This window comes from Spea bombifrons, chromosome 3, assembly GCF_027358695.1.
Source record: "Spea bombifrons isolate aSpeBom1 chromosome 3, aSpeBom1.2.pri, whole genome shotgun sequence".
NCBI classification, from domain to species: domain Eukaryota; kingdom Metazoa; phylum Chordata; class Amphibia; order Anura; family Pelobatidae; genus Spea; species Spea bombifrons.
Window position 1 is genome coordinate 33,531,958 of NC_071089.1, and position 130,907 is coordinate 33,662,864.

Below are 130,907 nucleotides of genomic sequence, written 5' to 3' on the forward strand. Positions count from 1 at the left end.
TGTTTTAATGTATTGTATATTTCTTCTGACAGGAACACAAGGTAGTTGGGAAACTTGATTTTTATTAATTTATATAATTTTGTTCTATTTGTATTTTTGTCCATTTTTTATTAGGTTTATCCTTTTTTGGAACTGTACCACTTAATCATGTCATGGTGATATCACTAGAGTCTTTATTATTTTTTAATTTTATTTGGAAAAAAATGTAAACTATTTTTAAAATATTTTTCTCCCTCTTTTCACTTCGATTACCACTGCTGTTGATCAGAGTGATCAGTACACAGGGTTCCATTGCCCTGCATTGCTGATCACAAAACTTGTGATCAGCCTGTAGGGGGTCCATCAGAGGTCCCAGGACAGCCTGGACAGGCCCTTTGGGAACCTTTTAACTTTTATAGTTGTTTAGTGGTGTCATGACTCCCATCACCAGCAGATACAAATCCAAATAGGTAAACAGAAGCAAAGTCACAGGACAAGCCTGGTCAAAACCCAAAATCTCAGTGGTCAAGCCTTATGAAATAACAGTAAACTAGGTTAGGATACGCCTGGTCAGAACATGAATTAACAAAAGTCACTGGAACTGCACTAGAAGTCACAAAAACAAAGGCCAAAGCTGAGACTAAAGGATCCATGGTCACAAGAGGTCATCCAGGGGACAGTGACATCATACTTGCGCATCCGCATAATGACTCCTGATTGCAAGATTGTGTACAGCAAGGTAGGCCCTGACACATTTTAGGGACACAAGCAGACTTTGGAATGTATTCTATTTATTTGTGGCCAATTCTGTTGCATTTACTCAGATTTCAAAATCCAAGAAATTTATAGAATAAGGTATATGCGTTACTGTCACATGGCATTGCTATTATAAGCCTTAAGCTCAAAAATACAGTGTCAACATCTAGCTAAGCCTCTCAAAACCAGCCATTTTGGATGTTTTTTGTGCTCTGTGAATAAATCCTATTGTGGATTTCCCATTTTGGTAACCCCTGGACAAGCTCTCCACAGCCAAAATGCCTCAATCTATAAGCAAATCAACATCATGTTTTGCCTCATCAGTTTGGCATAGTTCATATGAGTCTACAAGGAGTAACTGTGTCAGTTTGTAGTCAGTTTGTAGTCAGTTTTGTAGTCTTGCAAGTTGTTTCACAGCGGAGAGTGCAGGGTAGGGCACAACTCATGGTAGGTGCAGGTAAGAAGGACATTGTGATTAAACACTAATTTTGCAACTCTTCTCTGCACCAAAAACTCAATCCATGCATGGATTTCCATGCTGTAAACTGCATTAGACTTAGTCTAGGAACAAAATATGCCTTTAATAGGATAAAACCCTGTATATATACCGTATTGAGTCGATTATAGGCAGCACCTTATTATAGGCCGCACCCTAAAAGTTAGGTGCTTTTTTTTAAAGAAAAATGTATATTTTCAGAAAAAATATACATCAGTGTAATAGTAAAACATTATTTTACCAAACATAATTTAGTATTTTGTCATCCTACTCTTTATGTTTTTCTTCAAATCTAGATAAAATATAGCGGTGAAAAAGTCAAATTTCGATTGATTGCATCTCCTCTGAACTGGGACTTTAATTAGTATTAATTAGTATTAATCAGGATTGAACTGTGGGTTTGCGGTTTTATGTTTTGAAGGTAATTTCCAGGAATACTGAAATCAGTAGGATACATGATCAACAATGTCATCAGATTACAATGAAAAAAAACCTACATTGTTCCCCTATTACTATAGATGAAATATAGTCAATGTGACAGTCAATTCTGAGAAATGCATTCCAAAGGAAAGCCTTCAATCATGAATTGATTCATTTACCTTACATGTATAGATAATGTTAAGGGACGTTGACATAGAAAGTGACTTGCTGATTCTTTGTAGTGCTACCATGACTGTTGGAGCTTCGATTTTTCGGGCTAGGCTTAACTCCCCGTTAAACCCCAATAATGACACCACACCATAGAATATGGATAAGAAAAGGCCACAGCCAATTTTATTTATTAGAGTCATTGTCACGCCAAAACCTGAAACAATAAACATAGGTGCGTTAACAAGGACAATGACTCAAAACACCAACATGTAAATATATACAATAAACACACCAAGCTTGCCAAGTAATCCAGGTACCATAACCAAATACTACTTAAGGAAGGGACATACCCAGATGCCCCCACCCGGACCTGAGGTTCCCAGCACTGACAGCCAAGAACCTCCCACCAGATGTTACCAACCATTCACTTACCACCACATTAACCCCCTGGATACCTGGCAAGCTGCCGCCCCACAGACTGTGATAAAACGACACAAACCAACAAACAAAAGAAAAAGGGAAGGAGGGTGGGACACGCAACCAGGTAAGCTAACCACAAAAATTGTTCCTGAGCCCGGGAAAGCAGCCACTTATATAATCTTCCCCCAACTCCACCCCTGCAATTCCCGCCAAAAAAAGCCTACCCCTCCTCCGCACAACATTCAGGGCCCACTATAGCCCATGCTGCCCCCCCCCCGTGGGCATCATTATAAGCACTTCATAAGCATGAAGTTATGAAACGTTTCAGCTTCTGGTGTCTTAATGTTGTGGGAGGTGCAGATAACTGATTCCATGATTTCATCAATTCTAATTTTGAGAAAAATGTTAGTTTTTGATTTACATTTTTTGTAGGTTTTTTTTATGTTTTCTATTTTCACTGGATTAGAGCTCTTTAATCCATTATATTTTATATTTATATATTGTTTAGTGTGAGGACCTTATTCCTTAAATACAGCACCTTAAAAATGCATTTTTGCCTTACTGACACAGACAATGATTAAACATAAATATGATTATCTATATAATGCTTCTGATATGCTACCGTACATCTTAAGTGGATATTTAGTTCTATGTTCACCCTACTTGATTTTCACCAGTTAGGTTGCTATAATGACAGCAAAGTAGCCTTAAACCTTCTTGCCTTTTTTTATAACAAACACAATTATTAAAACAGGCAGAAAAATAAATCAACAACAAATAAAAATAAAATAATTCACATTAAAAAAAAATGTTTACAGGCATAAACGTGAAAAGATAAAACTATTCACTAGGCAAAGAATTAGAAAGAATGTCAAAAGATGTGCAGGAGAATTGCAAAATTGAGACCAACATAGCAGAGTTGCATGATAACAGCTGTATTGGAGATTTTTTCCACTCTTTATTTTGGCCTCCGTTTTGAAATTCTCTACAGTTCTCTTGAGATTCTCATCTATTGTGAATGGCCCCTGTATGACCCTCTACCCCAGCCTCTGTAATGTACTGCCAACCCCTGTATTGTACCTCCAGGTATTCTGGGTTCAATTTCACTACTCACACACAGGCATTATTACTGCCCGCCCTTTTGAATCTTAACATTAATTTAATAGAACAAAGTCTTGCAAAGTAAAGTATGCTTAACCCTTTTACAACAAAGCCCGTACATGTACGGGCTCCTGTTTAATACCTGCATCGCCGGCTTTGCAGGATCCACGGAAGCCTCACAAGTGAAGCTGGCCGTGGTTCATGGGAGGAAAGCTCTCCCCCAGAAAAAAAATGGCCGCCGATCATCAAAGACGACTAAAACTGTCAGGGTCTACTTTTTCGCTGCCTGAACCATGGCTTTTTCATACCTGTGGTATATAAATCTGCTACCACTAGTGGCCACCCTCCGCCCTCTGGAGCACTCAGAACTCAATTACTAGGATCAGGTGTACCTTATTATCAATTTAGTTGAGCCCTAATCAATACATCCAGCTGGGCCTTGTTACCTGGATTACCCTGCCTTTATGAACCTGTGCTGCCCTTCAGTCAGGACCTTTTGAATTGTGAAGTCTGTGGACCTTTCTGCTGTGGCTCTGCACCTGTACCGTTCCTGATTACCTGCTTTGTGTCCTGATGAAGTGGGCTCTGTGCCTTTCGTGCGTTTCTAAGTGGGCTCCGTGCCTTTCGTGCCCTTCCAAGTGGGCTTTGTGCCTTTCGTGCCCTTCCAAGTGGGCTCCGTGTCTTTCGTGCCCTTCCAAGTGGGCTCCGTGCCTTTTGTGCCCTTCCAAGTGGGCTCCGTGCCTTTCGTGCACTTCCAAGTGGGCTCTCTGCCTTTCGTGCCCTTCCAAGCGGGCTCTCTGCCTTTCGTGCCCTCCCAAGTGGGCTCTCTGCCTTTCGTGCCCTTCCAAGTGGGCTCTCTGCCTTTCGTGCCCTTCCAAGTGGGCTCTCTGCCTTTCGTGCCCTTCCAAGTGGGCTCTCTGCCTTTCGTGCCCTTCCAAGTGGGCTCCCTGCCAAAAGACTTATTTCCGGTATTTATTTATCCTGCCATAGGTCCGGTTTCTTGATCACAGACTGTATAACCCTTATTTGCTTATCCTGTCATATACATACAATACATTGCATTACCTAGATTTCTGCTTGTGGTGTCTTTGTTTGTATAATCGTGCATCGTGAGTTACAGACCGAACCCCAAGTATTCCCTGCACATGGGCTACTACCCTACCTGCTTACCCGAGTCCTGACAAAACAGTGCTTAGGAAGTGATCGGCAATCGCTTCCTAAGCATAATCAGTGTTGCTGACGTGCCTCGATATCAAGCCATACACAAAGAAAAGGAATCCCAGCACTCTAAAAAAGCTTCCAATCTTTAGGATACTTTATTTAAGAGAAAGCAAAAAAGCAATGTTTCGGCCAAAAAGGGCCTTTGTCAAGCTAACACTTCACTCCATTATTATTATTGCCCAATAACTTGCAGAAAAAAGCAAAAAACATAAAAACATTGGGTATTTCTAAACTCAGGACAAATTGAATCTAGCAGTTTCAAGTCCTTTTTTTAAAAAAAAATCACCATATTTTATAATTATAGTAAATTAGATAAATCATAAAAGTAATGGTATCTAAAGAAAGCCCTGCATGTCCTGAAAAAAAATGTGTGTGGGTGCACAAAATGAGAAAGAAGAAAATAACAGCCAAACAGCAACACTGAAAAATGTTAAGAGCCTTTGTCCCAAAGTATACTATGTCATTAAGGGGTTAAAGGTCTCAAAAGGTAGCACATGATGCCACAATCTAAAGAAATTCAGATGAGAAACAAAGTCATTGACATCTATCAGTCTGAAAAGGTTTACAAAACGTCTACAAAAAGGGTTTCGGCTCTGGGACGCCATTGAACTATTTTTCCATTATCTACAAATGGAGAAGACCAACAAACATTGGTCAACCTTCCAAGTAATGTCCAGCCTACGAAAATGCATCAACAACTCATGCAGGAGGTCACAAAAGAATCCAGACTAACATTAAACTTGCCTCAGTCAAGATCAGTATTCATGATTCTTCAATAAGATAGAGACTGCGCAAGGCGAAAATCATTGCTGACCAAAAAAGAACACAAATGCTCTTCTGACAATGGCCAAAAAACATCCTGATGACCCCCAATGCTTTTGGCATAATATTCTGTGAGTCAAAACAGGAACTTTTTGGAAGACATGGGTCTCATTGCATCTGGCATAAAGCTAACACAGCATTCCCCGATAAACATCATACCAACAGTCAAACACTGTGATGGTAGAGTGATGGTCATAATTGATTTGGCATAATTGATGGAACCATGAATTCTGCTCTCAATCAGAAAATTTGGGAGAATCCAAGGTGAATGGCTATACATCAGTTAGTGACCTAAAGCTCAAGCATTGTTGTGTTTTCCACCAGGACAATGATTCAAAGCACACAAGCAATCCCACCTCTGAATGGCTTAAAAAAATGAAGGTTTTGGAGTGGCCTTGTCAAAGTCCTGACTTAAATCCAATGGAGATGCCGTGGCTTAACTTTAAAAAGGCTCTAAAACCCTCCAATGTGGCTGAAACCTTCTGTAGTGGGGTTCTTAAGGAACTACTACAATGTTTAACATGTTCCTTTAAAAAGTGTTCATGTTGCATACCCCGTCCTATCATTTTTGTATAACAGGAAGATTAATTTTGCTTGTTCAGCAGTGTTCCCCACTATAACAGATCATAATCTTGACTTTACTCAAAATCTCGTTGCAAATTCATATAATACCTTAAGTATTGTTTTCTTCCATGTGGCAGTAGTTACGTTAAGTTGGTTTGTGAGGAACATAATTTCGTTTTGGCATACTTTCTGGAGTTACACAATGGGGCCAGACTATAGTGAAAAACGTTCATTTTAAAACTTTTCCTCATATAACATATGTTACATTTTAAATGTATTTAATATGTACTGTGGAACAAATTGCATCCGTTTCTCATCAGTCTATTCCGGTTAATTAGGAGATGTAATGTGAATGTTCCGCATTAAATAATCCTAATATACTGGGGATGGGTTTACTTAACTCTTCTTGAAAACCATGGGAAATAAATAGTGATGCACTACTTTAGTAACAACCCAGCTATTTAAATGTTGGCCATGTACAGTACACACGTGTATCGCTAATATATAAAACTTGGCACACCACTTTCTAGATGGAGCCTTACCTTGAAAAGTGTTTCATTTTGACCTATATAATCTTAAAAAAATGGGATTGTGATTAGGTAACAGAAGCTTTTCTACTACCGTAGACATCTGCTTGGTCTACTATAAAGTATTTTACATTGTAACCACTTTTAAGTATGGCTATTCTATTCTTTACTTTTGAGTCACTATTTTACCTTTATGTGCAGACTAGATGCATGGGCGTAGGAACCCCTAAAAATCTGGGGGGGACAGCATTTTCCCCCATCAGATCCCCACATGCATGTATAGATTAACTGAATAAGACATACAATCCTATATTTGCAGGTATATATAAATAATGTATGGAAACATAGCGTAGCAGATATGGATCTACAGAACAACACATAAACCCAGCTTTGCAGGTATAAATCAACTGGAAATCACATATAAACTCAGCATTAAAGATAGAAACCCCCTAAATTACAAGCACAGATCACAGGTTGCACAACCCAAAGGCCAGCCCTGGCGTCCACATTCCCCACATATAACCTGACCAGCGCTCAGAATACACAAACAAATTACAGTCCAGAGACAACTTTGTCCCCAAACAGCCCAGTGTGAGCCAACTTTGTCCCCAAACAGCCCAGCGTGAGCCAACTTTGTCCCCTAACAGCCCAGCGTGAGTCAACTTTGTCCCCAAACAGCCCAGCTCACAAATAATTAAAGCAATTCATCCACACATTAATTCATTATTTCACTCATTCACACAATTCATCCACACGTGGATTAATTTATTCCCTTACGCATTCACACAATTCATCCACATATTAATTCATTCATTCTAACTCTTTATTTCAATATACTTACTACCCCCCTTTTGTTAATTTATCCCCACTTCACCCCCTCCTCATACTATCTACCCCCCTTCTCACACTATCTACTCCCCCTTCTCACACTATATACCCTCTCCCTACCTCCCCTTCTCACTAGCTACCCTCTCCCTGTCCCCCTTCTCACTAGCTATCATCTCCCTACCGCCCCTTCGCACTAGCTACCCTCTCCCTGACCCCCTTCTCACTAGCTACCCTCTCCCTGCCCCCTTCTCACTAGCTATCATCTTCCTGTCCCCCCTTCTCACTAGCTACCCTCTTCCTGCCCCCCCTTCTTGCTAGCTACCCTCTTCCTACCCCGTTCTTGCTAGCTACCCTCTCCCTACCCCCCTTTGTAGGTTACTTACCGTACGCACCATCACTTACCGTCCTGTGGTGGGAGCGTGAGGCCTCTGCCTCGCTGCTCCGCCACGATGCGCGCGGCTTCACTGCTGAACGCCGGCATATGACGTCATATGCTGGCGCTCAGCGCGAAGCGCCGGCACCGGGACAGACACCTCACACTCCCTCCACTGCAGTCGGGGCAGCGTTGAGGCGAGTGGCGGCGGCGGCAGGGAGCAGAGGAGACAGAAGGACGCCGAGCTGTTGCTGAAAACTACCGCTCGGCACCCCTCTCCTCCTGCGGCGTTTCTATTGGGGGGGTTCCTACGGCCCTGGGTGGGGATTTCTTCATTAACGGTCCCCCCGCATGAGTTAAATATGGTGGGAGAAATAAGCTCAGTTCTGGAGACCCGATCTACAGAAGTATATTGGAGAGAGTTCAGAGGATGGCTACTAAAATGGTGAATGGCTTGCAGGATACGAATTTTCAGAAAAGACTAGCTTAGAGGAGAAATGAGAGAGATGAGAAATAAGTAATAATAATTTGACAAGGGAGCAGAAACCTTAGAACGAGAAGCCATAATCTAAAAGTAGAGGGTCAGAAGCTTAATTGTAATGCAGGTAATTTTTACTTTACTAAGAAGGTGGTAACAAGAAGTGGCAAAGTGAGGGAATTTAGATATGCACAAAGTTATCCTGACATAAAAGTGGCTAATTACATTAAAAAAGTCTTTACATCAGTGAAACAGACATACTAGATGGACTGAATGGTTCTTATCTGTCATCAAATTTTATGTTTCTATGTTACACAGATGGACAAAAATATGAAAACAGAAGGGGAAAAAAAAGAATTGATGACGATTGTACATGTAAAACTTTTTTCCTTTGGTTAAATACATACCACTTTCAAAAGTATTTTTCTTTTGGCTCTCCTCAGCACGATAATGAAATAAATTGGAATGTAAGCTGTTTAAATACATGGCATGTATGGGAATTATTTTTCTATGCTTGAGGGGTTAGAATGTCATTCGAAAATGGTATTTGCTTAAAAACTTTTTTACTGCTCCCTACGTCATTCACCTGAATAGAGGTGATCTCAGTGATGATAAAGGTATTAAAGAGATCTATTCTTGTAGCCTACTCCGTATAGGGCTTGTTTTTGGTTTAGCTTCTAAATCATTTGAGGGCACACCTAATTACACATTAGCCTCCTTTCAAAGCAAAGCCATCAATTTACCTCAGCTTACTTGAGGCTATTAAATTTTAAGAATATTCATTGCATCATTACTGCACACAGACCAAACCATAATAAACTTGTGAAAGAAACGAAAACGAGCATCTACAGGATTGCAACATGGAAACATAGACTCCATGTGATAAATACACTGTTCCGTGTCAAGGTATCATGTACGTGGTATTTCTTTTTATATTCGTTAATCTTTCAGAATGGTCAAAGCACTAATCCGAATCTGATGCTCAAATACAGCTATTTACATTAGTAAAATATATTTTAGCTCTATTAATGACACTCTAAATTACTCAAAGGAACAGACTGGTGACTTTATGTAAGGTACAGGTTATTACACTGACTACCACATTTTGCTACTGTGATGGTTGTTCATATATCTTATATAAAACATATTGGAGTTATTGAGCTGAATCAATTCACAATTGGTACAGTTTCTACTGTTTTATAGAGGATTTATTAAGACTCTTACAAGCATTTCTGCTGCATACCATATAATTACTTTTAACAATATATTTTACTGGTAAATAGTAGTTAAAGGATCGCAATTACTGGCATTTAGGCTGTTTTAGTTTTATTGATATTTTCAGGGATATTAATTACATGCATGTGGGACTAACTTCTTAACAATACAATGTCATGGGAGGTGTCATAATAATAATATTAAATACAATAGAAGCATTGTGACAGAGGCTCAATAATTACAGATGATTATTACATGTAGACATGTAAAATAAAAAAAAATGTTTTAATATTTTAAAGTTGACATGAGGTTCATGAAAAGGAGTTGTACATTTTACAGTGTCAGTAAAGTTTTGGGCTCAATATCAACTTGGAGTCTAGACACCCACCCCAACACGGGCCATCATGCTAATCCCATAAGGAACCCTACATATTTGAAAAAAGGACCACAACTTCTTTTCACAGGCCCCCCATATAAAAGAAGTACAGCTCCTTTTAGCAAATACCTACATTGCAAACAATTCATCCATATCCAAGGTAGAGATGCTGGGGTGTACACCAGTGTGGGAGAGTAAGAGGGCCTCATAACTCGTTCTACTCCCTTCATGGTAGCTCTAATCTTCACCATACAACATTTGGTTTGCTTTAAAACACTTTGTTCATGCATAAAATGTTCAGACAGCTATCAAATAGCTGTGTGGGCCGGGTATTTGAAAAGACGGGACATAAAGAATGTCTAAAGACCAGCTGAGAGAACTTTAAGTTGCGGTTTCATTTAGCCAAAATATTAACTGGATTTTTTAGCAAGCTTAGCAAAAACACCTTAGCAGATGTAATTTTATTATTTCCTCTGACGAGTTAATAATAAAAAAATACAGCATTGAAAATTATGAGAAGCCATTTTCAATTTCTCTGGCAACATGGTAGCATTGACTTACAAAATAGATTGTGCAGAGTAGGCATAGCAGCACCTTACACAGACTACCTCTGTAAACGCTCAATTATTTTAAATATGGGGAATAATTATGCATTTTTCTATGCTCACTAGGTAAAATTACACAAACAAAAATTGCATTGCTACTTTATTCAGTACTAACAGGAGGCACACAGTGTTGCTCCATGTTTCCAAGCTTAAGGAAATAATATCAAGAGTTCTATGGTTAGTGGTGGCTACAGTTCCTGAAGTTCAGGGGGGTCTTCTACTTTAACAACCAAAGACAAAAAAACACATTCACTACAGCATCAATCAAGAATTCTTGTGTGGTTGAAATGATCACAACCCGTTAAACAAACATGCCTCATGTGGACACAGATGGGCTATGTTTCAGGGTTTTTTTTTTTAAAAGGTAAAGTTCAACCTGATTGAGAATTGAATACAATCAGAACTATTTAAGGTCAGCTTTCATTTCAGATGGTTACATTTACACAAAGGACTTTCAGCTGCTGAGATCACAAGCATGTACTATTTCCATGTGATTCCTCTGGGGACATTCCTGTAGAAATCATTTAGTGTTTTTTCTTTCATGGGACACATTTGTGAAAGTCTGGGAATTGGTGATATTTTACAGAAACCCCAGGTCAGACTTGTTAGGAAGGCAGCTCCTAAAAGGATATAAATATAGTGCAGAAGACAGTATTCGTGGGATTATGCTGAGCGCATAAGTAAGAAACTGGCTTCATCTCTCAAGAGTAACTGAATTAAAGAAGACATTTTAATCACTGGTTCCTATAGAAGACATGCCTCTAAATCATTCCATGTGTGTCCTATTGATAAGGTTGGTCACTTACTTCCAACGTATGAAGTTTTCTGAAATCTACACATGCCTAAAAGGCAAAGTATGGTTTATTTCGCTTTTTTCTGTTAAATAAAATGGGGATACTCACATTAAGGAATTTCATTAAAAATGTATCATATGTCAATGGAAGTTGAAAATTCAGACTAGAGAGATACCTTGTGTAGCCTGCTTAACAATAATTTCATCTCTCATTATATATGTTTATAACAATTTTTTGAAATCTTTCATTTAATAATATAAATTGGAAAAAAAAAACACCACCAACCTAGCTGGTAAGGCCAAACTAAAAAATATAGGAATACAGTCAAGTTCTGTTAACATATCAGACCACATGATTGTTAATATTTTTTCAATTAACTTTCATTGATTTACAATCCTCTAGCTTTAAATATTGGCTAATTAATATCATTTCCTATATAGTTAAGATGTTGGAATTATCCCTGTCATGCATTTTTGTGTCCTTGTCGTGTATATAGTTTGCCTACGATGCCTTTTTGGCACAGTAAGCTGCTTTGCTGCTAAGTATTAAATGTTTCCTTGTGTAATACCAATGCTGAACACAGGCATAATTGTATTCGTAAATGCCAGCAGCAATAAAGCTGGAAATATTTACAATGCATTTGAGGTGAGATGGAAAAAAAAGCCAGAGAAAAAAGTGATGGGAAGGGCTAAAAGACTCTTGTAAAACCAGTTAAAGACATTTTGAACAATGTTATGCTTCCAACTTTGTGGGAACAGTTTATGGAAGGGGTTTTCTGTTCCAACATGACTGTGCCCCAGTGTACAAAGCAAGGTCAATAAAGACAATGTTGGAGGAGTTTGGTGTGGAAGAACTTGATTAGCCGCACAGAGCCCTGACCTCAATCCCATCAAACACCTTTGGGATGAACTGGAATGGAGATTGCGAGTCAGACCTTCTCCTCCAACATCAGTGCCTGACCTCACAAATGCTCTACTGGAGATACACTCCAAAATCGCATGGGAAGCCTTCCCAGGAGAGTGGAAGCTGCTATAGCTGCAAAGGGGGATGGACAACTACATATTAATGTCTATGTATTTAGGATGCAATGTCCAAAAAGTCCCTGTTGGTGTAATGGTCAGGTGTCCCAATACTATTGTCCATATAGTGTATTACAGTTCTGAGCACTAAATAACCTACACTTTTCAGATTAAAATTAGGTATTTATAGATTAGGTCACCTTGCTAGTACTGGGTTGGACCCCCTTTATACTCCGTGGCATACTTTCTACAAGGTGCTGGAAACATTCATCAGATATTTTGGTCCATACGGACATGATGGCATCATGCGGTTGCTGCAGATTTGTCAGCTGCACATCCATGATGCGAATCTCCCATTCCACCACATCCCAAATGTACTCTATTGGATTTGAATCTGGTGACTGTTGGAGGCCATTGGAGTACAGTGAACTCATTGTCATGTTCAAGTAACCAGTTTGAGATCATGTGAGCTTTGTGACGTGGTGCATTATCTTGCTGGAAGTAGCCATCAGAAGATGGGTTCACTGTGGTCATAAAGAGATGGGCATGGTCAGCAACAATACCTAGGTAGGTGTGCCAAGAAAATGTCCCCAACACCATTACACCACCACCAGCCTGAACCGTTGATACAAGGCAGGATGGATCCATACTTTCATGTTGTTTACGCCAAAGTCTGACCCTGCCTTCTGAATGTTGCAGCTTGAAACGAGACTCATCAGACCAGGCAACGTTCTTCCAGTCTTCCATTGTCCAATTTTGACCTCTGACATCAAGAAGGCATTTTCGTACAAACAACCAAAGCTCACTGGTTATATTCTCTTTTTCGGACCAACAACCATGCCACGTTTAACAATACTTAAGTCCCCATTCTTTCCCATTCTGATGCTCAGCTTGAACTTCAGCAAGTTGTCTTGACCACGTCTACATGCCTAAATGCATTGAGTTGCTGCCATGTGATTGACTGATTAGCTATTTGTGTTTTAGCAATTGAACAGGTGTACCTAATAAAGTGGCCAGTGAGCGTAGATGTGCAGGGGGAGAGCGTGCCAGAATAAATAGCACTTGAAAATTGTTTTACGTTACATTTTTTTCCTTAACAATGTCGTAGTGTAAATGCAGTCCTCAAATAACAGTATGTACCGTCAAATAAAGGTCAGCATTTGTGACAGTGTAACATTTTCTTCCTGCCTTTTATATCTTTGCTTTATGATGACAGACTTATATGCTAGCAGGAACCCATGAATAACAGAGTTTACTTCTGTTACCAAATGTAGCATGCACTGTACACACAGAGATTAGTTTCATAGAAACGCATAGGAAACATGTAACTGGATTTCATGTTATTTTCTTTTTACTTTATATAGCTTATCTCTTGTAATTTGATATCTTAAGTATATAAAAAAAAATCCAACATCTTTTGCATATGGGAAAATATTTTTTGACGTATCCTACCACTCAGTAGTAAGAACTAGGTCGGTGCCACATTGAAAGCTGTTGCTATAATATATAGCGTTGCCTGATAGAATAACTTTAAAAAGTAAAATGCACAACATCACTGATGAGAAACACTCTTCTACTTTTCAAAAGAACCATGTGTAATGATTATTATTGAAATATAATATTGTGCCTTTAAAACCAAAACGAACAAAACACATTTTTCAATACTCATAAGCACTATAAGAAAAACATTGGTAAATTTATTAAAGACACATTGGACAAAAATATGTGAAAATCACTGTTCTTTGTTGATATCCCTGTATACAACATAACCTATGTCGTCTGTACACAATAAAAATAAATTAGGGCTAAGAGATTGCCTACAGAGAATAAAATTGTGCTGAATGACTGTATGTGTGTGAAGCATTATATTGCGCCTTTATATAGCTGGGTTTTTTATGTCCTCTTTTTAATACCCCTCTTATTACTTCTAGGAAATGATTCAGTTAATGCTGAAATATTTGGCATAATGGGAGGTTCAGTGTGACACAGCAACAAAACTGCATATTCAGGAGCTGCTGAGCTTAAAAGAGACCTTTGACATCTGAGATAAAGTTTGAATCCTGCAGTTAAAAAACAGAAAACAAAATCATGAAATATGTGGCGCTCATTGCAATACAGAAAATAGAATTTGTGTGTTGAATCTTGAGCAATAATCATAATTAAAATACTATTAAAAATAGACTAATAATCAAGACTGTGGATAATTTGAAATGTGACAATTCTTAAAAAAAAAAAACCAATTGATGTTAGAAGAAAATGCTGAATCTGCCAAATTTTGCCAACAAACTAGACTGTTAACTAATGTAATTCATAAATTCAGTATGGTCAAAAGTATGGTCAAAGGGCATCAGTCACCACAGGAACTGATGCAATATTTCCATTGGTAGCAAAGAATTTGGTATGTAGCACCAGAATATTTTTTTACAAATATAACCAAACACAGAAGGTGGCATACAATTGTAAATATGTAACGGTGCAACATAAATCAATAATCATAATAATTAGGTCTGTCCTTAGTTTGGTGACGGTTTCAGGGCAACTTCACTTTTGTGGGTACCTCATTGGCAATCTCATGTAATTGCAATGAGAGAAAAAGCTGAGAACATGAGAGCTCCCCAATTTCTCACAGCGATTTCCCAGGTGTGCCGCTAGATTCCCAAAAACACCCTGTGAAACAAAACTGTGAGATGCACTAGGCGGCAATTTTGTTACCTGCTCTTGTTGCAATTCCTTTTTGTTATATAGGTATTAGGGCTGCAACTAACGATTATTTTCATAATCGATTAGTTGGCCGATTATTTTTTCGATTAATCGGATAAAAAAAATGAATGTACATTTTTCATTTATTTAAAATAATTTAATAAACAAATGATGTTAAATACAAACAGCAGAATAAAAAAAAACTTTGATAAAATGAATTTCTTGTCTTTATTTCCCAACCAGCCCCCCCAGTTTATGCACATTTGAGCCCAGGCTTGCCACGCTGCCTCCCAGGCTTGCCACGCTGCCTCCCACATATACCACTCCACTCTACCCCCACATATGCCACTGTGCCTGATACACCTTACACCCCCTGATACACCACTCCATCCTCCCCAGACATGCTACACTGCCTCCCAGACATGCCACGCTGCCCTCCCCACATATGCCTTAAATACCGTATATGCCTTCTACCCCCAGATATGTCACTCCATCCTCCCCAGATATACCTTATACCCCCCAGATATCTCTTAGTCCCCTCATAGAGTCACAGACCTGTTCACAGCACACTGACACCATACTTTTATAAATAAGTACTGGGTTAATCTTCACTGCCCCCAGGATTTAGATTCCCCTTAGTCTGCCCCCCTTTACCTCTAACTGCGCCTTAAGTTAACTTTATTAAATTAATTAAACTAACCCTCAGTCCTCATCATTAAATTAACCCTAAACACCCCATTAACCATAACTACCCCTAAATTAACCTTAAAGACCCCATCAACCACAACAGCCCCTAAATTAACCCTAAACACCCCATTAACCACAACTGCCTCAAATTAACCCCAACCACCCCATTAACCACAGCTGCTCCTATATTAACCCTAAACACCCCATTAACCATAGCTGCCCCTAAATTAACCCTAAACACCCTATTAACCATAACTGCCCTAAATTAACCCTAAACACCCCATTAACCATAGCTGCCCCTAAATTAACCCTAAACACCCCATTAACCGTAGCTGCCCCCAAACACCCCATTTACCATAACTGCCCCTAAATTAACCCTAAACACCCCATTAACCATAACTGCCCCTAAATTAACCCCCACCTCCCCTAACTTCAGCAGCCCAAATATTAATTTTATACTTAGTTAGATGAGTGTCACAGCCATGTGGTTCTGGCCTTCTGGGAGAAGGAAGGGGCGGGGCCAGTTGTCACAGTGATTACAGGGAGGGACTGGTAAGTAGGAGCTGCTGCTGTGAGTCAGACTAAACGGATTATATAATGAGGGGTATTTTTCAGAGCGTTTGCTCTGAAAAAAACCCTTATTTTATAATCGATAAAAATCGTTTCAACTAATCGATAATGAAATTCGTTGGCAACAATTTTCATTATCGATTATCGCTTTTATCTATTAGTTGTTGCAGCCCTAATAGGTATGTACAACTAACCCTACACCATACATTTACACATACATACTCCTCTTTTACCTTGAGTGAAGTCCTGTCTCCAGTGAATCTGGGAGCAGGACCAGTAGGAGGTAGGGCCCTGATGAGCAGGCAAGGGGCCTGGATGACCTCCCTGTTTTGCCCTGTACAAAGGACAGCCCTAATAAAAATTGATACATTTATTAAACAAACAAGTGTAGACCTGCAAATTATATTTTTAGTTGTAGTAAATTTTGCATAGTAAATTGAAGCATGCAATTAGAAAATGAGACTTCTGTCTCATTTAACTACTCCCTTGCCTCTAAGGAAGACAGGAAATGTAAGTAGGAAGAATGCCTAATTGCATGTATGTTTGTTAAACCTCAGCGTTTAAGCATACATGGGATTAGCTGCTGCTGCTCTCCTTTGCTAGAATGGTAGTGCGCCCTGATGTCAGAAGAGGCAGAAGTGGGGGGGGGTTAAACAAGACAAAGGTCTTAGTTTCTAACAACAATAAATAAGGAATGCCTTCAACGATTTGATTGCAGTGAAATGGATAGGAGCCCATAAAAAATGTGTAAGAACATTTTTGGATCTGCTCAAATGCCATAAAGTTAAAATGGGAAAATCCAAATCCATTTATAAGGTTTTAATTGTGGTTTGGGGAGGGGATATTTATATTTTTATAACCATCCTTAATTGATACTTCATTAGAACTTAATCTCAGAGCTGCTTTTTTAGTTCAGACAAGTATAATGATTCTGAATCATATGACACGTTACTCACACAGGTAGATTCCACGCAATTACAGTAATGGTTAAACATAGATCACAAAATAATTTGTAAGTTAATTCAACTTCAGTATCTTCAAATAGGTTTTGCTATTCTTTGTTATTAGTCATTTGTACTTTTATTCAATTTAGTTAAAAATCTGCTTTCATTGACTTTAAAAGGCATTATAGCATGTAAGGTTATGTTTCTGCTTTTTGAGCACAAACTGAACACATTCCCTTATAGAATAAATATTTCAGCTAAGGGGAAGAGCTGTATAAAATCAAGAATACGGAAACATATTTTTTGGTGTTGAACAAAGAAGAAATAAAATTGAGGGGGTATTCCCAATGTTATGGCTTCAAATGGGGATGTTTAATAAACATAATTTTTCATTTTTCTTTTTATTGAGTTTTGTAAACATAGCCAAATGGAATTATGGGATGAGATCCCACCAGGTCACGAAGCAGCATGTAATATCTTGCTAGATGCATACCAGGGCTTTTTATACAGGAATATCCCGACTAGTTTTAGTACTGCAAAAGGCTTAAAAATATGAAGTGGATAATTGTTTTATGCCACATTCCCAGCAATATGGCAGATCTTGCCCCTCTGGCTGAAACATGCCCCATTTCTCAACAATCAAGTTTACATGCTGAACATTATTATAGAATTTGCAATCTGAAGGAGCATTTCTATTAAAATCAAGACAAGGAGCATATTTCTGTATTTATTACTTTACCTTATTTATTCTAACGCAAAAAGAAATTCTTTTCATGCATTTAAAAGTCATGCACCCTTTGTTCCACACTGGGATATGTATTACATTTCAACAACTGGTTAATATTATTAAGGGTACCAGATCCAAGACAGGTAAATATGCTAACAATCAAAATCATAATCAACTGGAAAAATCTGTAATTTTTATTTTCTTCAGTGCAAAAATAAATTGGGTAGACAAAAATATTTGGGTATGAACAGTAAATATTGGGGTTTTCGCTTAAGCTCTGCCTATCAAAAAAAAACATAGCAAAACAAAATTATAGGCAATTAACCCACATATCTGTGTTATTGGTAGATAAAAGTCGACCAGAAACCTTAATGGAGATGATAAATGAAGCAGCTCTAGTGCTTGGTTGAAACAGGATATGTTTAATTTCTCATCACCGTTGATCATCTAAGTCTCTCAGGCACCATTTTTCTTATCTCACGCTATAAAAATAACGCAACTAAGTATGGTGTGAAGTCCATGCATTGGTACTACAAACTTTTTATAACTACACAATGGTGGGGATAGATGATTGCAGGCCTGTGTAAGGCATTTGGATGCTTAAGGGATCAAAAATAAATATCACTTAAAGTGTCAGAGTAAGTGCTTAAGCATCAATGTATATCTGGACATGTTCTACCCCCCAGTATTAGTTAAAATTTTAGTTAAATATGTTTTAACAGTTGGAATTCACTGAACAGTGTGTTTCAAAGCATACGTGTCATAAGTCAAGTCTAGTGATGCATCATAGAAAGACTGAGAGAAGCTTTGTGTTTACTGCTTTACTGAACTAACATCAGACTTCCAGTTAACAACAGACCAAATGTGTGTATTTATTTTACTGATCCTATAACATGTAAACATAGCATTTTTTTGTGTTTGTTTAACATACATATGCATCAAACAGCAACCTCACTTGATTTCCTGGATTATTTTAAAAGAATTGCATACAGTTATGGTAATGTTAGAGGAGGTTTGAAAAAAGGAGAGCAAATTGCTGTGCCTAACAAGAACAAGGGCTTTTCATAAATCTGGTATCTGTGGATAGAGATGTATTTGTGAAGCCCAGCATGGAAATAATGGAGACTTCACTCTCTGCCTGTAGTGAGTAGCTTCAAGGCTTTCTGCAGATTCTGCACGGCTGTGTTCACATCCTCATACTGTAATGCACTCCCAGCGTACTTGCAATATTTCTGTGCTCTGGTAAAGTCTTCAGGGGTCAAGCGAATGTCTCCTGCTGAGAGAGAAAAGCAGATTTTAAACACCTCTTCACAACAACAATTAATCGGTGGTGATTTTGTGACATTTTGAAATATGGAATAGAAATGGAATTACAATCAAACCATAAAAAAGTATATAGTCCCATATATAAATACTTAATCCGTTTTCTTATTTGAAATCCTGAAAAATTATAAAAATTATAAAAAGCCAATAACGGACATTTGGATTTACATTTATCCTGAGGAAATCAGGCTGAATTACCAATGAAATGTGTCAAGGAAAGACGGTTTGGATGCAGAAAGACTGATATTTACATATTATTGTTCATGATCTACTTTATTTTTGTAAGTTGTATTTTATCCATAAATATACACATATACACATAAATAGATTTTTATAACAATGTTTTTTTTATATATATAAATTGGCAAACAAGAAGCCCATAAGAGCCCAGGGATTGTATGAGCCTTTATTTACTCTTGGATTTCTTACATGCACATATAATTTTGAATTCACTCAGCTCTGTATACAATATATTTTTGCTTTTCACATGGATGTGCCCTGCTGAAAGTAATTTTGTATTGTATCCTGTCACTTTAAGTTCATTTCTTACATTGTGGATTACACATTATTCTATTTCTTGGTCATGATTTGTGAATCATGACAATGCAGCACTGTGGACCTACACCGGATAGCTCTTGTTTACGTCAACATTCAGTGAAGATATGCAAGCTTTGTAACCATTACCTAGACAAGACGTGCAGCTCATTTTGTATCTGTGGCACTCTCCTCTTACAGACTGACTTTTAAAACATAGATGCGTACATTGTAAGCTTCTCTTTTCTACTGGGAAAGCCAATACCTTTGAGAAAGGTCTGTCCTTCAGGTGTGACAGATGAAGGAGCCTTTTATTCTCCAGTAATCACTCTTTCCATCTCTGTACAAGCCAAGGGAAGCCCCAGCCATATGCATCAGGCATTATGCCCCAGAGCTGGTTCCTGGCATTCAGTGTTCTGTTCTATAACCAGGGAATTTGTCTCATTCTTCAATAACATTTTACGAAATAATGTTTCTAACTATGGGCACAAAGTTAGTTTTTTTCATACCACATCTCTAACCTGCAGGGATATTTCATAAACAGACTCTTCAATTATGTGCACTGTAACTGTAACTGCAATGGCGCATTACCTGTTATAATAATACTTTTATGGTGTTTTTTTCCTATCTACAATTTTTTTACTTAACAAGATTTTGGCTAAATAATTGTGTCTGAAAAAACTATGCTAGCATCATGGAGGTCTAGAAGGCCTTTCTCCTGAAGGCGTTTCCACTTCCTATCCCACAAACAATTTGATGACTTGAATTAATGATCTAAAACCCTTTGCACAGCATAGCAGCGCCGTAGTATTAGGTACAAGCTTAACTTGAGTCAATAGCAAGCTAGGTAAGACCCAGCACCAGCTCAGCTTTAAGAATGTGCACAGACGTCTGTATACAGCACCATCTGATTTATTTGAAGTCATAATGTTTTGGACAAGGGTTTTTAGTGCCTGTCATTCAGAAACTGACTGTTCCTCAAATAACAACAAATGTGTTCATGATGCTTGCAAAACAGACCATAAGACTTTCTAAAATATATATCTGAATAACCCTAGCAAGCAACTAAAATCCTCTCAATGGAGTTTACTTATTACAGTGGGAGTTGGCAGGCGTGTTGTGGTTTTTAGTTCCTTCAATACACTATACATTATAAATGGCCATCCTTCACATATTATATCGGGACAGATCTTTCCTGCACAATGCGTAGTTCACTGGAGTGACTTTAAAGAATCAATATATATTTATATATGATTGATTACAAGGCCATCCAAGCTATTATTGGAGCTGAAGCTCACTTTAGTATAACATAACAAAATGAGGGAGAATAAACTCACCCCTACAACAGCCTATGGTGTCCACACAGAGCATATTGCTGCCCTTTTCTCCACTGAGAAACACTACTTTCATTAGCTATAAGCATCTGTTCTTTCATTGTGTTTTGTCCCTCCACACAGCATGCCATCAGGCCACCTTAAACCTTCTGTCTGACTTGCTTGCAGTCTATACAGTTTACAGGAAACCCTTTAGGTTGTATACTATGTATTGTAATCTTTGTGGGTGCTATAACATAAATATACAATTAATTATTTGTGGAAAAATAACACATTCCATGAAGTTTCACTTGAGTAAGAAAAAAAAATACTCTTGTTACTGGAAAGCAAATATATACAAATAAAAATTAAGCAGAGATGTCATATTAAAAATTTGTATTAAATACATTAAGAAGAAATGTCTGTCAAACATTCTCTGATTTTAGGCATTTAATGAAATATACCAAAACTCTACGACATTAGGGTATTTCCACGGGAGTAAGCGTACATGTGAGAGTCAAATACAGGGAATCTTGTGTGTGCTACCTGCTGGGAAGTGAACAGTCAGTGCTCACGGAGAGGTTCATTCTTTGAAAAAACAAGCAGGGCTTCAATCCAGCTCTTACTGGAAGCAACTAATCTTATTTTTACAGGACTAACTCTCAATTGCTGTTTTGTCATGCCCAACGCCTCTGATTTCTATTAAGGTGCCAGTCAACCCGACTCTCTTAAATAAAAATAAATAAATAAATGGTTTGTTTTGTTAATTTGGTTTTCAAATGAACAACTTAAGACAGCCTGTGAGTGTTATATACACAAAGGAATTGTAGAGAGAAAACTTTGTATAAAGTACAAATAACACGTATGTGTTTCCACAAATGTCTTGGTGGCCTTACATACATATAAATAAAAAATATAGTTTATTCAGACTCGTCATTCCATTGTTTCTATTGGTAGTTTGGTGACTTATGAAGGACACATACACACACACACACACACACACATATTTACACGTTTACAGAGTAAAGGAGACCAATATATTAGGATTATCCCAATTTATTGAGAGGGAGGAAGGCAGAGAGGGAGGAAGGCAGAGAGGGAGGAAGGCAGAGAGGGAGGAAGGCAGAGAGAAAAGAAACGAAGAGAATAAGAGAGATGGCAATAGAGTTTGCAGGAGAATTGTGGATTCAGCTGACTAAATTGATACTTTAAAGACCTATCATTGTCAACTTCTCTTTGCAAGCAGGACTGAGCAAGCCCTGTATAATGTGTCCACAGCACACCTTCAGAGGTCTAGTGGAGACCATGCCTCCATGGGTCAGGGCTTTTTTGGCAACAGTGGTGAAGTTTCCCTGGAGAGGCCAGCCTACCAATATTCCTCCAAGAACGCATCAACGACACATCCAGGAAGCCATGTAAAGAACTGCAGGCCTGACTTAAGATCAATGTTCACAATTCCACTATAAGAAAGAGACTGTGTAAAAATGGCATCCACGGGAGAGTTGAAAGGCTAAAATCATTGCTGACCAAAATCAACACAAAGGATCCTCTCACATTTCCCAAAAAACATCTTGATGCCCCAATCTTTTTAGATAATATTTTGTGGACTGATGAGTCAAATATGGAAGTTTTTGGAAGACATGGGTCCTGTTACATATGCAGTAAATTTAATGCAGCATTCTACATTAAGAACATCATACCAACAGTCAAACACGTAGTGTGATGGCATGGGCTGGTTTGCTGCCTCAGGACCTGGTGGATTTTGCATAATTAATAGAACCACAAAATGTGCTTTCTACCAGAAAATCCTGAAGGAGTATGTCCGGCTATCAGATCCTAATCTAAAACTCAAGCATAGTTGGGTTATGCAGAACAGTGATCCGAAGCGCAAAAGCATGTCCACACATGTTCATACTCGAAAACTCTCAAATGTGGCTGAATTAAAACAATTCTGCAAAGAAGAGTGGTCCAAAATTCTTTCACAGCAATGCAAAAGACTCATTGACAGTTATCGCAAACCTTTGATTGCGGTTGACGCTACCAAGGGTGGCCCCACCAGTAATATTTTTCCCATGGGTGATATAGGTTTTGATGAACTCAAACTCAATAAATTACTGTTTAAAAGTTGAATTTTATGTTTATGCATATTGTCTTTGTCTTATATTAAAACTAAATAATAAACCCTGCTGTGCCGTGGACACAGTGAACGGGATGATAACTCTTACATATAAAAAATCAATTTATAAATGACATTTTAGGTATAAATGGTTTTACTTGAGAGAACCATTATGAGGAATTTCCTCCTTGACTGCGTTTTCAGTTGTAGCTCTAGAAAAACTAACATATAATTGCCCATGACTAAATATAAGTTGAGACAAATATAGTCCAACTTTACTTAACCCTTTAAGGACCAGGCTGTTCTTTAATGTTTGTAAACTTCATTACCAAGGCTGTTTTAACGCTTCTGTGGTGTTTAGCTGTAATTTTGTTCTCTCTCATTTACTGTACCCACACAAATTATATATAGTTTTTTCAGGACAAGAACAGCTTTTGATCACATTAATTTAGAAAAAATAATAAAATATGGTGAAAAGTTAAAAAAAAAAAAAAAAAAAAAAAGTTGTTTACATTTTTTTCTGAATTAGCCATAATAACATTGTAACCCTGATATCTGTCATGAATCCCTAAATTGTACATATTTTTCAAAAGTACACAACCCAGCGGATTCAACTTGGGGTATTTTTGGCACTTTTCAAGTAGGCATTTCACCACTTATTTTTACCAAACTTTGCCAGAGGTTATATTTTGGTGACTTTTTCACACCGATTGCAATTCAGGCATAACTGCACTAAGAATTTAAAGGGTTACTAATTAACAACACCCAAATATGTGTTCAGCAACATCTCCTGAGGACAGAGATACCACCCAAGCATCGACTTGGCAGGTTGCTTGGGGGCTAACAGGCCACATTAAGGACATGCACATCCAGCATTTCGACTTCGGATTTTGATAGCTGGTCATCCTGCGCCTATGTCTTATTTGGGGCATCCTTCAAGCTGGCCAATTCACTTTAACGCCATCATGTATTTTTGAAAATAATAGTATTTGAAAGTAATAATTTAATTATACAAAACAATTACTACCACCAACTTTGACAAAGGCTCATTTGATGATCATTTCCCAAATGCTCTTTCCAGCAACAGAGTCCAAAATATTTTGAGACATGCATCTTTCCATAGAGAAATCACGCAGGGCCCGTACATTTTATTGTGTAGCTGAATGCCTCAATGTCGAGCGAATGTTGCTTATTTAAGGCACATTATTAGTCCTTAACTGCATGGTTTTCCGTAATGTGCCTGGCTTTTTCACAGCACTGTACATACATACAATAACTCAGGCAAAGTTCTCTTCCCTGGGGTGGCCAGGGAAGAAATTCAGTTTTAAACTGTCTGCCTTACTGAAGCCAGGGCAACTGGACCATTGCCTCTACTGGTTCAGATGTTTCTGAGCTGAAAGAACTAATGCATGTCTTTACAATCGCAATTAAAAAAGAAATCAGCCAAAGGAAGCAGCCAAACTCATCTAAGTCATAATCTTAGTAAAAAAAGATAAAACTAAGTATGGTATATGTCTGAAATGTGTCTTGTGTGGAAACAGAATGGTGGCTTCACACGTGAATCATAGTTTGCTGTTCACTGAGCACTATATATTTTTCCTAATCACAGTTTGAACTGCAGGCTTCACAAGAGAGGAGATGCTTTGCTCTCCATGCAAAGGTGGGTTCTGCCTTCAATCTCACACAACAGTAGTTTCACAGGGTTGGTCAATAGCCGACTGTGGTGGAACTATGTTTCAGAGACTAGCAAATTATTGACAGACAGAGCTCCTATTTTCCCAAACATGGAGAACTTGTCCAAAGCATTCAACTTCACTCAAATGTAAAACTCAATGGCTTGGGCAGAAAACAGACTTGGAAGGCAACCTCTATTAAATATATGTTTTTTAGTGGTCCCTTCGCTCACCAAGGTTTCACATTTTTTGATGAGGTTCACATGGGTATAAACTGGTTATCCAAACGTTCTTGGGATCGTGTTTCAAACTCTCAGAGAAGTGGCACCACAAATGTTTACCAGTTCCAGGTCATGATGGTTATAGCACTACTTAATAAACATGCCCTTGTCTCACCAACACTGCTCTTATTTAAACTCTTCGTTACATGGAGTATGGGTTACAGCTACATTATTTCAAAGTGCAGTGCTTGGATAGCAGCCATTATAAGTATCCCAAAACAGGTTTTAAAGCCAGCATCCAAAAGAAAAAGCAGCTTAAAATTCATGGTTTTAACCCACTGAGTACTACCAAGATGTGCACCAAACTATGAACACCGCATCACAATAATGATACACAGTACAAATTAAGCTAGTGTGTATTTATATAGTTTATATAAATTACTGTCAACATTAAACCATGCAGTGTCTTAAAGATGCTCTTCCACCTACTGTGTTAAATATATCACAGTAATGAATTTGTCCTCTCAAATATGTATATGAATAAACTGGCCTGCAGTATGTGAAATTTATAGGAGTCCAGTTCTAACCAACCCAAAAGCTTCATGTACAGGTCTGCTATGTCCTGGGTTTAAGATGGTAAAATTGCATTTTTAATTATACTGGGTAGACTATTCATCTGGAAGTGAAGCAATTTATTTTTCAATCCATGGCAAGCCACATTTTACGCAAAACCGTGGGACACTATTAAATCACTAGTTTTTGAATCAACAAATAGAGCTGCATGGACCAAATCACTTGAGAACCCTATCCCGTCACAATTTACAGCAAAACAGAACTATGTTTATTTTCTCTCTCCCTATTCTTTCTTATGTTCTGATATCTTTGTGAGCAGAAAAAAACACCAGATCCTGTTTTGAGGGAACAACTTAATACCAGCTCCTACCAGTTCATGTTTACAGTAGGATATTAAGAAGGTCACCTATGATTACATTGTTATTTTGGAACAGTGGACTAAGAATTATTATAGTACACACCAGGATTATAAAAGAAACCTGCATTATAGGACATTAAGAAAATCCTCTTGGCTCCAAAAAATTACTCACAAAATATATAATTGTAATAACTTAGCAATTACACACAGAGGGATCTATTCATTTAAGGGTGAGTTTGCAGACTTGTGCATTTGGATTCATATGAATTGCAAATTTAACAAATGAAAACGAAGCAAAAAGTTCAGTTCTCATTAAAATGTCGTGGGCTCGTTCACATTTTCTAACAATCTCATTCACTCACTCTCTCGGGCTCATTTAATATCTCTCCCTGGCCCCTCAACAGCTAGCTTGTGCCATCAGTGCCCTCACACATCTGGTCTGTGTCTTCTTTGCTCCCCTTCCAACATACAACATATTTAACCACACACAAATAACACACTTACTCATACTCACTAACACACACTCCATCTTACCCCACTTACACATCCATGCTCACACACACACACACAAGTACACATGCATGCTCACATATACATACGCAAACACATATACATATATCCCACCCTCTGTTACCTCTCACCTCCACTGCAGCTTTCCCTCTGGCTGCCCACGCACACTGTGCTAGCAGCCTCAATTTCACCCAGGGGTCACATGACCCTGATATGTTCCCGTCTTCCTGGGCCAGTTCAAAATAGTTTAGAAAGGGCCCTTCTGACCTGGTTCGGTGTGGTACAAGGAGACAGGAAGAAGGGGTCACAGTAGTTACACCAGTGGTTTCCATGTCTCCCAGCTCTGGTTCTTCTAGCATCTTTGTCTTCTTCTCCCCTATGTCTTCTTTCACATCTTCTCTCGATGAACTTCCAGAAAAATGGTGGAGCTTCCAGTGACAAACACCAGTGCCAAGTTCATCTTGCACATAATATGAATATGTGTGGTAAAGGGATGCGCTATACAACCCGATTTTTGTATCATAAAAAATAAATTACTTATAATTACTTATAATAAGATTTATGCAATTGTATGTATTGTGTGCATCATTGTGAGTTTAATAGGTTTGGACCCAGTACCATTAATGTGTGTTGTTAAAGGGTGAAATGGGCATCTCCAATCGTGAACTTGGATTTTCTGATTGCCTCACCATAATTGGTTATAATTTTTATGCATTCAAAGTAGATTTTTTTAATCACTGTTAAAAAGTTAAAAAGTATACAGCGGTACAGCTTAATTATGCAATATTATCATTTACAGTAAATAACAAAATGGTTTTCCTACAGGGAAGTCTTCTATTCAAGCTTTTTCTTTTTATTTCTCCTGAGGTTACCTGTGGGGTTTTTCTTTGTGTCCCAAACAATTCTTTTGGCAGTTGTGGCTGAAATCTTTCTTGGTCTACCTGACCTTGGCTTGTATGAGGAGATCCTCAATTTTTCCACTTTTTAATAAGTAATCTTTGGCATTTTCAAGGCTTTGCATATCTTTTGAAATCCTTTTTCATCTTTATAACGTTCCATTACCTTGTTAAGCAGGTCTTTTTACAGTTCTTTTCTGCTCTCTATGGCTCATTGACTATTTATACACATACACTGATTGCAGTGGGAAATTGTGTGTCTGTAACAAAGTCAAACATTCATGGTTGTGTAACCTCTTGATGAGGGCCATTTGGGTGATATCTGTTATCATTATGATTTAAAAAGGAGCCAAACAACTATATAAATAAAAGACTGTTTCTTGAATAATCAGTTATATTTTCAAAATCATTGCCAATATTTCACAATCTCTGCCAGGGTATGCAAACTTCTGAGCACAACCGTGTGTGTGTGTATATATGTGTGTATATATATATAAATATATATATATATACACATACACACAAGATGTTGGAGTGTTTCTGTGGAATGTTTGCCTATTTATCTAGTAGAGCATTTGTGAGGTCAGACACTGATGTTGGACGAGAGACCAAGAAAGATCTCTGTTCTCGATCATCCCAAAATATTCACAGGGCTCTGTGCAAGCCAGTCACGTCAGGTAACATTCTCCTCGCATCTGCCAAACCCAGATTTGCCCATTAGACTGCCAAACAGAGAAGTGTAATTTGTCTCTCCACAGAACATGTTTTCCTCTGATCCAGAGTCAAGAGTGGCAACGCGCTTTACACTACTCAATCTGACGCTTGGCATTGTCTTTGGTGATGTGAGGCTTGCATGCAGCTACTTGGCCATGGAAACCCATTGCATGACGCTCCTGCCACACAGTTTTCTTTGCTGATATTACAATGTCAGTGGAAGTTTGCAACTTTTCAGCTATGGAGCCAGCAGAGTGTTGGTGATTTTTTACACATCAGGTGCCTCAGCATTCCTGACGCCTCTGACCCCGCTCTATGAGTTTACGTGGTCTTCCCCTTTGTCGCTGGGTTACTGCTGTTCCTGAAGATTTCAACTTTCCTATAACACCACTTACAGTTGACCGTGGAATATCTAACTCTTTAGCAATGGCTAGGTGTTTGATTTTATATACCTGCGGCAATGGGACTGATTGAAACACCTGAATTCAATAATCAAGAGGTGTCTCACAATAGTTTTATCCATATAGTGTGTGTGTATGTATATAAATAAAAAAAGAAAAGCACACCAAAGGATTATTTAGAAAAGCATCGTCTGTATTTGCATCAACAGACTGGTGGTACAAAGAGACAATGTTTCAGTCCATCCTTGAAAATCATTGATTTATTTAACTTGGATGGAGGATGCACCAGGGTGAATAATTCTCAAGAAGTTGTGTGCAAGGTTACTTTGATTATATAATACACATATACTATATGACCAAAAGTATGTGGACAACTGATCATCACTCATATATGAGCTTGTTAGACATCCAATTTCAAAATCCTAATACGAAGTTGTCCTCGCTACAACTCGCTATATATATATATATATATATATATATATATATATATATATATATATATATATAAGATCCAATGGTCCTAGCTTCTTAAATGCCAAAGTTCACCTGCAGGACCAGTAGACTGGGTGCTTCTGCAAGAGACTTCCTTTCCTTACCAAACACACTAAAAAGAAAACTGAGCAGATACACAGGGCATTCTCAAAGCCACTGAAACATAACACACACAAGTCATTAAAAAACTTTTAATCTTTGTGTTGAAATACAGCAGACATTTGGTGTCTTAGCGCCTTTCGCACTGATGGGCTTAATCAATTTATACAGCAGGGACATACAATAACTAAAACAACCATTAAATTGTAAATGGTTAGTGATATATAAATGCTTGCTGTAAATTTAACAAACAGTGAGAAATTAACAAAAAGGCAATCTAAAAAAATCTCTTTGAAGTGAGCATTACCATTTCACATTACACTTTTGTTCAGGGAAGCAATATAATAATGCAATAGGCTGCAATTACTTTTAGCTTGTAATTGAGACAATGTACAATATATTTTCTTTATATATGAGAGAAAAACATAATATAGTACTATTACAGTGTCTGTATAAAGTATAAATCCAATACTCACGTGCAGTGGCATCGATAGATATGTGTATACATTAACAAGGTTAATCTTAGATTTCACAGGGTGCGAGGTGCACATTCGCAAAAGAGAGCCACAAGAGTTTCCATACACCTTGAACGAATAAGAAGTATCTCTCTCCATCTGTGAGCCAAAGAACTCCTGGAAGCATTTCTCCCCAGGAGAACCCACCAGCCTGGTTGTGTTTCATGACTCACACCCAACATCACCGAGTAGGAGAAAAGAAAAAGGGGCCTAGAACACTCAGGTATATTGGAAGTCTTGTATTAGGCGAACACCTTTCAATATCTGTATAATTTTAGCGTTAAGGGTGGTCGCGCCAATAATCTGATCCATGTCGAGTTCGGAAAAATTTGCTTTCCAGTATGCCATGCCAGTTTTTTTTTTTTTTTTGAGAGTCCCAGTCTAAACTTTGGTTATAAATTGAAATCTTAAGTGGTCATGGTCTAACCGTCATGGAAAGTTGATCCAGTGGGTTAGTCATGGAGATAATAATATAATTTTTTAATACAATAGTGAAGAGAAAAAGAAGAACAGAGTATATCATGACTTCAGGACTTTATAATGTGATGTAAGACTAATGCAGAGAAAACAGATTGTTTCCCAAAAGTGGCATACATCCAAAACTCTACAAAGCTGGAAGTTGGAGCCAAAAGAGTGAGGTCATCGTAGCTTTTAAGACCCCCGTAGGCATGACTGGAAACAAAACTCTGATGAATAGCAGGCAGAGGAACAAGTCATTAGACCGCTAGCTGTAGCGAGTCAGCAACTTTTAGCACATAGTTGATCAATAACTCCCAATTCCCTCAGTTGTGAAAAAAACTCAGCAAAAATATCAATTCATGGACTGAATGGTAGTTACAGTATTATCATATTATCACACGTTCAAGACTTATACATGAATATAATAAAATACAATGATGGCTTCATTTAGCTGCTTACCTTGTGGTTTTTCAGTGTAAAGGGATGGATCTACAGCAGGTATGTTTTGCGGAGTTGGATGGGTTATAGTGTTGCTTACTACACCTAAAACAGACAAAATAAATACATAAAAATGACAAAAGAGCATAAACATTTGCCTTTTAACACTAGACTGTGTGTTGTTTTTCTGAGTTTAAGACCAACAGAAGTCCTTTTTTGCGTGCAGCCGAAAGAAAGGATATAATGTATGTAAATGAATAAACTGTATTAGTGACTGCAAAGTGGCCAGTTTCAGCAAGACTATGAGTGTTTGAAAACTCCATTAGAATAGAATGTGACTTGTTGGTTTTGACAGAATAGGACAGAATAAGGTGGGTTCTCATTAGACCCACTTTATCGTTTGCATAAGCAATGTTGTAGCTGGTTTGCAATGAGTACACTACACATGCACAATGAAGCCTCTGCATTTTAGGAAGATAAGTCGTTTTTCTCTACAGGTAAAGAATTCATGTTAAAGTACCTTCATTGGCATTCTTCCTTGGTGGGGAAGCAAGTTAATGCTCTGAATGGACATCAGATGACTAGTAAAGCACCAACAAAACAAGAAATGGCTCTATGTTATCGTATGGATAATTTTGACAGCATTATTGCCAAATTACACCTAGATGAACTCTTACATAATTGCCTGCTTACGACAGAAGATAATAACGGCACATAGTGCCAGCTTGTAGTCAATAATCCTATGTGGAGTTCAAGGGAGGTACCCACAAAGCACTCCTTATTAACAATGGAAGTTAAATAAATATGCCTTAAACAAGTACATAATGTATTCTTTGTAGATATCAGGAGGATTTCCCTTTGATAAGTAGTTTTATTAATACTTAGAAATGATTCAAAGGGTAAACACAGCTTCAAACTGATGAAATAATTACTACTTCAAGATCAGGATAAGTACGACAGCCAACATATTTTTTTGTTAAGTTATATAAAACATGTATATGAAGGTTTATGAATAAGACATACTCTTATAATATATGTAGAAAGGGGTTGAGTAAAACAGGGTAAATATTAGTGCAACTCTGTAATTTTTTTCAGACATGAAGTATTACGGCTCTATGAATTAATAAATAATAATGTAAAAAAATGTAAACTTTTTAAAATAAATATTTAACCAAACTGATTAATATAAAGTTCTTGTTGAATTACAATTTAAAGTGTCTCTTGTTGCACAAAGCAAACAATACAATACAGTGATTATGCTGTAAAACAGTGTTATCACCATAATTCATTTAGTGGGGACATTTGATGATAACTTTTTAAACTTTGAACCAGAATCACTTCACTTCAACATAACATTCATTATGTTACATAAAACATAAGTCTTAAATTTGTTGGTGATTCCCTTTTAACGTGACACTATTAAATTCTTAACTTTGTGCTCCTCGACGGCATTAAAAATTAAGACATAAAAATGAGAATAGGAGAGTACATGGGATCGGGGACACTCTACCTGTATTGTGAGGGACCTCTGCTGGAGTGTTTGCAGGAGCATGCGCACCAGGGGGTATGTGTATACCAGAGTAGTTTGCATTTGCTGAGTTTCCAGGATCATATGTTGAAGATGATCGCTCAGGTCCTTGGACGCCCTGAGATGACAACCCTTCTTCCTCGTCTTCATCTATAAAATACATATAACACATTTATCTTTCACCTTAATAAAAGAAAAGGTACTTTTAAAGTTAAAGTAATAAATTAAACAACGTATGTTATGGTTTTTATCTCGGGGTTTATTTAAGAAACTGTGAGTTTGAGGACAAACAGAAGCTCACCCACCTACTTTACTATTCCATATGTATGCATATTGTCACGGGCTATTGCTACTAAAAGAAGTTTGTCTGCATAACACATGGAAAAATAAGTACGATGTAATTTAAGAAACCATGTGATTTGCAGGGCAAACTTGGAGGAAACACTTGCATGTTGTCCCTTCTTAATGCACATTGGTCAGATGAAATGGTTCATCTTGGCTCCCACAGCTAGAATATAGAAATAATTACTGTATAAATTATGTGATGCACTTCTTGTTATGTCCTGTTTATCCATTGTACAAGGCTGCAGAAGATGATGGCGCTTTTGAATAATAAATATCCCCATGTCATAATGGCAGTATCACTAATCTTCAACACAAAAAATGAATGTTGCTTCATTGGTGCCATTTAAGCTTGTCCAAATAAGTTTGTTTTTGCCTTTTAGTGGCCCAGCAAGCGTAAGATGCTGAGTTACATACATTTTCAAGACATCAATGGCCCTTCGTATGATGAATCATTAATTACATTTGAAGCTGAGTGTTTCTAATGAACGATGATCCACTAAGGTGCAAGACAAATCTATTTTATAATAAGAAAACTCAGAGTAAATAAGAAAAGAACATTGGTGAATTCAAGAAAGGCCCCCCCCCCATTACTTTCCACTGAACTCCTTTGTGGCAAAAAGATTTACCTCCCTATGTGATCAGAGCCTTTTTGCCATTTTTATCATTTCTTTGTTAAATTGTGATTCTTCTTGTCCATGCTTAATGCACCGACACAAATATACTGTTTTTTTCCATGAAAGATAATATACCATTTTTACAACTATAGCTCAACATATATGATAAAACATATATACTAGAAATATAAAATTAAAAATGAAATGTTTATTAAAAAATAGGGGGAAATAAGCAGCAACGTTTTCAGTTTTACCTATATAATTTACCTGATACCTGATTTACATATAATTTTGATCCACTTCTGAGAATTACAGGGTAAATATTAGTGTGGGCAAATCTTTGTTTAAAAGTTGTAGGTCCCCCCCCCCACAATTAGTATGCAGGGGCTGTAACATTAACAGTTAGCAAAGCATCTATAAAATATCCACAAAAATGAATAATTATGGTTGGCAGACAACATAAGGCATTTTCCTAGGATCATTAGGACACTTGCCAGGCAACCATTCTGCCACATGCCTGCACTTTTCTTCACAAGTGCATATGTGTTCCTTAGTATTTCTTGCACAGGTAAATGCATCTGGAGAGAAATACACTTGTTCACTTGCATCTCCAGATTATGGAAATACCTCATGTGCATTGTTTTTTGTGTTATTTGGACTATATAGGCTAAAACACACAACATGCCCATTGCAGTTTCCATATTTTAATTTTTTTGCTGTATTTATATTTCTTGAATACAGACAATCCAGGGTATTTTCCTAGGATAATTAGGACACTTGCCATGCAGCCATTTTAGCCAAATATATGGCAAATTGTTCCATAACATTTTCTGCACTTTTTTTCCTAAAGGTTTTTATGCTGGGTAAACGCAATTGAAGAGAAATATACCAAAACCTGTTAAACTACATCTCCAGATTATGGAAATATATCCTACGCATAGGTTTTTTTGGTGATATTTGGACGTTACATGTCACAAGCCAAAACATGCCATACATAGTTCAGGATTTTTGTGCAGGTTAAGTGCCAATTTAAAATATCCCCAAATCGTCCCAAACACACAAAATAATAATATAAGAATGTATATATGTAATACACATACAGATATTAAAAAGAACACAAAATATGAATAATATAAGAGTGGAGCTAACTCAAGTCTAAGCATTACCTCAAATAACCCTGTTTGAAATTTAGACCTAGTTGATATGATATACACAATAAAAGCATTTTATCTCTGTGGATCACATAAGTTAAGCATCCACATACTGAGCAAGCAAATTCATGCTGTACAAAATAAATATAACTAAACGCACAAATCCGCTATCTGTATAAAACTCAATTACTTGCTATTTTATTTGAACCATAGCTCAAGGTGTGGTCAAACCTACATTAAATAACTCATTGAAAAAGTAAATAAAATATAAAAATCCTACTTACATAAGGACCAGTAATCTCATAAACCTAGCAGAGTGGGTCGATTAGATCAGGTTGTATGAACTTGTGCTAAACAATATCTACTAAGCTACTAAATGACAAAATCAAGCTTGTTAACCATAAATCCCTTCTCAACCCATTATCTGGAATAGACTACACTTTGTTGTTTCGAGATATCACTTTTCTGGTGATTGTAGAAGTCAAATCTCAACTAGCAATACAATAAATGCTGCGGTGAACAGTAGATGTGTATCTTGTGTTTATGAAATCCCACTATTGTTTTGTAACACAATAAATTCTATATTTAAATTATGAGGAAAAATGCGGCTGTTACAAAGGTGTAGGGGAAAAAATGCATTTGGCAATGACGCACAATATTCACATACTTAAAAATGATGGTGGATCAAATATAGCATAAAATGGTAGGCTGGCTTTGATGAAAAAGTAGTCTGCTGCTTCACACAAAAAACCTTAAAGCTTGGCTTGTTCACTCTTGCAACTTGCTACTCTAAAACCTTGGGTGGGGACTTATACTTTCCAGGTTTAACCTGGACCCTCCAAGTGAAGCCCTGCTTCCTTTGGTCTCTGGGTCAGTTTCTGTTTTATCCAGACAGGGGAGTGATGTTTTGATACACCCACTATCTGGATACCCCCATTCCCCACCTAAAAAGGCTGTCTGGGAAAGCTCCACCCCTTCACAATGCCACTTCCCTAAAAGAGTGAGAGTCCCCATGAATGGCAGTACTGGGTCGTGAGATGCCTGTTACTGGGTAGCCTCACACTCATATGGCACAGTGAATACCTCTACTGCAGCCTGCACAAGTACAGCTACAGCTAGGCAGCTGGTGGCAAGGGGCCGGCAGATTTTCCATCAATGCCCCAGGACGCTCCAGTGCCTAGGGGTCTCTAGGCGTGTGCCTAATGGACAGTCTACAATTACAATATTTAATTTTACTGTATACATTATGTTGTATGAAGGGCAAACTCAGAGATCTTTAGCTACTATATACTATTTTTGGATTGAAGTCTTCAATGTTTCATCTTGCTGCACATCAGAGCATAGCATAGCCATCCTTGATTACTGGTAAAACGTACCATTACTGTAGCTTTTAGCTCCATTAAAGAGGCAGTCATAAAAAAAACTTAGCCTAACAGGAAGATTTTTCCCACCCATATAAAATGTTATCATAGACTACTGTCATACATGAACAGCTTACGGACCCGCAGAAATGTTACCATCACACATTCTTAAAACTCACTAGTGGATGGTAACACTGCCTAGTCAATAGCTGGAATGCATGCAGCTACAGCTGGGGGCTTAACTTTTTTTTCTAATGTTTAATATGCTTTCTAAAATGGGAAAAATGCCACTGTTGGAAAAAAGGAAACAATAACTCCCCAGACTAATATTTATAGAGAAAACTACTAGTGATCCGAAACCATAACTCTAGAATAACCCTGGTGAGTCTGAGTAATTCTGGGAAAAGATTGTTCTCAAAAAATGCTTTACACGCCAAAATACATAGATAAATACGTTAATATGGGTTTTATTCCTTTGTGGATTTATTAAATTCATTAAAAATGCTTTAGGTTGTCCTTCGCATAATTTGTAAATGAAACATGTTGTACTGCACTGTACTTACAATGTGAAAACTTCACTGTGATTATTTTTTCCTTGGGAAAAATTTCCTAATTTATTTATAAATATTGTTACAATACTTATTGAGCACAGCAAGTAAAATAAAATACACTTAGGTCAATATAGACCAATTTTTGGATTTTTTACCTTGCTAAATCCCAGATTTGCCTTTCTTATGGTATGGCTGTTGTGGCTTACAGTGGTCCTGCTGAGTCACAGAATTTTAGGGATGGCTGTGTAATGAAGCTAAATACTTCTGCTCAACAAATCCATCTAACTAAACATCTCAATTTAAATTTTACATTAATTTTATATGTTCAGTTGACCTTCTCTTACAACTTGATTTCAATTTGGAGGACACAAAACTAGTAAATGTAAAGCTTCAGGAATTAGTAGCAAAATGGATATTCCTTTATTATTCCCTTTATTCTTTACAAATGAAAAAAGTCACTGTTTTGGCATTTCAGTTTAGATCTGTATCATCATTCACACAGACAACACTGCCGAGCTAGCAAATACGGTAACTTTTTGAAACTTCGGATACCTGGTAGAATACGATTGGAAACTCAGCAAGTTGGTTTTTAAAAAGCTATCGTGTCTATGTGCCTTAACTACATTTTGCTTTAAATTGCCAATGTGCCAACATATTTCTCCATGACTCCATGAACAGCAAATTTATGTTTTCACAACAGTTCTCTCAACAGATTGCAGAAAATGATGGTAGGATTAATAAATTAACCCATATGAGAAACATCTATTAACTTAAACAATGTCACTTAATGACCTGGCTGGTCTCAGAGATCATATCTTTCTCAAATAAACTCTGGGTTCTGTTTTTATAATCATCTTGAATACCCATCCTCCATGTACCCAGTGTAATTACAGAATAGCCAGGAGAATCTGGGGCGTAAACCTTCTTTAGAAATGATTAATTACCCATTTACTATTTTTTGCAGCATTCGATCCTTGGGTAGATTTCTTTTTGCATTATAACATTCTAGTAATGATTTGTTCCATAAGCAGAAGCCACAGTTCCATAAGCAGAAGACTCCTTAAATAGAGTGTCAATCCACAGGGCAGCTGATTGGTACATGTATGTTTTAAATATATTTCTCATGTTTGACAGTTATTTTGTAAAGCGTAATATTTCAGGGTACACATACTATCCCTCACGCTGCCCATTCTCTTCAAGTTCTTCTGGTTTTGGACTGCCTTCTAACAATTAATTTTTTAGTGCTTTTTCGATCACTATTTTTTATTATTATTATATACATTATTATATACTGAATTTAATGTTCTGGAATTGTATATCAAAGGACAATTGAAGAGCAGGACTTCAATTTATTGGCTTGTACGTTAGTATCTGTCATTAAACCTTAAGTAACAATCATTCCACCAGTATGGTACAACTGAAAGGCATAGTGCTAGTCTGTACAACAGGCACTATAAACATGCTACTATACAAGACTTGTGCGGAAAAAGCTAGAAGCATGTGTCTCTACAAACCATCTACTAGGTTATTAAATCTAGTTTGTGAATCTTTCTATAATGCAGACCTACTTTATGGCCTCACATACCTATTCCATAATTTTACACGCCACTTCACAAATGTTAAATCTACTGTCTGTTTTGTCTTTACTGTGGTATATTTAGATATTTTACTCATAAATCTCCACACAGTTATACACATTTATGTTTAAATAACAATTCCCTCCAGCAGGGATCATTCCTTAAACATCATCTTTAACCATATGAGACATTTTAATTATTCCCAAATGCAACTGTGGACCTGAAAAACAACAAATTATGTAATCAAAATGCACATATGTGGACGTCCTTTGCTTGGGCTCTATTTCCTTATAAAATGTCCCATTTCTACATTGTTACTGCACAAAATGACTTCATCAACTTTATTTCAGCATAAACCCTTCAGAACAGGAAGTTGTTCTTCAAAGTAAACCTACACATGTAATCATTTTAAAGACCCCAATTAGGAATACTCCGATTGGAAACACATTTACCTAAAAAGATATACGACTCTAGGAAAGAAAACTGATACTTGTTAAGAAAAATTAGATTTATGGGATTAGCCTTTACGATGGGAAGTCAATGTTGAAATACAGCTAGAATTTATATCCAGATGAATCTGTTTTAAAAAAATATGTGAGAAAATTGCAGCCAATGGCTTCCTGTACTCTTAAGTCTTCTCACCTGTAACTGAATCAGACAGTAATACAAAAATGGGCCTCCCCCCCAAAAAAAACAACTCACCCATAAAAAGCTTGTTTTCGCCTTTTCAGTTTTTTTTTTTTTTTTTTACTTTTTTTTAAATAAAAAATCACATCTAAAAAGAATATTTTTCTGTTAAGTACGATAAGGTAGTTTAAAAAATATATTACTGCCATAGTCTAGATGAGGTAAATACACAATAACAAAAATCATTTTCCCACCAAGACAGGAGGTGAGAAAGTATTTGAAAGACATACATTTCTGACTTCACAGAGATTTCATATAATGTTAATAAACAAAGAGGTAATTTCATGGGTCCAGGAAATGTACCGGTATATTTCTTTCCACACAAGACTAATTATGATTTCCAACTCACAATCTTTGGTGTCGTATAAACATTGCTTTCAATATATGCCTAATTCAAATGCAATGAGCATACAGGCAAAGTTAAAGTCATGATACATGCTTTGAAGTGGCAAATGTAAAAGTAACGTATGAAATACATTTGCTGACGTGTAAAACTAGGCAACATGAGTACTAATATAACAGTGAAGCATCTGTTTATGTGTACATGAAGCCCTTATTTTGGTTCTGTGAAGTAGGCCATACATTTTGAATCTGAGAAGATATTAGAGTCACCTTGGCATGCAAGGTAAAATACCTCTGAGCTCCTTGTAGAAGCTGCAGATGACATTTAGGTAGGATTCAAGTACAGTTATTAAAACTTGTATGTAACCGAATATAGGAGTTTGAAACAGTACACACTTTTGTTAATTAAATAATTCAAGAAGAACAGAGATCATTTAAAATTAGATCTAACAAGGGCATACAACTCCCATGAGTCCTGAGAATTTTTTTTTGAAGACATAAATACCTGTAAACTGCTACTTCCATTCTAGGAGAAAGTGTTTTCTACACAATACAATAGATTTCTTTGAGGGGGGAATTAAAAAAAAAAAAAACTCACAATAGCCAGAAAAAGTTCTGACATGATCTATGTTCATTACTCTAGATAATATGGAGTATAAGAATACCTTCCTTAAATATTATATATGCAGCTATCTTAAAATTATGTTATAATATTCATGGTTATTCCTCACCTACATTCTACCTCTGTTATTTTAGCCCATTCTACTAGGCAAACACTTTGATTAATTTTCACACTGTTAGCAGCAAACAATAGAATGGCTCCGTTCTAATTAGAGGACTGCATTGGGATGCAGGTCCCGCGGGATCTGTCAAAAAACTTGCAGGTGCAGGCAGTTTTTCGGGGGTTGGGGGCGGTCAATGTACCTGTGGGTCTCAGTAATCCTGCGCACTCCAGCAAGGCTGCCTTTGCGTTGCTCACACACAGAGCCTCTTCTCTTGTTCCGCCCAGGAACCCAGCTGAGTCACGTGAATTTAGGTCACGTCACATGACTCTGCTCTGTTCCCGCCTTCCCAAGGTGGGCCAAGAGAAGAGACGCTCTGTGCGAGCAACACGAAGGCAGCCTTGCAGGAGTGCGAGGGAAATCTGCAGTTCAGGCAAGGCATGATTAAGGGAATGAATGAGTATCTGTGAATTATTAGTATCTGTGAATGAGGGAATGAAATTCTTCACTATCTGTAAATGCTGTGACAGAATGTTTGCGGGAGCAGGAGGGATTGGACACATATGTTGCGGGAGCGGAACACATACATTGCAGGAGCAGGCGGTAATGGTCAGAAATTCAGCGGGAGCGGGATTAAGAAAACAGAATTTCATCGGAGGACAGGATATCCCCTGCAGGCTGTGGGGACTTGCATAGAGATCACAGTGTGATCGGTGCAGGGGGATCACGTGGAGGAGAGTGAGAAACCATGTTTCTTACCCTCCTCCCATGCTGAAAAATGAAAAGGAGAAAAAAAAAAAAAAAAACAAAAAAAGGTTAGTGATTTAAAAAAATAAATACCCACCAAAATAATACAATAAATATTAATAATAAAAAAAACAAAGTGAGCTAAGTGATCTAATTGTGACATCACTGGCATTAATAACATGTTCAAGAGGTCCCTAAGAGGACCTCTAACCATTTAAAAAAAAAAATATATATATATATATATATATATATATATATATATATATATATATATAAAAAAAAAAAAAAATTAAAGATAACAAAAAAATAAAAAACCTTACATCCTATTGCCATAACACAACACATGTGACGTCACTTCCCCGGCTGTCAGAGATCAGAGTTCCCCGCACCGGTGCGGAGAACTCTGATCTCTGACAGTCGGGGAAGGTCTGCGCGATGGACGCAGACAACCCCCGCTGCTAGCCACACCTCCTTCCGGCTGCAGCAGAAGTGCGTGGGATCTACACGCTGCCCCGGCTACATGATAGGGAAGTCAGAAGCACCGGTAAGTTTGGGGGGGGCGGGGGAGTGTTAAATGGGGGCATAAGGCATTTCTGGAGGCAGAGTGCTCTGTGAAATGCCTTTTAACCCCCTTAATGCCACTCTGCCTCCAGAAATGCCTTTTTAACCCTCTATACGCCACTCTGCCTCCGGAATGCCTTAAACCTCCCTATATGCCACTCTTCCCCCTAATATGCCTTTTAACCCTCTAAATGCCAGAGTGGCATATAGGGGTATAAGGCATTTCTGGGGCAGATGTGCATAACTGGGGGGCAGGTTGGAAAATAGAAGGAAATAAAACCAAAATATTTTTCTCAATCATAGCTTTTATTAAAAAAAAAATAGTTTACATGAATTAACATTTACTGGTAAAACTTTTTTCCTATAGGGTTGTCTTATATTCAGGCTTTTTCTTTTTTTCCTAAATTAATATTCAGATTTGGGGGGTCGTCTTATAATCGAGCAAATACGGTATTTTTGTTGGCGCACCTCGCACAACTATAACACGACCTGTTAGAGGCAAAAGAAGAGGCCATGGGCTGTTTCTGCTTAAGAGGAAAGTATCATAAGGAGCCAGAAACAAACAAACAAACAAAAACAGGGTAGATCTGCAGGGGCTTAAATAATTCTGGAGACACTGAGAATCCCTCATTTGCTATTACAATCAACTTAACTGATGGTTGAACACATAACAGTGATTATAGAAGGACAGGTGTTCTATGGATGGTATACTGAACCCTCAGAAGGAGTGAGAGGCTGAACTCTCTCTTGAAAGGCTATATAAAAAAGAGCCAGTGGCCAGCAAAGAAAAAATTATCTGGGTAACAGCTGAGAGGACAGGAAAAAATTACTGCAGAGCTCTAGCATTTGGTACTTTTTAGCATCAAACCGTCCAATCAGCTGAGAGGGGGGAGCCACCCAGAGGTCATTCTGCCATGGATAGCAAGGGATGCCAATATTTTATTAAAGCAAAGTTGCTTAATTCAGACTACTTAACATTACAGAGAGCACAAACTGATTCTATAACCATATCATATTTTCACTAAATACTATTTCAGTCAATATCAAATATAGTTTATATTATTCAAGTGAGTATGTGTTTGGTACAAACATATTTATTTCAGACATTAATGGTATTTAGCAGGAAACCAATGGCATTAAAACTGGTTTAAAAAGTTACTGAATTGGAAGAATGTTGAGAAATAGTGTTATAGCACATGCACACACCTGGCGGATGTTTATGAATGGACACAGTGGATTATATTAACAACTAATAAAAAAAATGGTTATTTGGGCAAAAGACCATAACTACTTTTCTAAAATAATTTTAATGATGGAGGCAAAAAGAAATAGACCAGTGTTACATCCATCCAACATCCATCTTTCATGGAACATTAAAGACAAAAAAATAATCAGCTCTTTGGGGCATAACTTGTTCTAGTGCCATTGAAAATATAATGTGTTCACATTGCTCTAAAGCATTTTTTTAAACTTCTGAATAGATGACCGAGGGATACCCATTGCTGACCTCTCTAAGATTAAGCTATGTTCTTCTATTTGGTTTTCCATGGATTAGTGGTGCACTGACAACATTAGCCTCCTCTCTAAAGTAAGAGCAGAACTACAGAGATACACAGAGGCCGCCTTTGTGACTATGAAAACATTGGCTGGCGCTGCTGTGTGGTTTCAAGAAGCACATGGGAAATGGTAGTTTAAAAAAGTGAAATACGAACCCAGTAGATTAAAAAATGTATACCTAAATGTGAGTTCTTCTGAACATTTTTTTTCGCTTATTTACAATAATACCGGTTCATGTGTTCATGTGTTCACCTCTTGAGTTTTTTGGTTGTTTTCAATTCAACAGCACTGTTTCTTGAAGAACTTTAATACAAATAAAGGTTCCAAATATTTGAAGACACCTATAAAGTGCCACAAATAAAAATAAAAAACGTATGAATACTCTCCTTAAAGGACAGGAAAGGATCTCTTGAAAGAATCTAGAGTAATTTTCAGATAACGCTACATTCTTTTCCACGGATGCTCAGAGGATGTATGAGCAGAGGGAGAGCGTAGACTGGATAAAATCAAATTCATATACTAATTCATATTATGCATTTACAGTTTTATATGGCACCAAGACAAGCTCAGGTGCTGACACACATCAAAAAGCTAAAAAGAGTCAGTTTTGGTAGTGTCCCAGGACCTCCATGCTCCACACGCTATCCTCCGATAGAAAGCAGAGATAGAAACGTCCTGGAGTTGTGGCTGGATGATCAGTAGAACCGTTAAAGTTGATGTGTTAGAAGCAAAAAAAAAATAAAAAATAGGCAAGCATAAGGACCTGAGCAACTTTGACAAGGGCACATGAGCTTAAGAACTCGACCACGGAGCATGGAGGAAGGTGGCTGAATCACGTTTTCTTTTACATCATGTGGATGGCCGGGTGCGTGTACATTGCTTAGCTGGAGAACACATGGCATCAGGATGCACTAAGGTAAGAAGGCAAGTCAGCGAAGGCAGTGTGATGCTTTGGGCAATGTTCTGTTTGGAAACCTTGGGTCCTGCCATTCATGTGGATCTTACTTTGACATGTTCCACCTACCTAAGCATTGTTGCAGACCATGTACGCCCTTTCATGGACACGGTATTACCTGATGGCATTGGCCTCTTTCAGCAGGATAATGCGCCCTGCCACAAAGCAAAAATGGTTCAGGAATGGTTTGAGGTACACAACGAGTTCCAGGTGTTGACTTGGCCTCCATATTCCCCAGATTGCAATCCAATAGAGTATCTGTGGGATAGCAGGACAAAGTCCGATCGATGGAGGCCCCACCCTGCAACTTACAGGACTTAAAAGGATCTGCTGCTAACATCTTGGTGCCAGATGCCACAGCACACCTTCAGAGGTCCAGTGGACTCCATGACTCGACAGGTCAGGGCTGTTTAAATGGCAAAAGGGGGAGCCTGGGGGGGTCATTCTACAGCATCTCTAATAGGTGAAGGTCTGGGGTCTGACTGTGCTACTCCAAAAGGTAGTTTTTCTTTTTTTAAGTAATTCCGCAGTAGATTTCTATGATGTTTGGAGCCAATGCCCTGCTGTATCACCCAACTTCTTCTGAGGTTCAGCTAGTGGATAGCCATCCTGACATTATCCTGTATGATACCTTGCTAAATTTGGGAATTCACTGTCCCCTCAATGATGCTCCCTCTACCATACTTTACCGCTGGGATGATGTTTTCATGTTGGTATGTGGTGCCCTTCATACATAGCACTGCATGTTTTTTGCTAACAATTGAACCTTAGTTTCATCAGTCCACATAACATTTGTGTTGTGGAATGTCAAGGTGCTCTTTGGCAAATATGGTGCGCAGCAATGTTTTTTTCTGGAGAGCAGCAGCTTTCTCCATAATGTCCTGCCATGCACTCTATGTTTTTCATATGGTAGACTCATGAACAGAGATGTTAAGAATTTCCAATTATTACTTCAAGGATTTAGCTGTTACTCCAGGGTTCTTTCTGTTACCTCGTTGAGCATTCTACCTTGTGCTCTTGGAATCATCTTGGCTGGGCATCCACTTCTAGGGAGAGTAGTCACAGTACTAAATCGTGTCCATTTATAAACAAATTGTCTAACTATGGACTAATGAATATGTAAACTCTTTGGCATTACTTTGTAACCCTATTCCAATACCCAATTCTTGTTTGTAGGCCTTCTTATATTTCTTTGTTTTGTGAGGCATGGTTGACATCAGCAGATGATTCTTGAGAATAGAAAACTCAAAATGTTTGAGTGATTTTTTTAATGTCAAAGTAGCTCTAAAACACACCTCCAATCCTGTTTCATTAAATGTCAGGTTTGCTAACTCCCAATTCCAATCAGTGATTAGTCTAAGGGTTCACATAGTTTTTATAACCCAAACTGTGAATGTTTGAATGATGTATTCAATATGAACAAGAATACAATAATGTGTGTTAAATTGGACTGTGTTTGTTGTAACATAGATAAAGATTCATAATTTCATTGGTGCTGGTAATTACTTTACTTATTTTTTTGCCACTGTGTAGCTTGGAGGAAAGAAGAGACGGGAGATGTGATAAAAACATTTAAATACATAAAGGGATTTAAAGTACAAAAGGGGAGCTTATTTCTTAGGAGAAATTTTAGAACAATTGGCCATAAAGTAAGAAAGTTTAATTTTTCAGAGAGGCTGGTAGATGGAACAGCCACATATCGGTGGGAGATGCTAATATAACGAGGGCGTTTAAAAGTGCATGGGACAGACATAAAAGGTGTCCTAAATCTAAGACAATACCAAGGACTGATTAAGGTCTAAGTCTCTACATCAGGAAAAATGAATGGTCTAGATGGGACAAATGGTTCTTATGGGACGTCTTCTATGTGTGCCCCATCTTGATTGTGACTGTGGATGTCCATGTTGCCAAATCATGCACAAGTTACTTTTGTTTACTGTGACTTTGAGATGATCTCAAGTGTTTAAGTTCTAAAACATTCTTGGTGATTTGCAAGTGTAATATATTTCATGAAAACGACACAGATTAACAAAGGCTAAATAGAAAAATGAACTGCATTTAGAGCCATAAAAATATGGCATCCAGAACTGTATGCAGCTTGACAGGCATGCGAACAGATTATTATAGTACATTATTGAAACCTAGGTTTAAACACAAATGCGATTACAATGCTGATGACGCATTCACGATAATATGAGGTTTTAATAAACATTTACTAACTAGTTTTGCATCGCATTTACTCTGAATATTTAACAGTTCAGAAGTAATTTTTCATCTTTGTTGTATTTACATTGTAATCAATCCATCTGTCCATGAGGAAGAACCTGTTTTTTATTTAGAGGCTGTTATGTTTTAAATATTTCTGTACGTTTTAGTAAAAAAAACAACACAGAGCTATTGTCAAGGGAAATATATATACGTTTTCAATAAGCTATACATTTGCTAAGGTAAAACTGGTCATAAAAACATAGAAAGTGACGGCAGATAAACATTTGGCCCATCCAGTCTGCTCAACCTCTGTCAATACAATTAAGAGTGTGTACACGCTTTTCCGGGTGGAATAATATCTTCAATTTATTAATAGAGAATAGAGAATATATATATATATATATATATATATATATATATATACGGGATAGAAACAGAGGGTTTGTATGTTGCATCAGGTATCTACAACTGACACAAAAATTAAGTGTAAGTATAACTGAACTAATAGGAATGTATGTGATGATATTAAGAGGAGTATTCATTAAACCAGAAATTTGCAGACAAGCAATTATTTCAACTCACTGACTTCACTGTGTATTGAAAGAGCAGACCGAGTGAGCTTCACCACAAAAAGGGATGACCAGCCTACTTACAATTAAAGAGACACTCCAGCCCTCACATGACCTTTAATGCATTTAATAGGTGTGTGCCATTATTCTCTCCACCATTAATTTGCCTCTCTCTGACCCCCAAGCTCCTTGGTTTTCAGGAGGTGTGTTCAGTCAAACACATGCTGTACTCAGTGCTATTAAGCTCTAGTACTAGATTCCCTGCACAAGAGTGCAGAAGGGTCCAATGAGACCATCCAAGACTATGGGTAGAAAGCACCCACATTGGTTTCAAGTAGCCCAAACTGCCATTTAAAAAGTATTTTTTTTTGATATAGGTCACAGTGGGATGCTGTTTGCTTTGTAGTGAGTGTTTATTTCTATCTTTGTTCTCTCTCCCTATGTCAGTGCTGTTTCTGGGAACATAATGCTGGTATATATATATGAAAGAAAAAGTCCATTAAAATAACACCATCTTGATCAGAAATACAGTGTAGACATTGATGTTATAAATGACGATTGTAGCTGGAAACATCTGATTTTTAATGGAATATCTTCATAGGCTTATCCTATATTCCAATGGCATGTGGTGTTAGCTAAACCAACTTTAAGTTTAAAAGGCTGATTAATCATTAGAAAACACTTTTGAAAGTATGTTACAAAGTGACCCCTAATTTTTTAATGATTGTGTGTGTGTATACATATATAGTATACACACAAATCCCAAAGCAAATGTTTGACTTCAAATTACCAGTGCTAACCAGCAGACTTACAGTAGTCTTCTCCTTCTAGACCTATAGGCCCTGATTGTGGAGTCTCCCCATTCTTCAGGCAGTTGTGAATGTATGTTGCCTTCCATCTTGCGTATTTTCTATGTTGCACATTCTAAAAGACACATGAAGGTAAAGGTTAATAAGATTTTCTAAAAGTGTTTTTTGAATGGTATTCACTAGGCATGTACTGAATTCTTGCTTTGTTTTGTATATTTTAATTTACACTCTAGTGTTACACACACCTCCACAGTATGCAAGATAAAGCAAGACATCCAAAAATAGTATGATATAGAAAAAAAAAAACATGTGTAAAAAAAAAGTACTACACCCATATATATGTATTATGGATGTACACTGTAAAATTTCAAAAAAACAAACAGAAAATTGCATAACCAGAAAAAAAATACAATACAACATGACACAATGGGGAAAACCACACATTTAATGTGGAACTCAAGATTTTAATTCAATAACCTGTGCTGTGTTTGCAACTGTTTGTAATCCATGATAGCAGAGTATGTGTGTGTGTATTTTTGAAGAAAATGGTTAAACAATAAAGACAATTTTTTACAGAATTCTTTGCTCCTATTTATCAAGGGTTCCAATTTAGTGGAGGGCACTGTATAAAACCCAATAGCAGAAGTAGTACCACTGTGGTTGGCTTTTATCAACTCATAGTGTTCCTTGTCAATTGCATAACCACCTAAACCATAAAGGTTTACGTCAGTATTTTTGTGTTCTTACTTTGTAATTAATGCAAAAAATTAAGAATATATATAATTTTCTCATGTCATGGAAAAAGCACAAAAATACTGAGGGAAAGTATTGTATTTGGTGATATAGTAAAAATCATCATCAGCAGAATAAGTCTCTTTCTATAGAACCTTGAAATTAAACATTTTAGATGTTTGGAGATTTTACAAATTCTGCCCAAAACAAACCATAGACCTGGAAGATCATCAGGAAGTTAAATGTGGTTTACCCAGCACCTTTTTGATTATCAGCAATGTTCCCCAAGCGTAAGTGGCAAGAATGTGTGAGAGACTAAATATCGGGGTTGGACGACAGGACATTAACAAAATAAAAAACATCACTATGCGTGCAAAAAATACTGATATGTGATGATTAAAAGGGTGCTATTAATTTTAAGGGTTAATTAGAAGATATTACATTTGAAGCATAGAAGACTGTAAATAAGAACCCTTAGGCTCCACTAGCCATTTTTTTTATTTTTTTCCCGCCTCAATTTAACAAACCTCTGCCACTTCTACTGCATTGGCTGTCCCACTTATACATTTGCGCTTGTCTTAACATTTATATTTCTCTCTTCTACATTGCTGAACTTTCTTTTTTCAGCTTAATCTCATAAGACTATCTATGTTCTTAGTTGTTAATTGTGACAGGAGAAGACTTCTGGAAGGAAATTGATTAACCCTTGCCCCTTAGAAACACAGGTCTCAGCCACTATTATGTGACGTTTTTAAAGTAAATATATCCAAACCAGTTCCACTGCATGATAACCAAAAGGCACACGCTATACACAGTTTTCATAAAAGTATTTAGTTATGCCAAAAGCTGTGACAGCCATAGCTCCCCCTTCAGCTTTAAACCCAACAGTAGCTACAGTGTGCTGGCAGCTCCATTGAGAAAATCTGCAGCACAGCCATTCCAGGTGCTCCAAAACTTTATTTTCCAGTGTAGCTTAGATAAGGTAGGAATACATTAATCAAAGCACCTTATGAGCCTCTGGTTGAAAAGTGATTGTTTGTGTAACAAAGATCCCCTCTTTTTGCCGGACACCTACAACTGAGTCATTTACTAATGACACTGTCGTCAAAAATGGTTACATGATCGGAATGGACTTCTGAAGGCCCATTGTTTTTCCCTGCTTTACAATGTGAGCAAAGCTCTTGTAATTATGTTCACATGTAACTCTGTCTATTCCACTGGCTCGCAGTTACCATAAATGTCCTTCTGGGAATAGGGGAAACTCAAAGGACCATTGTCTCGCCGTTGATACAGGTCATTGCCAGCTTGAAAGCAGAGCGTATAAATCAGTCCACCTCTAAAAAAAACACATGTACTACATAACACAGAATTGGTAATGTCTTTCAGAACCAGCGCCCTGTTGAGATTTGACAGGGAACATTATACTAACCAGTTACTGAAAATGATGTGTAATTGATGGAGTCATGGAGTAATAATTAAAGTAACAACTATTTATCAGGTGCTGTCAACCGGTTAAGTCTGAGGCTGTGTGCGATGAGTTATAAACCAGCATTGGGAGAAAGCACTATATAGAACAGATAATGTTTTAAGACTTCTAAGCCAATGATTTAATGTATATAGCCCTTTAGCAGTTAAAATCAATAAACTCATTAATGTTGGTTGTTGAAGCAAAGTTGACAGTTGGTGGAAGTGAGAGACGTGTATATGTTTTTAATAAATCAAATAAGTAGTGTATTTGTCCCTTAGGGGAACTTTTAAGGCACAAAAACCTTTTAATGAGCAGTTTGTGCGTGTGTCTGAAAGCTCTAATATTTTCATAAGCATTGAAAACCACATGTTCCATTTAAGGATGATTCCACATTTCCTTCATCTCTTTGCCCAAGCAAAAGAAAAAAAAAAGATTGGTTCATTAAGGTGCAGTCTGTTTTTATTCCTGCAATATTAAAAGTTGTAACAGCCGCAAAATATTACCCTACGTTAAACTATTGACAGCGATTATAATAATCAAGGGCGTTTAAGGTCATGAGGCTTGTAGAATAAAAAAAACATAGCACAGGACACAAAACTTGATTTAACTTCTCAGGAACAAAATTTTGCTTATTCAAATACATGATTCATATAATCTGCATCCGGGCTCATTAAAAGACACAATCATAATTTTATTTTGCTTAATAAGGAGAGAGGCTACATGTGTCAGGGGTATTTATAGTTGGTTCACATTTATACTATAAAATGTAGATTATCACACTGTGTCCACTCTGAGTCCCAAGATTTAGTGGGGTCAAATCTTAGAAGGTTGTATGCCGTGTATATATATCACGGACAATTGTCTGCAGGTCAATGACTACATAGAAGATGTCATAGCTGGCCATGCCTTAACATACATGGAAGAAAAATGATTCTTGTATATAAAACATAAAACCTTTACCTAAAACAACCATTTGTATAAAAACATTTTATTATGCAAATACATTGGTTTTACAGTCTCTTGGAACCTGAAGACAGGCACAAAGTCAGACAATGCACAATGTGTTTTGAATTACACATTTCCCTACAAAGCTTTAACTCACGTCAATGCTCTTCCTCATCAAAAGAAATCTATATGTTTTCGGTTACTAGATGAATTTATTTTCTAAACTGGAACGCCATAGATTTACTTATTGTTTTAGAAACACTCCCCACACAAAATTCAACTGTACTTATATGAGAGTGGTACAAGAAGAGAAGCATGTCAGACCAAAAAGAAGGCATCATTAAATGTCTCCAATCAAGAGCCCAGTGAGTCCTATATGGTCTTGCTATAGATGCCGTTGTTATTATTTATTTTGATAAGAAGTAACTGTTTATAGGCAAAGTGCTCCTCAATTTTCTAAATACTTCCTAATTTAGAAAAAAAAACAATATATAGGCCTACATTTAGTGAAGGAAATGTTAACCAGATAAAAAGACTACTTATATTTAATTTATTAATAAATCGGTTTGAGGTCCAATAAATCAGTTATTTGTCAGTCACACCAAAGAGGTACCCACCCGAGTCTACAGGTCAACCCTTCAACCCACACAGTTTGACGCATTGCTGTAATGAAGGGAGTAATGTGATCATAAAGCCCATAGACTTGTTCTAGGTGCCTGGGAAAGTTTGAATTTGAGACAATTAGAATAGGGCCTCCGATAATATGGATATCTTTAATAAATTTGTGGGACAGCATACCACTATGTGCACGTAAAACACAGAAAGGCAAAAGAAAAATCCCAACGCATTAAAAACCAGACTGTTGCACATTCTTTTTGAAGGGTTTCTTGCTGACCCAGAGACAAGCTTGAGTTTGGAATAAAAATATATGGACCGCTGAAATGTTACTACGTTTTATCACTGTATTGACATGTCCAATTTCCTGTGTTATGACAAGCATCAATACACAAAAGAACCATATCACTTACCTCTTCGGTAAGCTCTCCGAATACAGACAATGTGTCAAGCAGGAGACTGGCTGTGTAGAATGACTTTATCATATTCCTAAACAAAAACAAAGTAAGTCGTTAGAGTACAATAACTTATTGTTTGCACTATTAAAGCACTTTGAGGTTTGTTATCTAGCAGGTTTGAGCTAAGGAAACGTGAGGTGAAGAAGAAGTGTATTCTACAGGTCCATGGGGTGATCAGCCAGTCCTTGTGTGCCTTTGTGCAATGGGCCAGTTACAACGGAGACCTCTGATGCCTGAGTTGCCTATATGGTGGGCTCAAACTTTCACTATGGTAATCAAACTAGACATTTCTTCCAGAACATAGGTAAATTTCATATGTTGCAGACCAATACAAGTGCACATTAATGTGTGTGGCTTAAAGGTGCTGTTCCACTTAAACAAATATTAATTGTACTCTCACATATGTTAAGGGAATAAAACTTTACCAGATCTGACATGTCACATAAAAACACAGAAAATATCAAAACATTTTTATTAATATTGCCGTCTATATGGCAGCCCAATGCATTTTGTTCTAAAAGATCATCATTCACATAAACTATTAAAAACAATAAAACCAAAATAAGTACAATATGGCTATAGTTTATTGTTTTATTCTTGTTTATAACTATGTATGTGAATGCCTCTGAGGAAGATCCATTGGACTCTCATAAATACAGCAATAATCTATATATCTGTGAAAAAATCATGTTGGTATGCTAATGCTAATAAATAATATTGAATAAACACATTGTGGGTTTTTTTTGTTTTTTTGTTACATATTAGTCTGTAGTACTATATTTGTTCTTAAAATCCAAAGGGAGAAGACCAGATTAAGCCCTTAAGGGTAATATGCCTTTTACTAATTTATGTTTATGACTGCAAGGTAAAATCTATTTATTCGCTGTTATATACTGGCTTTGTTTTTCTAGGTTGCTATTCTGTCTATTTATAACTACTTTGTATCGGGGTCAGAGGGACCCCTCCTGTAAAGATCAATAGGCAATATGGGGAGTATATTCATCTATTCAGTTTTTGCTGGGTGGATTTGATGAAGGCACATTTTTGTGGTCGTTTAACGATCTGTGCTGGGAATGATGCTGGAAAAGTACCTTTAATAAACATCTTTAAATATTTTACGCCACTCATTCTGATTGCACAATCTGATTTTTATTGACATGCCATTTGCCTGTGCTCCATCCATGGTGAAAGTTGTCAGCTTGTGATGGGAAGAATATGAAACATCCTTGCACTAATAAACAGATTTCTACAAACACCTTCAGTATATTTGACTTACTTTAAACACATCTACAGAGAAAATCTAATTTTCGTACACTCTGTAAAGTGGATTAAACATTGCAGGGAGGAGGGCTGCTATGGAAATGATTATTAAAAATTTATTTTGAATAATTTTTCAAATGGAGGGTTGGCTGCTCGGGTTGAGGACACCCAAAGTGAATACGCACTTCTTCAGGTGCAATAATGTAACAGAAGAAAAGTAAGTCTGCTTTAAGTCCCAGTCTAGTTATTACGATCATATGTATAGAACCACAATAAAGCTTATTTTTTTGTTTTAAGAATATCTGGTTTTGTATTCTAATTTGGTGCATAAGTGTTATTTCCATACAGCCAGCTGAAATTGCAATTTTTGGGTTACTAATATCAGTTTGTCATTTTATAACAACATATTTTGTTAACGAACAAAGGTGATCCATGTTTTTTTATTAAATGCTTTGTCCGTATTACTTTCTTTGTTGTGATGGGTGGTAAATCTCTAACATAAGTTATGAAGTTTGCTTAGGGCCCCTAAATTCCTGAGGTTGACCATGATTTGACATAAAGCTAGGAACTCTTAATATTTTTTCTACTTCATGAAATTTCTCTCCCAGTGGAGGTTTTGTATTACTCTATAGCATCAAAAAATAAAGACTTTAACAGAAGCATAGATTCTGAGAGCATGTTAACAACTATTCGGCCCATATTGTCTGCCCGTTCTTCCTCCTTCAAAGACCTTAGCTGGTCCTTTGTTTTGTTTTATAGATTTATGATGGCTTTATGCCTTTATTATGCATGTTTTGATAATATTAATTTGTTGTAACCAGTTTATCTATAACCACCAAAAAGCGTACAGCAAGTCAAGCAAACGTCTTAGTTTTATGGGCTCTGGAGACACCAACTTCTGCATCCAGAACTACCAGATCCCTACTCATAAATAATCACATTGCATCCAAAAGGGCCTGTCATGCTCCCTACACAGGCACATATGATGAACTACTAGGAGGACTGTGTGTCACCAAGCTCTAGTTATTTCACAGGAAAGGTAATTCAAGTTGGCCACCGACATGACAGAGATCAAAATGAAATCCATAAAGTGTCAACTATCATACTGAAATATATGTTTGTGTATAGATAATAGATTTTTAATCATACCAATTAAAATCTCGAGTGCATTTAACTATCCACCGTTTACAGTATCTTACCTTTTTTTTGAGTAATTTTACGTTAAATCATTGCAATGCCTGGCAGTAAGTTTGAGTGCATAATAACAGTGAACACACCATGTGCATTTGCTTACTTGTGAAATCGTTCAGCCCTGTCTTCATTGTCGGCATACAGGAACATTTTGAGGGCATAATTTTCCACATGAGCACTGCCCACTATCTCTTGAGTGATGGAGTCACAGTCACCAAGCTGTTTCTTTAACTGCAAGAAAACATAAGCTACATGATTAAAAATGGATATCTGGTTTTACAGTCTATGTTTGCTACTTAGAATAAACAAAGTTTCTGATGAACACGGCAAGTAGTTATGGTGAACTGGCCTTTATGTATGTTTGCATTCTTTTGCTGTTTGACACAGTGGGTTAATCAACTGGATTTTGGCTTTAATAACAGGGTTCATTCATAAGAGTGGTTTCAAGTGACATACTCCATCATGCATTATGAAGGGCTACCACTGGCAAGTTTCTCCTGTGTAAAAGGCTGAGCTGGCCCTACAAAGTTAAAATGGGGTTTATTCACTCAACTCAAGAGAAAGTTGACAGGAGACTTAGTGGGAGAGCCAATCCCAGTAAACGTCTCGTGCAAGAAGAGCTTGGCTGGCCCTATGTAATTGGTTAAACCAATGAGACTTCTCTTCACCCGCTGAATTATACATTATATAGGTCCAGCTCAGCTCTTCTTACATCAGTGTTGAACATTCATAATGAATAGAGAAGTAAAATTTAGCAAACTCTCCAGCTAAATGTCTCTGCAACAGCAATGCCAGAGATATGGCATAAATGTAAAATTAAAAAATTAAAAAAAGAGCAGAAACAAGACCATATGAAATGGTTGCTTCAAAGTAATGTCCATTTGCACATTTCTATATATTAGGCCGCTAACTGAGCCAATAAATAATTTTCATAATTTTCTGTAGCTTTGATCTTGATTATATCAGATCCTGCAAAGCCATAGTTCAGACAATTTCTTTAATTCAGAAGCCCTTTCACGGTAGACTTTGTCCTTCGGGATGAAGATAGGCAACCTGCCCTAACCAGTTTAGTAACTCAAAGATTAAATGCACTACTGTTTCTTAGGCCATACTCTTAATTCAAAGACCTCTTTTAAAAAGATGTCCCAGGATACAAGAGGCCTCAGGTTTCCTAATAAAATAGAAAAAAGCAAATAACTCCATTACTGTTACAACAGGTGGACTTAAGAGTTCTAAATGGACCCTCTGTTCACTACTGAGGAAACCTCCAGTTATGCGTAGAAAACAAAAAGCAGGATTATCACACTTCATACTAACCTCCAGTTTTTGAGCTGCCAAAAGAGCTTTAAAAGGAGGCTTTGAGTACTGGATGGATTCTGTTCTCTTAGTGAGCATATATGAGAAAAATTTCATCTCTTAGGCTAGACGTTTACCCTGTTAGAAACTACACCAGTTTTTGTACAACATATACAGTGATGGCAAGATGGGTTGCTGGATGTTTTTAACTTTAAAACATAAATACTTGATGTTTCGCAAAGGACAGCAAAGCATCTTCACTTTAACCTACAGATTTCAACGCTACAAATTACATACGATAACGGGAAACAAAGGGTAAAACACTGTCCCTTCAACTAATCATTCCATGTTCATTTTCATGAAGCTTTTCAGTTTATGCTTTTTATCACACGAGAATTACATTCTGGCAAAGATTCTAAATTAGACAAAAGTTAAAATGATTAAAAAAAAATTCTGAGAAGGGTTTAGACATTTGACATTATTAGAAACCGTGTTTCTAATGCTTCATTTGGTTGCAGAAGTGTTAAATATAGGGACTAGATTGTACGCTCGCAAGAGCAGGGCCCTCTTCTCCTTTGCACCAGTTTGTTATTGAATGTGTTATTGTATGCGTTTCTAAATTGTCCTTCTGACCAGTGGCGGAACTACCGGGGTCGCAGGGGTCGCGACTGCGACCGGGCCCCGGTGGCAGGGGGGCCCAAGCCAAGGGGCCGCCCCGGCGGCAAGGGGCCCCAAGGTCTATGAGTTATAGACGGCCGTAGAGGCCGCATAGGCCCAGTCAGGACCGGACTGACTGGGCCTATGCGGCCTCTACGGCCGTCTATAACTCAGGGCAAAAGGGGCACTTGCCTCTTAACCCTGCAGCAGCTGCTACCGGGCCCGCCACTCTAGGGGGCCCGGGCAACCCCCACGATTAATTCCGCGGGGGGCCGCTACTTACTGGCAGACGAGGATGCCGGGGGACGCAGGAATCCAACAGTCATGTGACGTACGTGACGTACGTCACATGACCCTGCTGCGCATCTGCTTCCCCCTATGCACTGAACAAGTTGGTCTGCGAGAGCCGAGCGGCACATACTTTTTACATCTTCGGTTGTTCAGGTAAGGGGAGGCTGCATGAAGGAGTATTTGAGATTGAGTGAGAGAATTAATGAATATCTGTGAAGGAGTGAGTGAATGAATGTTTGTGAATGAGTATATGTAAATGAGTATCTGAATGAGGGAATTAATGAGTATCAATGTATGAATATCTGAATGATTGAATGGATTATCTGTGAATTAGTGAGTAAATATTTGTGAATTAATATATATGTGTGTGTGTGTGTGTGTGAGAGATAGCATGGATGTGTAAGGGGGGGGCAAAGATACCACAGTCAGGCTGTTTTGGTGGAAAGATGCCACAGGAGGGCTGTTTTGGGGCCAAAAATGCCACAGGAGGGCTGTTATGGTGGCAAAGATGCCACAGGCGGGCTGTTATGGGGCCAAAGACCCCACAGGCGGGCTGTTATGGGGCCAAAGATGCCACAGGAGGGCTGTTATGGTGGCAAAGATGCCACAGGAGGGCTGTTATGGGGCCAAAGATGCCACAGGCGGGCTGTTATGGGGCCAAAAATGCCACAGGCGGGCTGTTATGGGGCCAAAGATGCCACAGGCGGGCTGTTATGGGGCCGAAGATGCCACAGGCGGGCTGTTTTGGTGGCAAAGATGCCACAGACGGGCTGTTTTGGTGGCAAAGATGCCACAGGAGGGCTGTTATGGGGCCAAAGATGCCAAAGGCGAGCTGTTATGGGGCCAAAGATGCCACAGGAGGGCTGTTACGGTGGCAAAGATGCCACAGGAGGGCTGTTATGGTGGCAAAGATGCCACAGGTGGGCTGTTATGGGGCCAAAGATGCCACAGGCGGGCTGTTATGGGGCCAAAGATGCCACAGGCGGGCTGTTTTGGTGGCAAAGATGCCACAGGCGGGCTGTTTTGGTGGCAAAGGTGCCACAGTCAGGCTGTTTTGGTGGAAAGATTATTTATGTATTCAAAGAAAAAGGGGCGCATGTACAAAAAGGGCCCTATGTACATGCGCCCCTTTTTCTTTGATTATGCCCTTTGAACATGCGCCCCTTTTTCTTTGATTTTTTTACAGAAATGATTCAATATGTAAATTGAATTTGTTGAAAAAAAATTGTTGGGTAAAAATCATGTTTTTTTGGGGGGGGTGGGGGGCCCTTAACAGATTCTCGCACCCGGGCCCTGAGGGGTCTAGTTACGCCCCTGCTTCTGACTGTAACAGCGCTGAGGAATCTGCCAACGCTTTATAAATAAATGTAATGTTTAATATATATAAACGTATTTTGGCCTCCAATTTAGAGCAAATACTACTTAGGACATTTTAGGAATAGTTGGAGAACTTTATTAGTAGAAATATGTTACTTGAACAGTAGGCACCACAGAGCGATCTATTACAAGTTAAGGACTGATCTAAGGACTCATAAGTAATGGTTCTTTTACTATGTTTACTATAAGTGCAACAGTTACAGGGGGTGGCAGCAATCCCCTTGGTACAAAATCCGGGGCAGATCGCCTGAGATGAAGCCCCCCAGTGTCCTGCTAAACAATGGGCCGGTTACAAGGGAGACCTTTGATCTCCCCAGCATTCCTATTTACACTATGGAGACTGTGCCGGCTCATTAAAAGACGCCTTTTAGTGTACTAGAGAACCGACCACAGAGGTGTCCTATATATAGTGCTACTCCATTTTTGATCCAGAGTGAAATTTAAAGGTGTTGTTCCACCACTTCTGCTTATTTTAACACTTTTCTAACTTAATGCAGCATTGCCATAATTTCCAATACCACCAAATGTTCAAACCTTTCTGATAATTACCGTATTTGCTCGATTATAAGACGACCCCCCAAATCTGAACATTAATTTAGGAAATTAGGAAATTTCAGAAAAAAGCCTGAATATAAGACGACCCTATAGGAAAAAAGTTTTACCAGTTTTACCAGTAAATGTTAATTCACTGTTAAAGCTATGATTGAGAAAAATATTTTGGTTTTATTTCCTTCTATTTTCCAACCTGCCCCCCCAGTTATGCACATCTGCCCCAGAAATGCCTTATACCCCCTATATGCCACTGTGCCCCATGATATGCCTTTTAACCCTCTAAATGCCACTGTGCCCCATGATATGCCTTTTAACCCTATATGCCACTGTGCCCCATGATATGCCTTTTGACCCCCTATGTGCCACTCTGCCTCCAGAAATGCCTTATACCCCTATATGCCACTCTGGCATTGAGGGGGTTAAAAGGCATATTATGAGGCAGAGTGGCATATAGGGAGGTGTAAGGCATTTCAGGAGGCAGAGTGGCGTATAGAGAGTTAAAAAGGCATTTCTGGAGGCAAAGTGGCATTAAGGGGGTTAAAAGGCATTTCATAGAGCACTCTGCCTCCAGAAATGCCTTATGCCCCCCATTTAACACTCAAAGTACCCCCCCCAACTTACCGGTGCTTCTGACTCTCCTGTCATGTAGCCGGGGCAGCGTGTAGAGCTCTACGCGATTCGCGTAGACAACTTACGCTGCAGCCGGAAGGAGGTGTGGCTAGCAGTGGGGGTTGTCTGCGTCCATCGCGCAGACCTTCCCCGCGTAGACATCTACACGCTGCCCCGGGTACGCACCTGGGACTCAGAAGCACCGGTAAGTGGGGGGGGGGGGGGAGACAGGAGGATCCAGGTCCGGGGGATCTGGATCTTAGTCGTCTTAGTCGTTGAAGCACAGATACATAAACTTAAACTACATAAACTACATTTTCAGTTTCTTGCTAAGACCTGTACTGTAACTCCAGCTGGTTGCCTTTGTCACCACTGATACTTTTTATTCAAGAATCAGCAGGTATTTAAAAAAAATAATCGTTTGAAACTTTGTCAATGACATATTTAGAAAATTGTCCAGTAAGTGTGAGGCGAGAGATATAGATATAGATATAAACACACACATATATTTTCACAACACATTCCAGGCAACCTGGCACTTCAACAGCGTGGTCGTTGTGGTTAGTGGTTCTGAACGTAAAGGCACGACCTAACTGTTAGCTAAGTGTTTTCCTACAGAGCGCCTTAGTATCAAGGGAGAAAATACAGAATATAATGACTTAAAGAAAACTTTAATAGGGCAGAAGTCCTTGCTCTCCTTCATTAAGAGACAAACCGACTAGACAGGATGTAGATCTTCTGGAACCAGTGCAACCAAATTTTATTCCAGCCCTTTTTATGCATTCAGAATTGTAAGTCACTACTATATGGGCAATATCAGAAAATTTTAATAAAGAAAAAATTAGAACAAATGTACACATAAATCTTCATGCCAAGTATATATTTTATAATTCCCCATAGTTATTCTCTCCAGTCATCACTTTTACTGCAGTATTACTGCACTTTTACGATGCGTGCAGACAACCTCCGCTGCTGCCGACACTTCAGCCCGGGCTTCTATGATGGCGCACCGCCGTGACGTGACCTTCCGGTCTCCAGCTGCCCCCACTTGACACCACTGAGTCTGGAGCACGAGGGGGCATTTAGGGAGGTATAACGCATATCAGGGGGGCAGAGTGGTAAATAGGGAGGAACAAGGCATATCAGGAGGCAGAGTGGCATATAGGGGGTATAACGCATATCAGGGGGGCATAGTGGTAAATAGGGAGGAATAAGGCATATCAGGGGGACAGAGTGTCATATCAGGGGGGCAGAGTGGCATTTAGGGGGTATAAGGCATATCTGGGGGCAGAGTAGGAAACCATGGGGCACATGTACATAACAGGGGGGCAGGTTGGCAAATAAAAGGAAATAAAATTATAGTTTTTATTAAATATGAAAAAATAGTGTACATGTGAATTAATATTTACTAGTTGTGACTGAACTCTCCATCACTTGGGCCACTGGAGAGGCCTGACTGCCAGCCTCCTCCCTATTGGCTTTGGGCCCTGACTTTGTACTTCTGTGTCACCCCCAGTAGTATATCATCCCATCACTTGCTGAGGGGATTATCTCTGCCAGACAGACAGGATCTGCAGTGACTGCCATTGTTTTAGTTTAATGTTGTATAAGTCAGGCCCCGAGCAAATATGGTGTGTGTGTGTGTGTGTGTGTGTATATATAGATATGTATACATACAAACATACATACACACACACACACACACACATTCTAAATACATATGTGATAGATTCCTCTCTTATGGGAAGGCTTTACACAAGATTTTGGAGTGTTCCCCTCCGGCATACCAAGACATTTTTGCCAATGTTATGCTTCAGACTTTGTGGGAACAGTTTGGGTAAGGCCCTTTTTCTCTGCTAGCATGACTGTGCCCCAAAGCAAGGTCCATAAATACATGGTTAGATGAGTTTGGTGTGGAAGAACTTACAGGCCCGTACAGAGCTCAACCCTATAGAATACCTTAGGGCAGGGCTCGACAAATCCCAGGCGCCAGGTCGCCATGAAAACTCAGAATTTTGTCCTGGCGCCTAGGTGTTTGTCAGCCTGTGATCGCGGGGGGCGCTGCTGCTGCTGTCTGCCCAGGAGTCTGGGCAGACAGCACAGCCACTCAGAGCTCGCCCCCGAGCCTGAGATCACTCCCACGGAGTGATTCTGTAGGCTGAAACCGCGATTGCATGAAAACCTGCAATCGCGTTTTCAGCTGCCACAGGCAGCTTCAGGAAAGGGGGTTGAGTGTTGATTGGGTCCCCACACAAGTGTGGGGACCTGACACAACACCCCCCTGCTGCCTGATCGCTCCATGAGAGCGAAAGTGCCGCGTTAACCCCTTCAATGCCGTGACATTTTAGGGGTTAATTCCCGTTTAGTACGGGGCTCCGCTGCTGGTGGTCTGCCTGGAAGCCCAGGCAGGCCAGCAACAGCAAAAACGAGCCCCCACAAGCCCTGTGATGACTCCTGTAGGCATGGAAGCCTACAGCAGTCATCAAAGAGACTCCCCTGCAATGGCTGGTCTATAGACCAGCAATTGCGTCCCAGCTGCCAGAGGCAGCTTCAGGGACAGGGGGAGAGGGTTCTTCGGTCTCCACATGAGTGTGGAGACCAGCCCCAACACCCCCCTGCTGCCTGATCGCTCCATGAGAGCGACGGTGCAGCGTTAACCCTTTCAATTCCACAATTTTGTATAACACATTCGTGGCATTGCAGGGGTTAACATTTGTCCCCACAAGCTTGTGGGGACTAAATATCAGTCAATGCTGTGCTCCAATGGAACATCAGCATTGAAAGCGTAAAAAAAAAAAATAATAATAATAATTAAGAAAAAAAAAAAGTCCAGGGTGCTTCCAGGTCCGGGCTGATGATGCTCAGATCACTTCTAACCAATTGTTAGTTTAAAAAAAATCCTGGCTCCTAACTTTTTTAGCTGGCGCCTAGATTCACAACAAATTTGTCAAGCCCTGCCTTAGGGAACTGGAATGGAGACTGCGAGCCAGGCCTTCCTGTCCACAAATGCTCTACTGGATGAATGGACAAAAATTCCCACAGAAACACTCCAAAATCTTGTAGAAAGCCTTCCTAGAAGAGTGGAAGCTGCTATGGTTGCAAAGGAGGGACCAACTATATATTAATGTCTATGTATCTAGAATGCAACTTCATCAAAGTATCTGTGGGTATAATGGTCAGATGTCCCAATACATTTGTGTGTGTGTAATTTATATATATATATATATATATATATATATATATATATATATATATATATATATATATATATATATATATATATATATATACACACACACACACACTACTGTTCAAAAGTTTGGGGTCACAGAGAAATGTCTGGTTTTGAGAGAAAAGTAAATTGGGTCCATTAAAATAACATTAAATTGACGTTATTAATGTTGTAGATGACTACTGTAGTTGGAAATGGCTGATTTTTAATGTAAAATGTTCACAGATGTACAGAGGCCCTATATCAGCAACCATCACTCCCATGTGTTAGCTAATCCAGGTTTAAGTTTAAAAGGCTAATTAATCATTAGAACACTCTTTTGCACCTATGTTACACAGGAATGAAAACAGCTAAGTGACCCCAAACGGTTTTTTTTTTTTGGGGGGGGGGGGGGCACACAAATGTCTATTTAATGCTGCCAGGGAGGAAAGTTTAATATATAATTTAGAGGCATATAGGCTGCTTGATAACACAGTAAAATAAACACTTTGCGAAGTTAACAGTTCTACATTATGCCCAAAATTTGTATTTTAAAGCTTCCAAGATATTCAGATTTAAACAGGAAATGCTATGATAGCTCCAGGGAATTCAAACTATTACTTGCCGAGTATTACGTCTCTGTTATAGCTAGGGGAAATTGGATTACGCATTTTGGATTAGCACACTTGAATACATAAGTTAAGAAGCTTTTTTTGCTTCTTAAATAGTTTGAAAATATTTATATGATTTAAACTGAGTCATTCTATTCATTCTAAAGCTTGGTGTAGACTTGGCTATTTCTTCGGTAAACAAAAATTAACTCAATTTAGGAAAGTGACACGTGAAAACAAACCATTGAGATACAAAAACATAAGACTTGGTCTCATTAAATAAGAAGTGCATTGGATGGTTAGTATTTTTTTAGCACTCATATTTATAGAATTTCAGGAGTTTTGACAGATTACACACCTCAATTATGCTATGTACACATTATGATTTAGGCTTTTAAGACACAATATAACTAACTCATCTTAATACAAGAGCTCTTCTCAGTGCTTCTACTTCATATTGATAAGTTTCTGCAGACATATTCTGTTCACCAATACACATTTTATTTATTATTATTTTTGCACCTCCAAAGATCTTTTGATTAGACCCAATTATTTGTGGATTGTGACTTTGTATCTTACCTCTACTTGATTTGGAATACTGACATGATATATATTATGCTCCACATTACTACTATTTAGTGAAATTCATGGTTTTAGATGTTGCTATTATGGTATATTTCATATTCTATGTTATTGTTATTTCTGATAAAATATATAAGGAACGTTAATAATATTTGAATAAGCTAAGATACCGCAATGTGTAAAAAGGGATTCTTTTGGTGCAAATCTTTAAATATTGTCTTATCACTATAACAACCAATGAAACGTTACAATCAACAGGGGAGTCAACTGTTTGGGGTGTGTGAGATGTGCGGCCATCCCATTACCAAGGCCAGGGCCGTGCCAAGGCAGGTGCACGGGGTGTACAGCACCCAGGCAACAGGGAGAGAAGGAAGGAGAGGGGCATCGAGTGGTCACACATTAAAAAGTTTTCAGCAACCGTTCGGCCCCTCTTGTCTCTTCTGCTTCCTACCGTTGCGGTGGTGGGAGAGCGAGGCCTTGGTCGCGGTACTTCGTGATGAGCGCCGGAATATGACGTCATATCCCGACGCTCAGCAGTGAAGCTGAGCGTGCCGCGGCAAGGCAGCTAGACTGAAGCCTCGCGCTCCCACCACAGGACTTCACCAGGGTAAGTGAACTGCAAAGGGGGGGGTAGATAGTAAGAAGGGGGAAGAGATTGTGAGAAAGGAGTAAGAATCTTGAAATAAAAAGTGAGAATGAGTACGATAATGAAGTAATGTATGGATGAACTGTGTGAATGAGTGAGTGAATGAATTAATTGGTGTGTGGATGAATTGTGTGAATGCATGAGAGAATAAATGAATTAACATGTGGATGAATTGTGTGAATGAGTGAGATAATTTATGTGTGGATAAATTGTGTGAATGAATGAGTATAAACTAATGTGTGGATGAATTCTGTGAATTAGAGAACTAATTAATGCGTGGATGAATTGTGAGAATGCATTAATGATTTGTGTGAATCAGTGAGTGACTGTATAAGTGTTTTGTGTGTATCATAGATTTATAAGTGATTTAGGGAAAGACAAATATGGCACAAGCAAGGTCTTTGAGCTTTGGGGACCAAGATGGCACGGGCAGGTTATTTATGGGACAAAGATGGCACAGGCAGTGTGTTTATGGTACAAAGATGGCACAGGCAGGGTATTTATGGGACAAAGATGGCACAGGGCAGATGTTTTACGCTGGGCTGTTTGGGGACAAAAGATGGCTCACACTGGGCTGTAATTTGTGTGTGTAATCTGGGTGCTGGTCAAGTTCTATGTGGACACCAGGGCTGGCCTTTGGGGTGTGCAACCTGTAATCTATGCCTGTAATTTAGTTTTTTTTTATCTATACCTTTAATGCTGAGTTTATTTGTGTTTTATGCTGTTGATCTATACCTGCTATGCTATGTTTACATACATTATTTATGTATACCTGCAAATACAGGGTATGTATATCTTATTTGGTTGATCTATACCTGTAGTGTTGTTTCCATGTGTTGTTTATTTGATCTATACCTTTAGTGCTGAGTTTACATGTGATCCCCAGTTGATCTATACCTGCAAAGCTGGGTTTTTGTGTTATTCTGTTGGACTATACGTGCAATGCTATACACGCAAATGTTGTTTACATGTGTTGTTTATTTGATCTATACCTGAATTACAGGGAGGAAAGAAAAGAGGTGTGGCTTAGTGAACAAGGGGACAAAGGGAGTCTGGGGAAGAGTACAGGAGAGAGGACCTTTCAAAGTCACGGTAGGGAAGACTGCACTGACTTTAAATGTTTTCCCCTAATCTACAGTCAGTGTAGCAAATATATTTATGTATTGGCCCGAATATAGGCCGGACTTTTCCCCCCCACTTTAAAGCGCGGCCTATAACGGGGGTTTAGACGCAGGGATGCGCAATTCGTATTGCCCGACGCCTTGCAGCAGGGTTAGGATCCAGATCCTCCGCAGGGCTGCAGGGGACCTGGATCCTGCTCTCTGGCAGCCAGTGGATGCCTGAGCGATGCGCGGACAACCTTAGCTGCCGGCACTTCCGCCAGTGCTCCGTTATAGAAGCTCCGACGGAAGTGCCGGCAGCGGAGGTTGTCTACATAACCTTCCGGTGCTGCACCATAAAAGCCCCGACAGGGCATATAAGGCATATCAGGGGCACAGTGGCATATAGGGGGTAACAGGCATATCTGTGAGTCAGAGGGGCATATCTGGGGTATAAGGCATATCTGGGGGGCAGAGTGGCTTATCAGGGGGCAGAGTTATATCTGGGGTATAAGGCATAGCAGAGGGTGCTATGGCATACAGGGGAGTAGAAGGCATATCTGGGGGGCAGAGTGGCATATCTGAGGGTATAAGATATATCAGAGGGCACAGTGGCATATAGGGGGGTATAAGGCATATGTGGGGGGCAGAGGGGTAGAGCTAGGGGTATAAGGTATATCTGGGGAGGGCGGAGAGGCATATCTGGGGGTATAAGGCATATCTGGGAGGCAGTGTGGCAAGTCTGGGCTCAGATGTGCATAACTGGGGGGGGCAGGTTGGGAAATAAAAACAAGAAATGCATTTTTCTCAAAGTTTTTAACATCCAGTTATTTAAAATAAATGAAAAATGTACATTTATTTTTTTATCTGATTAATCGAAAAAATAATCCCAACTAATCAATTATGAAAATAATCATTAGTTGCAACCCTAGTTTAGAACATAATACTTATCAACCTGCATCTGCCAACCTCTTCCTAGTTTTAATATCTCAAATCACTTTCAACAAACAGTGCCTGTTCATGGATAAAGAATATGGTGAAATGGGCTACGTGACCATGTGCTCTGCTATGTAAACAAGAAACCTCAAGGGCCATATTTCTTCACCACACAGGGTAAGTGAAAGATCCACCTGTCTGAAATGAACCTCACAGCAGAAAAAGAGCCTGTTCATGCAGAGGAAACCCAGCTCTCAGTTTACAAAATGAAGCATTTCTCCTTTTTTATCTGCAATGATTTATTATATCAATTAAAGCCACGTGTTTATTTGCCGGGACAGTTTCTGTCTGGAGGAGAGATGTCAAATAACTGACTAATTTGGCACAAAAGCTCATTAACAGGGTGCATGACAAGGTGTTCAGCCAAAGACATATTAGTTTACGGCGGCTGACACGAAGCCAAAAAGGACAGTTGATTTTAACACCTTGGACGCGAATATATTTCAACAGCACAACACTTTGCTGTGTCTGCCCCACTCATAAAAGCACACAGCCATGTAAGTCAAATAGGAAAACAAAACAAAGATACCTATTATCTAAGTAAGGCAGGCTCTGTTTGTTGATCTAACCAACCAGATATAGTAAAATGTACCATTCTAACGTACTGCCTAATTAAGAGAAATAATATAGAGAAGATATTTTGAGGAGATTATAATTTGACAATTTTTTTAATAGCCTATAAACTGCTTACACATCGGCATCTGCAGAGTAAATGTGTGCTGTCCTCCAACGGATCTTGCTTAATACCAGCGATGGTTTTAGGAAGGACTGGGCGAGTCCCCAAAACCAGCTAACCAAGACTACTTAAAATTTACTGACAGAAACCAAAGTTTTCCAATATCTTACTAATATCTCAATGATTGCAGCCTGTGGCTAAAATAAATAAAAAATATATAAATAAAAAGCTGGCTGATAAAAGAAAAACCCTATGATGTTCCTAAATTCTACATAGGTATATCCAGCTCTGTACTTTTTCTCATGTGGCTTAAACATAAATCTGTCTCAATTGCTACACTCAAAAAAATACGGTTCTATTTATTGTTATAAGGAAAGATGCAAGACATATTCCGTGTGTGAGGTCCAACTGGAAGATCGTTCTCATTAATTACAAGTGATTAATAGCAAAGTGTCTGAAAATGTATTAGTTGTGTGTTTTGACACAAAATTGCCTCTATTTAACAGTAGTCACTCAAGGTGACTATAAAGGAGTTGGGAACGGGGTTGTTTTTTTTCCAACTGAGTGTGTTCCAGTGACACCGCAGACGAGACAGAGGGGGAATAGATTGCCTGATGTCATGAAAACATCCATGTGGAAAAATACTCAGTCTACATAGGGGAGCTCCATAATTCATTTTAGGTTCTCTATAGATCCATAAAAGGCTTATTCTCTTAAATCTGTGCCAGTAAATCTCAAAACAGCCCTACACATTTGGAACCATTAACACAGCATCCTATCACAGGACTACGCTTGCAATCACTGAGCTGACCCATTTTCCCCCATAAATGTTTGCAAATGCAGACTGCATTGCTAGGTGCTTGATTTTATACACCTGTGGCAATGGGTTTGATTGAACCATCTAAATTCAGTAATCAAGAGCTGTGTCCCAATATTTTGTCCATATATTGTGTGTTACTGGAGGGAAAAAAAACTGGGTTGTGCGCTTCATCCACCTAATGTGCATATAATACATACATGGCACCTTTATATTTAGGTTCACAAAGATGCTCCAAGTAAAACATGAAAAAATAGAGAGAGAGTGATATGTCTAAAACAGCGACAACACTCAAAATACTGTAGGCAATGGCCACTCAACCTGAATAAAGCCGAACACTGCTCATCTGATCCACATTAACTGGAGACCTATACGGTTACTGTGTTACTTACTCCAAACCTTGACACTCAAAAAGATGAAAGAAGAACTGGTATTAAAAAAACAAAGCAGCATCTAATGTCCTCCCGAAGACTAGGTAAAAGGTAAGCCCCCCAGGGAAGTCCTCACATTTGTGTCAGGTTGATAAAGTAAGGGAATTTAAAGGTGCATCGCATAAACCTTAAGCCATCCTGAATCTAAGACAAGACCAAGGGCCGATTAAAGTCTGACCCTCTACATCATGAAGAACGGACAGACTAGATGGGCTGATTTTTTTGCCGTCAAATTCTACGTTCTTATTTGAAGGGGCCTCTCAGCAATCACATGCATTCAAGGAGGGGCATTAAAAATATAAAGGTTAACAGAAAATTAGAACTGCTGTTTAAAATGCATGTAAGTTATTAAGGAAACAAAATCGTTGAAGGAGCACCCATTATCGTCTCCCTCAATTAGCTCAAAATAGGATGTCAGAGAATGATGGGGATGGGCAGAAAACGGATATGACTAAGAAAAGCATGTCGGCATTAGGGAAAGCAGAGCAAGGGATAGAGAGACAGAAAAAAAGTGCAAAACAAAACCCCAAACACCAACATTAGCACTAAACCAGAAACATCAGACATGGTTGGTATGACTTTAGACATGATCTTGTTTGGTCTTTTTTGTGTATTTATTTGGATATGCTCACTAAGAAAAAGCTACTTATTCTATACATCTTTGTAAGTTTGATTATCTGATCTTTTTGTATCAGTAAGATCAATGTCATGATGCTCACAGAACCCAAACTTACACACACTCCCCTAAAGCATTGTATGCTCCCTCTTCAGTAACTCTTCCTTTTAAATTTTGTAATTTTTTGTAGTATTGTTATTATTATGGTATCTCCTCCTTTAACCACACAAAGACCTGCTGTTTCCTGCTCCGCAACATAACGTTACCAAGCAAAGATAACACTTGGAAGGAATCTCAGGATTTCAACATCAGAAACTGTGACTTTTTGAGGAAGTTGAAATAAAAGAAAACCCCCACACAATCTAAACAATTGTAGAAATATACATACATACATTATTAAGTAGTGTGTGGTGTATTAAGTAACTAGGGGTTTGCAGGAGAGTTGAATATTTCAAGCTTCTCCCACATGAGGGGCTGAGCTGGCCCTGCATAATGGAGTAAAACCTTCATCTCACCTGCAAACACCTTGTTTAGTTAATATACCCAAAGCGTCATGAAATATAAACCTTATCTTAACCATTTGAGAGGCAGAGAGTAGGCCAACCAACATCTCTATTTAGAGGCAGGTAGATTTCGAGTGCTACTCAAGCACTTTTTATCTGCCACTAGATCAAACTGAAAGCATATTAAAGTGCTTCTTATAAACCTTTACCTTAAACTATAGGGCATTATAAATGTTTAGACTTGATACAACCTTCTCTAATGTTCTTTCTGTTCCTTCATGGCAAGTTTGCCAAATGAAGGTGATACCGTTACGCATATAGCTGTATTATCCTTACTCTTACTCGGGCTGTCATCTTTACATGCTATTACATGCTTATTTCTGGCAGAGCATCAGTTAAACTACAGAATATGATTTACTGGACCTACACACTACCTATGGGCAGAAGGTATATGGCACAAAGTGGAGTATGAAGATGCTAAGGGCACTGAGAAAAAACAGAAAGATGAGCTGTTGCTGGCATATTGCTCCTTTTAGGTTAGCCAAAATGTTACCAACTGCAAGGCAACTGTTGATGGCAGACTGGTGGTAGACACTGCAGTGAAACTAAGACGTTCTGGAATTAGATATCTAAATTATTGACAACGATCTTATCACCCCCTAGTGCTCTGTTCCCCTAAAATTGCTCTGCTGCACATGATAGCAGAACGCACATCACCCAACATTTGTAAGATGTCTATGCGTATCTCGACAAAGGCACTCAAACACTGATTATATTAGGCAATAATGTCCTTAGTTCAATTAATCTTACTGGCGGAAGAAAATGAGAAGTAGGACTACACAGCACATTGGGTGACTACCTTTACACCTTAACATATATATACAGTCTACGCTACCTTTACGTAAGGCAGACACTGGAAGATGACGCCAGACAGAGAGCAAGGGGGCTGGTGCCCCTAGAGCCAGGTATCAAATCCATTAAGTCAAGCAGAACTAAGTGAGACATGTCCACTTGGTATCTGCACTTTTGATTATTCTTGTGAGTTGTGGGTAGACAGGGGAAGGTAAGTGAGTAGGGCAGATCACTAACCATTGTTTCCATGCCCAGAGATTAAAATAGAAGCAGTATTCCCAGATTATGTTCCCACAGATCATCAAACTTTTCACCAGAATCAGTTTGTATACGTAAACTCCAATATGTGAAAGCCATAGCATGCACTTATTGGCTGTTACTTTTAAGAATATTTCATAAGGTTTGTGCTTATTTGCATCAACTTAAGTTAAGTCTTTAGAAATGTTTCATTTGCTTTTTGACTGCTGGATAATTAACAACTTGCCTTTGTATATTTTACTAGTCACTAGTAGAAAAGGAAAGGTCATGAAGACCCAAGGGGGCCTTAGTGTCCACAGATGGAGACTGAGACAACAGAGGCTCTCTTAGATGACACATTAGCTCTGATGAATGAGAGACTAAGTTCTGTAACTGTACTAGAAGGCACTATGTTGCATTTATTCTAAAATATTTGTTACATTTTATATAAAAAATTAAAATACATTTTTAATTGGGTTCTGAAATGTTTTTTTAAATTAAATATATTACCAATTTAAAATGAACATAAGCAGATCTAAAAATGTCATCCATAATTCTAAAATAGGGTTAGTAGTCATGTAGCGATATGTTTGGATTCTCTTCACCAGTTTTTAGTCTGGTCTGCAAATCTTTTTCTCAGCTATGGGACAACAGTGACATTTAAGAGTACGGGTTTGAATTACTGTTTGTCAAACAGTCATGGTTGTCGAGGAAGAACTTTAATTTAAAGTAAAATGCTTAGAAGATTATCTAAATATCTTAACTTCCTTTGAAAAAAAAATGTTAAAGGAAATAGGTTTTACAAAGATGAGAATTAAACACTTGACATTCAATGATCATTTTGTGTTTTTGCACAATGAGGCTACATAGGTCTAGCTCTCACTGTACCCTGGAGGGTACTATGCCATACAATTCTCTATTTATCACTGGGCATTTGAGGACTGCAACTCAGTGTAGTCTTCCTTCACTGTAGAACAGTGACAATATATGATGGGGTCATTTTCTTAACACAGCTCCCTTTAGATCGACAACAATTCAAACACTAAGCTTATTTTTAAGAGACAGAATGGTCTCCGTTAACAGGACAAGGCTTGTCTTTCGTTTCAATGTATTTCTTTGTCTGGGATATTTTCAGTGTTTACCATTAAGTCTCAGGTTTTTACCCCAATCTCAGAGCCTCCAGGTGAATGGGCATATTCCCAGACTGTCGCTGTCTGCAGCCAACCCCTTTATATATATATTTTATACTGCAAATATTAGCTAGACAATGTATTTTACTACCATTATAGGATTTAAAACTTTACTGTATTTTACACTTCAGCTCCCGAAACATACGCAAAGGAAGTGATTTTAAGAAATGCAGCTATGCTGAAAGCCGCAACAAATGCAATTTAAAGCCATTTCTAAAAGCAAACGAGTTTTCCTTTTCTGGAAAAAAAATAACCATTTTCAGCAACAACAATTCATTTTACCATACAGCTGGCTGGGAAGTCCTACCAGGACACAAGCCTATAAATCAATCCCTTCCCACAGGAATGGGATAAAAGCCTCAACATAAGTGTCTCATTTCATATTTACATCAACATCCAATAATCAACCCATAGTACCTGCTCCAGTTGGATAGCCCTTGAACATTAGTTACTGTAAGTGGAACTCAAAAGGAAAATTGGACCTAAGGAAATGAAGGGAAACAACGTGGTTGAAGGTAGGATATTTTTCTTTTCCCAAAGGGGTAGACCACAAAAATGTAAAGGGACCACACAGCTATCATATGATGGCTGCAGTGCCCTATTAAAGACACAGTATTCAGTTGTAAGCTGGCAGGTCCCTCTTTGAGCCAGTATATCTTTAGATGTGTTCATTTTTTTATATTAACTGTTACTTCCCCCCTTATGGTAGGAGTGCTTCAGAATCTGCTGGTGCTCTGTTAATAAACTGTAATGTCATATACACCATATGACATAAAGTATGTGGACACCTGACCATTACATCCACACTATATGATCTAAAGTTTATGGCCTCGCCTCCTAATTATTGAGTTTAGGTGTTTCAGCTACACCCATTACTAAGAGGTGTATAAAACCAAACACATACGCAGCCATCTCCATACACTGGCTGTAGAACGGGTCACACTGAAGAGGATAGAGACTTTAAAGGTCATAGGATGCCACTTTTGCCACAAGTCAGTTGATGAAATTCCTGCCACCTTTGCGTTGCATTGGCAGCCACCTTGTGGCGTACTGAAACAGAGTGCTGGGATAGGTGCCTTGGCCACATGAAGGTGTAAATCGCAGCACAGTGGGTGTCGGGGGTACCTCTCATCTCACCAACAGGCCAATGATCCCTACTTCCCTTAAAACAGTGATGGGGAAGCTGGAAAATTGGGACTGCCTCACACAAAATGGGACATATAAGAGGTACGCATTAAACTGTTCTAACTGTCTGCTAAATCTAGACTTAGATTTGTTTTTAAATAAATTAGTTGCTTGTTTATTTGTCTGATAGGATTATTTTCCTTTAACACAATACACTTTTAAAAGCTTGTTGACTACCCTTTAATAGAATTATCTATTGAATAAATGAAAACCTTATTTAACAGCTCTAGTAAACATTCCACCCCACCCCACCCCACCCCACCCCCAAAAGAAAATTATATATATATCTAGGACCTGGGCATGCCCCTTTGTAGTCACGAATGAAAATATAAGTTGGTCTTCCCCAAATGCCCTGAATCCCTTTAATTTTGTTTTCGCAGAAACGAACATATGGAAAATACATAGCAACAATACACATCTGTTCAATGCCTTCCCTTCAGGCATCTCGCACAAAAGAAAGGACATTTTGTGGTTGGGTTTATTTTGGAGAAGGGCTTTTAGAATCAAGCACCAAGATAATGAAGGATATATTATATCGTGTCAGAAACAAATGTGATCATATTTACACAAGACACTAAGATGAAAATGATTTTGAGTGGAAATTGTTTGTGAAAAATTAGGGCACAAAAAAGGAATTAAGATGATGAAAGATCACAGAACGTTTAACAAACCCACAGAAACGGTAACGATGTGTCAAACATCACTTGTGGGTAGGGAAATTTGGAGGGGGGGAATTAAATAAATAAAAAATTACGTAATCTGACTGAGAAAGTGCTATATCCTATCTCAAAGGATGACAGACAAGGCTTTAAACAAGTAGCAGATGTTTTATCTCGATAAGAGAAAAAAAAAACGTTAGGTTCACTAAAATTACAGACAGGACTGTGAGCATTCAACAAGAAGTTGAATCATGAGCTTTATTAACCAGATATTATAATAAGAAAAGCAAACTAACTATCTTGCACAGGGGGATAACATGCATATTATATTTTTGCATCCACACAAATTGTACATTAAAAAAGCAGGCTTTTTTTATGTTTAATGTGTGACACCTTCCAGATGGCTGCCTAAGCATTAAAAATAAACCATATATTAAAATGGACACTCCAGTGTCCCAAGGGCCTCCTAAACAATCAACATATGTGAAAGTACTTTGTAAGTACTTTCATACGCATTGTCTAAAGTTTTACGGAAAAGTGTACCTACCAAGCTGTGTTCCGATATTTCATGGCACTAGTTGGCTCCCAAGTCTGGGGCAATCGCTGAGCCAACACTGGAGCTGACTACCAGTATGTCACGTGCCAGGAGATGTGTTCAGCCAAACAACTCCTGCATGGAAAATAACTGTGGGTGTTTTTTTTAGATTACCAAAAAGTATTTTAGTCCATGGAACAGAGCAAAAAAGACCACTGATCAGGATCATGAGCATGCATGTTCTTTGCGAGAGACGGTGTTGCCATAAGATAGACTAGGTGGGCCTGGGTCCCCAATGGCCTTTTTTAAGGGGTTTATGGGAGAGGAAAGCAAAGATGCTATGACCTAATGATAATCAGGTTCTCTAGATCAGTCTTTTTTGTTACGGGAACGTACTGTTAAATTAAGTTTGAGAATTAGGTGCCATCAGATGACCTTTATAGTCTTACTCTGCTCAAACATATTAAAGCTCTCCTGGGGAAAACCTCAGAAAACCACGCTACAGATTACTTAGTACCTAGAGTCTATACCATATAACTCAATTTGTCATACGCAGAGTTTGCAACCATGTACTCATCTTTCTTAGGAACACCTACTGTACATTCAGGTTGAGTAGTCCAGGAACTTCCCATGATAAAATATAGCAATAACTAATTACACAATTTGTTGCTATCAACAGCTAAACAGATTCTAACATTCGTCCCATTGAGAACCAATGGTTGCATTTACATTTTAAGTATCTCATAAAACTAAAAAGCAGTGTTATGTATTGGGTACGATGGGCAAGTTTATAATTAACGGTTTCCTCCAATTTGTATGTGAGTAGATCAAACAATTTATTAGGCAGGGCTCCATAAAACGTTTGTTACATTTGTTAATGCATTATTAGAGCATAAGAACTGCTTTAAAAAATACTTCTCAAAAAATATCTAAAGCAGGGGGGCAACAGCTAAAGCTCCAGATCTTTTGAAACTACATATCCCGTAATGCTCTGCGAACCATTGCTTTGCTGACCATTGTGACCAAGAGAATCCTTGGAGTTTGCTCTAAAATTCTCTCTCTTTTTCTTCTGTGTACACAGGTATACTGTCCCCGTATAGACACATAGAAAGTGACGGCAGATAAGAATCATTCGGCACATATAGTCTGCCCAAACTCTGAATACTTTCTTTAGTCCCTGGCATTATCGTATTTCTAACTTAGCTTTATGCCTATCCCATGCGTGTTTAAACGCCTTCACTGTATTAACCACTTCTGATGGAAGGCTACACCATTCCATTAATGTCCCCACTACTGATGTAAGAGACACTGTGTACAACCTACCACTTAAAACCTCTACAGCAAGTTAATATTTTCAAACTGCATTGTTTAAAGTCACTTTCCCCTTTTGTGGACAGCCTTGGGTACAGATAAACGTATGGCCAACGAAGCTGATGGGCTTTACAATGCATCTCATAACAGTAGTGTTTTTTTTACAAAGCACTTTGTTCTATAAAACTGTGTTATTGCACCATCATATGCAACAGCTCTGTACAATTAAATAACGTATAATGGATTTCAAACCACGGAATGTATTGGTCTTTCCAGATATATTTCATTGTGTCACCAAATTAGTCATTTCTGGCCCATTTGCTCACTAATATAGTCTGAACATACACCCTGTCCCTAATGATTCATTTTATTGGGATTACTTGGGGTGGATCTGCATATTTAGGCCACACCAAGCTAGAGGACACTGACCTCATTAGTGTTCACAAAAGAAAAGAAAAATATTTTAGCATCAGATATGATGTAGGAGATATGAGGGCCCTACCCAAAACTAGTGCACACAGATTCGTTTTGACTGGGTACAATTAAGAGAGACTTTTGGATTACTCATCCCATTAACTAAAGACATAGCATAAAACTGTACTCAGGGCTGCTGCTGATTTTGCAGTCAATGCATATGATTAATGCCAAGTGGGCCCCCTAAAAGCCTAGGAGCTGGGGGGGCAAAGAAAAGGGGTAAGTGCATACGGGGAATTCTGCAGAATCCCTCCACGCACTTCTAAGGGCGACAACATGAAAATTTAAAGGGACAGCCCCAGCCAACATATGCAAGTTAATGGATAGGATAGCTGTAGTGATGATAGTGGCCATGGAGGAGGCACTGCCGTAGGCCTGACCCAGGATAAAAGGTAAATACTGGCTGTAAGGCAAGCCAACCCTGGTGAGCATCTCTGCAAGAAGAACCAAGCTGTCCCTGTATAATGCATAGTTAATGCACGGAAATGATCGATTTAACTAAGCATTAAGCACACCTGGCCGGTCCATCCTGTAGGAGAAAAGTATTGCATAGGGAATATGAGAAGTTGAAATGTAAACAAGGATCTGGATAAGGTATGAATATGTTTATGCTTCAAAGAAAGCAGACAAGCAAAACTGGATGGAAACCACCTTTTTGTTTCTCAAACACATGTTAGATTATTAAAAAGGTTACAATCTGGCAATGCAGATGTATTTAGGAGCCCCATGACAAGGTAGCTAGCTGCCAAAATTCTGTGTGAAATGCAAATGCTTTATTACACCACATCCAGTGGATTTGAATAGGTCCATGGTAAGACCCATACTTCTGCAATCTCCACTAACCCAGTTACTCTTTGTTCTACAGAACCCCTGCTACTCTACTTTGAATCCTATTTCTAAAAAAGGCTTGTTTATTTATCATGGACAGTTTATGCAAACAGTACTTTGATATGGTAATGATGGAACAAAACAGCGGCATCTATGGTGCTGCAAAGCACATCACAAAATTAGAAATGAAAAGTAGTAACCAAGAAAGAGTACATTGTTTCAAAAATGAACCGGTATGCTTTCGAGTACTGCATTTTGAATGATAGACACACTAGTGAAGACAGTATGTCACTCAAATATCGGAACACCATTGATTTGCTATAATATTACTGTTTAAACCCAGATTTGCCTCCTCAATGGTTTTTAATGAGCTAAATGAGCAGCGTTTCACTTACAAACACCACTGATATCGTTTTCTTTCAAGCACTTCTGGGTGTACTATGCATGCACCCAATTCTTACTCCAACAGTGACAACAGAACACTAGCTATGGGTGATGACACAGGGTCTGGGACCGATATTAATAAAAGAATAACAAAAAAAAAAAGGTATAAATACTCATCTTATAGAGCGGTGCAAATCTGTTACAAACGTTGTCAAGATACACCTGGTAATTATTATATCAATGATTAAACTGAACTTACATTGATTTTTATCAGTGATGATCGCAGTCATTGATACTGTTGTTGCACTATGCTGACATGTACATCAAGGGAAATAGCTAACTATTTACTTAAGTGCAGAAAGATATACTCCACATATGGAAGTCTGATGCCTTTTGTACTTACTTAAAGTATTCTTCTGAAACCATGTGGATATCTCAGAGGTTGTAAGTAACACAATACATTATTCCGACAACCAAAAGCAATATCTATAAGAATTTCACCTAAATAGAGTATTCCACATTAACAGGGGAACTTTTCAAAGGCAGTGTATACTGATGGTTCAATAAAACATCTGAATGAGGAAAAGAAGTTGTGTGTTTTTTAACTAACAGTATACGAAGAGAAATACAGGACCTGCAAAAAGGGAAATGGAGACATGCCAAACAATTCTATCTAGAGGTACTTCAATAGAAATTAGTAATACAGGACATGCACAAAACAAGCTAAGGAACATAGAAAGGAGGTCACAAGTTACACCCAAGCAGCCATGTTACCAAATACCTTTGTAAAAATAAAATATTAAAAAGCGGTATGTTGACATTCATGGTAAACAGATGGTACATCGGCATTCTGAAAACATGAATATGGGTAACATTCGGGTAAAATGAGATGCAGGGACTACAGGTATAATTAAATTTCAAACCCACAATGCCTTGACACGAGAAAGACCTTTCAGACTCTCAGAGAATTGGATAGCAGCGCACATTGGATATGGATTGGGTTATGGGTGTGTATGTTATATGTTATATCAGACCTGGGCAAAGCACGGCCCGCGGGCCACATCCGGCCCGCTGAATAGCTCGGACCGGCCCGCAAAGAGTGTCCTGGTGACTCACCAATGAGTCCGGTGTCCCCCCCCGCCCCGGTCACTTACCTTAAACTCCTGTGTTGGAAGCGTTTGTCTCGGGTGCCGGCGCTTTACGCTGGGCGCCGGCATATGACGTCAGACGCCGGCGATCAGCAGTGAAGCGCCGGCACCCGAGACAAACGCCTCACGCTTCCAACACAGGAGTTTAAGGTAAGTGACCGGGGCGGGGGGGGGAGATCCTGAGAAGGGGGGGTTAGGGAGTTAGAGGGGAGATACTGAGAAGGGGGGGTTAGGGAGTTAGAGGGGAGATACTGAGAAGGGGGGTTAGGGAGGGAGGTCTTACTGTGTGTGTGTGTCTTACTGTGTTTGTGTGTGTGTGTCTTACTGTGTGTGTGTGTATCTTACTGTGTCTGTGTGTGTCTCACTGTGTCTGTGTGTGTCTTACTGTGTCTGTGTGTGTCTGTGTCTGTGTGTGTCTCACTGTGTCTGTGTGTGTCTTACTGTGTCTCACTGTGTCTGTGTGTCTTACTGTGTCTGTGTGTGTCTTACTGTGTCTGTGTGTGTCTCACTGTGTCTGTGTGTATCTTACTGTGTCTGTGTGTGTCTCACTGTGTCTGTGTGTGTCTTACTGTGTCTGTGTGTGTCTCACTGTGTCTGTGTGTGTCTTACTGTGTCTGTGTGTGTCTTACTGTGTCTGTGTGTGTCTTACTGCGTGTGTCTTACTGTGTTCATAGCTTATTCAGTTATTGTAATAAATATTTTAGCCCATTTTTTAGCTCAAAATATTTTTTCCTTTTTTTTCTCCTCTAAAATCTAGGTGCGTCTTATCAGCAGGTGCGTCTTATAGAGCGAAAAATACGGTATGCACTCCGAAGCCTTGTTCATTTTGTTCACTTCTGTGCTGTGCTAATAGTTATTCAGGCCTTACTTATTCAAGCACCTCTACCAATGACGTAGGCTTGAATAACTTTATTAAACAGCACATAAGTTAACAAAATGGACAAGGCTTCGGAGTTTGTAGTTTGTAGAGGTCTGGCCCTCTAAAACCATTCCAATTTCTCATGTGGCCCCGTGGGAAAATTAATTGCCCACCCCTGTGTTATATGTTATGCCACTTTATTAGGTACACCTGTTCAACTGCTTGTTTACACAAATAGCTAATCAGCCAATCACATGGCAGCAACTCAATGCATTAAGGCATGTAGATGTGGTCAAGACAACTTGCTGAAGTTCAAACCGAGCATAAGAATGGGGAAGAAAGTGGATTTAAGTGACTTTGAACGTGGCATGAATGTTGGTCCCAGACGGGCTGGTCCGAGTATTTCATAAACTGCTGATCTACTGGGATTTTCACATACAACCATCTCTACGGTTTACAAAGAATGGTCAAGAAAAACAAACAGTAAGCGGCAGCTGTGCGGACGAAAATGCCTTGTTGATGTCATTGGTCAGAGGAGAATGGGCAGACTGGTTCAAGATGACAGACAGGCAACAGTAACTCAAATAACCACTCGTTGCAACCAAGGTATGCAAAATACCATCTCTGAACGCACAACACATCGAACCTTGAAGCACATGGGCTACAGCAGCAGAAAACCACCGGGAGCCACTCCTGTCAGCTAAGAACAGGAAACCGAAGCTACAATTCGCAACAAGCTCACCAAAATCGGACCATGGAAGACTGGAAGAATGTTGCTTGGTCTTATGAGTCTCGATTCCAGATGAGACATTCAGAAGGCATGAAAGCATGGATCCATTCTGCCTTGTATCAACGGTTCAGGTGGTGGTGGTGTAATGGTGTGGGGGACATTTCCTTGGCAGAGTTTGGGCCCCTTAGTACCAATTGAGCATCATTTAAATGCGACAGCCTACCTGAGTATTGTTGCTGACCATTTCCATCCCTTCATGACCACAGTGTACCCATCTTCTGATGGCTACTTCTAGCAGGATAATGCACACAAAGCTCACATCATCTCCAACTGGTTTCTTGAACATGATAATGAGTTCCCTCTAATCCAAAAGGCTCCACAGTCACCAGATCTCAATCAAATAGAGCACCTTTGAGATGTGGTGGAAGGGAGATTTGCATTGTGGATGTGGAGCCAACAAATCTGTAGCAACTGTGGGATGACATTATGTCCAAAAGGGACCAAAAACTCTGAGGAATGTTTCCAGCCCCTTGTAGAAAGTATGCCACAAAGAATGAAGGCAGTTCTGAAGGCAAAAGGGGGTCCAACCAGGTACTAGCAATGTGTACCTAATAAAGTGACCAGTGAGTGTATACCATTCAATGTAACCAGTGTATGCACATGGATTAAACAACTGGTTATCAGGAGATTTTATTTTTCTCTTGTGGCTCAGTGGTCACAGCTACGACCTTGCTGGCATCAACTACGTACAGCTGCTGAATAAGATGACACAATCCCGCAACGAGACTACTAGACCTGGAAGGTTCAGTTTTTAAACACTGGTCTGAACTACACATGCTTAGAAATAGTCAGGATTTCATGGAAGGAGATACTTAAAACACTAAATATAGCTAATTGAAACATCTACATTAGAGTCCCGTCTAGAGTTTAGTACTTACGCCATTATACACTAAATCTGTTAAATCAACAAACTCATTGATTTTTGTGGTTTTGTAGCAGCCTGTTTTCCTTCTCAAAAACACCTGACTGGCAGGTTTGTTTCTAATAAAAATTGAATTTTCAGTAATTACTTTCCCTTTTCACACATAAGTTTACAAACGTAACCACCACACTGTGTTTTCCGTGTTGTTAGAGGCAATTAGGATTTGTTCTCAAGGCAGGCAGTTCAACTAGCTGTCAAAAAATAAAACAAAAGTCAACAAAACCTTCTAAATGAGTAACGAAAGACAATGCAATGTGTATCCAGATGGTTATTGTTAAAGGAACTTTTCATTTCAGGGCAAAGTATGTACTTCATTTAGCTATTGATGTTCTGACAGGACAAGTGCCTTTCGGCACGTCACTTTCTACAAAGCTTTTCAACAGCCACCAAACAAAGATGGAACAGGGAGAAAAAAAAAAGCGGTGAGCAAATGGTGAAAGAACAAGGTCATTATGACCATGATGTACTGGATAATCCTGATTATAACTGAACCATGTGGTTATCTGGAACGTGCTAATTGAAGTGTGGACTACATCTCAATCAGCACTTTTTAAAACACATCTAATAGTAAAAGTGACATATGGGAGAAAAAAACACAGAAAATAAAATGCCAACATACATTGCAAATTGTTCACCAAGTGGGCACAACTATAAATTCTCAATACCAGAATCAGATTTCACATTTGACTGAAAGGATTTTGTAACATATTGCAAAAATCTTTAATACTTGGGGAGGGGTAGGATATTATACACACCATAGTTAGCAAAAAATTGAATGTCCAAGGCCAAGATATCGGCAAAATTGTGACATCATTTAGGACTATGAATTAGAGAACAGGCGAAATCTGTAGTGCCAGAAATAATCTATTTCAGTAACTCCCCAAGCGGTAACAGTAACACCAATGCATGGCAGTGCTTATGAAGTAGGGCCCTGCAAAAATGTAATTTGTCAAATCGAATCGCTACTGCTTATTTTAGTCTACATCAAAACGTCTTTAACGATTTGAAAAGTTCAATTCTCATAGACCGTTGCCTCGCACTATTGATCAGTCCCTCCACGTGCAGTAAATGCATGGAGAAGCACTAGATACCAATAACAAAAATTATGGTGTTTTTGGTATCTTGTGCTTCTCCAAGCCTCAAGTATTAAGCCAATATCACAACCTCATGCTGACGAGTCCCATTAAGGACGAAACAGCTGTCCATCAGTGGTGATCTGGCTATTGGACCTCTTTCCCAAGTTCTGTCTAAAGGCTGTGGTACAGCGCACATTTGCTCTCAAGGGATCCATGTACAAAGTGGATATAGAGGTGGATTGTGATCATTGTTGACCTCATTTGCATGTGCTTACCCAGAATCACCTGTGATTGTGGCAGCAGCACAAGATTACTGAGGGAAAAAGCCTTCTGGTAACAGTAACACGAATATCAATATTTCATATGTGAGAGTCAATAGTATACACCAAGTTAAACACACAGGAGTACTGTATGAAAACGATACATAGAAATTAAAAATCATACCTGGGAACTGCTCAGGTTTGACTCCAGGTCTCCAGGTAAAGATCTGCTTCCTGGATTTCAAGTTGGTTTCTCCTTTCCCTGGTCAAGGGAGCGGTGTTTGACCACACCACCGCCCACATTCTACTACAATAAAGGCTGTCTTGGCCTTTACTTGCCCCTAGTTTAATAACTATGATCCTAATAGGAATAGCTCAGACCAAATGGTGTTTTATCATTAAACTATGATCCTTTTGTAGTGGGTTATGCAGAACTGTGATTACTGTAGCGAAAGTTTTAGAATGAAAGTTTTAGAATGCTTTCTTTTGAGGTGAGAAAACCAATGCAATGGTTTGTTCTGTTGTTATGAAACATTAGTATGTTAGAATTTATGTCAGAATTATATCCTGCCAACAGGGTAAACAATACAGCGTTACAGCGGCACATAATCACAAATAAATCAGAAGGGGAGCTTCAGAGTTTACCGCCTATTTCCATGAAATAAACGCCACTAGATACGTCTTACGTGTTTTCTACCCCAGGCAGTAAAGGTGAAATTGCTATTTGTGAAGTTCTCTGTACATGAAGATACTTAGTGCCCTACACAGGGCCAAGTTTCACCGTAACCACTTTTCCTTGTGCCAAAAAACATCTGGGAGCCAGTATTCACCTTCAAAGCAGAGGCTTTAAAAGATCTGGCACATTTATTTTAGAGAGACATATGCTGTGCACGTACTGGGAGCTGACATTGATTTCTCTAGTTAGATTTCATACGGAATTACAAACAACCTATTTCGCAAAATCATCATGGCTAGCAGAGTGAATAGATCAACCATAGAAATACATTTTGTTTCAGGTTGTAATCCACTTTGAACCAGACAGTTGTTATATGTGTTCATCTAAACTGTTACATATAAAGCACATTAGACATACATAAGCATGCAAAGAGCTTACTTACAGTTTCTAACTGATCCATAAGCTTAGACAAGAATTTGCGGCACTCCGGGGACTTGCTATCAATCTTCATACCAGTCTGCATGGCATATAAACGGCCTGCATATTTGAAGAAATGATACATATGAGTGTAAATACCAGATCATTACTCAAGAGAGAAAATCTACTTATTACAAAAATATTTTTTTAAAAAAAATTTCTGGTACTTTATTAATTAAAGTAGAACATTTTTTTTTTACCACAAAATACAATGCTGCATACACATTGGGGAAATCTTGGTGTGATTTCATTTTGCTCAAATAAACTTAATTAGTCTGCAGACCTGGAGGCTGCCATTGTTTTCAGTCATGTGATATTTAGGGTGACTTTACCTGCTGAAACACTACAGTTGATTAGTTGTTTATGGCAGTGGTTATGAAGTAGCTACTGCTGATTTTAGTCTACATCAAAAGTTCAGGTCTCACAGGCCGCTGCCTCCCTCTATCGATCAGTCCCTCTACGCACAGTAAATCCATGGAGAGACTGAATGGAGAAGCATAAGATACCAATAACAAAAATGATGGTGTTTTTGGTCTCTTGTGCTTCTCCAAGTCTGAAGTATTAAGCCAGTATCACAACCTCATGCTGTTGGGTCCCATTTAGGGTGGAACGGTTGTCCATCAGTGGTGATCTCTTTCCCAAGTTCTGTCTAAAGGCTGTCCATGTATAAAGCGGATATAGAGGTGTAAAGTGATCATTGCTGACCTTATTTGCATGTGCCTACCCAGAAACCCTTGTGGTTGTGGCAGCACCACAAGATTTGAGGGAAAAAACAAGCCTACTGGCTTGTCTGGTGAATATAGATTAGTGCTTAATAATGCTTCTGCTATCCCCTTAATTTTAAGTGGAAGATTTTTCCATCACCTTTTTTTTACCCACCATAACTTTTGTTATTGGTATCTTGTGTATATATGTTTAAGAGTGTAAAATAATGCATTCAATTTTTCTATTGGTATGATTCTTATTCAAATTTTTGGTCAAGATTCAATTCAACCACAAAAATGTAAAAAATTGCAGGGCCCTATAATGAAATCCTCTATAGGCTTTCATCAGTCAAAGACTGATCCACTGTTCTGTGTACCTAGCAGCAGATCAAGCTCAGGTGTATATATAATATATACATAGACTGCTCTAAGATGACAGTACTAAAACCTGTACAAATGATTAATATGTAGCTGCCTGAAAACATCATGCAAAAAGTAGAACTGTTTAAAAAAGGAAACCGCAAAATACTTCTTTATTGATAAGACGCGGTAGAATTGCCATAAAGACTGAATACTATAGGAATCAACTTGTTTAATTTTAATTGGTCAATTACGATATATTTACTATTTATTTGGTAATCAATCTCTTGGTATAAGCATCAATTTTAATCAAATTTATGGCTCAAAAAACTAATATATAGCCAACACGGAGAACTTTATCAAACAAAACGCATCCAGGTATAATGATGTGTCCTATAATTGGAAAAGACCAATATAAGGGCCAGATCTGTAAAATATATTTATTATTGGCTATTATAATCATAATATTGTTAAATTGGTTACTTGTTTTTTTATGTGTTTGTTTTTTAAATCCCTATAACAGATTTTTATGGGGATATTATCATACTCTATTTAATAAATAAAAAAAGTGGTTCCAGTTCTATATTACTATAGTAAAATGGCCTAATTCTGGCTTCTTCTTTTCTGCATCTCTATAAATTTGTAGTGTAGTAAAAGAGCAATTTCAAGAATGGACCAGGAAATTGTGAATTAACATTCTATGCTCCATAAATTAGTACTGTGACCGGTATTCTGAAAGCTGGCGTCTTAAGGCAGACAAGTCTCACAATTTAAGGAAGAATGACATCTCAGATGGTTCTTGGAAAGTTAATGCATACAATCAGACTAAGAAATTATTGTTTCCAAGTGACCAATCTTAATCTCCCTTTTATGAAAATTATGAAAATTCTTGTGCGTGATAGAGATACTAATAACTCATCTCCAGTATATGAGAAACAGTAGGTTTCACATGCAAGCATCCAGTATGTTTTTTTCCCTTGTGTGCAGGAGGATATAGTTCTCAAGCGATTATAATATGTCCTATTTCAAAACTTTAGTAGTTATCAGATTTCCTCTATATGCTATTACAGTAAACAGACTGGTGGGTGTAGAAAGAAAAACGCATAACAAATATATCCAGTTACACACATCTTAAGAGGGGAATACCTCCCAACAGTTCAGACTTTTGTGGGACTGTCCTGGGTAGTTGCCTGTCTGTACAGTCTTTTGCAGACAGGAAGGATCAAATGAGCCAGTTAAGGAGCTCCTCTGATCCCCCTTGACTGGCCAAGGGAGTTGTAAGATCAATGGAGGTCTGTGTTGTTGCAGAAAAGACCCCCACTGAAGCTCCCACAAGACCATCTATCAATGCTCTATAGCTAAGCAAGGTGGCCTCTTCTGTAGGGCAGGTGGTCATGCCTCGACTATGCCCACTTTTGGTGCTAGTCAAATGAAGCCTCTTGCCTCACTCGCAACATGTCTCCCGATCTGGACAAATGAAATGTTGGGGGATATGGTTGGGTGCTACATCCTTAAGAGGACTAACTAGTCCATTAATAGGACATCACGCCTCCTTGGTGGTGCTTAACTATTAGTCATCATCTGAGCATATAGGTGACTATTCAGTAAACTCTTAATTACCACAGTAAGTTTAGGTCTACATTACCCAAAAATTACCCTTTTTGATATAGCTTATTAAAACCCATTTAAGGAAATCTATTCACTGAATTAATATTATCTACATATACCGTCTCACATTATATGAGAAAGCATCATTGCTTGGCATTATATATAACTATTAAATAGGCAGCGATATCAGCAGTGCATCTGAGTCCAGCCTGGGTGAGAAAGCACAAATGTTTCTGTTGGCCTTGCCATATATATATGATCTACGGTATATTTAAAGTAATGCTACCACACGCCTAACCAAATCCACAACGCAACTCAACACCACAATGTCTCAACAGAAGTCCCAACAAACTGAAATATCTAAAAAAAATACCAAAAGTACTCTACACTTTAATACTCTGTGCTTCTTTGTTCCATCGTACAAGAGTACTGGTGATGTTTCATCTGTCATTGAAAAATTTCAAGCTATCAATTTATAGGCGGTACATTTCCCCTATACATTGTGCTAGCCAATTGCTCATCAAATGTGTAAGTGAAAATGTATTTAAAATGTTTACTTACTTTTGGTGCAAGCTAACTTGTTAGGAAGCGTATATGTGAAATGTTATTTAAATGCCTCCCTCTCCCATTATACATGTGGGCATGAAGCAGGCATAGAGATATAAAAACGATAAATAAGGTGCCCACCCACAATTTTCTCTTCCATCTAACAGAATGCTTTGTGCACGGATACATGTACAGCATTCTAAAGTAAAGCAGAAGACAGTCTGGGTGAGCGGATGTGGCACTCTGGCAGCCATATTGAAAAAAAACATTAATTGTCACCAGTGACATACCCAAGGTGGACTGTCATCCATATATTTATATATATAACTCTACTGAGTTTCCTCACTGGGGCAGTCAGGAGGGGGCACACAGGCTCACTGAAATACTAGTGTATACTAGTATGTAGCCATGCATTTACAAAGCAGAGTGTTAATAACATGAACATGTATTTGCTGCACTACAAAATAAAAGAAAGGAGCATATACATATTAATGTGCTCTTTTAGTCATGGAAGACTTCATTACAGAAACACGACTTTTTCCACCTAACGGCTCTTCTTTGATGGCTAAGCTTTAATGTTGACGGTGCCAAACAATGTTGTTACAGGAGAAAGAAAACATACTTGTTTAGCCTTGCATCAGAAAAGTTTACATGATGAATGTGACCATGCAGACTAAAATACATACCAAGTGGATCATTTGGGACAGAGCACAAAAAATGGATAAACAATGTACAACAGAATAAAAATGGGTTCACTCGTTTCCTCTCCAGGAATTAATCATATCAACTCCAGATTTAGTTAAAATTTATACAGATTATTTACCCTCTCTTAAATGTTGTCTTGTTAAATGGGAACTATCGTCATCATAATGCTTTGCCATAACAAAATTAATTAAAACAAACCATATGTAGTTGAATTGTCAATCTTTTGGAGCTATATTGTTTAAAAGTTTACATCACAATACCTCACATATGCGTGTTAATGTTACACAACTAGTATATACACGCAGTTTGCTGTCCTGTAGAGTGGGAGTTACCTTCCCCCAGTACCCTTACAAAGACTGCATGAAGAAATCAAAAACAACCAACCACTTAACAATATGGCAGAGATAATCTAATAATTGATGCTAGGAGATGCTATACAGCAAAGATCAGACTTCTTTATTTTATCATTATATGGTTGATTAGTTAAAGTATTTATGCATTTATGCATTTGTAACCCTATTACTAGTTAACCCTATGATTAGTTAACCCTATTTACATCCACTTTTTGTTTTGTCATCAGTTCTGATGGATAAACAGAACTGATGACAAAACAAAAAGTGGATGTAAATAGGGTTAACTAATCATGTTGCATCAAGACAAAAATAGACGTTAAGAACAATTATTTATAGAATTATGTTTTTCTATGTCAGCTATTTTAGTCAGCCTAAAACCTTCAATAAGGACCAGGGAACCTGATTTACTTTCAGGCACAATATAAATATTAACTGAGCTATATGTATTGCCTTATGATTTCAGATCACAAGGTCGAACTAGCATACAATAACACAAGCTGTACCACTTTCTCCAAAAATCTAGATAAAAGGTAAGTAATTAAAACTGCATTGCATAGCAACCATTTGTAAACCCACATATACAAGCAATGAATACCTTGCATGTACACCCTGGAGGACTGTTTAAAAATAAAATACTTAACCATTACTCAGGTTATTCTGATAATCAAAATCAAAGCTAAATGTAGCAAAGGGTAGACAAACCTGTCTTGGTCCAGTAAACAATTTTCCGTTTTAAAAAAGGTACTTTGGCACTGTTTGTACAAAGAAACACTTCCTATTTTATATTAAAATGGCTTCAAGTTGCGCATTTTTTCTTCCTATCCATTTTCCTAACCAGGGTAGTAGCATATAATGGAATATTAATAGAGCAAAGTCTTTGCAGCTTTTGTCCCAAAATAATAGGAATACATTTTAAGAATGAAGCCCATTTCTGACCAGACTTCTCCGCACAGTAGATAGGTGAGAGTCCCACTCGTTTCCGGCACTGGCGAGTTAATGACTCTGCTGGACATCTTCCGATTATTTAGGGAAGTAAGCATGATGTGTGTTTCATTTGCTGCACAGCGTTTCACTGGCTGACCACTGTGTCTACAGTCCATAACATTGCCCATTTCTTTGTGCTTCTTCTAAATAACTTGGATAGAACATCTGGAAACCCCTGTCCACCATGAAATCGCTGCCTGGGAGAGACCTTGCTGAAGCGGTATAAATACCTTGTATCTAGTTACTGTGCTCTGTCTTGCCATGCCTTATGACTTTTGACATTAAACTGTTTTCAGCAAACTCACCTTGTTAAGTTTGACTGTTCGTCACCCAGTTTTATTCCTTCTACAAAGATGTTTCTGTTTAATGATTGTGTTTCAGCCTACATATTAAACTGATGATCGTTAGAAGGCAGGAGTACACATAATTCCTGGCCTATTTGGGGCCCTTTAGTACAGTTGTAAAGCCTGAGCTTAATTATACTACTTACATCTTACTAAGGAGGGTCCATGGATAAATGCACTAAATCAGAGTTAATAAGAAACACAAAACCCACCAGAGGCATTGGAACACAAATTGCAGAGTACACCAGGATACAACCCCGGTAACACATTCGGTACGACTAGGCAAGGCACAGGTAATGTTATCATCAAAATGGAGGAGTCGGCTGTGTCAGAGGACTGGTTCAGAGAGCCCGGAAGTTGGCAGGTGATGCCATAAACAAAGATAACATCTTTGTACTAATTTAAGTCCTTTTAGAGACAAGCTTCATAGACTTTCTAAAACAAGTCATAATGTGGACAGAGGACTGTGGATATATACAGAAGAGTGTGACAGTTGTGTGTTATACAGGACAAAGGCCATTATTATCCTTCACTAACATAGCACCAACAACTTCTGCGCCACTTCCAGTATATAGAAAGGGTAAGACAAACCAATACATTAGGTAAAGAGGGCACTGCTCACATTATTACAATGTAGACTATAGTTTTTGTGTTTGTTATTACTGCCATCTGTAAAAGAATAATCTGTGTGCATATATACACAGAGACACACACGTTTTTGTTACTCTATCTTTGACTTCAATAGAATGTTATGTGTTGTTTTTTAATGTCCAACCAATGATACTTTATCAGTTGGGTTTCATGTTTTCATCAGTCAGAAGCTTTATCGGTTCACAGGTGGAGTAAGGTCATTCATTGTTTGCACATTACAATAATTCATCTGTGTAATCTGGGTGCCTTCAGAGCACAGTGGCTTTAGGCAACATACAATAGTCCAATTTTTTATTAACCTTAGTTACCCAACAAATGTTTCCTTACAATAGAGTTTCCACGATGTAAGCTAATATATCATATATAAATATTTGTTTAATTTACTACTTGTAATACAAATAGAATAGGTAAGGGGTCTAAATACTTGAACTAGATATTTTTATTTTTTGGCCATATTATAAAGTTATATAACAACCAAATCGGAGAAGTCAAATTAGTGTGTGATTACCAATAAGAATGTAGCCCACGGAACATATACTAATTGTGACGTTAGTTGCGATCATATAATATTCTTTATCTGGAACATGCTTGTTGCTTCAAGCAATAAAGCATAAGCAAACAAACTGTAAGCTTTCCATGAAAGGCACGGCAAAAAAAAAATGGAGAGAGACGCGTGCCAACTTGGGCAGCTTCCTCTCGATATTTGGAAATGTGTTGTGCAACTGTTTGATTAGCATGCGGAAAGGTTTCAACCACTGAATTAAGCTGTAGTTCTGAACAGTTATATGAAGGAAGGCTTACTAGAACGATCACATCAAAGTACATCTTCAGAAGGTTATGTTTCTCACAACAAGAGAAAACATGGACTTTCATTTACTCGTATTCACCACAAAGCAATGTCTAGCTATACCACGGTTTCAAAAGGTCTGAGCAATTGTCCTAGGAGCTTCTTTTCCCATTGGTAGATCAGATTGTGTGGTTTTTAAAAATAAATTGGATTAAAAAGTGATTATTGTTTTTGTTACATGTTTCTAAATTCACAGAAAAAAATAACAGCCCTGTGACAGATTATACAGAATTTGAGATGATATAGTTAACTTTCACTATGTTAGCCACAGACTGAGAGAAGCTACCAGTACATCTGGGACAAATTAATAAAATAATTAAGGTTGTGATTAGAGGGCTATAAAAGACAGCTCTCAGTCTAGTCTGGGAGAGAGACCTCAGAACATAATGCCGATCACCAAGTTGCAGGTATAATAGGCTTTTGCCTTATGGGGTCTGCTACAGATAGATGGACCAGCTCTGGATACCAAATCCGTTTGGGTCAGTCCAGAGCAACTAGGATCCCCTCTACCTTGATCTTTTTCAGGGTTTGAGCAATCAGCGGAGGGAACACATAGCTCATCTGGAACAACCATCTCTGGGTGATGTAGCAACCCTCTGAAGTCTTCTCCTACTTGTGTCTTACTGCCGTTACAGTTATGGCATCTTGTCATAGATAGGTAGACCTTGACTACCTTATTGAGGGAAAATATATTAATTATCTAGAAAGGATTGGCTCTCTGATGAGGAAGTCTGCTCTGGTGTTATTCAAACCTCTGATATGATTGGCTATGAATCAGTTAAGATAGATGACTTCCAGCCTAAATGCCAATCTTCTCAATTAGGTCTTCTTGTGCCACCTAGCCTGTTCAGGTAGGCAACTACACTCCAATTCTCAGGACAAGATCATAACAGCCTTTCCCGATAGCCAGCATTCCCATGAAAAGAGAGCCTTCCAAAAGCTCCAGGAGATTTACAGGCAGGGAATTCTCTGAAGACATGTGTCTTGAAGACATTTTGTCTCTATAACAGCCTCATCCTTTTAAGCTGGCATCAGTTGAAAAGACTGATTATACAGGGATGACCAAGCCAGACATTGTTGCAGAGTCTTCTGAGGAAGATTCTGCTGAGGAAGTCCAATAGCGGGAATCTGGAATTCTCGGTATATGTGTATGTATGTATGTATGTATGTATGTATGTATGTATGTATGTATGTATATATATATATATATATATATATATATATATATATATATATATATATCAAAAAAAAAAAAAACAGGAGCAAGCCCTGCACATGAAAGCTGGAAGCCATTGTATAGGCAACAGAGCCCAAGGTTCCGCATATCTTGGAGCTGTCATTAGCCCTAGTAACTTTATCACCTGTCTGAGACTGCACCTCTTCTGATGCATAACAACAAAAGTCAAATTTATAACTACCAGTCTGGACCTTGCTTTCAGGAAGGAACGCTTTCTAAAGGAAGGTTTGGAGGTTTATCTCGTAACCTGGCATAGGTTCTAGCTGAATCTTGGATTCTATGGGCAATCGCCTCCTTCTTGGTAGATATTTGTCTCCAGCTGCTTTGAATGCTTAAATTTATATGTAGCCTTCTTTGGGACAAAAGTGTGTTCAGATAGCTCAGGATTGTCTGAGGACATCCCACAAAGTAATACTACTTGGGCAGCAAGGTGGTACAGGGCAGAGAGGGCAAATGGGCAGGAACAAACACCAGCATCTGGTAGCTGTATGGTCCTCGCCAGGGCCCAACCAGGGCTGTAAAATAATTGGCTACTATGGAAAAAAAAACATTTTGTATGCAGTTCCACATAAAGCCACCAGGTCCCATATTTAGAGCAGCATGGAATTAATGTGACCAGGACGGAGGTGATGTCACATGATGTTGAGTGCAAAAAGGAGAGGGGCTGCCATACAGGGGGAAGGAATGGGGGGGGAAGGAAAGTACAGATATAGAGGGAGACACGAGAGGAAGGAAGAAAAACAAGAAAAAGGAAGAAAGAAGACAGAAAGAGAAGGGGGAAGGAATAGAAAGTCATGAATAGAGGAAAGATAGACAGAAGACGGGCACCTTATGCTGATCAAATATAAATCAAACATCCTGTGAAAGGGAACATGAATGGGTCTAAGGAAATCTAGATGTGAATCATTTCTCTGTGAGTGTTCAAGGAAAAACTATATTTGACCCAATAAAAAATGACCAACACCGTTAATTAAAGAGCAAGCAGGTTCAATCGCAAGTCTGTGCCACTGGGCTACAAGGAATACATTTTCATATTCTGTTATTATGAGATTAGTGGTGAAACACAGATGAGGCATGGCACGTCATAACTTGAGCTGTACAATCAGCCCACTTTCATTACTGGTCTTACAAACCAAAATAGAGATTAAGGACTAATAGTAAATTATTCGGTTTCATGTTACATCTTCATGCATCAATGCAAGTAAAAACGATTCACTTTATGGGTAAGCTGCTTGTATTAAAGTACAAGTTCATAGCAAACCTGTCTAATGCTTTGCCATCTTTAGATTTTAAAATGTGGGGAACCACATATTTACATGTTGAAAGTTCAGGTTTCCCAACCTCCATCTCTTGCAAAATATTCCCTACTCTGATCTGTTAAGCCCACTAAAATGACACTGAATTATGTCAGGCTTATAGTTAGGTCACTGCTGCGGTCTTCAAAAATGTTGGAATGTACCCATGATTGAGAAAACCAAGGATAACCATTCAAGTAGCATGTTTTCTGATTATCATATTGCCGAATCCAGCTCCACTCTCCTTTTATTATACTCCTGCAGGATTACTCATCCATACGATTCAGGCATGTTACTACAAAAGACAAAGGATTGATTGATTCTGTGTTAATTATAATCATCAACCTTCTTTTAACTTAATTCCCAACAAAACCCAGATTTTTTTAATCAATGGCAATATAAACAGATTAAAAATTTGTATTATTATGGAGTTTAGAAGTAATACAATAATTGGGTTGGTAGCGTAAGGTCAGTAAAAGATGTACACGAATGTATTTGAAAGATAAACCATTTACAAAAACAGTCAGAAAGAGTTAAATGACAGCAAATAAAGCCTAATAAAATATTTGAACTGATTACACTAATGGCATTCTGAGGCAGAATAACAAAACTAATCTCGTGTTTACATGAGCCATGAATTTTGCGATTAGACTCTGGTTCTACATTCTTATATCACTATTACAAATAAAAGTGTTAAACAATAAAATGATGTTAATTCACTAAAGGGAGAGAAGACAGGAAAGTTTGCAGGGGGAGTTGTGTTTCAGCATCTTAACTTCACTTTACTTATAGTTAAATCAGCGGGATATCTCCTTGCACATTGAATAAGCATTATACAGGGCTAGGTCTCTCCTTCACGCTTGGGAAATATGCACCTGTTGGCCCCTCATAATGAATAGTGAAGTGATAGCGTTAAACAACTCTCCTTTCCAAATCTCCCTGTAGTGAATAAACCCTGAATGTGCCAGTTACCCAGCAGGACTCGCTGACTAATTAAAGTCAATATGGCAAAGGACATAATTAAATAAACACAACTTTTTTAGCAGTATCACAAGTAGTCGGGTCAGGGTGCTGTTCAAGCAGCCTTCGGGTCTGCAGATAAAGTAGGTTTAATTGAACAAAGTAGATGAAAAACAGATTTTCTTTCTGTGTCAAATTAAACTACAATACTGTATTCAGTAATGTACTTGCTGCACTAAAAGGATTTCTTTTTAATTATGTATCCAACAATTGGTGTCAATTCACTAAAGGGAGAGTTTAATATTAATATATATTAATACATTAGGCATTATATATATATATATATATACACACACACACATACATACACACACACACTGGTATATTATATACACATACATGCATTATACAGAGCCAGATCAGCCCATTCTTCTGGAGAAATCTGTAAGTGTTGTCCCTTCATAATAAAATGCAAAGTAAGAGAGTTGAGACTGCAACTCTTTTTCAAGCCCTCCTCTCACTTTAGTGAACAAACCCCATTGTGTAACGTCTCCTAAGAAGAACTACAATATCGCTGCTTATTACCCACAAAATGTCCATTTTCACATTGCTGCAGTGCAATAGGTACACTAACCCAGGAGCTTACAGGAGCTCACCAGGTTTGGTCCTTTATAACGCATTGTGAACCTAGTCCGCCCAACTCCCGCAATTCAAAGACACGCTGATGACTATAGGAGCAGTAAGCGGGGAGATACACAATAATACATATACAATTTCGAATCTGATAGCAATTTACTGCCTTTTACCAGGGGCCGTAGAATGTGTGGTAAATAGACTTGAGGCTTTCAGAACCCTATATATCATTTAACGTTTCAGATAGCATGACCCCGTATGCTGTGAAAATTGAAGAGAATGTTGACTTTTAACCTAAACAGCATGTTCAATGTCATGGTTTACAGCTTTCCTTTCAAAAACAAGAAAATGGTCAATAATGGCTCAGTAACTCACAGCATGACTGTTCTGCAACTTTATTAGGCTAGGTTTCCACTTGGGTTTTTTTCCTGCATTATTTTCTTGATGAAAAACGCCAGGAAAAACGTCCAAGAAAACTGCCACTGCATTTTCCTGTGTTTTGGCGGAGTTTTTCCTGGCATTTTAGCCTTTCTGTGGAAATTGCTTTTTCGACCTTAGGCAGTTTTTCCAGCCTTTACAAGTTAGAATTTTCACCCAGCTAAAAGGGATTAGGATAAATGGCAAGTATCTGCCCCCTCCTGATGTCATTTCCTTGGTAGAGTTCTACTTAAACACGCCCCGGCGGACCCTTTTGTCTCTTTTCTGTGGTTTGTAAGGCATGCTTTATTCCGAATGTCTGCTCCTCTAGGAAGATTGGCCCCAAATGATGGTGCAAATTGTTTGCTGTTGCTTTCGGCACGCAGGATCCAGTTGGGTATGTTTATTTGTAATGGCAAGTTTGTTCCAAATGGTGTAAAATTCAATATGAACTTTGTTTTGTGTGAAACTGTTTGTTTCCAGCCTATTTCTCGTAGTACACACAGATACTGGGTCCATCCTCTGTATTGTAACTGTGGGAAAAAACGCCAAGGCAAAACCCACATGGCGTTTTCATGGCGTTTTTCTCTCCCATAGACTTCTATTGGAGAAAAACGCCAAGATTTCCTTGCAAAAAACACCAGAGTGTCAACATGCTGCGATTTTGAAAAACTGCCACCGAGCCCATAAAAACAGTAAAACGCCATGGAGGACCGAAAAAACGCCAAACAGAAAAACGCCAAGTGGATATGGCATTGTGCGATTTCCTATTGAAGAACAGCTAACATCTGGCCGCAGCGTTTTTTCACTAATGAAACGCCGTGTGGCTGAATTGGCGTTATTATGGGCGTTTTTGCAAAAAATACCCAAGTGGAAACCTAGCCTTAATCAGTAGTAGAAGAGAGTTTAAAGTATAATGCAAGATCAGAGCAAGTAAATTAAGAGTTGATATATGACAGCAACCAATTAAAATCGTTTAAATAATTTTTAAGGGCTAAAACAAAACATCAGGCATTTAAGAATTTTTTTTATTTTTTTTTTAAATCCATGACATTCAAGTATATTAAATAAACAATGGCTGAGTTGACTGAAATGAGTTTGCTAGTTGGATTTTTCAGTGTACTTCTATGTTTGTATTCAACATCTGATGGGTCTTACATATTCTACAACTCCATCATACACAGTTCTGCAAAATTTTTATTTCTTTCACATATTTTTATATACATCGCAAAAACACAGCAATAAAGCTGATTTTGACAAGCTATTTAATAAGATGGCAGCACCAGTGACCAAATGGCAATATTACATACTAATACGAATTATGCCCCTCTAGAGATGTTCCCAGCAGGCAGATGAGGAGTCTGTGTAGGAATATGAGGGAGTGTCATAGTACTGCTTCTGCCATTGTGTTACACACACACATATATATATATACAAATGCTCTGCCACATATAGATAGACTGTCCCTTGCACATACATATAAATTCTTACACAAACACAAATAAATATATTCCTGCCACCACACCTCTCACTCCTGTCTGACCTCAAATATGTAGCTTTGCCAGGAAAATATTAATGAGCATATTATATATGCTGGAACACGTTGGTATGTATAGACTTAGTTGTGCAAAGCCACAATGTGGCGTACACAGAGATGTGAGGTAACATTAGGAAATAAATATTTCCATAAGTTAGGCATGTGTGTCATGTGTCATGTATAACTTTTTATCTTTGTTCTGAATTCCTTCTCCATAATATATGGGGCCATGGGGCCAAGAGGCAAGTCAAATCTGGATTTTACAGGAGATAAACGGGCAATGGATTCCATATTTTACCACCTGCATACAGTCTGCCCGTATAAAGACTCTGTAATCAGCCTAATCAAAGACAAAAAGAGTTAAGCTACTTTATCTGATATCTCATGTCATATTACCCTGGAAACCTTTGTATTGCCAAGTTACGAGGATGTGTACTATTCCAAATCAGAATGCATAACATTATATATTCCTTAAATATTAAGGCAGGTAAAAAAAAAAGTTAAGCACACACATTCACAGGTCAGGCAACAACTGGTTTGTTACGGGAAATCATAACATTCTAATCAATTCCTTTTCCCCAGGGTTTAGAACAAGCCGAGAAATACTATTTTATCTAAGTTACATGATGCAAGCATATGATGGTTGTGAAATATAATGCGTGTAGTTCTTGACATATACCAAGTAAAATCAAAATCTGTCAAAAGACAGCAAACATTCAAGTTAAAAAATAAGTTTGGGAAAATCGTTACTCAGCTTTCTAAAAACCTGGGAGGAAATGTTTATGCTGGCCAAATACAGTATATTAAAAGTCACAGACAGGTTTTTTTTTGTTTTTAAAGGAGGAGTAGAGAGGAGAAGGCTTGGGCAGAGTTTTTCATAAAAAATGTAAGAAAATAGAGTGTGGAATATGTTCTTTTACAATGATAAATAATATGTTTATGATATGATATTCAAACAATATAGCATGAAGAGCTTCATAAAAGAATTCTGAGGTTTTTTCCACGGCCTAAAAATTTCCAGAAATTTTACATATCTAAGGGGGAGTCAGCCCTGTTTTTATTACCATGGTTTTTCTATGGTAAACACTTATTGGTCCTTGAATTGACCCTTTTTTGACTTCACCTGTATCCACAGTGTTTAACCCAGCTTCTAATGGAGTTTATTGGTGTGGGCTCCGTTCCAAGGTTTATGTAGGGTTATGAGACAAATGCCTATGACATGGTTGTCAGGGTTGTTCAGAGGTGTGTCACAATTTACATAGTCCAGGAGGTTTACTTTACCAAGACAGTGGTAGGTGAATGGAAAAGTCTCCAATCAGGAGTCTTGGATGCTAATACACTGATGATATTTAAATATGCACGAAATAGGCACAAAATCTTTTTGAATTTAAGAAAAGACCAATAACTGATTAAGGTTCAGGGTCTCTAGGCTAGGAAAAACGAGCACACTAGATGGGCTGAATGATTCCTATCTGTTGTCAAATACTAGGTTTCTGAGTATCCCTTTTGATTCGGTTAGACCCTTTCCTGCTCTTAACATTACTGGTCACCACCTGATCTCTTTTTACTCCACATATTTGAGCTTTGTATTCCCCAAGACCAATATTATATAGATAACCCCTTGGTGTTACCTGGGGGAATCAGAAGTTTATGGCCCAATCAGACATGTGAGGGACACTAGTGAAGATTTCACATGAAAAATACATAAGGCTTCCCCAGTCATGCAATTTACAGCACACCTCAATAATTTGTCAATCACATTCCCCATATTTTGTGAATATCTGGGCACCAATTATGCTGGGTTTAATTGCTTGCAAAATTGCTTCTTGTAGCTCATGACAGGAACACATCTCACTGGGCATACCAAAATGACACAATCTGGGTATTTTAAATATATATTTATATTCTCAACATGTGATGTTATGATGCTGTGCCTTGAATAACCCATTTTAGAGCAAATGTCCCAGTATATTTTATGACACTGAAGGCCCTGCTCTGGTGATGTTATCTACTCGTTTGATTTATGGCCTAGGACTAGAGTAAGAGCTTTGCTAAGGACTGAAGAGTATCATGTATGCCCCTGTTTCAAAGACTACACAAATATATACATACAGAGGCCCAGATACGCCAAGGCATGCCTTGGCGTGAGACACTTTTACACCCAAATGTATCTTTCCTTACTAAATGATCATCATGTCTCACATCCCACATTAGAACATTTCTGATCCCTTCTTGAATAATCCAAGACCCCCAAAAAATAACAGGTGACATCAATGTAGCAGACAGAGACCTTAGAAAATACACAGGTACATGTATTTTCCAATTATCCAATACATCATAAGCAGGTCAACAGTATTTCTCACAGAAATTATTGCCACTAGATACATTACACTAATTTATTTTAGATTTGTAAGATTTACACATTAAGTGACTAGAATATACACTGACTGGCTACTTTATTAGGTATACCGGTTCAATTGCTTGTTTACACAAATAGCTAACCAGCCAATCACATTTCATTATCGATTATTATCGATTAGTTGTTGCAGCCCTAGTTTCCAGGACCTTGTAAAAAATATGCCACGAAGAATGAAGGCAGTTCTGAAGGCAAAAGGTGGTCCAACCCGGTACTAGCAAGATGTACCTAATAAAACAGCCAGTGAGGGTATAAATAGTCTGCAATGAGAATTTCTTGCAGGACTTCAGTACTCAATGGGTTAAACCAAGGTGGCTGGAACACTTTTGGGAACAGACCTTTCAGTTATATCACAACATCAGATGGATACATCCCAATACAAGTCACCTATAACAAACTACACAAAGTTAAGTAAAAGTATAGTAATCCGACAGCCAACAAAGACTGTTTGGTTTAATAATCTGGCTAAGCAACCTGAAACCCGAAAAAATGTGCACAAAAACACTGAGATGGCAAGGGCTGAGGCTTTCAACAAAATATACACATACAACAAAATGTAAGAATTACCTGCCTTATTTCAAGTCATGTAATACTTAATATAATGTGATAACATAATTTTTATTCTTTTGAGGCTGACCATAATACAATTAAAATCCACTGAGGTAAACCAACCAAAAGAGGAAGTGTTTAGACAATTTAACGCTAGAGCTAATATATATGAAAGTTAGGTAAACACCTTATGAAATAAATAAAAAATGATGACAACATCAACCACAATTTGAGCAGAAACATTATTGTTTTTACATTTTACATGATTGAAATTTGAGCTTAATTTAATATATACCAAATTATCAAACCCCAATTCATTATATAAGAATACAGTTTCCGTCTCCATCTTCTTGTTAATTCTTATTTCAGTGTTACATGCTTTAAGATTTCAAGTAAAGTAGTGGAGATAAACTGCAACATCGAAGCCTTCCTTTAGCCAGAACTATAGATGTAAAGCTGTTAGTGTAGAAGGGCCTTAACTGCAATTACTTATAGCCAGCTTACTTGGGAGGTCCAATACTACAGATTTCCTTAACTGGCACATTTTTATGATTTTGACTGCTGGCAATATGAAGGATTGCTTGGGAGATTTGATGGATAAGCCTTCAATTCTGTAGCAACGTGAAACTTTATTATTTTCGTTAAAAAAATCCTAAGACACCCAGCTCTGAACCTATAGAAAACCAGCAGCTTTCTTCGCAGTAGTATTAAACATGGCATTATAAGAATATCTGTGCAGAGGTGTAATACAAATTCTCACTGTATATGGGACACCCAATCACTATAAATTAACAGGCTAACCATACGTGTTAAGGAAAAAACTAAAATAGATATGTAATTGAATTATTTGTTCAAAGGGTTGTTCACAATAAAACAGAGAGCTTTTTCTCCTCATATGGCAATAAAATATTTAATCTTGTAAAATACTTCTCTGTGTTACAAAGCTACAAATAAGCATTTCCTGCAAAAATAATAAGTAGCATCATGATGCTATTAAATTATTGATCAATGAGTGATGAATGGTGAGGCATCAGTATGTTTAAATGTTTTGAGGTAACAAAAAGCATGACCTTGAACCATAAGTTGGTCTCTCCACTCAGACCCATAGCTAGCTCCTTTTGCGCCACAGGCGGGAATAGAAAATTGTGACCCCCAGCTTTTTTTTTTTTTTTTTTTTTTTTTACAGAGGTGATTTTATTTAAACTACCTTTACACACACCTGTCCATAAACACACATACATGGTGCCTTTATACACACCTGCCCATTAACACGGATATACGCATACACTGCCCTAACACACTGCCTTTACACATACCTGCCCATAAAACACACATATACACACAGCTTACAAACATAAAAATACCTACACTGCCCTTACACACACCCGCTTACAAACACACATGCGTATATACACATTCACGGCCCTTACACACACCTGCCCATTAACACCCATATACACATACACTGTCCTCACACTCCACCGCTTTTACACACACAAATACCTACACTGCTCTTACACGAACACTGCCCATACACACACACATATACACAGCCCTTACACCCTTTTCTCATCTTTCATCATCTTCCAACCTGTGGTGGGAGTGCGAGGTCTGTTACTCCAGGGCTCTGCTTAAGTGCTCCCTCATCACTACGCGCCAGCTATTGATGCAGAGCGCTGGGGTGACGTCATATCCCAACACTCTGCATCATTTGCCGGTGCGCGTGCTCCCTAATGTATAATGTTATAGATACGCTGGTTTTTTTTACGGTCTTCGTGGTAGCAATGTGAATCACCACAGAGCCCTGTTTAGCTGGTTAGAGGGATCTGTGATCTCCCTTACCAGTCCTGGATGCTGTAGCTGCTGATTGGGCGGGCGGACGCCCCCTCGCAGCTGCGCCCGAGGCAAGTGCCTCTCTCACCTCACCCTTCCTATGGCTCTGTATCCATTAAAGGGAGTGTTGCGGTCTCAACCCCCTTCCCACTTCACTATACCATATGAAGGTCCAACCTAAGTTTCTGCTGCAGGAGAAGCTTCACTGGAACCATAAAATGAATAGCTAGACATTGAGCTTACCTAACCTTTACTTAGCTTACTAGTGTTGGCCCTTTATAATCAATAATGAAGCAAGGTTGTTGTAGCTTATCATATAATTATTAATAGTGCCATATTTAAATGATGCTGTATATCTTATTTATTACAAAAAGGATGGCCAGCTTAGCAATACAATTTAGAGTTGATAGGGTTAAACAGTACTTTATTTTAGAGTATAATATCCTTTAATCCTATGTGCAAACATCATCTATGAAGAGCTTCCTACCTTTGAGTCCAATAACACGCTGTAGGGCATGCCACCTTTCTGTTTTACACGACAAACATATAGAACTAACGTGGAGCAGACACAGAAGCTACACAGGATAAGACCCTTCTAGAGTAAATCTTTTGTTGATTTCAGGTAACATTTTAACAATAATGGCTGTGATAACATAATTGTAACAGTTTTCTAATGATCAATTAACCTTTTAAACATAAACTTGGATCAGTCAACACAATGTGCAATTGGAACACAGGAGTGATGGTTGCTGATAAAGGGCCTCTGTAAGCCTATGATGATGTTCCATTAAAAATCAACTACAATACAACATTTACACTGTGTTTCTGATCCATTTCATGTTATTTCATGGACCAAATTTGCGCATTTTTAAAAAACAAGGACATTTCTAAGTGACCCCAAACTTTTGAATGGTGGGGTACATTAGCTAGCAAAATCACTAGAAAACGACACCACTGGAGAAAACAACCGTCAGTTCTACTCCCCAGCTCTTTTATGGAGGGGTTTATTCACTTAAGAAGGCATTGGTAGGAGGGATTCCCAGTTAGCTTGGATAATCCTGAATAAAACATATTTAAACTAAAGATTGTAAACCCTTTTGAGCAGGTCCCTTCTTACCTGCTGTTTCTGTATGTTATCTTGCTACGTTATATATACTAATCGTTAGGTCCTGTCTACCGTTTGCACAGCTTTGCAGAATCTGATTGCAAAACCTATTAGAAAAAGAGGGCCTTCCTCTTAAGCTTTAATATATATATGTATTATTAAGAAGTGCTGTGTAAGTTGTTGGCGATATATAAAGATAATCATAATAATAATAATAATATGCTTCTAGTCATGCCACTGTCCACATATATCCTTGGCAAACAAATGTGAAATGTGCTTGTTCTGTTTCACTTCAATAGGACAGTTGCATGTAAAACATATCAACCCTACTAATAGAAGGTTCCATATACAAAGTAGATAGTTGATTATTTATGTTCTTTTACTGCCACCTAGTGTTCAAAACAGCTATGAACTCATCCAATAAGGCCTTAACAAAAAAAAAATCCAGCATAAAATGGAAATGTTTTTACAGAACACAAACGCAAAAATGCCAAAAAAAAACATTAATTCTTAATGGTGCATTTCCATGAAGACATTGTTTGATGAGTTTGGTAAGGAGGAGGCAGTGCCTCCGCATAGCCCTGACCTTAACCCCATTGAACACCTTTAGGATACATTGGAACACTGATTGCATGCCATAACTTCTTATCTGACGGCAGTGACTGACCTCACAAATTCTCTTTTGCCTGAAAAGACATAAATTCCCACAGACACACTCCAAAATCTTCTGGAAACCCTTCCCAGAAGAGGGGATAGCCACAAAAGGGAGAACACTCCATAAATATGCCTGTGGTTCTGGAATGGGATGTTCAACAAGCTAGTACAGGTGTGGTGGTCACGTGTCCACATGCTTTTCACAATCAAAAACTAAAGGAAACTTACATTAACATTTATTGAAATGCCCTAAAATAATATCCAAAGCTAGTGTAGCTATAGAATGCTTGAGAAGTCTCTAACTAATTGAGGCATGATTGGCAGGGTACTAACATAACTCACTATGCTTTGTGCTACAATATCTAATCGTTCTTTAAATCAGTACCCTCCCAGGTATCTTCAGTGGTGACAGTGTATATTTTACATCTGCTAAATATCACAATAGATATAACAATCAGTTCAGAATTATGCTACGATTGATGACCACATAACTTTTTATGTTATTCGGTTTGGATGGATCAATTCGCATGTCCTGTTGTTAAAAAGTTTGGTTTGGCTGTGGTGCACAAACCTGTTTACTTTTATATTTCAGTAAGACTTGATTGACAGTTCACATAAATTCATTTTTAGTAACAGTGTTAATGATGTCAATGGAACTTCATAGTCTCAAGGAGTGATTATGTATACACAGGTGACCTCTGATCCACCCACTGCCAAAACTGTGTTTTATGTCTGTATGAATGGTAACTGTGCTTTAGTAAGTAGGTGAATGTTAAAAGAAAGGTGAGTTGCAGGGTGACCTAATTTTCACATGATGAATTCTCACAGTGATGTATTAAGAATGGAATGCAGATGCCACTCCTTGCCATGAAACCACTGGTATACTAAGTGTGATAACATCTCCTATGTCAGGTTGGGCTTGTTAGTCATCCGTTCTAGACAAACAAGTTAGTTGTAATGATTAGTATATGTTGTCCATATTAGAGTGTTTCAATATGAAGCTCCAGTGTTACAGTACAAATACTGCACTATTTAGCATTTAACAATTTATATAAAAGGGGTGCAGATAACCTTAAAACACATGGCTTATCTCAAAAGGCATCTAGACAGCACACCAATGCTAACAGATGCTGATGTGGTCACACTAGAACATCAGGTAAAGCATAGGTAATGTGGGAGATTTCTTAAAATTCTTCTCACTGATTTAGCTGTACATTATAAAGGACCAGTTTAGCGCTACTTTTTCATGCAGACAATGTAACAAAGCATCTCAAAAAGCAAGCAGGTTGCACAGGGCAAGGCATTAGTAGCAGGAAGAAGGAGGTGATTATGCCACTTTACAGATCTCAGGCCTCACCTAGCGTACCGTATTTGCTTGAATACAAGACAAGGTTTTTTCAGAGCAAATGCTCTGAAAAATACCCCTCGTCTTATATTCGAGATAGCTCCAGTGCTGCAGGGGACCTGGATCCTCCTCTCCGGTGGCTAGTAGACATCTGCACAATGCGTGCAAAACACCTCCGTTGCTGCCCAGCACTTCTGCCAGGGCTTCTATGACGGAGCACTGGCATGACATGACCTTCCAGTGCTCCAGCATAGAAGCCCCAGCAGAAGTACCAGGCATCAGAGGAGGTTGTCTGCACCCATCGCGCAGACGTTCACTGGCTGTAAGAGAGGAGGATCGGATCCCCCGCAGCTCTGCAGGAGACCTGGATCCTCCCCTCTGGCAGCCGTTGAACATCTGTGCAATGGGTGCAGACAACCTTCGCTGCTACACGGCACTTCCGCTGGGGCTTCTATGACGGAGCGCCAGTGTGACATGACCCTCAGGTACTCAGTCACAGAAGCCCTGGCACAAGCAGTGGAGGACTCTGAAGCATGGGGGACAAGTCTAGGATGCATTGGTAAGTCGGGGGAGGGGGGCAGAGTGGCAAGCCGGGGGCAGATGTGCTGGGGGATCAGGTTGGCAAATAAAAGGAAATAAAAACAAGACATGCATTTTTCTCAATCATAGTTTTTATTTAATATGAAAAAATACCGTATTTGCTCGATTATGAGACGACCCTGGTTATAAGACGAACCCCCAAAATCTGAATATTCATTTATGAAAAAAAGAAAGCCTGAATATAAGACGGCCCCACAGGAAAAAAGTTTTACCAGTAAATTTTAATTCATGTAAACTGTGAATAATTTTTTTTTTAATAAAAGCTATGATTGAGAAAAATATTTTGTTTTTATTTCCTTTTTTTTCAACTTGCTCCCCAGTTATGCACATCTGCCCCCAGGCTTGCCACTCTGCCCCATGAATGCCCCGGCCGCCCCAGTGCGGGGAACTCTGGTCTCTGACAGCCGGGGAAGGTCTGCGCGATGACGCAGACAACCCCCGCTGCTAGCCGCACCTCCTCCCGGCTGCAGCCGAAGTTGTCTACGCGAATCGCGTAGAGCTCTACACGCTGCCCGGACTAAGCACCGGGGAATCAGAAGCACCTGTAAGTTGGGGGGGGGCATAACACAGGAGGATCCAGGTCCCCTGCGTCGCTGCGGGGGATCTGGATCTTAGTCTCATAGTCAGACCTATTTGAGGTCTGATTATAAGACGACCCCGATTATATTTTTCAGAGCATATGAATATTTACTAGTAAATCTTTTTCCTATAGGGTAGTCTTATATTCAGGTTTTTTCTTTTTTTCTAAATTAATATTCAAATTGTGGGGGTCCTTTTATAATCGAGCAAATACGGTATTGTGTACAGTTCTGGAGACCCCATCTCCAGGAGGATATCGACACATTGGAGAGAGTTCAGAGGAGAGCTACAAACATGGTAAGTGGTTTGCAGGACAGAAATTATCAGGAAACGAAAAGGATCTTAATATGTACAGTGAAGGAAAAAATTATTTGATTCCCTGCTGATTTTGTACGGTTGCCCACTGACAAAGACGTGATCAGTCTATAATTTTAATGGTGGGTTTATTTGAACAGTGAGAGACAGGATAACAACAACAAAAATCAGAGGTGAGACGTTTCTTGTAGTTGGCCACCAGGTTTGCACACATCTCAGGAGGGATTTTGTCCCACTACTCTTTGCAGATCCTCTCCAAGTCATTAAGGTTTTGAGCCTAATGTTTGCCAACTCGAACCTTCAGCTCCCACCACAGATTTTCTATGGGATTAAGGTCTGGAGACTGGCTAGGCCACTCCAGGACCTTAACCCGTTCAGTCCCCTATGGACGTACCGGTACATCCAAAAAACGCATCCCAAGAATCCCCTATGGACATACCGGTACATCCTGCCCTTCTTTTTTTAAAAAAAATATATAAAAAATAAAATATATTTAAATAAATGAATAAATAAATAAGATTAAAAAATATATAAAAAAATTCTACAAAAAATGTACACCTTATATTATGTTCCCTATAAGTGCTGGGAAAGTACGGAAAATCTATATAAATTAGGTATTTCTGAAATCAGGACACCAGAATTGATAAACTTGGAGGGGATTTTACCCAATTTTGTGAGGATTCAGAGGGAAAATTTTAAAGAAATTGGGTGCTTTTTTCTAATTTTCGCTAGTTTTTACTAAATTTCTCATTCTAAATTATCAGCTAATCATCCAACTATGGTATCAAAAGAAAGCTCTATCTCTCCTTGAAAAAACAATATATGGGAACACTATTCACAGGAAAAGAGAATAATCGCTGAACCGACATTGAAGGATTGAAGGGGTTAATGTGCTTCTTCTTGAGCCACTCCTTTGTTGCCTTGGCTGTGTGTTTTGGGTCATGCTGAAATGCCCATCCACAACCCATTTTCAATGCCCTGGCTGAGGGAAGGAGATTCTCACCCAAGATTTGACGGTACATGGCCCCATCCATAGTCCCTTTGATGCAGGGAACCCAGTTCTCTGAATCATTCAGATTAGGGCTGCAACTAACGATTATTTTCATAATCGATTAGTTGGCCGATTATTTTTTCGATTAAATCGGATAAAACAAATGAATGTAAATTTTTCATTTATTTAAAATAATTTAATAAACAAACGATGGTAAATATAAACTTTGATAAAATGCATTTCTTGTCTTTATTTTCCAACCAGCCCCCCCAATTTATGCACATTTGAGCCCAGACATGCCACGCTCCCTCCCAGACATGCCACGCTGCCTCCCAGACATGCCACTCCACGCTGCCTCCCACATATGCCACTGTGCCTGATATGCCTTATACCCCCTGATACACCACTCCATCCTCCCCAGACATGCCACACTGCCTCCCAGACATGCCACGCTGCCCTCCCTACATATGCCACTCCACTTTACCTCCAGATATGCCACTGTGGCTCCAGATTTGCCTTATACACCCTGATACACCACTCCGTCCTCCCCACATATGCCTTATATACCATATATGCCTTATACCCCCAGATATGTCTCTCCATCCTCCCCAGATATGCCTTATACCCCCCGATATCTCATAGTGCCCTCATAGAGTCACAGACCCATTCGTATCACACTGACACCATACTTTCATAAATAAGTACTGGGTTAATCTTCACCGCCCCCAGGATTTAGATTCCCCTTAGTTTGCCCCCCCCTTTATCTCTAACTGCACCTTAAGTTAACTTTATTAAATTAATTAAATTAACCCTCAGTCCTCATCATTAAATTAACCCTAAACACCCCATTAACCATAACTACCCCTAAATTAACTCTAAATACCCCATCAAACACAACTACCCTAAATTAACCCTAAACACCCCATTAACCATAGCATCCCCTAAATTAACTCTAAATACCCCATCAACCACAGCATCCTCTAAACTAACCCTAAAGACCCCATCAACAGCCCCTAAATTTTTTGTTGTTATTCTGTCTCTCACTGTTCAAATAAAATTATAGACTAATCATGCAGGGGATCAAATTTTTTTTTCCTTCACTGTATAGATTGGAGGAAACAAGAGAGGGAGGGATGTAATAGAAACTTATAAATATTTAAAGGGATTTAACAAAGTACAGGAGGCATATTTGAAAGGAGGAAGCATATTTGAAAGGAGGAGCAATGTTACAACAAGAGGACATTGTCTAAAAATTGAAGGCCAGAGGCTTAGATGTAATGTGAGGAAGTTGTACTTTACTCAGAGGGAAGTAGATAAATGGAACAGCCTCCCAGCAGCGGTGCTGGAGGCTAATACAATAAGGGAATTTAAACAAGCATGGGATAGACATAAAGCTTTCCTCACTATATGACCTGACCAAAGACTGAAAGGGGTTTAAACCCGTAAGTTAAGGAAAATGGGCAGACTAGATGGGCTGAATGGTTCTTATCTGCCATCAAATTCTATGTTTCTGCCAACTCCCTCTTCAATGAATACACCCCTAAATCCTAACTTAACTTGTTTGGATTTGGTCACAAAGTTTGAAAAAGTGACCTCATAACAATACCATCCAAAACTACATCACTGTTAAGCTGTTCCTTTCTAACAGGGTTATCAGCCTTCCAGAAGATTGTTCTATGCAAGAAAAAGAGCTACCTGTCCTAAACTGGGAGAATAAGGGAAATCACATGTATGCCATAGTCTACGCCACCATTTCTCTGATCACACCTACTGCAACAGCTTCCCCCAACTGCTGAGGTTTCCTTTGCTTTAGAAAATCCAAAACAAAAAAGTAATGAAACCAGGGTCTTTGATACAGCAAACTACATATAGCAATATTTTTGTCACATCTTCAGTCACAAGGTTAGTCACTGATAAATGTCTGTTTATTTCTGTCAAAGGAATTGATGTATTTGGACAAGACTATGCAAGACAACAGAAACCTAGGGCCAAGCAGGAGATGCAGTCAAGCAGACCAAAGGGTATGTAGTTAAATTACCATCTCTGATGGCCGACTGATACTGCTCAATTATGGATGTTACGTTTCTATGATTATGGGTCTCCACAGATGATATGACAGATGGACATGGCTTAGGTTTGTGGATGTAATGCATTCTTCCTATGATTTGTCTCTGCCGATGGATATTTCTTGTATGACGCTAATAATTGGGGGTTCTCCCAAAGTGCACCATTTAGAAAATCAGCTACATTCTTTTTAAAGACTACCAAACCAACCCATCTGGTTCCCCCGACGGAGCTATGTAGTATGGCAAAATTAATCTTTGGCTTTAAATAACCACTGACAATGCTGGTCTTTTCATTTTTAGCATTAGGAGTGAGGATTAGTAATAGCAGGCTTGGATGTTAAATAATAATTGTGTTATAATTTAGATTCAGAGTGGCATATAGGGGGTTCAGTTAGATTCAGAGGAACCATTCCCCTATGACAGGGGTGTCAACCTGCGGCCCTCCAGCTGCTGCAGGACTACATCTCCCATACTCCAATGCCAGGTCCTTAGCTGAAAGAGCATTATGGGAGATGTAGTCCTGCAGCAGCTGGAGGGCGGCAGGTTGGACACCCCTGCCCTATGACATCCACACTATATTAGTAGTGGACAGGCTCTGACTTGTTCTTTTGGGGATTATCTAAGCCTATAGAATTTATAGCATTGCTTTCTATTAATAGGAACATAAACATCATCTGTAACTTTTTTGTTACATTGTAAGTATACTACTAGCTTCAATGGTATTTGGCTGTCTGTCCAGTCTCCTTACCAGTTATTATTTTATTATGTTAATCTAGTAAGTCAATTTAGTGATTTTATCTTCCACCTTATCTACTGGGTTGCCGCTTCAGCCATTTTTTTTTGAGGTACATAAACACATTTCACATAATGCTAATCGGCATATGTAAATTGTACAGCCTAGGGGTTTCCTTAACCCCTTGATGACAATTGACGGTCTGGGCATATCACCGGAAAACAAACGGTTAACGACAATTGACGTGCCAGGACCGTCATGACTTTAAACGGGTGCAGAAAGCGATCTACGTTCGCTTTCTGCACCCAAACGGTGTTGCTGTAATGCCTCGACCTCGAGGCATTCAGCAACACCACGATCGGCACTAGGGGCCATGTCTGGCCCCTCCCCGGGGCGTCAACATCCGCCATACATTGTATGGCGGCGGACGCCTGTTTTAAAAGCGTTTAGGAGGCGATCAACGATCACATGCTAAACTTAAATGGTGTCGCTGGAATGCCTCGATCAGGAGGCATTCAGCGACACCGAACACTTACCCCAGGACGTGCTGTGATGGCGCCAGCCCGGGAAAAAAAATAATAAAGATGAAAAAGTTAGCTAGATGGTCTCCAGACCCTCTAGAGAACTCTGGCTCCAGTTGCAGGTTGAATACAGGTAATGCATTCAACCATGCAAGTCAATGGAGCCCAGCTTTCTAACCACAGTGTGATTAGTAAAAATAAATTAAAAAATAAAATTAATAATTAGAAAAAAAATAGTAACATAGTAAACAGTAAAATGTAAAAATAATTTCCCACTGATGTCACTATCAGGGGAACCTTCAAGTTGAAAAAAATGTAAAAAAAAAAATAAAATTTTAAAAACGCAACAAAAAATAAAATATATATATAAAAAATATATTTTTGTGAGCAAATTATTATTAAATTTATTAAATTAACCCTCAGTCCTCATCATTAAATTAACCCTAAACACCCCATTAACCATAACTACCCCTAAATTAACTCTAAATACCCCATCAACCACAACAGCCCCTAAATTAACCCTAAACACCCCATTAACCACAGCATCCCCTAAATTAACCCTAAAGACCCCCATCAACCACAACAGCCCCTAAATTAACCCTAAACACCCCATTAACCACAACTGCCTCAAATTAACCCCAAACACCCCATTAACCACAGCTGCTCCTATATTAACCCTAAACACCCCATTAACCATAGCTGCCCCTAAATTAACCCTAAACACCCCATTAACCATAGCTTCCCCTAAACACCCCATTAACCATAACTGCCCCTAAATTAACCCTAAACACCCCATTAACCATAACTGCCCCTAAATTAACCCCCACCTCCCCTAACTTTCAGCAGCCCAAATATTAATTTTATACTACAGTTAGATGAGTGTCACAGCCATGTGGTTCTGGCCTTCTGGGAGAAGGAAGGGGCGGGGCCAGTTGTCACAGTGATTACAGGAAGGGACTGGTAAGTAGGAGCTGCTGCTGTGAGTCAGACTAAACGGATTATATAATGAGGGGTATTTTCAGAGTGTTTGCTCTGAAAAAACCCTCATTTTATAATCGATAAAAATCGATTCAACTAATCGATAATGAAATCGTTATCGATTATTATCGATTTTATCGATTAGTTGTTGCAGCCCTAGTTAAAACCAATTCTCGCATGGAAAGAGTTAAAATACTGGCATATTAAATGCCCATGGGGTGTCTACTTTAAAAAAATGTATGATCTGATGGGGCAAATTGAATTGGCTGGGTTCAACATTGTCCCAATTAACACGGGGGGCCACACATCTAATTTCCAATTAGAAAAATGCACACATCCCAAAAGTTCCCCCAAAAAATGACAAACCCATGCATGTGTTTACACATGAGATGTACTCAGGAGATGTTGCTGAACACATATTGGGGTGTTGTGTGACAGCGGCATATAGCAGGAGCTGTAAATTCATACACAAAGTAGGTGTGTGGGGAAAAATACACACAAAAAAATACTACTGCAACTTAAAATACCCTGGGGTGTCTAGTTTTTTAAAAATACATGGTTTTATTGGGCACACTGAAATGGCCCGGCTCAAAGATGTACCAAATAGGGCATGGGTAGTGGATCCCCAAATGCCAAAGTTCAACATTGAAAAATGCGCATACCCCAAATGTGGCCCTTTTTCCCCCCAAACGGCCAGGCAAAATCATTCATGTGAGGTATCGGTGTACTCAGATGTTGCTGAACAAATATTGGGGTGTTTTATGACATATACCAGGACCTGTTTATTCATACCTGAAGTAAAATGTGTGTGAAAAAACAAAGACTGGTGGTAGATATGGTGCATGGAAAGAGTTAAAATACTAGCATTTGAAATACCCTGGGGTGTCTAGTTTTCAAAAATATATGATTTGATGGGGTAAATTGCATTGGCCAGCTTCAAAGATACCCGAAATGGCACATGGGGGGGAAGAATTACCAGATTTGGAAAAAATGGCTTTGAAATAGCAAAACGCTACCTGTACTTATTGCCCCATAACGTGTAGAAAAAAGCAAAAAAACATAAAAACATTGGGTATTTCTAAACTCAGGACAAATAGTAGAATCTATTTAGCAGGTTTTTTCATTACCTTTTATAGATGAGTAAAAGATTTTTCAACTAAAAGTTAGAAAAAGAAATTTTTTTCTAAATTTTTCACCATATTTTATACTTTTTTAATAGTAAATAATATGATACAATCAAAACAATGCCATCTAAAGAAAGCCCTTCTTGTCCTGGAAAAAACAATATATAACTTGTGTGGGTTCAGTAAACGGGAAAGAAGAAAATTACAGCTAAACACGAGCAGCGCAGAAACGCTAAAACGGCCATTGTCCCAAAGGGTACAAAAAGTAAAATCAGCCTTTGTCACGAAGGGGTTAATTGTATTATTGGCCACATAGAGAGATGGGAATTGTTTTACTTTTCTCAAGAACAATTGAACTGTAAGCGAATAATTAATATTATGCTTGTGACTTCTCAAGACCTGAGCGTTACATATCATCTGAACGGCTAATAAGAAAGCTTGCTAAAAGCAGCTGTCAAACTCTAATTTCAATCAATAATCAATGTCAATAAGGGGTGCAGGAGAACTTTGTAGGAAGCAGCAAGTTCTTCATGAGTTCATCTGAACCCAAGAGCTACCATTCAATCATTTTCATTTAACGGGGCTTCGGCTGTCATCATGCCTGATATTTTATATCAGTGTTGACACTCGTGACACCCCTAATTTTGTTTGGTAAGCATTGATGCAATGTCAATACACAGGGAATATAATGATAAATAATCAATAACTAATGATGAAAATGAAAATCTAATTAGCAGTTGGGAAGTTGATGGAAGTTACTTACCAACCTAGCCATACAATTTAAAACACATTTGAAACTTTTTCAACCCATCTTTCTAGATTTATAAAGACTGTCTAACTGAATGGTTTATGGTCAAACAATCATAATACTTCCCTCAATGTGTTTTCTGAGGCAACATTGCTTATGATCAGTGCCCTTCTTCAGGAATATACGGATACCGATAGTATAACACAGGACACTACTCTGTTAAATAAAACATACATGAGTCTCAAGTAGACATTCTGGACACATTGTGGCTGTTTCTCCAGATAGATAGATATATATATATACTCGGTGAGTGTGGTGTTCAATTATATTATACTACTAACATATAGAAATACTAGAGGCGATCAATGTGCAGTAGGAGTAGGCTGAGTATACTATCGGGTCTCAAAGTAGATAACGTCTACTCACAATAATATGCCACCACCGGGTCCCTTTTGTCATGTTCCTGGGCTGTTCTCAGATGATGCTGAATGGACCTGAACTGTGGGGGTAACGGGGGCAGCGGGGTCGCCATACTGTGAATATACACTGAGTACTAAGAGCAAGTAATAGGAGTGCTTGTCCCAAGCAAAAAGCTGTCACAGGGAGAAAAGCAAAGAGCGTACACAGATCACACTTCCGCTTCCGCCTGCGTATAAAGGAAGGGGGGCGGTCGGCCCGAGAATGAGGGAGGGTGACAAGCTTTGAGAGGAATTGTGTGTACGAACCGAAAAAGCACTGGCAGAGTTTATTTTAACAGATAAGGGAAGACAAGTGACATAGGGAGGAATAGCCTCTCGTTAGGGCTAAGGCGCATAAAGGATTTAATGAATATGAAGTAGGGTGAGAGCTGTGTAATGGATACTATTGTCAGAAATGCGCCTTTGGACTACAATGTCACTCTTAATACAAAGCACCCACTGATGTACATTGCACTGGACATGAGTATAGGGGAAGTAATATATAAACTGAGAGTTTGTTTTATAAACGCTAATATTTTAGTAGGAAAAATTTGTTACTACTGTTTAGTTAGTTGAGTTATGATCAATGCCACCCTGGCAACTAACATATTAGTTGGGTAAAGTATCACATGGAGAGGGGTAAATTGTTTTTTTAAAAAAAGAAGAAGAAATGGTACACATATGCAGACAAAGGTGTAGGAAGTGGGAATATTTAAGACAAAGTGCCCGTACAAGGATACCGGTGTCCGTGCTAAGAGATGTGATGGTCCTTAGAACATGATTAAATTGTCCACCACAAACCACACTAAATGTCCGCCATGAGCAATGTTGATCTCAGTTGTATCGGAAGCATACTCCAATGCCCACCAGTGTCAATAGCCCTAAAGGAAGTGCAGTCTGATGGTTATATGATCAGAAAGGATGTACAATATCCCAAAATACATTGCTGGTGTCTCAGCTCTAAAAATAACTCTAAAATGTGGCTGGGGTAATTTATTCCCAAAATGTATAGGTGATTTCTTCATGAAGCTATAATATCATGGTCTTAGTCAGAAAGCCAAGAAGCAACATCCCTAGATTGACTGAGTTTACTCATAGATGGCGTTTAGCCCTAGGTCTTGTGGGTCCTAACGATCATTTCTTGGTTAATATCTTTATTTCCTTCATTCTTTCCTTTACAGTGGTCATGGTCCTTTTGCAGAAAAACAGCCCGAAAGCATGATATTTCCACCCCTATGCTTCACTGTAGGTATGGTGTTCTTTGGATGCAACTCAGCATTCTTTCTCCTCCAAACACGACAAGTTGAGTTTGTACCAAAAAGTTTTACCTTGGTTTCAAATGACCATATGACATTTGGCCAATCCTCTTCTGGATCATCCAAATGCTCTCTAGCAAACTTCAGACGGGCCCGGACATGTACTGGCTTAAGCAGGGGACACATCTGGCACTGCATGATTTGAGTCCCTGGCAGCGTAGTGTGTTACTGATGGTAGCCTTTGTTACTTTGGTCCCAGCTCTCTGCAGGTCATTCACTAGGTCCCCCGTGTGGTTCTGGGATTTTTGCTCACCGTTCTTGTGATCATTTTGACACCACGGGGTGAGATCTTGCGTGGAGCCCCAGATCGAGGGAGATTATCAGTGGTCCTGTATGTCTTCCATTTTCAAATAATTGCTCCCACAGTTGATTTCTTCATACCAAGTTGCTTGCCTATTGCAGATTCAGTCTTCCCAGCCTGGTGCAGGTCTACAATTTTGTTTCTGGTGTCCTTCAACAGCTCTTTGGTCTTGGCCATAGTGGGGTTTGGAGTGTTACTGTTTGAGGTTGTGGACAGGTGTCTTTTATACTGATAACAAGTTCAAACAGGTGCCATTAATACATGTAACGAGTGGAGGACAGAGGAGACTCTTAAAGAAGATGTTACAGGTCTGTGAGAGCCAGATATCTTGCTTGTTTGTAGGTGACCAAATGCTTATTTACCAAGGAATTTACCAATGAATTCATTAGAAATCCTACAATGTGATTTCCTGTATTCTTTCCCCCCATTCTGTCTCTCATAGTTCAAGTGTACCTATGGTGAAAAATACAGGCCTCTCATCTTTTTAAGAGGGAGAACTTGCACAATTGATGGCTGACTAAATACTTTTTTGCCCCACTGTTGGTACCTCTCGCAATCACATCACTTAGCTAATTTTTTGTTTTTGTTTTTTTGTTATATTTTTATTTTATTATTTTTGGTGATTTTTTTTTTGTTTGGAGGGAGAGAACTTCCTCATTAGGAAACTCCACTCACATACAGCTGACTGTACTGACTGTAAACTCAGGAGAAATGAAGGCTGCCCTGGAAAAAGACAGTGTGATTGTTTCAAGGAGCACAATATGACGATACTTGAAAAAAAATGAGCTGCATGGTCGAGTTACCAGAAATAAGCCTTTACTGCGCCAGTGCCACAAAAAAGCCCAGTGCCTGACAATCTCTTGACACGCCTCACAGCTTCTGGCACACTGTAATTTGGAGTGATGAGACCAAAAAAGAGCTTTATGGTCACAACCATAAGTGCTATGTTTGGAAAGGGGTCAACAAGGCCTGTGAAGCATGGTGGTGGCTCACTGATGTTTTGGGAGGGGGTGAGCTCTAAAGGCCGGGACTGCCCACCAACGTCAGCGGGCAATAAGGTGAGCAATACAGGAATCACAAAGTAGGTTTGTACCACACGAGGGCTCTGAGCAAAGTAAGGAAGGGGTTTAAATACCTGTCAGCTGAAGCCATTAATGATCCTGCAGATTGGCAGTGGAGCGACTCCACCCCCTAGATGATGTCAGTAAGCAGTGTCAGGAGGAGGGCAAAGCTCTTCTGTCTATGCCTGCTTTGTAACCATGTACACCCTATATTTGCCCTCCCCGTGCCTCCGCACACTGCCCGTGCCCAGAGCAAACAGGGAGAAGAGAGAGCTGACCCCCTCCCATGCCTGCCGAGTGACACAGCCGACAGAGGCAGTCGGCTGGCCACGCGGTCGAGGTAAGCATCACATCTAGTGAGTGTGTTTGGATTTTTGGTGCTAGCCATGAATGAAATTGCCACAGAAAATCCTTAACAAAAAATTTAAGTAAATGTCTTGGATATACAAAATATGTGTATTTGTCTTTTTGGCTTCAGAGTGTAGGAGTGTACAGCACTGAGGGTATAGATCAAATAAACAATACTTGAAATCTGTGCGAACAATTTCTATTGTCCCGCCCCCAGGGGAAGAAGGAACGGGTTCCTGCTTCCCCTGGCCAGTACAAGAGACGCTGCTCGCACACTGTGCGAGCAACTCGCAGGAAAGCAGCAGGGCCTCTGCGGAAGATTATTTTCGGTCGTTTTAATATTATTATTATTATTTCGCCATTTGCCGATAATGCGCTTTTCGGCAGATATATTTCGGCCACCGATAAATCGGTGCATCCCTATCGTGGATATCAATTTTTTTAGGAGTGCAGTTAAGTTCTAGGAAGAATATGTTAGTTAAAGCCATGTATAAAGCAAAAAAAAAACATATTGGGTATAAGCAGTGGACATTAGCCCGATTGTGAGCTCGGATAGAACCCTAGTCACATTTTCGCTTCATCTGTGGGTCCATCGCAGTTCTCCAGAACTATGTTTGTCATGCAGGGAGAAAAAAAAAATGTTGGTGCGCTAAGCTAGTCTCAGGCTCAAATAATACAAATGTATAATACGAGGCCTGCCAAACAGGTGTAAGCATGCTGCAAATACAGTGTATTGGCTGTACAATGTATACAAAAAAAAAACTGTCTGCAATTAAACCTCCTCCCACTAGTGTGCCCACTATGTAGGAGGTGAGAGTAGGTTCTCACCCTATTGAGAGTGTGCATTGATGTGGCGGGTGAGCTTAATTATGCTTTGGACAATTCATATAAATCCACTTGGGGGCGCTCATACAAGAAAAAAAAACACAAATAGTGTAGCCAGTAGAAGCCAATTATTCAATGTGAAATTCAACCATTACACTCACAATAAAGATGTGATTTTCAAGCCTGTTCTTTGTATATCTTGCAATTCCAGCTATAGGAAAAAAACAAAAGCAGAATGGTGTAGTATGTCAATCTGGTAACTTATTTAGTAATGAGACAATTACACTCATATGGGATTTTGCACATCCAATTGTGTGCAAATAAGCATGGTTATATTCCCATGGATTTTCATATATTTTCTTCTTTGTCTCTTTGTATTGATAAAATCCTGATACAAAGAAATGCCGATATGCAAACGATATATTTATTAAGGGACTAGCCCAAATATAAACTCAATAAATAAATAAATAAAATGGATCCGATAAAAAATATAAAAAGCGAAAAAAGTCCATACAACGACCTTATTATAGTCCTCTCTACGCGTTTCGCCACCGGGGCTTCCTCAGGAGATATTCGTAATGGGTCCTCTACTCCTGAGAAAGCCTTGGTGGCGAAACGCCTAGAGAGGACTATAATTGCAACACTATTTGTGTTTTTTTTCTTGTATGAGCGCCCCCAAGTGGATTTTTTCTGGTTGTGTTCGACATTTGGAGAGTGTTGTGGTTGGGAGGCTGCTATAAGAGGAAAAGGAGGAAGTATATTTATATACATATATCTATTTTTCACTTTCACTGTTGTTTTTGGGGTTTCTCAACACTCACTATACATATTTTTTTATATATAGACAATTCATATAACCAAAACCTTTAATTTATATTATGTTTATATATTTGTTGCCAACTTTATTGGGGTAAGAAGTGCAGACAGTTTCTTTTTTTAATGTTTGTCATGCGATGTACTTAGAGTAATGTAGGGCTACATTATAATGGCTGTTTAGACACTATGGCCCATACTTGGGAGAGGTTTGTGGAGGAGAATGGCCAGGAGTATTCTGAGTTGTAGAAGTATTCAGTGGTGTAGTAGGTTGGAGGCCCTATTTATCAAAAAGGGCTAAATCCTCTTCTGGCGTGGAAACAGTCGAGAATAAACCATCTTTAGACCCAACAAGTTGGGTAGGGAACCTTCATCTGAAGGGGATCTTGTGAGCTCGTAATGTAGCTGTAACTGCCTGGAATGTTCGCAGAGCTTCCAATTGTTTGGAGGGTAGAACATGTGTCCTTAACAGAGTTGTGGGCTGCTGCAAACGCCTCCATTTTGTCTTCTGAGTGGCTTGCATGTTCCCCTATATCTTTGACGTCTTTGTAAATTTGGTCGAGTTTAGCAGACATATCCAATATTAATTTTTGTCTAATTTCTTCGAGGAGAGACTTTAACCCCTTAAGGACAATAGGGGTTTTTACTCGTAGTATATTGTGGGACAATGGCTATTTTAACATTTTTCGGTGTTCCTGTTTAGCTGTGATTTTCTTCTTTCTCATTTCGTGCTCCCACACATATTATATATTGTTTTTTTCAGGACAAACAGGGCTTTCTTTAGATACCATTAATTTTATCATATCATCTAATTTACTATAAAAAAAATGATAAAATATGGGGATTTTTTGTTAAAAAATTACTTTTTCTCACTTTTTAAAACAAAAAACTTTTACTCATCTGCAAAAACGAATGAAAAAACCTGCTAAATAGATTCTACTATTTGTCCTGAGTTTAGAAATACCCAATGTTTTTATGTTTTTTTGCTTTTTTCTGCACGTTATGGGGCAATAAGTACAGGTAGCGTTTTGCTATTTCAAAACCTTTTTTTCCAAATCTGGTAATTCTTCCCCCCATGTGCCATTTTGGGTATCTTTGAAGCCGGATAATGCAATTTACCCCATCAAGTCATATATTTTTAAAAACTAGACACCCCAAGGTATTTCACATGCTGGTAATTTAACCCTTTCCATGCACTAATTTTACCACCAGCCTTTGTGAAACTTTATGGTAGTACATTTTTTTGTATTTTTTTCACACACGTTGTACTTCAGGTATAAATTTATCGCTCCTGGTGTATGTCCGTGTCAAACAACACCCCAATATGTGTTCAGTAACATCTCCTGAGCGCAGTGATACCCCACATGCATGGGTTTGTTGGGTTATTTGGGAGGTAAAAGGCCGCCTTTGTGAGGTGTGTATTTTTTGGCCATTTAGACATCTGATCCTACTGCCCCCATGTCCCATATTTGGGACACCTTTGAACCCGGCCAATTCAATTTATCCCATCCACTCATGCATTTTTTAATACGAGACACCCTATGGGCATTTGTAATGCCAATATTTTAACTCTTTCCATGCTGGATTTTTTGTAAAGATAAAGAATTTTAGGACTTGCTTATTCATTTTTTTTTTTTTTTTTTTGGTGACAGTGGGGATTTTTATATGTTACCATAGTATTTTTATTTTTTTTGTAAAAAAAATTTAATTTTTTTTTAATTTTTTTTTTTTTTTTTTTTTTTTTTTTACTAATCACTCAGTGAGCTGGGCTCCATTTACCTTGCATGGTTGGATGCAGTACCTGCATTCAACCTGCAGGAGGAGCTCGAGAGTTCACAAGAGGGTCTGGATAGACCCTCTATGAACTCAAATCTATTGTTGATGCCATCCTGTGAATGACGGCAACGTCATTTACAGGATGGCACTTGTGGTTGCTCTTCGGAGCAATCACAAGGTGATCAGGGTAGGGGGGTAGTGTTACTGACATGCCTCGATATCGAGGCATGTCAGTAACACCATTTATGCTTAGGAAGCGATTCAGATCGCTTCCTAAGCTGTTTTAGCCGGGCGCCGCCGCGATCTTTCATGATCGGTGCGGCGGCGGTCATTTTTCTTCCGGGGAGGGCTGCCAAGGGCTGCCCTCCCCAGATCCACGGTCAGCCTCACTTGGGAGGCTTCCGTGGATGCTGCAAAGCCGCCGATCGCGGCGAAAACGCCGCGATCGCGGCAATGCAGCTATTTAACGGCAGCCCGTACATGTACGGGCATTGTCGTTAACCCGTTGCACGGCAACCCCGTACATGTACGGGGATTGTCGTTAAGGGGTTAAGGAAGTGACGTTTACATTTTTTTCACCCATAGCAGGATCTATGTCTTCAACGGAGATTAAAGGCTTCAGGGCCCTGGAAGAAATCTGAGTCTTCATCCCCATCTTGTGCAGGTAAGATAGAAGCCTGAGCTGAGGCCTGCCTCTGTGTTTGGCAATTTAGATGTAGAATGCTTAGATTTTGGGCTGGTCATCTTAATAAAGCGTATTTTTATAGATGCCAGCAGGACTGAGGTATATTAGAGGCGATTGTAGTAATATTTAGTAGCTTGCTGGAGACAGCTCCTGTAAAACACATTGGTCTAGCTTGCCATGCAGACCATGCCCCTGCAATACACAGTATTAAGAACTAAGGGTTCAAAAGAACTATTTGGGGCATCTTTGAAGCCAGTTAGTTCAGTGTACCCCATCAAACCCTATATGTTTGGAAACTAGACACCAGAGAGTATTCCAAATGCTAGGATTTAAACTCCTTCCTGCGCTAATTCTACTACCAGCCTTTGTCAACCTTTGTGGTAGGAATTTGTTTTGTGTTTTTTTTTCACAGACATTGTACGTCAGGTATGAATTTACAGCTCCTGGTATATGTCACTCTCAAATGACACCCCAACATGTGCTCAGCAACATCTCCTTATTATAGTGATACCACCCATGCATGGATGTGTCAGGTTGTTTGGGGAAGAGACAATTCAGTTTTTCAACTTGGAATTTTGACATGGCCATTTTGCCCCATGTCCTATTTGGGACATCTTTGAATCAGACCAATTCAATTTATCCCCTCATACCATATATGTTTGAAAACTAGACACACCACTGTATTTCAAATGCTGGTGTTTTAACTCTTTCCATGCACTAATTCTACTGGTTGTGGTTCAGGAATAAACTTACCGCCCCAGGTATATGTCACTATAAAACAACCCCAATATGTGTTCAGCAATACCTCCTGAGTACAGTGATACCACCTAAGCATATGTTTGTCAGGTTGTTCAGTTTTTCAAATTGGAATTTTGACTGGTATTGTAACTTTCCATTGCACACATTTTACCACCAAACTTTGCAGTATGATTTTTTTTGGTTTTTTTTTCACACAGATTCTAGTTTAGATGTAGTTGACAGTTCCTAGTCTGTAGAACTGCAAAACAACAACCCAAAATGTGATATGACAATAATGGGTGCTTTTAAGTGTAAATATTTGTGTGGAATGATATATTATATATGAAACCCACTAGTGAGTGCTGTTGTACCAAAAGAGACAAACTCCACAGTTATCTCTAATTACACTGTGAAATATATAAACAATTGATGCAGGTAGGACAACAAGGAGCAGACTGTATCAAGGTCAAAGTCAAGCCGAAGTCAGGGTGTCAGAGGTCAAGGAACAACGCTGAATGAGCCGAGGTTGAAACTGGAGACTGTAACAGAACACGCACTGAGGAGTAGACACTATGACACATAGGCACAACCTTCAGAGGGCAAGGTCTGATGTCAAGTAAGGGTTTATAAAGGGTAGGAAGTGACTAGGCACCAATTAGTGGTTTTGGCGCCAAAATATGAAATAATTCACTGGATTCATGATGGAGGCGGATGTATTGCTGCAAGAAAATACCACATTTTTTGTTCAGTGACACCACCCATGCAAAGGTGTTCAGTTATTCAACTTGGGATTTTGATATTTGATCATCCTGGGCCCATGACTTATTTGAAACATCTTTATAGACAACCAATTCAATTTACCCAATGAAACCATATGTTTTTGAAAACTAGACACCCCAAACTATTTCAAATGGTGGTGTTTTAACACTTTCCATGCATTAATTCTACCACCAATCTTTGTTAAAGTTTGTAGTAGTATTTTTCCCCCACACATTGTACTTCAGGTACAAGACGAACAAAAAAAGAGAAAAACAATTCTGAGCAATACAGTGTACTGATCAGAGCAATCTCGGTAATAGCACATGGTTGCAAGGGTTAGATTAAATTTAAAAAAAATCACAACATTGACTTTGTCATGTAATTGTCAGGGATTGCTGTGATTGGTTAATAACAGTGATCAGCTGACCCTAGAATGACTGATCAGGTCTAGGAACTCTGCCTCCACTGCGAGGCAGAGTCCTGGACCAGGGAAACACTGAGCATCATAATAATGCAAAGGGATTAATAAACTGAATTGGAATGGCAACATTTTTTCTGACCAGTTCTTGATCAATAAAACAGCTGCAGACACCTGAATTAATTGGATATTGTCATATTCTAGCGTACTTAGATTTCAAGGCGCAAACCACTTTTTAAAGTGTAACCAGTGATCAAAGATCTCCCTTGGAATGGCCTGTTGAAAAGCAGGACACCAGGAGCCTGATCGGTTATGCGCTGGGGTACTGCCATCCTCAGGAGTTGCCGCCCTAGACCTGGGCCTATTTGGCCTAAGCCTAACTACATCACTGTTCATCTTTGATATACCGTATTTACGCACCTTAATTTTGGGGCCCAGGTTCCAAGTTTTATCATGCCCAGGTTCCAGGATGAGTGTGATGTTAGCTGTGCTGGAATCTGGGTATGCCTGGGCATGATAGGAGTGTTATTGCTGTTAGCAGTCATGTATATTTAATATAGCAATCACACTCCTATCATGCACAAGCAGCCAACACATGCACATCACTTTCAGCCTCCCTGTGCCCTACTTACACATCCATGCTATCACACACACATATTCATTCATTCCCTCATTCACGCAGACTCATAACCCTCCCCCACCTTTACATGAACTGCAGATCTTCCGGTGCGGCTCGCTGACTCTGTTTCCCTCTGCGTTGCTCGAACTCCAGGGGAGCAGGAACGGAGCTGAGTCATGTCATGTGATGTACATTCACGTGACTCCACTGGATTCCTGTGTCTCCTCGACGGAACAAGAGACGCTGCTGAGCAACATAGAGGTAAGCGGAATTTTTTTTTCTACAACCACTGTATAAGACCCTGTTTTTAGACCCCAAATTTTTCGAAAACAAATCTTAAACATGAGGAAATATGGTAGTCCAAGGCCACTACCAAATTAATGTAGTAAAGCAGATTTATTCCAAATAATATCATTGGGCCATTTATCAAATTCTACAACATAATCTTTTACTTTTTAAAAAATATATGCTTTTATCAATAAATCCAAAAGGAAAGCGTACATTAAGGGTGTCTAGCTTTTCGCCCCCCCTTCTGCCATCCCTCCCAGCCAACCTTCCCTCCAAAAATCTTTGGCCTTGATGTAGGGATCTGAGCATTCTTGCCTGTATTTTGTTCTGATTTTCAAGGATCCAAGATTACGGAATAGCCCTGGTCTTTATAATTTGTGAAGAATATATTCTTGGTTTGAGTGTAAAGTATAGGCAGCAGGCATGCATGAATTCATGAAACTAAGAACGGTGACCAGTAAGTACTGTAGTTGTAGGTTGAGGTTGGCAAACAATATCTGGACATCAGGAGATTCTATAAGAATCATGCTATAACACATAAACCATTTGTAAAGCCCCAGGTTTGGGTAGGAGGGAGCGGGATTGCTTGAAATTAAATTTATCATCAGCTTTCATTTGTTATTTTCTCTCTTATAAGCAAATAAATAATATTCATTATATCCAATAATTACTTAATAAAGAATTTGTCTGTGAAATAAACCAATGCTTAATTATAACATATTCAGAAGTTGGCTAGTTGTAGAATATTTACTTACAAAGACTAAACTGTATGCGTTTTTGTAGTAGTTGGAGGAGATTTTAAAGTTTAATAGTGCTGCTCTCCAAAACGGTATCCACGTATCTTCTGTGAAACCACTGATTATGCCACTATTCTTGAAAATGGTGAACCCTTGATGACTGAGAGGGGATGGAGACTATTTGTGCAGTGTTCCTATCTGTTCATTTATATTCTAGTAAGTGGTAGAGTTTTTGAGTTTTTAACATTGTTATTGTGCACCAATTCTTCATATATTTAAATTACCTTGTAAGGTTGCTCACACTTAAAATGTAGTTTGCTACAAAAAAAAAATTAACAATTTTAAAAACGCCAATTTCAATAAGATAAGGGCAGCTTTACAACTTATTGACTGGCATAAACTCTTTAGGGATAAAAAATTGAGTATTTTCAAACAAATTGAAACCAATGTGGCTTAGTGGGGACGTTAAGCAGAAAATTAAAAATAAGAAAATTACTTTTACAGCATTTAAATCAGATGAATCAGAGGCAATAAGCCAATAAAGCATGCAAAAAGGTGATTAGATGGGCTAAACTAGAAAATGAGAGAGTGATAACCAAAGAGAGCAAAACTAACTCCAAAAAATTCTTTAAGTAAATAAATTTAAAAAAAATAAACACGTAGGTTCATTAAAAACAGAGATGGGAGTGTTGGTTAAGGAGGATCAGGAAAAAGCAAAAATTTTAAATAACTATTTTTCCCCAGTGAATATATTAAGGAGGAACATATGGCAATGGATATACATAGGACTACTGAAAAAAATTGCAGTCAAACTGTGATTGGATGGCTCAGGACAAGGTGCTGCAGCAACTAAAGAAAGTTAATGTTAACAAAGCTCCGGGGCCTGACGGTATTCATCCTCGAGTACGAGCTGAGTCAGGAAATAAGTGAACCTCTGTTTCTAATCTTTCGGGATTCTTTTCTTTCAGGAATTGTACCAGAGGATGGGAGGAAGGCAGATGTGGTTACTATATTCAAAAAGGGTTCAAACTCTGTGCCCGGAAATTATAGACCTGTGAGCTTAACTTCTGTGGTGGGGAAAATATTTGAAGGCTTATTAAGGGATAATATTCAGGAATTCATAGGGCAGACCAGTATTATTAGCAAAAATCAGCATGGTTTTATGAAACATAGGTCCTGTCAAACTAATTTAATTGCATTCTACGAAGAAGTAAGTAGAAGTGTAGATCAGGGTGTTGCAGTGGATGTAATCTACTTTTGCCAAGGCGTTTGACACGGTTCCACACAATAGGTTAGTATTCAAACTGAAGGAAATTGGTCTAGATGCAAATTATTGTTCTTCGGTAGAACATTGGCTTAGAGAGTACAGAGAGTTGTTATAAATGGTAAATTTTCAAGATGGTCAAAAGTGGTAAGTGGTGTCCCTCAGGGTTCTGTTCTGGGACCAATTTTATTTAACATATTTATAAATGACCTGGCAATAGGCATTGAAAGTCATGTTTCTGTGTTTGCAGATGACACTAAACTAGGTAAAGTAATAAAGTGCGAGCAGGATATTACAGTGCTGCAGAGGGATCTAGATAGACTGGGGGACTGGGCACACAAATTGCAGATGAAATTCAATGTAGATAAATGGAAAGTTATGCACTTAGGGGTAGGGAATGCACAAGCAACCTACACCCTAAACGATAGTGAATTAGAGGCAGGGCCGGCCTTTGGGGTGTGCGACCTGTGCACAGGGCGCCACACTCCAGGGGGCGCCGCCGCGGGGTCCTCCCCCGCTGCCGCCGCCGCGGGGTCCTCCGCCGCTGCCGCCGCCGCCGCGGGGGCCTCCGCCGCCGCCGCCCCCTCTGCACCTAAATGAAAACATTGTTGTTTTTTTTGGTTGTTGGTTTTTTTAACTTTATTTAACAACCTCCATGTTAAATAAAGTTTTTTTTAACTTTATTTAACATGGAGGATGTTAAATAAAGTTAAAAAAAAACAACAACAAAAAAAAACAACAATGTTTTCATTTATGTCCCGGGCAGGGGCGCCGAGCTGCCCGGGACATAAATGAAGTTCTCAGCAACCGCTCAACGCCCCTTACTCTCCGTGACTCCGTCGCGGCGCCTGCGCTCAACATGAAATGCCGGCAGGACTCCTCAAGGTAAGTTAGGATAAGGAGAAGTAGGGAGAGCAGGGGGATAGTTTGAAGGAAGAGGCAGAGGGGGGTAGTTTGAAGGGGCAGAGGGGGGATAGTTTGAAGGGGCAGAGGGGGGATAGTTTGAAGGGGCAGAGGGGGGGTAGTTTGAAGGGGCAGAGGGGGGGTAGTTTGAAGGGGCAGAGGGGGGTAGTTTGAAGGGGCAGAGGGGGGTAGTTTGAAGGGGCAGAGGGGGGGTAGTTTGAAGGGGCAGAGGGGGGGTAGTTTGAAGGGGCAGAGGGGAGTAGTTTGAAGGGGCAGAGGGGAGTAGTTTGAAGGGGCATAGGGGGGTAGTTTGAAGGGGCAGAGGGGGTAGTTTGAAGGGGCAGAGGGGGGGTAGTGAGGGGGGGGCGCCAGAAGAGTAGTTCGCACAGGGCGCCGGAACACCTAAGGCCGGCTCTGATTAGAGGTAACGACAAATGAGAAGGATTTTGGAATTGTTATAGACAACAAACTAGGCAACGATGTGCAATGTCAGTCAGCAGTTGCTAAGGCCAGTAAGGTATTGTTGTGTATAAAAAGAGGCATCAATTCGATAAAAATATAATTTTGCCTCTGTATAAATCAACTGTAAGGCCGCACCTTGAATATGCTGTGCAATAGGAGGAAAAGTAAGTTCTCACATGGAAATAGAAGGGACACAAAATTTGAGAATTTATATCTATAAACAAGAAATAAGAAGAGATGAACTTGAGCTGAATGTGAATTGTGCAGAGAGTGTAATTAATGTGGTATACTGATCTCTTTGGCTAATATACATAATTAAGGTGCACACTCTACTATAAACAACCTCAGATGTATCATAGGTAAATTAATGAACCATTAATGAAATAAATGACCATTATAAAGGCAAACAATAATGCCATTATGAAGCTTCTTAATCAATGTTTTCCATTTTTTTCCATTTTAATATATGCTTTGGTGCCTTGTGGCTGTGTGAACTAGCTATTTGTGTGTAATTGCTTGGCATTTTGACATTTAACATGTTAATGTTAATCTTTTGCCAAATATTACGTGTTTGGTCCCAATGTGGGTTCCCACTTCTTGAGTAACCTCTTTCTCTGAGGAACCACTACACTAATGTGTTTATTGATTACCATGTTCTAACAGAATAAATGAGCAAGAATGTGAATATACAGCCTCGCATTATGAATAGTATATAATGAACCTAAATAACTCTACACAGGTAATACTCCAACACTACAAATTAAAATCAGACTTTTGAACTTACAAGGTCCAGAGCTCCTAAAGTACTACTAAATCCAGGTTACCCAATGTAGTAATATATTTACGCACGCTGGCCTGGATGTGACACAGGGCAGGACCCTCAACCGCCCCATCTGTGGCCTTTGTCATCACTGGGGAGCTTCTCTGTTAAATGTTCCCAGAGCCTCGATATGCACCCTGTAGTATAAATGGACCGTTTGGGGAGCACTTGTAACTAGGACATATTCACCAGTGGCACAGCATAGAAGCAGACTACCACCCCGTTGGCCTAGGCTAGAATCATGGGCGTAGGAACCGAGGGAATCCCCCTGATAAATTAAGCATATATCGTTTTACAGAGGCAGCAGGCACTGGCGCAATTAAACTTACATTGCTGTGCTCAGCTTCCCCTTCACCGAGTCTCACCACGAGGATTCTGCTCCTGTTGCTGCTTGATTTGCATGTTACTATGGTAATGCAAGCAGCAAAAACTACAGCTCACAGCAAAGCTCAAATTTCTTATAGAAAGATAGACTCGGGGCAGGATTGAGGAGAAAACAAAGGAGGGGCTAGATGCCTTGAAGACAGAATGCATAAAAATATACCCTGCCAGTAAAAATGCTGTCCCCCCAGATTTTTAAGGGTTCCTACGCCCATGGCAGAATATGTTACTAATGAATATAAATAAGGTATATCTGTGACACATAGAGTTGATTTAGAGTGATGTGCATACATGTCCATACTGTAGGAGATAAGATCCCCAAACGTGTACTGCATTGGTAACTTGTGAGAATTGCAGATTTAGTGGTAGTTACTGAGACCTGGTACAATGAGCAAAATGATTGGGATGTTGTCATACTAGGATACATGTTATAAAGAAAGGACCAAGAGGGCAGAAAAAAGAGGAGGGGTTGCCCCTTATGTAAGAAATATCTCAAAGGTTAATATGATAAAAGGTAAAGAGGAGAGACTAGAGATGGCTTGGGTAACTTTACAACTTGGAAACAAAATGTTTTTTCTCATAGGTGTGATATATAGACCTCTGGACAAGCAGAAAAGCATAATCATCTGCAAGTTGAAGAAATAGATGTTAAGGGTGAGGTTAAGATATTGAGGACATTAATCATGACTGGAAAAACCAGTTGGGTAAGCTAAGAGTAGAGACATCCTAAATTCTTTACAGGGATCATCAATCACTTCAGAGAAGACTCCGCCAACTATAGACCAGTAAGTCTTACTTCGGGAGTTGGAAATTATTATTCTTTCATTCATATAGTGCCAACAATTTACACAGCACTTAATACAATACATATATTCAAGGTGTATGACAAGACGAGAATTGACAGACTAAGACAAACCGATACAATAGGTGAAGAGAGCTTACAATCTTGAGGGAATGGGATGCGGACAAAAATAAGGCACAGAGAAAGGGTGAGAGGTAGCGTGACAAGGAGGTTCTAGCAGCTAAGATGGTATGCTTCTCTGAAGAAGTGAGTTTTGAGATGTTTCTTGAATGTTGGGAGGGAGGGTGAAATCTGAAGGTTCGGTGGAAGTAGATTCCAGAGATATGGGGCAGCCCCAGTGAAATCTTGTAGGCAGGAAAAGAAAGAGGTGATAAGTGAGGAGGAGAGCCTTAGCCCATGGGAAGAACCTAAGTATTTGCTTATAAGCAGTGTTATGGAGGGCCTTATATGTTCGTACCAGGATTTAATTCTAAAGGTAATAGGGAGCCAGTGGCGGATTTCACAGAGTGGGGAAACAAAAGAAGAGTGGTGTGCAAGGAAGGTAAGCCTAGCAGCATTTGTAACAAAATGCAGAGGAGAGAGTCTTGACAGTGGAATGCCAACCAGAAGAGTGTTGCAGTAGTCAAGACGGGAAATGTAATGGAAACCATGCTAAATGTAATGGAAACCATGCTAAAGGAAAAGATTGTTAAATGTCTAGAAGTAAATGGTTTGCAAAATCCTAAACAGAATAGGTTTATTGCAGAGATATCAATCTAACCTATTTTTTGTGACTGGGTAACTAAAATAATTGACCAGGGACAAGATATAGCCTTTGACATTTGACAGGCATTTGACACTGCTACTCAAGACTTATTCATAAGTTGCAAGTGTTGAATGGATAAGGCAATGGTTGATTGATAAGAGATAGAAGGTTGTAGTTAATGCCTTGTCACTACTGTGGTTACCTTAGGAATCAGTACTTTTTAACATGTTTATTAGCGATATTACAAAAGGTCGTAATGGGAAGGTATGGCAGATGATACAAAGGTCTAAAACAGGGTTGACATTCCCAGGGTTCCAAGCCAAATAACCAGTGATTTAAGTAAAATAGAAGAATAGTCAGGAAGGTGGCATGCTACAGTTTTAATGTTGATAAATATAAAATCATGCACTCGGGATGTAAAAAGGTAGAATATAGCATTAAGGGCACTGTTCTGTGACAACAGACAAGAGGGACTTGGGAGTAATTACTTCTGAGGACTTAAAGTTAAGAAGACAATGCAATGAAACATAGGAAAAAGCAATTAGGGTGTTGGGTTGTATAATTGGAGGCATTATACCATTATACTGTCTCACTTTACAGCTACGTATAGCTTGGGTTAAATTAGAGATGATAGAAACATTTAAATACTTAGAGACATAAGGGTCAGATGTTTAGATGTAATGTAAGGAAATTTTACTTTACAGAGAGTGTGGTAAAACAGCATCCCATCAGAAGTGGTAGAGACTAATACAGTATAGGAATTTAAACATGCATGGGACAGGCATAGAGCTATCCATACTCTAAAGCTATCCTTTGTTTTACCATATTCCAAATTCAGATCCCGCTTCTCACTCCTGGTGCCCAGAACTATCTCTGTCCACATGGTTAATTTTTAACACACCCCTAAAATTAGGTTTAGCTACCTCATTCTTTTTTCTTGATGAGTGTGAAATAGAACATAGATAGTAATATGTCTCTTTTTGTAAAGATACAACATGAAAGATATATATATATATAGGAATGTTTTTTTTTATTTTACATTGTGAACAAGATATTAGTTGACATATGAATTATATAAACGGTGTGTTCAACCAATAGCATTTTAACAAGACACATAGAAAGATAGTTCCTGAGATTACTATTTTTAATTTGAAAGAAGAGATACCCTTTCTTTTAAAACAAGCTGGATGGATATTTGATAAACTGTAAACAGTTTAGAGATGTACACCATAATGCTCACTTTACATCAAAACCAAGGTGAAACCATTAAAGACACATGTTTTTGTATAGAAATAAGGTCTATGAAATAATAAAAGTGTATACTGTATGTACTAAATGATGCTTTATGTAAATTTAAGTATACTGATTCAGTGTATGGGCTTGGGCCCATCACAAAACCATTGCTTTGAGATGGGATATGAACATGTCCTTGCCATTAGGAATTAGCACAAATATTACAGAAAGTAGATACAAAAAAAAAGAGAATACTTTGTAAAATGTACACATCTAATGCATCGTGTTTCAAACGTTCTACGTTAAAACAACATAAAACTGTTGCTGTTAGTGAGTATACTAAACTATAAATCAAACTGTATTCACATTCTTAATAAAAAAACTAATCATGAAGTTACTGGTTTGTGATTTGCAGAATTTCTATATTTTTATAAAACAAGCAGCTCCAGCATGATTTTTGGTCCCCCAATAATCCATAGTCTAGGCAAAAATCAGGGGGTGGTAACATTAAAATATTTGGCAAGCTACATGCTTAAACAATTCTTCAATGCTATTTAAACTAGGAGCCCTTTGGAACTTTCTGGCTGAAGCCAATAGTCTTGTGACATTTAAAGGGGCAGTCATGCTCAATTCCTATTTTCCAAAGATTAGTGAAAGAAACATTGCATCCGCCAAGTATTTGCATATGCACGCACTCAGCAGCCACTCAGCATGTATATTCATGCACTAGAGGCTTTGGTATTTTACTATATAACACAAATGTTTTTAAAAAAACTCTTTAATGAGGCATTCCAGCCATGCACTTTAAAACATATTAGAGCTGAGTAGTCCATTTTAACTATTTGTTTTATCTCAATTGTAAATGCCGCCAGCGGCGACATGAAAAACTTGACCTTGGAGAGGGTGGTGCACTGCAGATGTGGTGCTGCAGCTTCTCCTAAAGGAAAGTGATCAATTGTATTATATTTATTATTAAGTAGATGAATGCATATTTAAGTGCTTGCTAAGCACTTTAATATTTACTCTTGATTGGTGGAACTGTGTAAGACACTGAACTGTCTCATTAATGAACTAAATTATCCACTGTGGACAAAAAGCAAACTGAGTAGTACTACTCTACTCACAGCAATCGACCTTTGTAGTTTCACTCTTTAATATGTCAATCTATAAAATACTATATAAAAAAACTATAAATACTACTT

General features: G+C 38.7%; 1 protein-coding gene across 2 annotated transcripts; it reads right to left on the bottom strand.

Moving 5' to 3' along the window:
• Nucleotides 1-18,640: 18,640 nt before the first annotated feature.
• VTA1 (vesicle trafficking 1) lies at nucleotides 18,641-112,592 on the bottom strand. 2 transcript variants are annotated; one of them, XM_053461058.1, is made up of 8 exons: nucleotides 112,380-112,592; nucleotides 82,181-82,275; nucleotides 53,485-53,612; nucleotides 50,886-50,961; nucleotides 46,716-46,827; nucleotides 31,939-32,106; nucleotides 30,450-30,533; nucleotides 18,641-19,066 (listed from the first exon to the last, which is right to left on the bottom strand). In XM_053461058.1, exons 1-8 carry the CDS (start codon nucleotides 112,483-112,485, stop codon nucleotides 18,921-18,923), a joined length of 915 nt encoding a protein of 304 aa, XP_053317033.1. In that variant the 5' UTR covers nucleotides 112,486-112,592; the 3' UTR covers nucleotides 18,641-18,920. The 2 variants fall into 2 exon arrangements, with proteins under 2 accessions (XP_053317033.1, XP_053317032.1); XM_053461057.1 differs by having other exon boundaries at nucleotides 18,641-19,069.
• Nucleotides 112,593-130,907: the final 18,315 nt, after the last annotated feature.

Excerpts from the sequence above, each read along its gene's own strand:
- VTA1 (XM_053461057.1), bottom strand. The coding sequence starts at position 112,485 with ATGGCGACCCCGCTGCCCCCGTTACCCCCACAGTTCAGGTCCATTCAG. Across the intron at positions 32,107-46,715 it reads TCTAGAAGGAGAAGACTACT|ATGAAGACGAGGAAGAAGGG; the intron begins GTAAGTCTGCTG and ends TGTATTTTATAG. Across the intron at positions 30,534-31,938 it reads AGAGGTCCCTCACAATACAG|GTGTAGTAAGCAACACTATA; the intron begins GTAGAGTGTCCC and ends TGTCTGTTTTAG.